This window comes from Cucumis sativus, chromosome 6, assembly GCF_000004075.3.
Source record: "Cucumis sativus cultivar 9930 chromosome 6, Cucumber_9930_V3, whole genome shotgun sequence".
NCBI classification, from domain to species: domain Eukaryota; kingdom Viridiplantae; phylum Streptophyta; class Magnoliopsida; order Cucurbitales; family Cucurbitaceae; genus Cucumis; species Cucumis sativus.
In genome coordinates this window covers 30,327,409-30,452,629 of record NC_026660.2, presented here as the reverse complement: position 1 = coordinate 30,452,629, position 125,221 = coordinate 30,327,409, and the positions used below count along the sequence as shown (strand labels likewise).

The 125,221-nt window shown below is 33.8% G+C and overlaps 16 protein-coding genes and 1 long non-coding RNA gene across 25 annotated transcripts in view; 1 reads left to right on the top strand and 16 right to left on the bottom strand.

The window, feature by feature from the left end:
• Positions 1–3,695: 3,695 nt before the first annotated feature.
• Positions 3,696–9,303, bottom strand: LOC101211638 (FACT complex subunit SPT16). 3 transcript variants are annotated; one of them, XM_031886691.1, is made up of 4 exons: positions 9,146–9,303; positions 8,950–9,066; positions 7,944–8,058; positions 3,696–7,301 (listed from the first exon to the last, which is right to left on the bottom strand). In XM_031886691.1, the coding sequence occupies exon 4, from the start codon at positions 7,278–7,280 to the stop codon at positions 4,059–4,061; it is 3,222 nt and encodes a 1,073-aa protein (XP_031742551.1). In that variant the 5' UTR covers positions 7,281–7,301; positions 7,944–8,058; positions 8,950–9,066; positions 9,146–9,303; the 3' UTR covers positions 3,696–4,058. The 3 variants fall into 3 exon arrangements, with proteins under 3 accessions (XP_031742551.1, XP_031742550.1, XP_011658313.1); XM_031886690.1 differs by having other exon boundaries at positions 7,944–7,998; XM_011660011.2 differs by lacking the exon at positions 7,944–8,058.
• Positions 9,304–10,132: 829 nt separating this feature from the next.
• Positions 10,133–26,429, bottom strand: LOC101209905 (ABC transporter C family member 12). Of its 4 annotated transcripts, XM_031886800.1 has the most exons (30): positions 26,268–26,429; positions 25,974–26,042; positions 25,672–25,764; positions 25,122–25,575; positions 24,683–24,861; positions 23,913–23,952; positions 23,062–23,218; positions 22,519–22,633; positions 22,351–22,431; positions 22,201–22,225; positions 21,102–21,158; positions 20,541–20,606; positions 20,206–20,280; positions 19,919–20,026; positions 19,474–19,608; positions 18,991–19,097; positions 18,817–18,910; positions 17,941–18,108; positions 17,668–17,808; positions 16,625–16,825; positions 16,349–16,447; positions 16,110–16,262; positions 15,391–15,776; positions 14,603–14,783; positions 13,392–13,715; positions 12,124–12,880; positions 11,890–12,011; positions 11,465–11,710; positions 10,786–11,221; positions 10,133–10,407 (listed from the first exon to the last, which is right to left on the bottom strand). In XM_031886800.1, exons 4-30 carry the CDS (start codon positions 25,452–25,454, stop codon positions 10,322–10,324), a joined length of 4,872 nt encoding a protein of 1,623 aa, XP_031742660.1. In that variant the 5' UTR covers positions 25,455–25,575; positions 25,672–25,764; positions 25,974–26,042; positions 26,268–26,429; the 3' UTR covers positions 10,133–10,321. The 4 variants fall into 4 exon arrangements, with proteins under 4 accessions (XP_031742660.1, XP_031742661.1, XP_011658309.2 ...); XM_031886801.1 differs by lacking the exon at positions 25,672–25,764; XM_011660007.2 differs by lacking the exons at positions 25,974–26,042; positions 26,268–26,429 and having other exon boundaries at positions 25,672–25,953.
• A 1,112-nt stretch (positions 26,430–27,541) lies between these two features.
• Positions 27,542–55,282, bottom strand: LOC101211874 (ABC transporter C family member 2). 2 transcript variants are annotated; one of them, XM_011660005.2, is made up of 28 exons: positions 55,013–55,276; positions 53,856–54,277; positions 53,273–53,451; positions 52,717–52,756; positions 51,844–51,997; positions 50,765–50,879; positions 50,603–50,683; positions 48,981–49,005; positions 48,555–48,611; positions 47,165–47,230; positions 46,527–46,601; positions 44,015–44,122; positions 42,252–42,386; positions 39,490–39,596; positions 39,315–39,408; positions 37,672–37,839; positions 35,850–35,990; positions 34,267–34,470; positions 33,940–34,038; positions 33,699–33,851; positions 32,734–33,122; positions 31,875–32,055; positions 31,375–31,698; positions 29,742–30,498; positions 29,278–29,399; positions 28,594–28,839; positions 28,066–28,492; positions 27,542–27,943 (listed from the first exon to the last, which is right to left on the bottom strand). In XM_011660005.2, exons 2-28 carry the CDS (start codon positions 54,186–54,188, stop codon positions 27,846–27,848), a joined length of 4,878 nt encoding a protein of 1,625 aa, XP_011658307.1. In that variant the 5' UTR covers positions 54,189–54,277; positions 55,013–55,276; the 3' UTR covers positions 27,542–27,845. The 2 variants fall into 2 exon arrangements, with proteins under 2 accessions (XP_011658307.1, XP_031744162.1); XM_031888302.1 differs by lacking the exons at positions 27,542–27,943; positions 28,066–28,492; positions 29,278–29,399 and having other exon boundaries at positions 28,723–28,839; positions 55,013–55,282.
• Positions 55,283–61,675: 6,393 nt separating this feature from the next.
• Positions 61,676–65,996, bottom strand: LOC101218590 (molybdate-anion transporter). The gene is made up of 8 exons (XM_004134543.3): positions 65,769–65,996; positions 64,976–65,120; positions 64,718–64,886; positions 64,166–64,436; positions 63,221–63,486; positions 62,915–63,130; positions 62,610–62,712; positions 61,676–62,363 (listed from the first exon to the last, which is right to left on the bottom strand). The coding sequence occupies exons 1-8, from the start codon at positions 65,917–65,919 to the stop codon at positions 62,302–62,304; spliced, it is 1,383 nt and encodes a 460-aa protein (XP_004134591.1). The 5' UTR covers positions 65,920–65,996; the 3' UTR covers positions 61,676–62,301.
• Positions 65,997–67,416: 1,420 nt separating this feature from the next.
• LOC101209832 (photosystem I reaction center subunit psaK, chloroplastic) lies at positions 67,417–68,703 on the bottom strand. Its single transcript, XM_004134593.3, has 3 exons — positions 68,456–68,703; positions 68,285–68,368; positions 67,417–67,750 (listed from the first exon to the last, which is right to left on the bottom strand). The coding sequence occupies exons 1-3, from the start codon at positions 68,537–68,539 to the stop codon at positions 67,523–67,525; spliced, it is 396 nt and encodes a 131-aa protein (XP_004134641.1). The 5' UTR covers positions 68,540–68,703; the 3' UTR covers positions 67,417–67,522.
• Positions 68,704–70,659: 1,956 nt separating this feature from the next.
• On the bottom strand, positions 70,660–75,031 carry LOC101216457 (geranylgeranyl transferase type-2 subunit alpha 1). Of its 2 annotated transcripts, XR_004217457.1 has the most exons (9): positions 74,798–75,031; positions 74,546–74,708; positions 74,197–74,357; positions 73,984–74,088; positions 73,079–73,867; positions 72,814–72,991; positions 72,385–72,571; positions 71,111–71,567; positions 70,660–70,835 (listed from the first exon to the last, which is right to left on the bottom strand). XR_004217457.1 is itself a non-coding variant. In XM_004134535.3 (8 exons), exons 1-8 carry the CDS (start codon positions 74,911–74,913, stop codon positions 71,179–71,181), a joined length of 2,088 nt encoding a protein of 695 aa, XP_004134583.1. In that variant the 5' UTR covers positions 74,914–75,031; the 3' UTR covers positions 70,662–71,178. The 2 variants fall into 2 exon arrangements, 1 of the variants encoding a protein (XP_004134583.1); XM_004134535.3 differs by having other exon boundaries at positions 70,662–71,567.
• Positions 75,032–77,129: 2,098 nt separating this feature from the next.
• LOC101212120 (protein BREAST CANCER SUSCEPTIBILITY 1 homolog) lies at positions 77,130–83,786 on the bottom strand. Its single transcript, XM_004134854.3, has 14 exons — positions 83,588–83,786; positions 83,257–83,310; positions 83,103–83,173; positions 82,576–82,689; positions 81,738–82,201; positions 81,269–81,382; positions 79,888–81,177; positions 79,661–79,758; positions 79,151–79,337; positions 78,959–79,056; positions 78,736–78,856; positions 78,485–78,650; positions 78,193–78,311; positions 77,130–77,667 (listed from the first exon to the last, which is right to left on the bottom strand). The coding sequence occupies exons 1-14, from the start codon at positions 83,641–83,643 to the stop codon at positions 77,317–77,319; spliced, it is 3,303 nt and encodes a 1,100-aa protein (XP_004134902.1). The 5' UTR covers positions 83,644–83,786; the 3' UTR covers positions 77,130–77,316.
• Positions 83,787–85,565: 1,779 nt separating this feature from the next.
• LOC101212363 (pentatricopeptide repeat-containing protein At4g21065) lies at positions 85,566–87,576 on the bottom strand. The gene has a single exon (XM_004134855.3). The coding sequence runs from the start codon at positions 87,513–87,515 to the stop codon at positions 85,686–85,688; it is 1,830 nt and encodes a 609-aa protein (XP_004134903.1). The 5' UTR covers positions 87,516–87,576; the 3' UTR covers positions 85,566–85,685.
• Positions 87,577–88,285: 709 nt separating this feature from the next.
• LOC101206189 (F-box protein SKIP19) lies at positions 88,286–90,573 on the bottom strand. Its single transcript, XM_004134577.3, has 2 exons — positions 90,066–90,573; positions 88,286–89,308 (listed from the first exon to the last, which is right to left on the bottom strand). The coding sequence occupies exons 1-2, from the start codon at positions 90,395–90,397 to the stop codon at positions 88,705–88,707; spliced, it is 936 nt and encodes a 311-aa protein (XP_004134625.1). The 5' UTR covers positions 90,398–90,573; the 3' UTR covers positions 88,286–88,704.
• An 824-nt stretch (positions 90,574–91,397) lies between these two features.
• On the bottom strand, positions 91,398–92,866 carry LOC101212610 (putative F-box/LRR-repeat protein 9). The gene is made up of 2 exons (XM_004134856.3): positions 92,568–92,866; positions 91,398–92,055 (listed from the first exon to the last, which is right to left on the bottom strand). The coding sequence occupies exons 1-2, from the start codon at positions 92,864–92,866 to the stop codon at positions 91,398–91,400; spliced, it is 957 nt and encodes a 318-aa protein (XP_004134904.1).
• Positions 92,867–96,952: 4,086 nt separating this feature from the next.
• Positions 96,953–98,075, bottom strand: LOC101212845 (putative F-box/LRR-repeat protein 23). The gene is made up of 2 exons (XM_011660223.2): positions 97,746–98,075; positions 96,953–97,591 (listed from the first exon to the last, which is right to left on the bottom strand). The coding sequence occupies exons 1-2, from the start codon at positions 98,057–98,059 to the stop codon at positions 97,084–97,086; spliced, it is 822 nt and encodes a 273-aa protein (XP_011658525.1). The 5' UTR covers positions 98,060–98,075; the 3' UTR covers positions 96,953–97,083.
• A 1,511-nt stretch (positions 98,076–99,586) lies between these two features.
• Positions 99,587–100,254, bottom strand: LOC101211803 (cysteine proteinase inhibitor 5-like; the record flags this gene model as incomplete). Its single annotated transcript, NM_001280748.1, is given in 1 exon segment — positions 99,587–100,254. A coding segment is annotated over 1 exon segment (291 nt). The 5' UTR covers positions 100,190–100,254.
• Positions 100,255–102,663: 2,409 nt separating this feature from the next.
• On the top strand, positions 102,664–105,442 carry LOC116404358. Of its 2 annotated transcripts, none has more exons than XR_004217197.1 (4): positions 102,664–102,854; positions 103,281–103,390; positions 104,633–104,822; positions 105,006–105,442. It is a non-coding gene; the product is annotated as an uncharacterized LOC116404358 (long non-coding RNA). The 2 variants fall into 2 exon arrangements; XR_004217196.1 differs by having other exon boundaries at positions 102,676–102,854; positions 104,748–104,822.
• Positions 105,443–105,998: 556 nt separating this feature from the next.
• LOC101213331 (protein LATERAL ORGAN BOUNDARIES) lies at positions 105,999–107,034 on the bottom strand. Its single transcript, XM_004134859.3, has one exon. It carries the CDS (start codon positions 106,813–106,815, stop codon positions 106,066–106,068), a length of 750 nt encoding a protein of 249 aa, XP_004134907.3. The 5' UTR covers positions 106,816–107,034; the 3' UTR covers positions 105,999–106,065.
• A 668-nt stretch (positions 107,035–107,702) lies between these two features.
• LOC101219057 lies at positions 107,703–112,318 on the bottom strand. Its single transcript, XM_004134545.3, has 4 exons — positions 111,467–112,318; positions 110,210–110,434; positions 109,133–109,513; positions 107,703–108,456 (listed from the first exon to the last, which is right to left on the bottom strand). The coding sequence occupies exons 1-4, from the start codon at positions 112,055–112,057 to the stop codon at positions 107,992–107,994; spliced, it is 1,662 nt and encodes a 553-aa protein (XP_004134593.1). The 5' UTR covers positions 112,058–112,318; the 3' UTR covers positions 107,703–107,991.
• Positions 112,319–113,104: 786 nt separating this feature from the next.
• Positions 113,105–117,091, bottom strand: LOC101211872 (CSC1-like protein ERD4). The gene is made up of 6 exons (XM_004134516.3): positions 116,486–117,091; positions 116,236–116,390; positions 115,762–116,037; positions 114,330–115,174; positions 113,859–114,114; positions 113,105–113,759 (listed from the first exon to the last, which is right to left on the bottom strand). The coding sequence occupies exons 1-6, from the start codon at positions 116,751–116,753 to the stop codon at positions 113,382–113,384; spliced, it is 2,178 nt and encodes a 725-aa protein (XP_004134564.1). The 5' UTR covers positions 116,754–117,091; the 3' UTR covers positions 113,105–113,381.
• A 4,229-nt stretch (positions 117,092–121,320) lies between these two features.
• LOC101212361 (hydroxyproline O-galactosyltransferase GALT2) overlaps positions 121,321–125,221 on the bottom strand; it is a 5,434-nt gene continuing 1,533 nt past the window's right edge. Inside the window, exons 2-7 of the mRNA XM_011659999.2 lie at positions 124,542–124,774; positions 124,113–124,403; positions 122,713–122,841; positions 122,417–122,590; positions 121,815–121,922; positions 121,321–121,728 (exon numbers count right to left, since the gene is read on the bottom strand). Coding sequence (XP_011658301.1) covers positions 121,519–121,728; positions 121,815–121,922; positions 122,417–122,590; positions 122,713–122,841; positions 124,113–124,403; positions 124,542–124,774 — 1,145 coding nt within the window. The 3' untranslated portion in view covers positions 121,321–121,518. The remainder of the gene's footprint in view (positions 121,729–121,814; positions 121,923–122,416; positions 122,591–122,712; positions 122,842–124,112; positions 124,404–124,541; positions 124,775–125,221) is intronic.

The following is a 125,221-nucleotide window of genomic DNA, read 5'->3' as shown; positions in this document are numbered from 1 at the left end:
AGTTAATTAAAATGAATTGTAATTAATTAAATTTGACTATTTTTCCTTAATATTAAAATCAAATTAAAACTTTCTAAATAAACTAATAGACATTAACATTAGTAGGTATTTAACAAAAAGAAAAAAAAGTTAAAATAGTGAGATTTATCGTCCAAATTGAAACAAATTTGAAAAAATCAAATTGAAATTAAATTCAAAATTTTAGATATAAAGATTGTGTTTTTCCTTTTCCAAAAATAGATTAAAAAAAATTGAAGTGATGGACAATTCCACCAATAGTTGCCAATCATATAGAATTTTTATTTTCTTTAAAGAAAGAAGAAGAAGCCAATTATTGTTTTGTTAGGCCACTTTCTTCCTTAATTGCTTTAATTATTCATTCAATATCAAAAGCATTCTTCCACTTCATAGTTTGACACCATTTTTTTTCATGAAAAATTATTGTGTTTTGCATATTGCAACAATTTTTTTAAAAAAAATTATAACAAATAAACAATTTATTTGAATGAGCAAAAAAAAAAAGTGCTATTCGTAAGCCACAGCCACATCTTTTAGGCTCTAAATTCTAATCAAAGTTGTTGGTGAAGGAAAGAAACTTCCAAGGTCTCCCATGTGAGGCATCCGGTTGGTGAACCAATTCTTTTTATAAAAACCAATTCTTCATAATTATAATAATAATTTTTCAGTTTTGTCCAAAGTGTCTTCAGTTACCGTTTATAATTATTAAATAATTGTTATCTAACTAAAACTTAAAATTCTAATAAATTATTAGAAAATATTGATTTTGATTGTGGGTTATATCAATTTGAACTATAAACTTAGATCATTGTTACAATTATAATATCTTTCACTAATTTTAACGAAAGAAAATGGATAGACATTAAATGAGTAATTGACCCAGTAGCATTTTCAAGAAAATTGTATTAGAAAATATTTATTTGTAAATTTCATATGGCATATATAGTTTATAGTTCATTATGTATACAGTGAGAACTTATTATTTGAGGGTTAAAATTGTAATACAATTTTGAATTTAATGTTAAAAGTGGTAACACAACATAATGTGAGTTTATGGTCATATTGATTTGATTAAGGGTTAGTTGGATGTTTAGTTTTTAATTGAATATATATACAAATATAAAAAATATCCTAATTCATAAAAGATAATGTTTTTAAATATCAAATCAAACCACTACGTTATTCAATGTAACTTATGAAAGTATAGAGTAAGAAGTTTAATTAAAAATTGTAATACATTCTATAATGTTAAATTATAGACAAAAAAAAAAAATGATCCGTGAAATTCTTGAAAATAATATTTAATTAGTTACAAAAATTAGTAAGAGCAATACTTAGGTTCATTTATTATGCATTCCAATCTCATCAAACACATACAAATGTAAAATAATTTATCATGCGACAAATACGATTAGACAATTTGATATGATCTATAGAAATAAGTGCTACGTAATCATATACACCTCAGTATTTTTCGATTAATAGTTTGACCTACCAACAAAATTCATATAGCTTAGCTTATACTACACATGAAACTACTTGTAAAGTGACATGCTAACACTCCTAACTAATCATTTACACTTTTGACCATTATAATTACATTTTTCTTCCTCTTATAGATGGAGGAAAATAGTGGGTCCCTACTCTTACCAAACATTCTCTAAACAATGTTTCTTCTATTATTGTGTTATTTGTATACAAATCCTACACTAATTAAGATATAAAAAAGTGTATCTACCATTCAAATTTCTCATCCTACATGTACTTTTTTATATCAAAGGAACAACAATTTGGCACTTCTCACACAAATTTTAAAATAGAATCAGAAATGGGTATCGTTTTTATTTTTATTTTAGAAATGTTGATGACATTGGGAACATTGTTGTGGGCACACAATAAAAGAAAAGTTAAAGGTAGAGAAAATGGTGTGGGGAAAGATAATAATTATGAGTGTGCAATGCATGATGTGGGAGAAATTTCAATGTCACAAATAAAAACGAATAATGATAATAATATTGGAAGGACCCCAAAGCCCAAATTATTTAACCTTTGCCTTTTTAAAGAAATAAAAAAAAAAAAAACAAATAACTTTGGATATGGAGAAAGGTTAAAAGGGGTGTTTGCATGTGGGGAAATGAAACGTAAGAAAAAGTGTTAAAAGCTGAAACAAACCGTGGCTTCTTTGTCTGAATAGCGTTCGCATTTCGGGAGACAAAATGGAATTTCAAACGTTTCTTTTTTCTTACTCTGTCAGAAACCCAAAATTTCTCTTTCACATACACACACACATATATATATATATACATCACATAAAAATGTTAAACCATATGATTATGGAACAGTATGAATTAATCTTTTATTGTCATATTCTTGTAATAATCCATTAGCTTAAACTACATTCTTCATTCTTTAAGTTCAATTAATGACAGAGACCATATAATTGATAAGAGTTTATCAATAATAGAGTCTATTATCGATGATACGTGATGCAATTATCTTAAGGTTATTAGTACTTTTTTCTTGACTGTTCCAAATAAACTCAAGTTAGCATCCTTTAATTCAAAGCTATGGTCTAAATTTCAAGTTATATATAGTCTTTTAATCCTACATTAAACCACTGAATTGACTAAATATATATGAACGTAGATGAATGGTAAGTGTAATATATTTAAATTGTTTGTAAAAATATAAAACTCTTGCTTGCCTTTGTGGGAACGGTTTTAGTGGCTCAAGAACATTGTCTTGGAATTTGGATTGGAACGGAAAGAATCCGTTCGACGATGTTGTATTCTCATCCACCATAACTTGCAAGCCCAAGTAAAATTGAAATCATTTCTATTCTATTTATTTTGGTAATTTTTATATTTTAGTTCAAACTTAAAACCATAACTCAGAATCTAAACTCTTTTGCAACGAAGAGGTATTCGAACTACAGATATCCATAAAACAGGGTGAGATTCCTCACAGAGACAATTCCCCTTTAATATTTTTTAAATTTGATTCAATTTTAGACTTGTACTCTTACTCTCAAACTTCATAAACTTCAAATATTACAAGTTTAACTCCTCAACTTAAATATTACAGCTTTTATAACAACAATGTAGGTAATAAAGTCATTCAATAAAGTGTTATGAAAATTAGAAAAAATTAATTATTGAAGCATTTTAAAACGAACTAATTAAAACTATTTAGAAAAAGCTAAATAAAATAAACCTAGAATGTGAGTTCTTATATTTGTATATAAATCAAAATAATACATATATATATACATCTTTCGTCCTATGAAAGAGAATAGGAACTGCCTTCTTCAGTGATTAGCTGCAGTGTTCCCTCCAAGAGCTCCCTGGGCAAGCACGATAACAAGGGATAAGCAGCTGGCCTTAAACCGCCTGAAAGGCTTTAGTAGGTGAACATCTCGTTTGGAGTCATAGCATCCTACTCCCTTATATGAAAGATAGTGGTATGAGTCGGGGGCAACATTTCCCCATGCCCGTTCACCGAATGGAGAGAAAATTCTCCCTCTTCCTCCCCAGCTCTCGGCCCCGTTTAGGACAAGTTCTGCAGGGCCTAATCCCATGGGGTAAGTGGAAATTCGAACGATTACCGGAACAATAAATAACGCTATAATAGAGTTAGACCATTCAGTAAGGAAGAAAGCCAAGAAACAGAGGCAATTCTGTAGTGAACAGTAGTTTCATGAGGAAAAAGCACAACCACAGTACGGACTAAACTGAACCACATAAAAATCTGCTTTCTGTTGCGATACAGACAGACATCAGATCGGAAATCAGCTTTGTGTCAATCTGTCGAAAATGGATGACTTCCATCTAAACCGATTCTAAAAATTTACAACGGAATGTTACTAATTAAACATACTACCAATTGATCATAAAACTCTTCACCCAACAGCTAAAGGATTATATTGCAACCAATGTCAGGACAACTGAATTACACAAGGCAGTATCTTGCTAAAGAACTAGATCTAAATCTAATCCACAAAAACCACATAATATTAAAATAAAAATGGTGCCCTATGGAATTCATCTCATCTTCGGCCGCTTGGGGGCATTACCACTAGGACCAGCTCGAAACTTCCCAAAAGTTTTCATCTTCCTTCTCTTCCTCTCTTCTTCGCTGTCTGACTCATCACCCTTTTCCCTGTCTGCATTGCTTGCTTCCCTCTCCAACTCTTCCCACGTCTTCCCTTTCTCCTCCTCTGAATCACCATCAGAATCTTCTTCTTCCTCATCTTCCGACTCCACCAACGATGCACTATCAGAATCATCCTCTTCTGAGTCAGATTCAGGCTCAACATCTGATGGTTCATAACCCTTATCTGACTCCTCAGAGTTTTCAGATTCAGAGTCAGTAGCTTCCAAATTCAAGAATTCCCATCCACCCTCATCAATGAAGCTCTGTGGATCTTCAGTAATTGTCTTAAGAATTTGTCGCCAGTTCAAATTCAGCTTACTTTCATAATATTTAATGTCTGTTGTATCAAGCCACTCCTTGATACCATCCAGTGACGTGGAAGGGATAGAATCAATCCGAAGAACATCTCGCTTGAAATCTTTAAACACAATTGTCATGTCAAAATTCTTCTGTCCGAAGCCAACTCTCTCTAGATTTACTATTTCAATTTCACCAAGAGTGACAACAAGGAAAGGTGTTTCTATAAGTTCAACCAAGCAGGTTGAGGTTGGGACAATAAAGGCAGAAGATTTATAAGGAACTCCGTGAAATCCAAGCTCTCTCAGAGGCTGATCAAACTCAAGGTCAAGACCACCGAATTGGGGCTGGCCCCAAAGATCATTGACACGGTTTACAAAACTCTGAAAGTCCATGTTTATTTTGTTCTTCCTGTCCCTCTCCCTCTGCTCTTCCTCGATCTCATCTGGGTCATAGGCTGATCTCTTTCCACCTCCAATGGTTTGGACAACATCCATCACCTCAACATAGAACTGTACATCTTTGGTTTTCTTATTCCCCACCATTATATGGTTGTGCAGATGAAAATGAAGTAGAGTGATCATTTCATTCTCAGCTGGCTGAAAAAATGCATGCTTGACATTACCAAACATAATGTCCACCCGTTCCTCTGATCTGGTGGTAGCATAACGAAACCCATTCAAATGTGCTTCCAAAGTCCCAGGTAACTTCCTCCCACGTCCACCAAAAGCGGGGCGAATCCAAAGCTCCGGCAATCTTATCGGCTTGAAACGATTACCAGCTAACTGGAGCTTCTCCTGTGTAACCAATGTCGCCCTCTCTGCTCTCTCAGACTCCCTAGCAACAACCTGTCTCCGCAATGTTTTAATTAGCTGTACTACTTCACTGATGTGTCTTGGGTCTTTGGAGCGGAATGAAACCTCCTTCAAGTATATAGATCCCTGGAATTTCAATGAATTTGCATCGTGAGGACTGAAAGGAGTCCCGGGAACATTGAAAATTATTCTAATATAACAAGTGCGGTTGGTGTCCTGCTGGCTGGAAACAGTCCTTATAGTAGCAACATGGAACGGAACCATGCTACCATAAATAGGCAATAGTACAGTTTCATTCTTCTGGTCAATATGAATCATTAGATCTCTTTGAGGAGGCAAATCATTAACACTCTTATAAGCAACCAAGTCCGCTGCAGTTCTCATAGAAGAACGATTATCTCCAGCTCCATTTCCAACACCAGCTAGTCTCCTAGCTGTTTCTTCATTCTTCTGACGGGCTAATTCAGCTTGATGCTGTCTGCGGAGCTCTTCCTTTGAGATCTCATGATTGTCTGACCTTAAAGTTGTCTTTGAGACTACTGCCTCCTTTCCGTTAGCTTCAGATTTTACCTTCAACTTTTCTTCTTCCTCCTCGTCTTCATTAAACGAATATGCTATGTCCTTGAAACTCTTTGAGCTTGGAGCGGTCAGAACTTCTGTTTTCTCTTTGCCTACTATAACTGTATCAGAAATCAATAATGAGAAGTTTTGATTCTTCGTTTTACCTGCAGAACTCTGCAATTTATCAGTTGGTGTCAACTTCTGGAAACCAAGTGAAACATTAAACACCATGCCTGCTTTTACTATGCGGTCATTTTTGGCATTAAGATTCAACCCCGACTCACGAAACTCAAGACCGATGCCTGTCCCAGCTGATTTAGTAAGATTGGGAACCAGCTCAGGAGATTCTTTCTTAACAACAGAAAGAGCTGCTGTATATGCAGCATTCACCTTATTTCCAGGCCTCAACATACTGATGGCCACTTCTTGGGCTTTTAAAAGGACCTCATAAGCTTTGCTTTGCAGTGTATTGGCATCAATCAAGAAAGTTCTGGCAATATTAGAGCAATAGCTCTTGTATCTGGACCCCACTGCACATATTATCACACTAGCAGGATCATAGTGAAGTAACTCATCGTTGCTGGCAGCACTTGGCCTGAGATCAAACACTCCACCACTCTGAAATATTGGAGGGTAACATATGTCAACATTCTCAGTCTTTAACTTCACGCCAGCTTTTGTGGGTTCCAGGATGGCTTTCTCTGTCTCATCCATCAATGAAGAATGGGTGATTTTTTTCTCCTCATCGATCACATTTTCCATCTTTGGGACCACAACTCTATTCATCACACTAACCGTTAAAAACGCAGCTTTCTTGATGTTCATAATTTCAGTATCATCTTTGCAAGCAAATAAGTCAGATAACCCATTTGTTATGTCAACCAATTCAAAATTAGCATTTTTTAGCTTCCCAGACCATGTCTCTAAGAGTTTCCCTTCAGGAGCTTCTCTAGCTATGTATCCAACTACTGGGTTTTCCATGCCATCTGCCTTCGACTGAGCTCGAATAGCACGAAATATAGAATCCATTAAGGAAGAACCATCATCATTCTTTGCCTTCACATGCATAACAACATCCGCACCAACAGCATCAAATGCAGATTTTTTTACAACATCAAGTAGAGAGACCTTCTTTTGGCTACACAGAAAATGAATTTGTTTTTTGGTGAACACAATTACAGTTTCTGGGAACTCATAACCGAACAACCAGATATGCAGCGCTGAAGACTTAAGGTATCGCAGATCCTCTGATGCTGGAGGTGTCCCGATAGTTAGTACATCTGAAGAGCTCCACATATCAGATTTGTGTTCACCCCAATGAGAATATAAAGATTTCAGTCGTGTGCTAAAGTTCACTAGATCAATATCATATGTATTCCCTGCTCCACTGGCCTTCCCATGGGAAGGTTGGCTATTACCATTTCTACGATCAGCCATGGAAATTATAAAGCCACAACACTGTAAAAAAAAAACCCGAAGAAGATGAATAAGCCAGTAAAAAAAAACTTTGGGGAGTTCACCAAAACAAGGAAAGAATCTTTTAACAGACAAGAATAAAATAAAACTCAAATAATATTGGATTAATAGTTAGGACTACATCTTCATTTTCAAAAACAGAGTTTTGATTTCACTATCACCCACAAACCAAGCATAAAACATTTACAATGATAGTTTACATTTCAATCTGAGCTATATATTCATTGTCGGGAAACACAGCAGAACTCAGAAAGTGCTATGACAAAAAAGAGATTGGCATAAATGCTTCCCCTTTTTCTAAATGGAAACAAGACTTTTTTAATTGAATTAATGAAATGAGTCTAATGCTTCCTTTTGATGTTCCACAGACATAAATCTCAAGATCACAAATGCACAAACCAATTTTTAAATGCAAGTTTAAAGTTTCTAGTCGTTATGACCTCCTTGAGAAGAATCAAACAATTACTCCATAACTGAAAGAATAGTGTATATATATATATGTAAGTATGTATATAGAAAAGGAAATGAGTCTCTTTATTAATAAAGTGATAAAGTAAAAGAGACTAATGCTCAAAGTACAAGAGGGTTAGCATAAAATAAAGACCAATGGATCAACAGGCGCACCTTAACATCTCAACTAGATTGACACCCCCTCAGCGCCCTTATTCCTACAATCAAGCTTCAAAAAATCCAAAACCGGGGCTAAAACATACTGCCTTTACAAGGAGAACAAAATGAACTACACAAAACAAACCTTACAAAAGTTTCAACAAAAATCATAAAGAACACCAAACCAAAGAGAACAAAAGGATGATAACTCATGTCGAGGATAATTAAGCTAGGAAGATAAGGATGCTCCAGTACAAACAATCTGCTCTATTGTGTTTTTAAAATCAACAGTCTAAGTTCTAACACAATGATCCTACGAATTAATGAAGAAATCAATAGATACCCTAGCAAGGCTTCAATAATAAAATCTGAATTCACACTTCAGTTAGCTGTAAGTCTAAAACTCACCTAAACGTTCTCAATGTCAACCACACAAATCTGGTAAGAAAATTGGAATTAGAAGCTAATTCTATAGTAATAGTGTGTAGCACGGACCTGTCCCAACCTAACCTCAAACTGCCCGAACTTCCCACAAAGGCGAAACATATATGGATATGGATAAATGTGATCAACCCGATGCTGTCCGACATTGGTTGTAAAGGAATCGGTGCCTATTGAAGACAAACAAACTCCTAGGTTGGATAGATTTGAAATTTTCGTTAATGCGGCTTCTCGTTACGCTTCATCAAAATAAATCTTTTATTATTATTATTATGCCAATATTGATTTCAGTTGGTTTGTATTTTTCCAATTCTAGGGATTGGTTCTATGGCGAACATCTGGAAATTGCGTCCAATTTCGTATCTTGATGAAGTTATAGCTTCGTAACTTTCCAGAAATCAAGGAAGAGTAGGGTTCCTTAGTTGAAAAAGGAAAACAATAAGACATATTGCAATATAATTAAAGTCGTGAAAAGAACACAGCCGATACGGAGAGTTCAATCTGAATAAAATCACAAAAACACACATACCCTTTCTTGAAACATTGCGAGGGTTTAGGTTATAGTAGAAAAAACACACACCTGGTATCGAAGAGCTTGAAGGGTGCAAGATCATACAAGTTGTGGAAGCTGAAACAGAGGCAAATGCGGCCAGAAACCCTCGAGAAATCCAAGTTACGGTGAAAGCGAGAGATGGGTCTGTTAGAGATGAAGGTTAGATGATTCAAAAGCACAAGAAACAGAGGGAGAGATGAGGAAGAGGAGATTTAGAGCTTACAAAGAAAGAGCGACGAAAATGGCGACCGACAGAGAAGTGAGATTGGAAGGAAAGGGAAGAAGAGCTAGAGCTATGTATCGAGGCGGAAAAGGGAGGGAGACGAGGGCGGGCAGGCCCGGATTTATTTGTTCTACTCTTTTTCTTACTACAAATAATTGATGATATATATATTTATTTCGATCTAAGTTTACTTTCCTTCCATAATTACTTTCCATATTTATGTGGAAAATTGTGGCCTTTTTCACAAGGCCCAAATTTTAATTTCAAACTTCCAATAAACGTTCAGTTTTATAATTTTCTTCTTTTTTTTTTCCTATTTTTTGCTTGTGTGATTAGAGCCCTTTGGATTAGCCTATAAATAATATTCCAATAAATTCTTTTTATTTAAACATTTTTAATAATTCTCACTAAAAAAATTAAAATAGGATAATTGACAAATTATTTACTACAGTAACAAAATTTCGTTGAATTTTTTAAAATATTAAGAAAAAAAACTCTAAAATGGATCATAGAGTTAATTTTTAATAAAATAATAAAATCAAATCAAATAGTTAAACAATAAAACTTTTTTTATTCTTCTTGCTAATTAGAAAACCAATTCTAATTTTGAAACACAGACATGTATATTTCAAAAAATTGATTTGATATTTTAGAGAGTGTGGAGATCATGATTTGTGGATATGTATATGTAAAAATTTATGGTAATATTGATATTATCCAAGTTCGTAAATTAATAAAGATTTATTGTCTTATTTTTACTTATTTATTATTATTATCATTTTGTTAAAAACAATTAACGGTAGAAATTGCAACACATCAAAGTCTCCAATCTGAATTGTGAAATTGAAAGTTTAAGAAATAAATTATAAAATTGAAATTTTAGGGGAAAAAGTTGTTTTTTTAATTCTTTAAAAAACCATTTTTAAATTAAGGTTTTTGGATTTATAATCTATGGTTTTTTTGTCTACTTTAGTCTGGCTTGTAAAATGCAAAATGAATATCTTGATTTTAAAAATTATAAAATCACCCACTCAACTCACAAAAATAAAGAAAAGCATGAATGTGTTGCTGCTCTTGAAGATTTTTCGAACGCTGGTTGCTATTTTTGAAATGTGATATGAAGAATAATAATGATTATATCCATCTCTAAATTAAGAAGACAACAAGAACATGTCTTCAGTCTAACGTCCTTTCTTCATCTTCATCGTATTCACTATCTCCAAGCTTGCCGTAACTGTGCAATCTGCTCATCACAGCCAGGCCTGACATGAAAAAACAATCCAAAACGGATAAATCAAATCACATAAATTCATTCCACAAAGTTGTAAATTGCAATAACGTCTGTCGTAAATTTTCAAAATCTATTAAGTTAGAAGTGTTAATTTCTTTTCCTTCTTAAAAAATAGCTTCATGTAAATCTGTGAACTAACTATTTCACATTGCAGAGATATGTGGAAAGATTGTGGAAAGATATGTGGAAAGATTAATGCACAACCATCAAAACTCTACCAAATAAGATTCAACGAACCCAGGCAAGAACACTTCAAATATTGATAATAAACGAGCGACAAACTAGAAAAAAAATGGAAATTTTGTAGGCATATTTGATGTTTGCCTCTTCTACATCAATGCAAGCATACCTTCAATTGTTCGGTAGAAAGACGACCACCAATTATACTTAGGAATTGCATCTCGAATTAGTACTTCGTCGATTAGTTCGTCGTGTTTTCCCTCCAAAACTCCATGCAGGGTTAGAAATGCATCTTTTGTTTTCACAAGGATATCGTTATTACCATGAACAGTATCAATCTCTGGCCTTTTGAGGTTATTTTGAGAAGCAGCAAGACTTCTGGACAGAGCAAATTGTGCAGCGGTCATCCAGTGGGATTTTGCTAGCCATCTTCTCCCATGGCCATCCTGCAGTAATGCGTTTTCACCATGTGGATTGTTCTCTTTTTTTCCAAGAGCTAAGTTGCATAGGTACTGAGCATTTGCAGGTCCTGTACTTTGAACCATTCTATAAAATGCGCTTCCTTCATTTGAAAGTAGTTCTTCAGGGCTATCATATTCTATGACCTGAATGGAAATTGGTAGTTCTAACATAGGTGAGCAACAAGCACATAAATAGCAAAATGAAGGAAGCTACGGCGATTAGCTTGAGCAAAAATTTAAATCGCTATCCCAATATCCATTTGTTGGGTAAGAATCTAGAATTTTGTTCATGGGCAGTAAAACAGACAGAAAACAAACCAAAACCAAAATGAGGAAAACTTTCAACAATTAATATGGAGAAATGAAGGTGTCTAAATTGAGGCATACCCGACCCGCATCCAGTACAAGAATCCGGTCACAATCAATAATTGTGTTTAACCTATGGGCAATTATCAGCATAGTGCCTGATTTGAACTCCTCACGAATAGTTTTCTGTATCAAGGAGTCTGTGTTAACATCTACAGCTGCTGTTGCTTCATCGAGGACAATGATCTTTGATCTTCTCAATAATGCTCTAGCAAGACTTATCATTTGTCTTTGTCCAACACTGAAATTTTCCCCTCCCTCTAAGACCTTGAACAATTGTTCACCAGTATTAAGTAATAATTTAGTTCAAAATCACTTCAATTTACATTTCAATAAAACTTGCACTCGGAAGGATGTTTGTGGAATGGTAAAATTCTACTCTGTTCTACAAGTCATCACACCAAGTTTATTCAACACAAGCTAATGTTGGCAAAGTAATTTCTTACCTCAGTATCCAAGCCAAAAGAGCTCCTCACAATTACTTCCTTAAGATGTGCTCTCTCAAGAGCCTCCCACAAGTCAGCATCATTATGATCACAGAATGGATCAAGATTAAAGCGTATAGTTCCTAAATAAACAGTAGATGGATGGACAGATTGAAAGAAAGAGAGGAAGAGAGATAAAAAGAGAGAACTTAAGATTTAGAACCTAAAACTCAGTTGAATTCACTCAAAGCATACCTGAAAAAAGAATTGGTGATTGAGGAATGACAGTTAGAGATTTCCGCAAATCTGTTAGCCCAATCTTAGCAATGTCACAACCATCAATTGTTATTCGTCCTTTTTCAATTTCTACAATTCGAAATAATGCATTCAACATACTTGATTTTCCTGCACCAGTTCTTCCAACTATTCCAACCTTGTCAGTTGGTAAAATATTGAAAGATAGTCCATGCAAGACTAGAGGAAGTCCAGACCTATAACGTAAGACAACATCCTCAAAACAAATTGACCCAGATGAAGGCCAACCATATGGTGGGCGGTGATACTCAACTATAGCTGGAGCCTCTGAAGGCAAATCAATGTATGCACCCACACGTTCAACAGCATTTAAACTATTTTCAGCCCTACTTGCTTGTCTTAGTACACCACTTAACAAGTTTGTGATATTTAAAGTATAACTTAAAAGTAGCCCCATTGTAGATGCAAATGCCACCTGGTTTTCTTCTCTAGTATTCTGCAAGACAGCAAAAGTTGCTGTCAACCAGATCATAAGGCCTCCTAATGTCTCCAACCTTATTGTGAGCCAGCGATTTGAACTTATATTTACAAGCGTAAACCTGATACTATTATCCATGAACTTCCCATTGATGCTTGCCATTCGATCATATGCCTTATATGCACGAATTGTTGACAGACCATTTAACACTTCCCCAAATTGAGCATAAACAGGAGATCTAGAGATTGAATTCAAGCGTTTGACTTCACGTGAGGTACTCTGAAAAAGGAAATTGATGCAACTTATTTTCTCCTTCAAATACAACCTCCATATTTTATGGGTAAAAAGGGATATAATAAAAGCAAACTAGATTTTTATGTTTGACAATTTGTTTTTAAACAATCAATTTTTTTTCTTCAGATAATTAGTTGAATTTATTTCAAAAGTTGTTTATGACTATTCAATTTGTTCATGGAGATAAATTGAAGTTTTCTTTGAGATCTTTAACTTTATACACGTAGTAATGATCTAGACAGAAGTTTTAGAAAATTATTGTAATAAATACTTTTTTTGAAACAGATACAAGCTTCTTTACCGAAATAATACTATAACAAAAAAAGAGAAAGACTAGATGTTGTGACCGTGCATAATTATAAGTTTCTGAAAGATCCGGTAAAACTAAAAGAGAAATATATGATAACCATTAGTTAGAAGCATGTAATAGGCCAAAAGGAAATATCTAACAAAATTAGTTGAAGAAAAGGGAAAAGTATGTGAGTTAACTTCATACCTGATAATACAAATAGGCTGCATAAAACACAATCAATAGCGGCGTTATGGCCCATAGGGAGATTGGGCTCACGATACCTATTAGAACAAAAGTTGACAATAGTTGCCACAGTTGCCCTAGAAACGCACTCATCATACTGGCAAGAGTACGATCAATGTCTCCAAGATCTTTTGCAAACCTATTGATAATTCTACCAATTGGATTGGTGTGGAAGAACACCATTGGAGCTCTTAGAATTGAACTTAGCATGGTATCATGCAACCTTCTAGACGCAAGAAGGCTTGCAATTATCAACCAATAAGAGCTTGCTAGTGCAAAGGTCACCTAGAAGGAGCACAAACAGAACTCTTAGACAAGGAGAAAGTGCAAGTTGTCATGTCCCATTATTTTAATGAAAAGAATATATGGATGCCAAAAACTTGACATTTTCCAAGATTCATAAATATTGTAAAGGTAAGTTGAGTCAACAAATTGTATTCGGGCTTTGGCTTATATCTTCATTTCTTTTAGCTTTCAAATCTTAATACACAGTTAATAATTCTTTAAAAAAAATAATAAATAAATAAGACTTCCAAATTATGACTAACTCTTTTTTCTTTAAAAGAAACAAGACTTTTTCATTGAATTAATTTATGAATAACTCTTCAAGAGTAAAAACAATGCTTCATATTCTCACTTTTCAATCAGATGGATCATATTAAAGAATTTCAATTACCATAATAATTTCATTGAAATAAACGTAGTAAATAACTAGTTTGACAAAAAATGATGAACGAATGACTTCTCCTCGAGAAATTGAAAAGCCATGATACAGCCAAGGAGATATAAGAAGGCTCCCCAACTATCAATATAGCATAAAATCCAAGTAATAAACCTCGTGAAGCATAGGGTTCACTTGGTGTTTGCAGATGGGTTTTGAAAAAAAAATTCACTCTCTTTTTCATAAGCATTTAATCAACATGAAATAATGATGAGTTGATCAATTAAACTTATTAATTAGAAATGCCATTTCATTAAGATTAACAAAACCTACAAAACAAAAGCAAATATTACAATTTTTACACATTATTTCTTCTGCATATCCAAATATAAATACTTAGTATTCTCAATCGTTTAAATCCTGAATATTTAATGCACAAAAATAATATTACCTAGACTCACTACATAAATCCCATGATCCAACAGGGTTGTTAAGAGAGACACTAACTCACCTGCCCAAAAGATAACGCTGCATAAATGAGATTGTAGAAACCAGGATTATAATTTTTTGAAGTGCTTTTCTTTGTCCAAAAGCTTAACCACGTGCTAGTTGAAATTCGAAGAGCTTCTGTCAGCAGATAAAATGAAAGGAGTATGATAACGACCCATGAACCTCCTAGTGCATCCTTATACCTACACATACAGAAAAACGCCTACTCATAAGTTCCCATAAACACTTGGAAACTCTCGTTGTTAATGTTCTTGTCCATAGCAGAAAAAGTTATATCAACACCCTTCGTTGCTGAAATATGGATTGAGGAGGAAGAAGAGAGGGGAGAGAGAAGGGAGAGAACTCACCTTTTTGGCCGATACACCAAGTGCACCTTCAGATTTCTTTTTTTCAGAAAAAGTAAATTATAATAGCTAATTAATAAGAGACAATTATAAATTATAGTTGGTTATAGTTGGTCACGACAGATACACTAGATGCTAACTATATCAAGATGAAATTACCTATCACCCTCACCATCTGTAGCAACTGAACAATAGAGCTGTCCCGATTGAGAACAAATGACCAAAATTGTTTCAATCAAACATCTTTGTGCACCTTAAACCCAATATATATAACAGTCTCATTGCTTTCTTGACCAGATTAAGATTTTGAACTTATATTTCAATTACTAATAGGGTGTTTTGTTGTATCTGGTTAACCATTGATTAATTTGGATGCTTTTGTTTTTTAGTTTTAACTATATAAAATATTTTTGAAGCTTCAATTTCCTGTAAGTCACTATCATACCTCATTAAAACCTTCCAACTTACGATTCCTGTCTCCCTTTCCTCCTGCTTGATTAGAACAGAGTTCCTTCCTTTCCCTTTTTTTTCACAACTTGTGTCTTTTGGAAATTTTTTCCCAAGTCTACCTTCAGTAGGCACAGAGCTTCCTTGGTAATGATTCTCGTTGTAATGGTTTTCTACCAGTTGTTCTTCCAGTTTCCCTGCATTTTCCATTAGCTTCTTGAAATGTTTGCTGTTTCTTGAGAGCTCCTCAAAGCTTCCTTCCTCTACAACAGTACCCTTGGAAATCAGAATAATTTTGTCAACCTGGGGAAGAAAATGTAATTGATTTGTCACAAGCACCCTGGTTTTCCCTCGCAACTCTTCCTTGATACAACTGTTAAAAACCTGAATTACATTAAGGTCACATTAGGCCTTCTACCAATGAGCTCCAGCAGTAACCTAGCTTTTGTTTATTTTCAGCATCGGATATAGCTAACTAAAATGAGTAACTAATATAAAAGGGACATTAAATAGAGTTGATAGTTTCTATCGGAGACTTCAACCCAAATAGTGAAGAAGAAAAAATAAAGAAATAAAACAAATAGTCATGGCAAGAATAGAATTGATACACTAGTAGAAACCACGAAAAAGATATCCTACAGTCACATAATAGATATGCAGCACAATATTTTCACAAACAAATGTAAAAATTCAAGGCAACTTAGCCAAGCAGCATACCTGCTGACCAACATGAGCATCTAGGGCACTTAAAGGATCATCAAAAATGTAAACATCAGAGTTGGAATATACAGCCCTAGCCATAGAAACTCGCTGTCTTTGACCGCCACTTATGTTTACACCTCTTTCACCAATCTCAGTGAGATCATGGCCCTGCCAAGTAAGTTTGGAGGCAAAGTTTTTACCATATATAATTTAAATAAATACCTCTACATGAATAAATTTGAAATCCACTTTACAGGAAGCAATTCAAGATCATGGTGCAACGAAGTGACATCAATGGCCTTCCAATAACGGTTTGATTCAAACTCTGATCCGAATAATATATTGTCACGCACCTAGCAGAAAAATTTTGCAGATCAGAAAGGGCGTGATGAAAAAGAGCAAAGAGTTGGGTCCACTAAATATCTTTTTCCTTCCTTTTTTTTAGGTTTAGCAGCAGGGAATGCCCTAGCACATTCACTTTTCTTGGAGAAATGAGTAATATAGTTAGGAAGAAAGGAATTGTGACTCACAGTGGCATTGAAAATCCATGACACCTGAGGAACATAAGCAACTGTCCCTCTGATTTCAACATTTGTTTCGGCCAAAGGAGGCAGCTCCCCTAGCATTGCCATTAAAAGCGACGTTTTTCCTTCTCCAGTACCCCCAACCACTGCAACTAAGCTTCCAACTTCTATATGCAAATTGACATTTGATAATGTTGGCTTCTCTACCTGCAAAAAGGTTACATTTGGCAGCCACTATATCATATCTGGAAAAATTCGTTTTTCATCATTTTCAGATGACTCAAAGCATTGAAGAAGATTTTATTATTTTTTTTTTAACAAGATACAAAGAAAATTAGAAAAGAGGGTTTTTCTATCACAAAAAATGGACATGCAGAAGCATTTGGCATAGGACTAATAAATCTGTTCAACAGAAAACAAAGCACAACTTGAAGAAAATTTTTCGATTGAAGCCCTTTAGTTATGGGGATCCATAAAGAAGCAACATATTACACTCTGAATCCAAAATACAGTCAAGTTTTCAATCATTTCTATATGTACTCTGTTTTTCTTGTCCGCAAATGCACACACTTGGAACTTCACTCATACTTTTTTCACATTACGAGAGAAAAGTTAAATTTCCTTTCAAAAAAATAAAAATTATTCCAACGTAAAAGGTCTGGTCTTCCTAATCCTAACCATGGTACCAATTCATTGAAGATAAGATTCAATTTCAATATCATCTTTATCTTAAGTACAAAAGTCATAGTTCTTTCAGTCCTTTTTGCTCTTGGTATGTCTCTTGTATCTTGAGCTTCAATCTCTTTCATCCATATGAATAAAGAGGCTCGTTTCCGTTCTAAAAAAATAAGTACAAAAACCATCTGCAGTAATCGCACAAACAGCTTAAACACAATCTTCCAAGAAAAACAGGGCCTAAAAAAGATGTCAAGCTCATCTGTTTACCAGCATGTTCAATTCAGAATGCATGTAGATATGAAGTTATAGACCTGCATATTGATGAATAAATAAACACCATACAAAAAATCAAGTATGCACCAATAAAAAACCTTAGAATCCCACGAAAAGTATCCATTTTTTATAGATATCGCTGGAAGCCCCGTTTCCAGTGGTGGATTTGGGGCAAGAGTTCTCTCGTCAATCAAGAATAGTTCCTCCATACGCTGTAACGATACATGAGCATTCACAACCTGTACCATTAAGACTACTTAAGTTGTAACAACACATATCCTCTGAAATCCTCTTAGAGGTAAGGTTCAATAAGACATGTTGTTATCAAAAGAAAATGAAAAAATACAACTGCAATAGAAATGATTGAGTACCTGACTTAACAAATTAGGAAGCATATTAAGAGGAGAACGAAGCACCGCAAACAAGGAAAGTGATGTAAAGGCTCTTGCAGGAGTCAGATCTCCACCAAGCAATGTGAATACCCCAAAGGAAACGACAGTTACAAAAATTGGGCTGCCATTCATAATAAAACCGTTGAACTGCAATAGATGACATTTCGTTAGAAGTAAAAAAAAAGCATAAGATTGTAGAATTATTGGTAACTCATAATATCTTCTCGGCCTTTTGGCTAAGATCAAGTGTAGTATAATATCTTCCAAAAAATACAGCTAAATGCCCATATCTCAACTTAAAATGGACAAATACTTACTACATAAAAAATTGAACTTCTGATACTGTATATAAAAAAATAACTCCTGACTTCATCAATATTATTTTTTCTTTCCAGAAATGGTATATAAGAAAATAACTCCAGATTTCTGGCTTCATCAGTATTAAAATTTTAAAAACCATGTGCCATGATTAAAAATAGTACATTTTTGCATTTAATATCATAGGAGACAATATTTTATAAATCACTTCCAAACACGTGATGTCATGATTAGTGCATAAATTGTCTCTACCATTTTTCTATGATGCCATAATCCCAGTAACGCGTGTATACAAGGTCAATGTTACTCCTTGGTGCACTTCATGATCCTCTGTATTGTATGTCAATGAAAATTTTTGTTTCCGTTTAAAAAAAAAGGGTCAATGCTGCTCATACAATCTCCCATATAAGATTCAAATATACTATTAACTATCTATGGTCATTTTGTTTACTTTAACGTAAAATCTTTTGCAATGTAATGTATCATGCTGCCCATGCCTTCTAGCAAACAATAAGAAAGCATGTCTGATGGCAATACCGCATAAAGTAGCTGTGCCTTACGAAACCATGAGAGCTCATCATTCCTTATTTCTTGGACTCTAGATGAAAAGCTAGCTTCCCATGCATAGCACCTGAAACATTTTTCAGCTTGGTGTTAAGAAAAGCAAAGATAAACTGAACTGGTAAATTTTTCATACAAATTTAACCATACTTTACGGTGTCCATGGCTGCTAAAATTTCATTTGTGAGGCCTACCCTTCTATCTGTCTCCTGAAGTCCCTTTTGAGTTTGCTTTCGCATTTTACTAATTATTACAGTCTGAATGCACATTACATTCCAAAATGATAAGAAAAATTATAAATGTAAAATTCAACACAAAAAAGGAATTGTGTCAGGTCAAAGCAGACAATAATTGTTTGTTAATTTCATAGGTTTATGAATTTAACTAAGAATTATTGTCTGCATTGACCTGACACAATTCCTTTTTTGTGTTCATTAATATTACATCCCATCCTCCCTAATTGCAATGAGAGAATGTTTGCTCTCTTCATTAGATGGTGTTAGAGTTGGGGAATGAGAGAATGAGAGAATGAGAGAATGTTTGTTCTCTTCATTAGATGCCTTTCATTCAATTTAAAATTTAGGAAAACATTCTAAAGGTACAGTATGAAAGTGCACAAACAAACTTCATTACCTGCACAGGTACCATCAGGGCTAGAATTAAAGCCCCAAAAAGTGAAGCAACGCCCAATTGCTGATATAGAAGAATCAATGACATGATGATACGAAATGGGGAAGACCATATCCCATGAAGCTGCTGACATATTTGCTGAACAGAAGTTTTAGGAAATTAGTAATAGTTACCGTTGAACAAGTTACAAGGATTCCTTGATATGATAGAAATTGTGGACTAACTAAATAATATCTTAAGTTGACATTGGATTTGGCCATCTTTTGATTGCAATTGTTTTTAAATTCCTGATTTGTAATTTCAATTCACTCCCTTTCGGAGTTTGTAAGCCTTGAACAATTCCTTTTTATATCAATGAGAAGTTAACGAGAAGTTATTTCTTCTTAAAGAAAGATCTTAACATACAGGAAAAAGAGTAGAAAATAAAATAAATAAATAAAGTGTCTACTTGAAGGGCATCAGCATCTGTTGAAATCATGTTTGTAATTTTCCCATATGGATATTTCTTGCGTCCCTCATGAGTCAATCTGAGCGATTTGTGAAAAATAGCAGCCACCTTCAATTAAGAAAACAAATAACATTTAACAACAAAGAAGAGAAAGAACATCTGCTTTTAAGAAACTCAAAGCCTCCAGTTCATCTCATCAAGATGATAATCCAAATGTAACTTAATTTGATAGAATAAATGAGTTTATATATGAAGATACGAAGCTAGTATACACAGAGACTGCTTACCAAAGTAGACCTCAGTCGAAAACCAACTCGCATAACATTTTGATAGTACCGAGCTTCACATAGCACTCCAGATGACTGAATAAATAATATTAAAGAGTCATTTGCAATTCAAAGTTTAGGAACTTCTAAACCATATGTTGGGAGGTGAAACCTAAAATATTAATATCATCTAGTGTGGTATGCTGTGCCTTGGAAGGCCTGTAACAAGATGTTACCAATGATAATGTAACAGTAAGCCACTGTGCAGTCAGAAGTGATGTATAGCTTGAATTATTCAAAAGAATGAAGAAAATAAACATAATGTGGTTTTAAAAAGTTGATAACAGAAGTTATACCACACCAACAAAGATTGAGAATGAATAGATGAAACCAATCCAAGTTGGATCTCCCCGCTGCATCGACTGCAACACAATATATAGATAAACTTGAAACTTCCATGATCAAAACAACAGCCATCAACATTTGTTTGAATAGATGAAAGGGTCATTAATGTCTCCTATACTTTTTTTATAAAAAAAAGGAAACAAGCCTCTTTGATCAATAATGTTCCCTATAATTGAAGTCCTGTTTTTTAAAAGAAAATGTTAGAATCCATGTGGACGTTTTATTTCTATTTTATATGTAAATTGCGTGTAAGTTCTTCTTTACCATTTCCTTCTTTTCTCGTAGTTAAATATGAAAATCAGAACAGAGTACTCTCTCAACATGATACTAGAGCAGGTACTCTGAAGAAGAATTTTTCCTTTCCATCGGCATTAATCACAGAAGGGTCCAATCATTTTTCTTTACAAATACATGAAAAAGCACTCCTGTAGGAGACGATTAATCAATGTGCAAATTTATCACGCAAACCATGGCTAAGAGTGATGAGGAGAAGAAGGGAAAGAAAGTTAAACCTGTAATAAATGGTTCAATATTATTGGCCCAACAAATTGAGAGAGGTCATTGCCAACCTGCCAGATATTCACGGTTAGTCCTGAAAAGGATTCTTCCCCCACAAGTAGAACTTTTTTTTACAAGGTACGATTATTGATCGATGGAGGAACATAGTGTCCGAATGAGTGTGTATGTGTGTACATTGTGGTGGGGTGGAAGTTTAGAAATGGAAAAGAAAGAAAACTATCTAAGGAGATAATAAATACCCTCCTGTTTTGAACCAATAAAGTTAGAAGGCTAAAGCTCGAGGACGGATGTGCCAAATAGGCATTAAAAGAAAAATTCTATATCAATAGGAACTGAAATATAAACGTTATATTTCTACGAAGAAAACATACCTCCAACCAGATGAAAACACATGAAAATACGGGAAGACAGTAATTTATTTAGTCTTGATCAAGTCACTGACTCACAACAAAGCAATTTACTCGATTGAGCTAGTTGAGATAAATTATCACTCTTTTTTAAGATAATAACTAGAGAAAACCATAGGAAACAGTTTAAAGAAAAATATAACTAGCACACAAGAAAGTAGAACTAAATACCCATACGAAAAATAGAAAAGAGTAGATAAAGCAACTTAAAAACACATCATGAGGAAGAAGAAAGATTACGACATCCTGAAAAGAAAACTTTGGGAGTGTTTCACATTATCAAATCGTATCCAAATTTATTTAATTCAAGAGTAATTTTTTTACCTTTGAAAATGAATGTTTTGCATTACCCAATCATACACACGTAAAATCTAAATAAAAGAAATGAGAAATAAAAAAGAGACCGAAAAGAGTAATGAAAGAGATTTAAAAAAACAAATGATAAATGATAAAGAGAACGTAAAGGATGACTGCAGGACAGAAAGAAAGTTGAGTGGAAATAAATGCGGGGGGGGGCTCAAAACCCAACAAACCAAACATGGGTTGAAATATACAAACCCATTTCAACCCTTTACAACCTCCCAAACACCCTCTATGGTGGAAAGTCGTTAGAAGACAATATATTAATGTTTGCAATGGGAAAAAAAAGAAAAGAAAACAAGAGAAGGAAAAAATTATAGGTTACCTTGAAAAGACCTCCCCACCAGAACCTAGTACAAATTGTGAATAGTAAACAAAATGAGATGAGAACAGTGGCAAAGTAATATAAATCTTAGTAACTGTTCAACAAGATTGTAAATCAAAGCACAAAAAAAAAACAGGTGTTGCACTGCACCTTCGTCCAAGGCTTCGATTCAATGCTCTTATAAGCCAAGGCTTGGGCATTTGAACTTCTGCAGCCCAACATCTCTGGAACCTTCAGAAGTAAGAATATTCTAAGTAATTGAATTATTAAATATGGAGATAGAACAGAAACAATGGAAATAATAAGCACAAAGGTAACCTTCTGATTAGTGTCTCAGTTTGATCCCAGACATCCAACCTCCAAATATCCTTTTCAGCTAAAGGCTTTCTATAACCCAGCTTCATAAGTGGAGTCACCCACCCAAAATATATTCCTAGCAAATTGTACCAAAGCTTAGTTATCCAAGTAAATTAGTATCACAATTTTGAAAACCCACTTCCATTTATCTTTACAGAACCACTTTTATTCTCCTCAACGGTGAAGTTTCTGCTTGTCTACTTTTCTAAGACAGTATTGATTTCGTTTAAATGGAATTTCAATGGTTTCACATTGGTTCCTTCATTATAGCATTAAAAACATCTTTGATTATTTTTAGAAATATTTTTCTGTACTTAAGCCTGCATGTCTTAATTTTTACGCCTCATAAAGAACCCACTAGTGCAACAATACAAAGTTTTGAATGACTTTTTGACGAGAAAGAACTTTTCAAAGGAAATTATTCAAAATTAGAAGTTTAGAATTTTTTGAACAAGAGACAACCTTCCATTGAAAATTTAGAAATTTGTTTTATAAATTACTTACTGGAAAAGATTTTAGCATGCCTTTCGGGACAAACATGCTCTGATCCAAGAAGCATTTCATAGTCCATGTTGTCAACATCCTCAGATTGCAAGGCAATATAGCCAGGATAAGGTTCCAAATTAGGGACATAAGCAAGAAGAAGGACTGCAAATAACACCTGCATTACAAGAATAGCTATTTACTTGACTTTATAAAACAGAAGCTTGACTCCTCGTCCGCAAGGAACAGATTACCTTCATTGAGTGAAATATATGAAAAACCTTTCCATCTCAGTCTAACCAAATCTACTGAATAGAAATATCTTAACAATTACCAAGACCAAAAACAATATGACGTCTTTATGCAAAACCTGAAGGGTGTCATTCTAATTCAACAATTTTGATCATAGATATTCTTTATGCAATCAAATAACAAATCTACTTCCATTGTTTAATAGAACAGTAAGAAATATGTTCAAGCAAAATGCATTAATAGCCAGCTAAAATCTTTGAGCTGATCTACTTGCATTGGCTTATAAAAGAATAAAAGAAAATGGAAATATCAACATTCATATTATCTTCTTTCTGATGATCGTCATGTCATAAATGTTTCATCACTTTTTATCAACTGATTGCACTAACAATACGCGTGTGCTTAATACAGGGAAAGCACATACACACAAACACACAAGTATGCATTGAAAAGAAGCCTGTCACCAAGTTTATGATGGGAACTCTCTCTCTAGAGAGATAGAGATCAATCATTTCTGCCAACAAGCTTAAGCAGGGAAAAGAGAAACAGAATGAAAGTAGTAACCAAGGAATTTACGGATGCATGTTTTAAGAGAAATCACTCACAAGAAACCGACTAACCTGGAAAGAAACTGTGGTGATGATCATACAGAGATCCGCACTGCATGGGCAAGGATTTTGAAAAAAAGTAATAATAATAAATAATTGTAGTACTATCGAGAGAATGAAAAGAAATGCACTTTAACAACAAACTGCTAAAGCCACAAGTATCTTCAAGATCAGCCACAATTATCCACAAAGAGGAATACAACTAAGCTTGGTCAAAAAAACTGAAGTGTTGTTAATTTGATAAAGTTCATAGAATCGCAAATCTCTTAAAAACAATAGAATTCCAAAGAGTAAATACAAATTAAAAAGAGAGTTCAAATAATTACATTTTTTCCAACCGACCAACAATCACTTTCGGACTTGGATGATTAGTTTGCTATCGACTTGGATGCTCCTTATTTAACGAATGTAAACTATTCAATTTGGTTGGTACCCCCAACTTATAGTACTTTTCTTTTTCACTTCAATTTTAAATCCCTCTGCCTAAAAGAACCTCCACTTCCATATTCTATTTTATTATTCAAAATCGGAAAGAAAGACAACCAAGGTCCATCCAAACACCACAAGTCTCTGGTTGTCTCCCTACTGGATATACTCATTCAACTTTTTTAATAAGTGTAAAATAAATATAATTAACTAATATTATGGGATAGAATCATGTAATTTTCTAACCCTAAATATTAACTGGACTTTCTATCAACTGTTTCCAGCTCTCAGCTCTCAGCTCTTAATTAAAAAGGAATAGTGCAAATAAAAGGAAAAGTTATATGAAAGAAACTGACCTGCTGTAGTAATCTGAAAGTGGGAGCAGAAGATTTAACAGCACAACATCACCCACCAGAACATAAATTAGTCCAAATCGTACGTACCAACGGAATTCACGGATGTAAATTTTAGTCTCCATAACAACCATTACTAACACGGAGCACCAAGAAAGAGACTCCACGATTGAGCAAATCACCTGTAGCAGGAACAAAGTCAATCCATGTATTCAAATCAAACAATGGTAGCTAAATTGAATGTACAAGAGCAAAACATACTGCATTTAGCATTTAATGCAAAAACTATTGACTAATAAGTTTTTCTTTATGTTCAAAATTGTAGTTCTTGAATTCATAAGATGATGATGATATGTATCAATGCTGCTCAAACCATCAAATCTTTTATGGGGGAGATTAATGATGTCCTATTTCAACAAAAATATATGAAAGCTCCACGTACCTCAAAAGGAGCAAATCCAGTATGATGATCAAGGCTAAAAATCGCCACACCCATGGCTAACCTTATTAAAGGCACAACAAAACAACAACCAGCAATTGTAGCAAGCATATAACTATAACACTTAGAGGTCAAGTAAAACCTCTGAACTTTGGGATCTTTCTTAATCAGCCAAGTTCTGTAGAGGCATAGTCCAAGAAGAACCAAATGACAAGTAGAGACCACTAGAGAGTCAATTGCACAGGGTGTATATGACCCGAAGGCACTATCAACTGCTTTTGCCCATACACTATTTGCCATTGGCTGGCAGAACCAATCTAAGGCCTCAAAAGCCATATTTTCTCCTACACTACTATTCACGACACCAGAAAGCTAAAAACCCGGTTCCTTGTTCTACTTCAAAATGCTACAAGTTCGGGGAGTTTCGTGCTACCATCAACTCTCAGCAATGTGCTTCCTACAACAGGAAAAACCATATTCAAAATGTTGAACCAGAAACTCAAAAGCCCAAGAAATGAATTTCAATTTGAAAAACGCAACATGGGGAACCCACTGTATTGAAGAAATTCATTGTTGTTCAATAGTCATTATGATAATCACACACGGTTGTACCCGCAGAATGCCATTTTTAGTTCAGCCTTTCCAACTGAGGATTAAACCGTACAAACATTTGAATATCACCCATTTCCAAATTTCACACACATAAGTCAACGAACAGCTTCAATACAGATAGCAACATGAACAGATCACAAAAGTTCCGAGCAAGGGCAGCAACAGATCACAATGAACTCTGACTCGAAGCAATATTTTCAAACTCGATTCATAAATTAGTAAAAGACAACAAGAGGAACTCACTTGCATTTATAACCTTTCCATATATAGGATGGTAAAAGCTGTTTGGATAAATGAAGGAACTTCAAAAAGCTGAAACATGAATGCAATAATGAGTTCATGGATTAACTTAGTAATAAAAAATCAATTTCAATAACTAACTAAGTGTTATGGATTTAATTTATGATGATCTACTTACTAAAAGTTAAATTTTCTAATAAATTTTTGACAACCAAATATTGGAGGGTAATTTACGATATAAAAACAATGATATTGTGGTGGATGGATACAAACAGAATTGCAAGTGTCACGGCTTACGGCTTACGAAGAAGATTCGAACCACAAAAAAAAGACATGGAGCTACGCGGCGCAAACATCCAAGCTAGTGATTAAAATTATGCATCATCACAGAGCACGAGCAGCAAAATGGTCACCCTCGTAAATGGGAATTCCACTCTGCTTTGAATAATTGAAATAGGACAAATGCATGCTGACAAACAGCATTATAAAATATTTGTTATCAACTTTTGATATGAAAAATGGTCATCATAAGTGAGCACTCCACTTCACCTAATCTCATATTTTCCTCATAGTAATTTCTTTTTTTAAATATAAAATATCATACTTTTAAGAATAATCTATCTAATATAGTTTCATCACTTCACCTAATCTCGTATTTTCAAAGAAGAAAAGTGAAAAAAAACTACATATTGATCTTGTCACATAGTTCTATTAATGTATAGTTATTAATGGTTGAATAAATAAAAGATAATATTTAGATGCATTCTAAATGAGCCGTCATTTTTATTTTTTTGTATCACTACAATATTTTAAGGATGATAATAAAATAGTGTTACGATAAAAGAAAAAAAGAAAGGAAACAACATTTAATAAAGTAAAGAATCGAATAAAAAAATTAAGCTGTAAATTAAAGTAGATGAAGAAAATAACAAAAGTGAAAAGGATGATAGAGAATGATTTTTTTAGCTATCATAATATATTGACTAACAATATCTTGGGTAAAGTTGAAAGAATATTTTTTTTAGAAAAATTGTAAAAGTAAGAGCAGTAAGTTTGACAAAAATATTTACATATATCAAAATTACATATTCTATATAGAATCCAGATAAATAAAAGTTTATCCAAAATTTTGTAAATATTTTAATTTATTTTACTATAAAAAGCTCATATTTTTTTAGTTTAAAATCCACCCAAATTCAATTTATTTTTTTAAGCTATCTAAACCTAAAACATGATTTCAAATCAACCAAAATGACATTTAAGTGGCTAAGATTTCTATTAAATATCAATAATTTCGTTTATTTTAAAAGTAATCCAGTATACTTCTAATTAATTTAAAAGTTTCTAATTAATTTAAAAGTTATCTCAAATTTCATTTGTTGTATTAATTTAAAAGTTATCTCAAATTTCATTTCTCAATACAACATTTGTTGTATTAATTTAAAAGTTATCTCAAATTTCATTTGTCAATACAACAGTAAATACTTTTAAAAAATAGTTCAACGATCCAACGTGTGGAAAAAAACCAATTGTTGCATAATTTAGAGTAATATCTTGTTAATAAACTCATATGGTCAATTGGATATCCAAACCATAAACATTGATTCTTCAAATTTGAAAGTATTAATTACAACTTAATTTATATTCCTTCCACTTCCTTGTTTCCGTTGGTAGAAATTGTAAATTTTTTATTAAGAAAAAGGAAAAAAACTGCCTAAAAGTTACACGAATCATCCGCAATAATGTATTATGTCCAAAATCCGAATTCCAAAGCCATTCTTTGCTGCCACGTAAATGCAAAGAAACAACAACTAAACAATTGGAATGAAGAAAGTCTCAAAGCTAATGTTAACCTAACCGAATCTCAATGAATAACTAGATCGTGCTTTGATCCCAATCGAACTTCGTGTCTTCGAAGCCATATTCTGAATTTTGAAGTCTGTTTCGACCCAATCTGCTTAGCAGAGCAAGTCCTGGAGAGGGAAAACAACAGTATTTTAACAAATAAATAAGGTTGGTTCATGAAATTCTATTACTCGAAATATCTGAGATTCCCATACTTGTGGGTAATAAGTATGGGAAGATTTGGCAATACCTTCAATCATTCTGAAAAGAGACGACCACCACCCATCGGTAGAGATTTGATGTCCCATCAAACTTTCTTCAATTTCAGTATTGTGCTTTCCTCCTAGAACTCCCCGTAGCATTATTACGGCGTCCTGGGTCTTCTTAAGGATACTGTTCTCATCTTGTACCTCCAAGCTTTGAAGATCATTATGTGAAGATCCAAGGCTGACAGCCAAAGCAAATTGAGCAGCTGCAGCCCACCGCGAGGAAGCCAGCCATTTTCTTTGTCCATTCAACTTAAAGTTCTCGTCAGTTCCTGACCTTTTCTCACCTTCGCCTCCCAGTACTAAGCCGCGTAAGTATTTAGCATTCGCAGCTCCAGTACTTTGAACCATCTTTGAAAAAGCGCTTTTTTCATTTGATAAAAGTTCTTCGGGAGTGTTATACTCCGAAACCTAAGATACCGCAGAATCAACAAACTTGAAATTAAAACAAAAATGCAATATAAAAGGAATCAATTTTGAAAGTTTAAGAAGTTTTAAACAAATTAACATACCCGACCAGAATCGAGTACAAGGATTTGATCGCAGTCTATGATGGTATTTAATCTGTGTGCAATAATGAGCATTGTACAAGATTTAAACTCTTCCCTTATTGTTTTCTGAATCAAAGCATCAGTTCTAACATCAACAGCCGCTGTTGCTTCATCAAGAACTAGAATCTTTGATCTCCGAAGAAGTGCCCGAGCAAGACTCAAAAGTTGCCTTTGTCCAACGCTAAAATTCTCCCCGGCCTCAGAAACCTAGCAACCAAACAAGTTACACGATTTAGTTTTGTTGCTTATCTTTGTGGGAGGGGGATGTCGACTGAATTTTTTACTACTAGTCGATGCATGTAAAACGATTGTTTGGCCTATAAGGGATGATGATTTGCAACGACTCAGTAAGTTTTACGATTTTCGACACTTTCTTTTGATTCTATTTTGAAGTCACACAGCAAGGAACCTTATTATGAGGAATCTTTTGGGAACACTATGGATAATCGAGACATCACAATTTTACCGTTCCATCCGACGTTTTAGACCAAAAGTTTTTTGAGTACTGATATTGACCTTAGGTTCGTATTTTAATAGAAAACTGTAGACTTGGGCAATCAAATTGCAAACAGATGTAAGAGGATTTCACTTAGTTCATTCCATCACATAACACATGCATATAACACGAAGCTCATCATGATATACCTCCGCATCCAGGCCAAAGGAATTCCTCCTTATGGCATCCTTCAAATGTGCCCTCTCAAGAGCTTCCCAAAGATCAGCATCATTGTGTTCGTTGAATGGATCTAGATTAAACCTGACCGTTCCTAGACAAACGAAAAAGAGAATGAAAATAATAATAACCAACTCATACCTATCTTTCCAAGAGTTCCCATATATATATATAAAAAAACTTATAATATGGGCAGTTTATTTAATTTAGAACCTTGACATGTATCTATAACTTTCTTTTTTTGTGTGTGAGCGCGTGTGAGATGGGGGAGGGTGGCAAAAACTTATACATAAACTGAGTAATTTTAATTCTTGTCCATTTGAATAAAAATAAAAATAAAAATAAGAAAATGTTGGATGCAGTTTGATTAACTAAGTAGTAAATGATATCAGCTATAATATATTATTGACAAAGGCAGCTAACATAGATTGTGTACCTGAAAATAGAACAGGTGCTTGTGGTATGATCCCTAGAACTCTCCTCAAGTCCAACAGCCCAAACTTTGCAACATCGAAACCATCTATCAATATTTTTCCCGCTTCAAGTTCAACAATACGAAATAAAGCATTTAGCATGCTTGACTTTCCTGCACCCGTTCTTCCTACAATGCCAACCTTGTCACTTGGAAAAACTGTGAAAGATAGTCCATGCAAAACTGGAGGGAGCTCAGGTCTATAACGTAAGACAACATCCTCAAATTTTAGGAGTCCAGAAGAAGGCCATCCAGGAGGAGGGCGGTTGCTTTCAATAATTGGTGGAGCTTCTGAAGGTAAATCTATGTAGGTCCCAACACGCTCTACGGAATTTAAACTATTCTCAGCCATACTGGCAATCCTTAGAACGCCTGTTAACAAAGTTGTAATGTTTAAAGCATAACTAAGAAGAAGACCCATGGTGGATGCAAAAGCCTTCTGGTTTTCTGCCCTGCCATTTTGCATCACGGCAAAAGTTGCTGTAAACCATATCATAAGGCCACCAACTGCTTCCAGACGGATTGAAAGCCATCGATTTCCACTCATGTTTACAAGTGTAAATCTAATGTTATTATCCATTGCTTTTCCATTAATATCAGCCATTCTATCATAAGCTTTGTACGCACGAATAGTGGAAAGACCATTTAGAGCTTCTCCAAATTGTGCATAAACAGGAGATCTACTGATGGAGTCTAGCCTCTTTATTTCCCTTGCCATGCTCTACAACAAATTCAAAGGATAAAAAATAAAAAAATATCAGCTTATTGTGTACCCTTTGTTCAATGCTTGAAATTGTTAAGATTTTCACAAGATAATCCCTCAAGCAAAAAAATCACAACAATAACATAATGCTTTTGAAAGTTTGACCATTAATGGGTTGTAGGTGGATGTATATATTCCATTGAATAGGAAACAAAGTTTTTCAATGAAATAATGAAATGAGACAAAGTAAAAAGACAAGACAGAGAAAAGTTCCAACCAATGAGCATAAGAACTAATCAGAAAACAATGGCATTTCAGATTAAACATAAAACTTGAATAGAAAATCTTGCAAAAGACTTGGAAGGGCAAGATAGTTTCATTTATTTAAGTTCTTGTGTTAGTTCTTGATTATCGGTAGTTAGGACTTGTTTATCAGCTCAGCCGGCTGTAGTATTGATTTACCGGTTTCTGTTCTGCATTGTCCATAAAAATAGCAGCTCTTCGTATCTTTTGGCCATGAAATAAAGACTTCGAGATATTACTTCTCTTGAGAGTGCACCACATTTGTTGTACTTTATAAAGAATTATACGAAACGTAATCATGAACTCTTTTGCTATTTTTCTTGCACAATGCTTATAAGATATAGCTTTTACTAAACATATAAAAGCATAGCCCACCAACTGAACAAGCCAGTCCTATATGATCCTAATTTTGAATTAAAAGATAGGCTTTTAATTGGGAGGGTAGAACTTGGCTGCTAACTCAAAATCGAAAGGAGAGAAGTTGAATTTTAAAATTAAGTCAACAAAGTTGGATGTATACTTGGATAACTAAACAATGATTTAAGCTACTATTTATCCAAAAGTAACCATAAAAGATACATTTCGAATTACCTGGTAGTATAAATAGGCTGCTTGAAACAATAACAGAAGTGGAAGGATTGCCCACAACGATAACATGCTCACGACTCCTATCAAGACAAAGGTTGAAAGAAGCTGCGAAATTTGCGCTATGAACATGTTGACAAAAGGGGCAACATTCCTATCAATGTCTCCAAGATCTTTGGCAAACCGATTGATTATTCTCCCAAGAGGATTGGTGTTGAAGAACAACATTGGAGCTCTTAGAATAGAAGAAAGCATTTGGTCATGTAACCTTTTCGCAGCATATATGCTTGACACAATCAGCCAATAAGAATTTACCAGCGTCACAAATACCTGACATAAAAAAAAAATTAGGCAAAAACCATGTTCCTTTTAGGCTAAAGCCAAAACCAACCATGTGTTGGTAAGGACAGTTTATCATATACATCAAAGAAAAAAAGCAATAGTCAATGCTCATCCTCAATCAAGAAGAAGAAAGAGATTAACATGCACAAATTATTAGTGGGTACCTGAGCCAATGATAAGCTTGCATATATCGTGTTGTAGGACAAAGTTTCACTTGCTACCAGATTGCTTTGGTCGGTCCAATTGCTTAGCCATAAGCTACTAGAAACTCGAAGAGTTTCTGATAAAACATAGCTCAGGAGGAGGATAAGAACAACCCATAGGCCTCCTAACGCATTCTTGTATCTGAAAGAAATTAAAAGAAAATAGATGGGTGATGAAAAAATAGCGGGAAAATCTCTTTTTTGGAAAATGGACGTCTTGTCCCTTAGTTCTTTTGACTTAAATTAAAAGAAAATGTTTGCCCGTTGATCATTTTAAACTTTTGGTGAATATACATAGTTCTTTCTTAGTCTAAAAAGAAAAACTAAAAAAATAAAATAAACCTCCATCTTTACTAATAGTTTAGATTGGGTGATGGAAACCCTTTTTTGGGAAAATGGACGTCTTGTCCCTTAGTTGTTTCAGTTAGTTGGAGTCTATTAATGAATTTTTTGCCTTGTTCGGGATTTCTAATTTTTTCTAGCCATCACATCAGTAATGAATAATTATCCAATTGCGGAAAGATGTTTGGCAGAAGTGAATCTCTTTTCAGAGATTTCCATCGTTGTTTTTTCTTCAATGGATTTGCACTCTTCGGTCGTGGCTGCATTATGAGCTAGCCATGGTGTAGAGAAGACATATATCCACCGATAATGTTGTCTTTGTTGGTTAATAGTCCCCTTCCGTACAGAAGATCTTACAAAAAATATTCTAACAATGATGTTCAAAGGGCGTACACTCTCTCTTGCCAAGATTTATGAATTGAAAAAGAAAAATACAAATATATAATACACAACTGGATAATGGGTCAAGAATTCTTACCTCGATAAAACTTTCCAGCTAACCACACCCGTTTCTCTTTCTTCTTGCTTGATAAGAACAGATTTGTTTTCTTTACGCTTCTTTGAAGAACTTGCATCCTTTGCATGATCATTTTCCATCCCATTAGCAGGAAGTTCTGTTGATTTTTTAGCATCACTGGTTTCACCATCTTCCTTTTCCTCGGTATTTTCTTCCAGTTTACCTGCACTTTCCATTAGTCTTTGAAACAACTTTCCATTTTCACAAAGTTCCTCATATGTTCCTTCCTCCTTCACTACACCTTCATGAACGAGGATAATTCTGTCAACTTGTGAGAGAAAATGCAATTGGTTGGTCACAAGAACTCTCGTTTTCCCCCTTAATTCTCCCCTAATGCAATTTTCAAAAACCTGCCAATGGTTGGATGATCGGATTAGCATGGTACAAGAAAATTCAAACGAGCCACTACAGTCAAAACTCTATTTTAAGTAAATGATAGTGAAGAGAATACTGAAGGCAGATCACAAATTCAAGAACCGAGCCCAATTCTAACCCTTTTAAACGGGGGAAAACATGACAGAAAAGCATCCCTAGGCTGCTAGCATAACAATGATTACTTTATAAACAGCAACTAACAGTATGAAGTTATTATAGGTCAACCCCACAGCAAAATCTCCGTGCATTACAACCGGAGGTGGGGGTGAAATTGCTAAATCACTTTTCAAATAAATAAATCGTCAGAGCAAACTTAAATGCAAAATAAAACTCAATTCAGCATGAACTAGACTTAAGTAAGTTAACTGAGAGAGAAAAAGCAGATGTCAACTTATCCTATATTTTGTAGGTAATAAATCAGCCGAACTTTAATCTAAAATTACGTAAAAAATTCATAAATTTACAACACACGGGAGACTACACACTTACATGTACAAATATTTAGTACAAAACCAGAATCAAGGCGATTAGTATTCTAGGGGTACATATACCTCTCTAGCAACGTGAGCATCAAGAGCACTCAGGGGATCATCAAAAATGTACACATCTGAATTAGAGTACACTGCCCTGGCTAAGGAAACTCTTTGCTTTTGACCACCACTAATGTTCACTCCTCTCTCTCCAATTTCAGTAAGATCACCGCCCTAATAGAAAACAAAAGAAAGAAGCTCAATGCTGAATTTATTATCATCAAGAACCCACGTTGATATAAAGCTATACTAAAAGACTTACAGGCAATAGTTCGAGGTCGTGTCGCAAAGCAGTTATATCTATTGCTTTCTCATATCTCGCAGGTCCGAAACTAGAGCCAAATAAGATATTATCGCGCACCTACAAATAAAATTTGAGTTCCATGAATATAACACGTTGATAACAAATTGTATAAAGTTCTTCAATAAATAGTTTTAAATAATAACAATCGTAGTTTAAGAGAAGTTACATGTTAAAACTGGTAACCCAATCTCATAGGACTTGGAAATAACTATCAACTATGCATATGATCTGAGAAAAAAACAATAAATGCTCATCTCTAATCTTTTGCAAGTTATTCCAACTCACCGTTGCATTAAAAATCCAAGCAACTTGTGGAACATAAGCAACAGTTCCACGAATAATAACACTAGTATCTGCTGCCATGGCCGGAATCTCTCCAAGCATGGCTGATACTAGGGATGTCTTTCCCTCTCCTGTACTTCCAACCACTGCGACTAAGCTACCAACTGGTACATCCAAATTGATGTTGGACAAAGTAGGTTTCTCAGCCTGGTTATAAAGTAATAAATGACCAAATGAAAAGTTAAACCATTGAAAAACAACATAAATAACAAAGAGCTGTTGATGTTGGTAAGGAGAGAAGATAACTGCATTACAATATATGCAAAAAGCAATGACTAAAGAAAACACATCGAGAAACAGAGAAAATGGACATTTTGCCTCCTTGAGACAAAGATATATGGTGATCGAACTGCTGATAGATCAGTTTGAATATGTAAGCAGTTGTGAACTGATGCATGAATTAAATATACAGCACTCACAGCACTAGATACTTTAGTACAAAGAATTAATACATTCCCCTTCTTTTTCTACAGTTAACAGTTGTTCTTGTATATATAATCGTTAGAATTGAAATTTTCCTTGTAACAAAACGTGACAACTCAATATTTTACTGCTACCGAAACCAATGACAGCAACAAGAACTAAAAATATTAATATTCTAATAAATTATTTTATAGTAAACTTAATGTAACTAATCCTCATTAAAAATGGATAAAGTAAAAAGAAAATTACATGTTAGTTATTTTTGTGTCTTTATCATATCAAGTAATATACAGATTTAAGACGCTCTGTTCTCCCTCCCCTCATTATTACATACCAAGCGCCAACCACCCAGTAAAGGAATTAATGAGTACAAGAAGCTGTGGGTGCTTTCTGTGGTGAAAGAAAGTCAAAATCTAGAGCCTATCTTTTTAAATGAGAGTAAAGAGCTTGGGAGGAAACCTATGGTGAGTGGCATTTCAATAGGGTAGCCCGAGGAATGCTAAGCACTCTCTCAGAAAAATCATTTCCACTGTGGCTCTTCAAAGTTCCAAGGAAGGAAAACAAGGCTTTAGAGTTGAGTAATTTTGTGGAGTTGTGGTGAAAGGAATGTATTAAACCACCAATTCATCCAAAAGCTTAAGCTGGTGGTTGAAGGCAAATTTAATTATATATCACCAACACTCCCCCTCACTTGTGGGCTTGAAATATTTGAAAGGCCCAACAAGTGGAAATTGATTTTAATTGGGGAGGAAACGACAATGCAGGGGCTTGAACACAGGACCTCCCTGGACCACCTGCTCTGATATCATATTAAACCACCAATTCATCCAAAAGCTTAAGCTGGTGGTTGAAGGCAAATTTAATTATATATCACCAACATAATATAAAAAAAAAAAAAAATCAATCTTAAAGAAAATCTCTTATCATTGGCCTCCTGTGAGGACTTCAATACACATTTTGTAAATATTCTTTCTACACCACAAAAAGGAATCACAAGCTCTACAAGAACAATGAAGCAAAATAACCAAATATTTTTCTATGCCTGTCCAAATAGATAAATCAAAATACGGAAAAACAAAATCTTTACTGAAGAGAGAAGGCACCTTAGAATCCCAAGAAAAATATCCATTCTCGATTGAGATGGCTGGAAGTTGTGGATTTAGAGGTGGATTTGGATGCAGAATTTTCTCTTCAGCCAAAAGTAACTCCTCCATACGCTTTAAGGATACCTTGGCATTTACCACCTGTCAATCAATAGCTTCTTAAGCAACATAATAGAAATAACCATAAAATCATAAGTAATATGCCATTTGCATAACCTTGCAGTTACTGATCTCATTACAGAAGTTAGAAATTGACAAGAAGATAGTTCTTCTCTAACTGAATTAAAAATAGAACATACTAAACAGAACCTGCAGACAAAGGTATGCTTGAGTTCCAAATGAAAATAATCTGAAAGCTAAAACATTCATTTTAAGACAACACGAGAACATGTCCTCTGCTCCCTTAACTTTTGAATAACCAGGAGAAAAAACAAAAGATATTAACAAAAGATCTAAACATGATTGTCAACTGTTCGCTAGAAGAATGGATAATCATCAGCTCTAAAACGAGCTATTTATAAGTGTTAATAGCTGTTTGCCTACTAAATTTGAAAGTAACGAGCGAAACTTATAAACAAATAAAAGCAGCATTTAGGTAATAAACACGTAGGCAAACATCCTTAGCTCATAGGGATTGATACTTTTTCTTTTGTTATTTACCGCTTCTATGTTCTTTTTGGGATTTTCCCTAAATAATCTCATAACAGCTTCCCTGAATCCTCCTCTCTGTTGAAAGGAATTCATATTCCCGAAATTGTTCTTTTTTCCTACGTTTTCAGTCATTGTTAGCAGAAATTTTGAAACAAGTATCTTGAAGTTATCGCTCAAGTTTAGGAGACATAGTCATGGCCTCAGTCAAATATCAATGTAGGTACTCTCTTTTTTATTGTTCAATCTCAACCTAGAAATACAGCGGGATAGTTACTGGTGTTCCCTGTCAGCCTAATCGTTTCTTAATTGCACCTACAAACCTCCTCTGTACCCTTGCTAATCAACTCGCTGTCCTCATCTACAAGTTCGATACTGCTCATATAAAAGCCGTCTGTAGTTTGTGGGAAAAACCCTTTCATCAACGCTTCAACATGCATATCAGCATCAGTTGTCTGTCAATTCCCCAGTAATTGAATTGAAAATGCACCATGCTAGCACACCGGCCTCAAATATTAAGGTAACTAATTTCACTTTGCAATCCTCCAGGCTACACATATAAGGCAATATTCAGACAATCTAGAAATATTTCCATATCATATCTAATCTTCCTCCAAAGGTAGGTAATCATTTTTCCCCCCTCTCGCTGGATGTTGCCATCTGAAATCCACCAACCCTGCTCCAAAGTCCAAATTAGTCATTCAGTTCAGTATCCTCCTCTAATCCATCAGGAGCAGCATCCCAGTTCCTATTTTCTTGATACGGATAGCATATTGCAGTTTTAACACGTCAATTCCATTACCAGTTATGTGATTTGGATGTCCTCATCAATCATGTCCAATCTTGAATCCAATATAGTTCAGTTTTCTTGCAAAAATCCGCTCTGAATCTCATTTGATATGATGGACGGTAGCACGCCACAATTTATTTTGCGGCAAGTGGATGTAGGCAGAGGAGTTTACTTCGTTTACTAACACAGCTTCTTACCCGCCACCCCCACAAAAAGAGGGAGAGAAGAAGAAAAGAAACAAACTAAATAACAAAAAGAGAAAGAGAAACGTGATAGTTAAATGCATAACATAAAACTCAATTGTGAACAGCTAAATGACAAGCTAATATCCAAGCCAAGAATGGTTAAGAGGCTAAAAATTGAAAAGCAAATAAGAGATAGAACCTGAGTTATTATATTAGGAAGCAGGAATAGAGGAAACCGCAACACTGCAAAGAGAGAAAGTGACGTAAAAGCCCTAGATGGAGTCAAATCTCCCCCAAGAACCGTGAACAATCCAAAAGCAGCCACAGTAACCAAAACAGGGATGCTATTCAATATAAAACCATTAAGCTGCAAAATGAATAATGAAATCATTAAAATATAGATGTGACGAATGGAGCAAAAAGTTCACTTGATTTTTACAATTGATAATTCATTGCATTCTTAAATTATCTATCCACCTATAGCAGACAATTTACCCTTCACCCCTACAGAATGAAACTCTTAAAAATAAAAGAATTTCCTTGTTTTTTTTCCTGAAAAGCAAACAAAGCTAATCATTGATATTGCAAACAATGAAGTCAATGCAATTGATAATCAAAATCAGTTTGGGTCTTTGATGGTTCGTTTAGCGCCAATGTGCGCCAGTTACTGAGGGGGCCTTATTTATCAAAAAAACCTTTTCTAATTTGGGCTAATTTGATAAAAGCGGTTCTAGCGGAGATTTGGTTTGAACGTAACCAACGCATCTTCCATGATAAAAAAAGGAATTGGGTTGACATCGTAGAGATTTCTAAAAGAAATGCAGCAACTTGGTGTTCTCCAAATGCAGAAGTCAAAGATTACTCCATTCAAGACATCTGCCTCAATTGGACCACGTTCATCAGATGAGTTACAAAGTAACGTTTCCCTCGATTGCCAGTTCATAAATAGTGCTTTTGTAGTTTGGACGGGCTTTATATGTACTTCTGTCGTTTTGTTTTTCCTTTCCGCCTTGCTTTAGTCTACCATAGGTAGCTTTCGTGGTTATTTTGGTGGTTACTTTGGTCTTTTCATGACCTTAGTATTGTTCTTGAATTTTGGTCTTTTCTTTGTATTTTGGATATGATGAGGGTGCTATGGGGGTGTCAACCTAGTTGAGATGTCCAGGTGCACCTACTGATCTTTTCTCTCTTTCTCTCCCTTTTTTCTTGGCTTCCCTATTATTCTCATTGTATAGATCTCTTGTACATTGAGTTTATTAATAATAAAGAAGCTTGTCTCCTTTAAAAAAAAAATGCAATTGATAATCAAAGTTCTTGTCCATTACAGCCTATCCTAAGCTTTTAGCATCTCTGTTAGAGAAGGATTAAGTCAACGCCAATGTTTTGGAGGAAAGATGTGTTCTGGAACAATTTCCTTCACTGGCAACTAGAAGGTCAAGTTCTATCTCTTCAAATTCTCATCCTTAAGTTTTTTTCAGATCTTATATCTCATTTCCGAATTCAAAGGTGAGATTGATTAAGGAAGTAGTTCCTATTGTTTTTTCGTCAAAAACTCCCAAGACTCATGAAGTGATGAGGATTCAGTAGCAAATTTAAGTGTTGACGGTCAAAACACGTTGGTTAAAAGGCCTTGTATTTTATTTTTATGTATAATCCAAAAGCTTAAGTTGATGGGTGACGACAAATTTAATTTGATATCATCTAATAGAAATATATTAATATTTTTTCCCAAATTCAAGTATTCCATTAGAAGGTCAAGTGGCATACTTAACTATGCATTTTTGTCTCTTTCATAGGTAATGAAGTGAACAGAACATAACATTTAGAAATAAATAAACATACCGCACCAAGAAGTGCCGCCTTACGAAACCATGACAACTCATCATCTCGAATACTTTGTACTTTTGACTGAAAACTACTCTCCCATGCATAACATCTGATCCATTTCCAATAATCAATAAAATTCAGCAAGTTTTAAACCATAAAAACTTCAGTATTTTGTTACTATATTGCATACTTCACTGTGTCCATTGCAGCTAAGATCTCATTCATGAGACCAATTCTCTTATCTGTACGTTGTAATCCCTCTTTAGATTGTTTCTGCAATCTGCTGATAACGAGTGTCTGCAACCACAAAATACAATAGCATAAAGATTAGATGCCATGTTGAAAGATAAAAATAATAACTAATGGGTACAACATGATGAAAAACCTACTTCCTCTTAAGATGTCAATGGATGCATGAAGAAACCAGATCATAAGTGCAGAAATAAATCCATGCAAAACTAAGAAGCGTATGTATCAATTACACTACGGAGATACGATAAACCAGCTACCAATGACAGAAGACAAACGAGGAAGGTTGATCAAACTATGTGGATGCCTCCTCTCAGTTACATAAATTTAATGGTAATTTTCATATAATGATTTTTTTAAGGAGGAAACAAGTCTGAATATTATTAATGTTTAAATAAAGAGAGACAAAAGCTCATATTTCAATGATAGAAAGAGAAGAGAAAATGCTAAAGTAAATTTAATAGAAATTTTACAGCAATAAAATAATAACAAATTAAAAGGAATTAATATTTATTACATTGAACGAGGAGTACACAACAAAAATGCAAGATGATTTAGTTTCTAAGAAGTAACACTGTTTCTGTGAAACCAAAAAGTTCAAATGAACAATTAAAATTTCAGGAGGTGTTTGGCTCACTAACATAAGTTGGATCGAGTTGGTAAAATATACCCCACCAACTTTAAATGTCGGTAGAGTTGAGTTGATGAAATATCTCTTAGAATTTGTATCTATGGAAAACTTACCATAAATATTTCTTTTCCTTTTCTTCTTTGCTCTTTACATCCTATTTAAGTTCCCTCATTTGTACCATTGTAATTATCAGGAAAATAATAAAACTAAAAACATCGTGGTTTTTCTCCCGGTTCTCGGATTTTCACGTAAGCCTTGGTTTCGTGTTTATTGCTTTCAATATGGTATCAGAGTCCACTAAACCCAAACGGGTATTCGATACAAGATAGGTGAACCCAAAAGAGGCACCATCTTGAGAGGGCATATTGGAGAAGTTGAAAGTCTCACCTTGGAAAAACCAAGGGGACTCATACTCCATATAAGATAGGTGAGCTACTCTACTCATTGCCAATTGGTTTTGAGATGAAACTCCATACTATCAAATTTAACAATTTAGGAAAACAACCACGAAACCCTAGAAAAAAATTTAGGAAACACCCTGACCAAAACAAATGTTACCGCCGCCGCCACCACATCTCTGGCAACCAACCTCAACGAAGACCACCTCTCTAACTATTAACTTTAGCGACAACCACATTTTACGGCCAACTTCGACGATCACCTTGGGCAACTAACTCCAACTACCGACCTTGTTCATCTCCAACGACTAATTATATCAACCAATAATATACTTAAAATAAAAATATTGGCGAAAGCATTAAATTATAAATTTGAAATTACTAGTTTATAGTGTTTAATAGTCGTCTTTTATGGTAATTTGATATTACGAGATTGTCTAAGGATAATTGGGTCATTCTCATAGACCTACTTGTCACAAACATATAGAAAGTCGATGGTTGCTTAACAACACAACCATCTAAGAAGAGGTATTGTTTTTGTTTACTTAGTACGACTAACCAACTAAACTATTTTAATGAACAATATTTTTTGTATGTATGAAATTCACTCATTGTTGATCGTGATTATATATATATATATATATATATATATATATATTCTATTATATTTTTATTTAATTGAATTCACATATCAAATGAGTATTAGAAATGTGGAAAAGTATGCATGGAGTTGATCGGTGGACCAAAAAGTTGGAGCAAAAACAAAACAAAAGTCAAAAAAATAAAATAGAGATTTGTTTTCTCTTTGGTTTTCCATTTCATTTCATATTCATTCAAGAAATGTAGTGGGTTACTTGTTGTATATTACCCAAAAAAATAAGGAAAGAGAGAAAAAAATAAAACTTCAAAAAATAAAAGAAAACAATTGCAGTCCATGTTTTATTCAAACAAAAATGGGTAGAACTATTGAATAGAAAGAGTTTTAAAACAAAAATAGTCATCATAAAAGTAGATTATTTAGAGTTCAAAAAATTGCACCAGATACCCTTGACATATGGTTCAACTCTGCACCCTAAACATTGGCATATGAACTTCATAGACATACGAATTTCAGGCATCATATCTCTCAACTCAGCGCCCCAAACAACCCCTAATAGTGAGACATGATTTTAAATTGAGAAAAATGGTTTCTTTGAGCATGATTTTGAAGGCTCAGGGGGTAGATGGTAGAAACCAAGGAAAAATGAATGTCAACTAGATACATTTTGTGGAAGTAGAAAAGGTGACAAATAAGATAAGAGAGGCCCAGTCAGTAATTTCTCGCAGCCTTCCTTTCACTTGACACCAGATTACGTAATTTTAAAAAAAAATGCATAATCACTTAAATCTACAGCTATTTAGCAATAGGACATAAATAGTTCAAAAGAGTTCAAACAAAAAATACATACAAATCCATTGGTTGTGTATCAGACACAACATAAGAAAAAGAAACCCTAATTAAAATCAAAGAAGTACTTTGTTAGAAACACCGTCAAGCATTGAGATCATTAATGATTCAAAGTGTGGTGTAAATACAAGGAAACATGAAGGTAGAAACCAAATTTAAAGTTTGATCTTCAATTCTTACGTTTGCTTTAGAAACTATTTCAGTGTTAAAAGCTGATAGATGCATACCTGTATGGGAAACAAAAGAACTAGAAGCAATGAACCAAAAAGTGCAGCGACTCCCAACTGCTGGTAAAGAAGAACCATTGCAACGGTAATGCGAAATGGAGCTGACCATAATGAATGAAGTGACTGGGTTGTCAACTGGTTACCAAGACCAAAGAAAAGGAAGAAGACAAAAAACTATGGTAAGTTTTAGCAAATTATTAGAAAGATTTTTTTTTCTTTTTTAGAATAGAAAGTCATTCGATAAGACATGCTTTTTGACAAGGACATACAAAGCTGAAGTAAATAAGCATGGAAAGAGAATACTGAGAAGTGAAAACTTGCAAATACGTAAACTAAGAAATAGAAATATATATGGGAAAAAAGAAAGAAACTAGAAAGTGCAACATCTGACCATTCAAATTTAAAAATCACATATCATATCTCCCTATATGATTTGTATAAGAACCTTTTCCTTTACATTCATAGGTGTCAGCCATCAGGGCTAGTTTTAACTTATGTGCACCTTGATTAATCCCACAAAACAACCCACCACTTGATGTTACAACATTTAGCCAACATGAATCTTCTAATCCCTTCATGATGCATATAGTCCTTATTCATTAGACCAACCCAAAATGGTTAAACAAACCTATAAATCAATTTTTGTGCCAATAATAATTTTTTCAAAAAATACTTGGAAGATTATCTGCGGTCTCTCTCAACCCAGATCTGAAAACCCCATTTAAAGTCGGAACAAAATAATTTAGTTTACATCGTGACACTTGTTTTCAAAACCAATGAAAGGAGAATAAATATAGATCATGATAGTAGCAACGAAAAATCTATGCAACAAAGAAAAGAAGACCGATATCTTCATTGGCATTCCTAAATCACCAATTGACCCAAAAACTTAAGTTGATGGTTGAAGGCAAATTTAATTATATCATCTAACACTCCTCCTGAACCAACTTGCTTTGATACCATCATAAATCACCAATTACCCAAAAGTTATGTTGATGGGTGAGGGCGAAATTAGGCAAAAGGAGAGATGAGCTCAAAGTGTAAGAGGGTTATACAAGAGCTGTTGAAAATTTGAAAATACTAGAAATCCGGAATCGCACTCGGACATCTCAACTATGTTGACACCCCCTTAGCGACCTCATCATTTCTAGATGAACAAAAGTAAAAAGGATAAAATAAAACTCAATACTAAGCCATGATAGTGAATCTTCACTAAACTTGAAGGCAAATTTAGTTATATCAACTAACATGCGTATTTACCCACATATAGTCATTACTTGATAATTTTAAAAGAGAGAACCAAAACCCAACATTCAGATTTTAAAAGAGAGAGAATCCTTTTTAAACTAGAGTCTAGAAATCTCCATCTAACCCTTCAAATTCTAACCCCAATAAGTGACCCCAATGGGATTCAATTCCATGATCACTTTGGTCGGGTCCAAGATCATACCAAATCCATGGCCATGGTTGTAGACATCATTGTTCATTAGCAATACTTTCTACAAATGATAAATTTCAAAAATCAATTTGCATAACCATGGGTAAGTGTTAAGTTACAATTAACCCAAAAGCTTAAGTTGATGAGCGAAGGAAAATTTTATATTATATCATCTAATACTAAGCCCAATAAAAATGTGTTTTATAGTCAAATATGAAATTTAAATGGGAGAAGTGCATAGAGAGAACAAAAACAGAAATTATAAAGAAATTAAAATGCATTGTATACATATATATCATAAAAGTGTATGAAAGTTCGAAAGTGCCTGAAGTGTCTCAGCATCAGTAGTCATTAAGTTTGTTATCTTTCCTGTTGTAAAAGTTTTGCGAGCCTCGTGGGTTAATCTCAGAGATTTGCGAAAAACAGCAGCAACCTAAAAATGAATATAAAGCATATCCGTATCAGGATAACCTTTCTTAGACACAGCTTTGTGCCCTTGGATAGGAACTAAATGAAGAATCTAAGCACATGAAACCAATATGGTAGACTAACTTATCATTATAGCAGTTAAATGAAAAGACCAACAGCCACAAAATACACATATATCACATTAATAATTATGATAATAAAAATATTGCACGTGTGGTCATGATTCTGAATAGCGCTTAAAAGCAAACAAAAAATGATCTTCAAAACTAAGAACACCCTCAGTAATTCTCTGAGGCATTACATTGAATTTTAACATAGAACTTATTTAAAGGTGGATCCAATCCTAGCTAAGTGGACAAAGGCACCATTGTCATCTCAAAAGTCTATGGTTCAATTTCTCATCCTTTTGTGTTCAACCTGGTGTTGAACACAAAAGGAGGGAGAAAACAAAATTTTAATTTGCTTCTGTAGTAATGGAAGAGGGAACATTTATACCAAGCTATAACCAAAACAGATTATAGCATCAAAAAGTTGTTCAAAAGTCAGCTACTTTCCCGGAATTTTGAAGAGCCTTTTTTGCCCGAAATTTTCTTTTCTCGACCCCGGCGTCTATTTTTGGCCAATTATCGTTGTTCATTTTGTTTTGTTATCTGTTTTCAGTTGACCGTACTAGGATTTGTTGAAGGTGTTTTAAGGTTGGGTTCTTTTTTTTTTTTTTGAAAAGAAAACAAGTCTTTTTGTTAATAAGTAAAATGAGACAAAGCTCAAAATACAAGAGGATTATACAAGAGCTTAAAAAATCCTAAGGATCAGTAGGTGCACCCGGACATTTCAACTAGGTTAACACCCCCTTAGCGTCCTCATCATATCCAAAATAGAACACCAAAAATCACTAATCCAAGGACAACAACCTAAGGATAACAACCTAAGGACAACTAATCCTAAGGATCAGTAGGTGCACCCGGACATTTCAACTAGGTTAACACCCCCTTAGCGTCCTCATCATATCCAAAATAGAACACCAAAAATCACTAATCCAAGGACAACAACCTGTAACATACGGTATTAGCGGTGGTGGTGCTCATGCTGTCCTAGTGAATTCTTGTGTTGCTTGGATGGGTGGCGAATCCTGATTGTATTATGTCAGTGTCATCCCTCGTTAATAAGTCTAGCTTCATTAGAGCGGCTGCCTATACTATTTCAATTCTCATGAACACTCCATGAGCGCAGTGGTGGAGGATTTGCAGCATTGGGTTCCCACAACTACTAATCCAAGGCCAACATAGAGCTTATTACAAGTAACAGTACCGAAAACATACTAAGACCAAGAACATTAGGGAGAAAGTTCATTGTTTCTTGTGTTATGTTCTCCGTTGCTTCATGTTTTTCACTATTGCACTCTGAGCTTTAGTCTCATTTCATTCTTTAGGCTGGTTTAAAAAGCTCCTTTCCGTGAAAAACTATTTGGTTCCTTTTCATCCAAGTAACCCGAAAAAGGCCCTCGTAAGGTATAAAGAAATAGATGGTGTTTAGTTGCCATTCAGCAAAAGATGCAGCTAGTTTTCCAACCATCTCCTTTTGGCATAAAACACGTTAGTTGAGGCCCAAAGAGGCGAAGGGCATCTTTTGCTGAAGTCTGCAAAATATTCTGAGTTTTTCTATGGAACACTCACCTTTTCTATCGAGCTTTCCAAATAATGTTACCATACGAGGCACTCAAACCCGGGAAAATCCTTCACCATGAAGAGTTTGGTTAAGGATATGGTAAAAAAGAGAGGGCAACATCTAGCAAGAGGGCTGTTTTTCAGCCAAAAATCATTCCAAAAGAAAACACAAGCTCCATTGCCCACTTTAGTAAGAGACCCTCTCAAAAAAAAATATGTGATGCTTGATAATATCCTTTCATTGACCTTTGGCATTGGAGGACAGGATTCAATTCCTCAGCCAAGGTGGCCATATTTTGCATCAATGAACCTTCTCCAAAGGGCTAACTTTTCAATTTGTTATCTCCATAGCCATTTAACTAGAAGGGAGGAGAATGCTCCCATTTTACCAAACTAAGGCCTCGTTTTTCGGTACTGGCTTTCCAAAGAAAGCTTATAAAAATTTTCTCAAGAGATCAATCAAATCACTTTCAAAGACATGGAGAAAAGAGATTATATTGCTTCAAATACTAAACGTTTGAGGATCAATTTTAAATACCAAACTATTATTTTGTTAAAGAAAGAACATAATAATGGTTCCGAGAAAAAAAAAAAGTTCAATCAGCTAAAATACCTCTCACTCAAAAAGTCAAACTTGCATTATTATAAAAGATAAAAAGAGATCATCATGGCAACATTTCAATTTTCACACTGGTGATTAACTGATAATCAAACATAAGAAATAAGACATAAGGTCAAAATTACCAAGGTTGATCTCAGTCGAAAACCAACACGCATCACATTCTGAAAATATTGTGCTTCACATAACACTCCAAAGATCTGTATCCAAAGTGAAAGCCCATTATATGTGTCCTACATGTCTAATCAAACTATGGCATGCAATGCAAGATGAGCCTACTAAAGTCATATATGACATGAGTAGAAAAACTACATGCTCTAACCTAGATCAAGCAAGAAACTTTAAAATGTATGAGCTAAGCTAGGTCTTTCATAGGAAAGACTGTTGCAAATTAAAAATGAACAAATAAAATGATAACACAGATATGAAATATCTAAAACTAACATTTATGGTCAATAATTATAATAAAATAATACAACCAAAATATTTTTTTCTTTTAATACAACAAATGTGGAAGTATGGGAATTTGAACCTCCCATTCTAAAGAGAAGGAATACATGTCATTGCCACTGAGTCATACATGTTAGCCAAAAATCTAAAATCTTTTTTTGGCATATTAACAAATTTATAATTTTATGAGAACTGTCAAAATAATAAGGTATACCATCTTTTGAAGTCATGGTGGTACATATTAATATCAAAGACTAACCTACTTATTGACATGCGTAGATTTAGCAAAATAAGACAAGAATTTGGATCATACCACGCCAACAAGTATTGAGAAAGCATAAATGTAACCAATTCGAGATGGCTCTCCACGCTGCATGGACTGCAAGTATTCAAAAGAAATACGTGAACAAATACTGGGATGAAATTAAACAGGAAAGCTTGTTTAACGATGTTCACAAAGTTAAACTTTCATGGCGATCTAAATTCTTAATCAATACCCTTCTTAACTGAATTATGTGCCAATGCCATGCACTAACCAAGATAACAAGCAAGTATTGAATATTGACTTCGGTAAAATGAAGTTCTTGGTTCCTAATAAGGACACTCATCTCTAGAGGAGAAAATTGGTTTGGTGGTAATGCATCATATTGTCTTGTGATGGAAGTCTTATTTTGATTGTAACAAGCATTTTGTTAGCAAGCTAAAACCCCTAGTACATTGTGAAGGCCTCGGTTTTTATGGGTTGGAATTATTATTTTGGCGATTTTCTTCAAAAGAAAATATGTGTATTATACTTTGATGCAAAGTGGCAAAAAACATCCTTGGTAAGTTGGTTTCCTTGTTTTGCTTCAACTTGAGTTCGACAACTGCTTAGGTTGCATTTTCTCTCTTTTGGTCAGTTTCTAGAGGCTGATGAAGAGATGGTGCTTCAACATCTATTGATTTTAGAAGAGGGTAAAAAATGCTTATTCGTCATGTTCTGTGTAGCTCAAACTACATAATATAGAAACAACATAAACTAATTCCTAAGGACTGTAAAGGCCCCAAACCATGTTATAATTATTTTCATGCAATCAATCAAATATAGCAGATTGTCCATTTTCATAATTCATTTTTTTATAGAAACCTAAACTCTTAGGTTTAGATCTTCATTTTGGTTCCTTATACTTTTAGGTTTGTTCAATTTTGGTTCCCAAATGCCATGTTCGCTTCATTTTGGTCACTGATTTTCAGATATCTGCTTTAGGCCGTAAAGTATCATTTTTTCACCTAATGTTCACTTCCTCAACACTCGCCTCCAACCAATGAGGACTGTTTTATTTTTGTTCGTGTGCTTGCATAAAATAGCCAAGCATCTCCAGACTGCCTTTATTTTAGATTCTTCATGTCTGGTGAAATGAAACTACAAAATTTTCATTTCTAGGAGGATAACTTGTCAACATTTCTTTCAACAGCCATTCCCACACAATGTCACAGAAAACAAGATGCTTATTTTCTTAAGTTAAAACTATTTAAGAAAGTCTCCGTCCATGTGGAACAGGCCTAATATGCCTTTAAAGATTCAATAAATCAGCATTCATACACAGTGCTACCAAAAACAATAAATCGTAAGAGATGTGAGTCCACAAGTTGGACTACCAAATATCAAATGTTCAACGGTGATGAAAAAACACGATGCACCAGCGAAAAAAGACTTCACCAACCTCAAGAAGTTTGTTCAAGATGACAGGTCCCACAAATTGGCCAACATCATTGCCAATCTGCAATTCTCACAACATGTTAGTCAAACACTCCGGCAACGGCTCCAAAAGAAACATGCTAGTCAAACAGAAGGACAAGGACAATGCAAAAATACAATACTTGAATTCAATTTTCCTGTGAACCTCTTTAATACTATCCTTTTCTTATGATGGAAAATATGCTCCCTTCAAATTAAGGATAAAAATATAGCGTGTTTTTGAGATAAGCCAGTAAACAATCAAATAACAATTGCTAAGGCTACTTGTCTCCGTTTCGAAAAAAAACAATGGCTAAGGCTAAAACATTGTTCTGACATTGGATGCATGTTTGATAATAAATGGATACATTTTTTTAACACACCCAAATATTCAAGATTTAAATCATATTACCTTCCATAAGCCACCCACCCAAAACCTATTGAATGGAAAAGAGAGAAGAGAAAATTAATTTTAGACAATGGAAATAATAAGCAGCAAAACCAGTACTATTCCTGTCATATGCTAAAAGGAAGTAGCACATATCCAATTCATTTATCAGCACTTCACATAATGATAAAATACACTTTTAGTAGAAATTTGATCATCATTCATTTTGCTTAAAAATAAATTACCGAGAAAGTAAGTTTGTGTCTTTTGTTTTTACCTCCTCTAATCCATTACATTTAAAAGCATTGATGCATATGTAAGTGAATGAAAATAACAGATCAAGTCCCTTTGCTACTCATGTCCTAATATTTCAGGAAAAGAAAACATTGTAAAGTTGTCATGTACAGGTGGAATCTTAGCCCTTTCCCTTTCCATTGCCCACAATGGTTATAAGTTCAGTAGTGGAATTAATGCGAATCATGATTGACTTAACTCAAAAAATATACTGAATTATGTTTGACCCAATACCCCACTAGTGCGAATCATCACTCCTGGAAGGAATCTTTCTTGTTAATAGAACAAAAAGAAATATATGGTCCTTATAGGCTTAAATTTGAAAATAAAAACCAAAAACCAAAAACCAAATGGTTATCAAAAGGATTAGTCATTTTGGTGAGTTCTTGGCTTCATAGTCAGTAATACCCCCGCCAACTTAATGGTTGCTCTTATGTTAAAGCTTGTGCAAGTCTTCTTCATGGCTTTTTGGAGATTGGTTTTTTGAAGCTTATGTTTGGCTGGTTTAGAGGTTATGCTTCAATATCACTTTTAAGCCTCTCACGCATTTCAGCTTTTTTCTCTTTTGAGGTTCAAGTTTTGCTCTCTGCTGGATGTCTATTTGGTTGAAAAGTCTTTTGCTTCATGTATTTTTGTTGTAAAGCTAAGCCTATTCATTTTTTGAAGACTTGATCTTTCTGTTATTGCATGGTATTTATCTTCTAATGCTCTTGTACTTTCAATTTTTTGTTAAGTTTCCTTCTGCTTCCTTTCTTGCACTTTGAGCATTAGACTCATTTCATTAATTCAATGAAAATTTTAACTTGCCCATAAGAACAAGAAACTTAAGACAAAACCCACTAAAATCTGGATATTAATGGATTAAAAACAATATTTGAAGCCCAATGAAGATTAGAAAAAGGGAGAAAAGCTGCCTCCAACAGTCTAATGGACTCAACATTCAAAGAAAAATTTTGGAGACAAAAACCATACTAAGGTCATGAAAAGATCAAAGTAACAACCAAAATAACTACAAAAGCTACCTATGGTAGACAAAAGTAAGGCTGAAAAAGTATGATAATATATTCAAAAACAGCCATGTTTAATCACTTGTTTAATTTATGCAACAGTTGAAAAAGGAAGCTCAAGAAAATTGTTGAGGATATTAAATATCACCTTTATATACTCATTGATTATTTATTGAAAAATGTGCATGCTATAATACAAGTGTTGATGTGTCAACGAAAACTAGAAAATTATTTTTAATAAAAAACTAAAACATAACAGCAGACTCCTAATAAATTGATAGTTTACCAAATATCATTAGAAAACTTCTATTACTATTTATCATTCGCCACTTGTGGTCTACTTACCTTCCTCCAATGCTGTTGTTCAATCCTCTAAGAAGCCACGGTTTGGATTTTTGAGATTCTTTCAACCAAACTTTCTGGAAGCTACAGAGAACAGTAAATAAGAACCAAAAAGAATGTGCAAGAAACGGAAGAAATTATGTTGAGAGAGACAGACGAACAGACTTATTGTATAATGCTTCAGTTCGATCCCACGAATCCAATTTCCAAACATCCTTCTCTGTGAGTGGCCTTTCATATCCTAGCTTGAGTAAGGAATTCATCCACGCAAAAGTAGTTTCTAGAATAAAGAAATCACAATTAGAAAGTCAACATAGATTTTAAATAACAAAACAAATAATTGGAAGAGCATCGTATTTATTCTTTAGCAAACTGATTGGGTTTCCATGCAAAATCGAGCAAAATTTAAATCTTGTTGAGATATGATGTGTCTGCTGATCCCCTTTTCATGATTACATAATCATACACACGTACTTATAGAAGTATATACATACTTGCATACACACACAAAAGAAGTATAGCCCCGGGAATATTTAACCATTTTCAATTTCGTGTCATACAGGTCTCTGAAGTTTTAAAGAGTCTAATAGCTCTTATGATTCCCAATTTTGTGTCCAGTAGATTCTCCCATGAGCTATTAGACACATTTTGGAAGGTTGAGGTTTACAAACAAGATTAGATTTTATGTCTAATAAGTCTATAAATTGTAAAAAAGAAAATGTCAGATAGGTTTGAACCCTATTAGACTTGCATTGAAATTTTGAGGTATTAGACACTTCAAAATTTCAGGAATGAGCTAGGTACAGGACTAAATTTTCAGAAACATCTTGGCAATTACACACTTTCTAAACTTCAATAACCAAAGAGACAGGCTGGGGATAAACTAATAATTTACCGTTTAAATGTTGAATTTTAAAGCAGTTGGAATCTTAACCATATCAACTTAACTAATTCATCAAATGCATAAAGGCTTTTTTAAAAAAATAGTTAACAATGCTTTCATATGACCTACCATATTTGTTAGGACTATTGGCAGACGGAGAGTTTATCTCCCCTTAGTATTTTATAAATGTAGTGTTCGCATGTAAAATTTCCCCCATTCCTAAGAAACTCTTTAGCTCTTGCCAGGCCAATACTTTATAACGTCCGTACACATTATTTACGTCATTGATAATGCAAAATAGTAATTTATCTCCACATCTCACGAAAAAAATGCCATGGGATTTTATGTAGACAGTACTTACTTGAAAAAAAATTTGCACCCCTCTCAGGGCATATTTGTTCCCCTTCAGGAAGTTCTTCATATTCAACATCAACAGATTCACTATTTAGAGGGGTATGGCCAGGATAAGGATCCAAGCTAGGCACATATGCCACCAAAAGAACGCCAAACAAAGCCTACATGAAGAAAAAAGTCTCATAAGAAAGCTCACAAGGTGGAACGAGAAATTTAAGAACATACATTTTTTTATGTTACAAATGAAGGTATTTTAAAATTATTTAGAAAATACACCCCTTCTATAATTTACTCTAATTCAAACTCCAACGGGTTACTTCTTTAAAGGTTTCAGTTTTCACTGAATTGATGAAAATATTTTGTTTTGATTCAAAATCAATATTCAGATTTATTTTTAAGAAATTAAACAATAAATAAATGAGACTGGCTTCTTTTTTAATATAATTAAAAGTACAAGAGAATTATACGATGAGCAAAGATTAAAAAAACCAAAAAATATCCGGAGGCGCACCTAAACATCTCAACTAGGTTGACACCTCCATAACGCCCTCACCATATCCAAAAACACGTCAAACAAGGAATAAGATTACATTGAGCTCCTAACTAAAACATATAATCCTCAAACAAGGCATTTTTTTCGGATGGAAACAATTTAAAACAATAGTTGTGTAGAAAAGAACTTCATTACAATGCAAGCTTGCATGGAGACGGAGCTTTCAAAGTTTTAACAGTCCAACACCAAAATATTGCTCACTTTGATTATATCCCCTATCAAAAAATTCACTGAACTTCTCATTGAGACCCTAATTCTTTTCCCCAACCATATATTGCAAAATAATGCAGATGTTGTATAACAGATGAGAAGCAGAAAGAAGCCAACCTGGACAAAGACTTCACTGATGTACCAATATAGGACATATCTGCAGGGACATAAGTAGAACCGTTAATCACTGGTTCAGTGTTATGTGCCTAAATGCAAGCTCAAGAAACTAGCTAACTTTTACACTTAAATTCCAAATCTGATCACTAGCTTGAGAAAATAATTTAACAATCACAAGATCGATAGATTATCACAAGCATAACGATGTCATCCAATCTGATATATGCTCTATGTTACTAAATTGAAAATTCCAAATCTGCTTGACGTATTTTACAATTATCTAAGCATTACATTCAGTTAATTTTCCTCCTAGAATCTTAATTTCTTTCATTTTCTTTACTTCTTTTTCTGTTACGACAGACAAAATAATATCTCAGCTCCACTTTCTAATACTTTCTGCATCTTCTGAGGTACAGTGTAATTTTAACTTTAACAGCAACTAATTATCCAAAGACAGAACAGCAGGAACAATGCAGTAAGATGGCATTCAGCTATCATAAATTATTATAATATTAAAATTAAACATATTCTTACAATAATTAAAAAATAAAAATACCTCTTATAAAAATCCTTAACGGAAAGAATAAGATTGAGCATTACACCATCTGCTACTAATATATAAACAACTCCAAACCTTACGATCCAACGAAATTCATAAACATAAACTTTAGTTTCTGCAACAAGCATTATAAGCATCGAGCACCAAGCAAGAGCCTGAATTATCAGGGCAACCACCTGAAACAAAAGGGCATAATGTTTAATATCAATGAACTCATTGATCTTTCACCCAATATGTACAAAGATAAACAACATTACGTCTTCTTAGCTAATGTATCAAAAACTTTGACAATATCTCAATCTTTCTTACCCTGAAATCTTATTTGGTTTTTAAAAGTGATAATATGTGGACCAAGGCACCAATCTTTCACTCCACACATCATATATATCTTATAACATCTCATATAATTTTTTAGGACCAAAACGACTTCAATTTTTTTTATTTTGACTAAATTGCAAAGGAAAAGATACAAAACAGTTTTTTACTTCCCACATGTAAACATGTTTCCAATTTGCATGCTCTAAATTCAGTAAAGAAACATCATCTAGAAAGAATTCTTAATGTCCAAAGAAAACTTTACCTCAAATGGAGGAAGTGCATCCTGCCCATCTAAATTCAAGACTGAAATTCCCCTAATCAATCTGAATAAAGGCTCAAATACACAGTACGCAGCTAATAAACACAGCATGTAGTTGTATATCTTCGACTTCAAGCAAAACCTCTGTGTTTTAAAATCGTTCTTGATCAACCATGTTCTATAGAGGCATAGACCTAGAATGATCAGGTGAGAAATAACAATAACCACAGAGTCAATGGCACATGGTGTGTAAGCGCCAAGAGCATTCTCCACTGCCTTCGTCCACACACCATCAGCGACTGGTCGACAATACCAAACAAATGGCTCAAAAGCCATTCTCGATCTACTTTTCACTTTCCTACTCCAACTCTGCGGCCACTGCTGTTTGCTTAACCTGCCGTAGTCAACCTTCCACTAGGACGAACCTAACACAGAAAATCTAGTCAGTCCTCAATTTTGCGTTCTAAGCAGAATAATATGCTTGTTGCAACGGAGGGCAGCGGTGTAACATATCTTCATAAACGCAACTTTTTTTCGTAAATGATCATTTATTGTCAAGATTTTCTGTACACAATCCAGTGGTCAAGTTGTCGACACGTGCTGAGAAAAACTATCAGCAGTTGGCTCCAATTGTGACACAGAACCAAACAGAAAAATTCCAAGAACTTTAAGAGAAGAACTAAAATTCTTATCAGTACAATGCATTTGTCCAAGCTCAGAATACCGTATTAATATAAGCACAGGTAGAATCCAGAAGACAAGAACATCGTGTTCAAAATATAAGAACATATACAATCAACAGTACATTTCTCCAAGTTTAGATTACCGTATTAATATAAGCACAGGTAATTCCAGAAGACAATAACATCAAGTTCAAAATATATTGAAACTTAGTCATCTCAGATACGTGGTATGCAGAACTATAAAAGAAACTAAAAGCGGAAGTTGATTACTCGATAGGCCAAATTTAACCAAACCAGAAGATATCCATAGAACAAACGAGCTGAAAATCAGCTTCCGATTAGCTTCTCGGTTCCTCCGACTGACCGCCGGAAAGAGAAGCAGAGGACAAAGAAACAGAAAAACGACAGTTTACCATAATACACAGCGAATCAACGGCCAAATCTACCGGACAGTAGAATAACAGTAGAGAAACGCACCAAAGACCGATTGAGAGGCCGAAGTCGAGAGATCCAGCTACAGAACAAGAATCATAGCGAGCAGCAGACTCCAGTGAGCCTCGTCATATTCCTTCTTATGAACACCACGAGAGAAAATAACTAATATCATTCAACGAGAATCCGTTCATCCGGTTTTCATGAATGGTGCGAAATCAATGACATCAAAATTACAAAACAAAAGTAAATTGTGATTTCTAATTTATACTCCTATAATGTAAGTATTGTCCGATGCATCGGAACTGGTGGATGGCTCAGTCGAGGTTCAGATATATATATACTTTTACACCCATTTCGTTGGTGAAATTGACAATCGGTCCGTCTTCATTTCCTTAATAAAAAAATATTTTTTTAAGAATTTCATTTTTGGTGAAAGGTTTAGAATCGATCGTAGTTATTTAGTTCTTTTGTTTTACATTTTTTTATATATTTATTTACTTTTAACTTAAATTTATCTCCAACACAAAATGGCTTAAAATAGTGTAAAATTCAAATATTAAATATCAAAGTTATTAATGCTATTAAAATTTTGGGTTAAGATAATTTAAATTTTAAAAATATAAGTCGAACTCAATTCAACAAAAATAAAAAATAAAAACAAGTTTTATCAATTTAGTTTAGTATATTAAGTTTTTCAAGTTGTATTTGATTATCTTACTTGAAACGATTTATTTGTTAAAATAATCTTTGTTTTAGAATATTAGAACATCGCTTTTAAGTAAGTACTTTATAATTCTTTTCCTTTATTTTTTCTCTACTAATTAAAGTTATACCCACTTATGTCTACTTTTTTAATACCAATTTATGTCTACTTAATGTAAAATTAAAAAAAAAAATTTTAACTTTATTGGGATGAACGATTTTGTAAATATTAAAAAGTCAAATTCTCTAAATAAACATAAAAACATATAATAAATTGAAGGCCTACACCAACAAATCTACCTCTATATATATATATATGAAAATGTATCTACCAAACACAAACTATATCACTAACGTTACTTAATTTATTATATCGTAAATATTATATGTCGTATAAATTCAATAGAAGGCTTTGAATAACGAACATTTAGATCATCGATATATCAATATCTATTGAATTAAATTCTTATTAGTTTACTTGACTTTAAGTACTAATGTCAACTATCTAATATTAGAAGAGAAGCGTGGAAATAAATATTTGAGGTTTAACTACTACAATTTTTAGCTAACAATACTTTTATCAGTGTAAATAAAGAAATAATGATAATTGGGATGAATTTCATCGCAAGTATTATTTGGTTGTTTATTTTTAAAAAATAAAAACTATTTAAAAAATAAATTTATCAAATTAACTATAGTTCGCGTAAGTTTTTTTTAGGAATAGTTGCAAATTTAGCAATTAAATTCAAATTAATTAAGTATATAGCACAATTTTAAAAAACTTGCAAATATAACAAAATTTGTCAAATTTTATCAATGATATAAGTCTATCACTGATAGACCATGTTGCAAATATTGTTCTGTCACTGATATATCATACGAAGTCTATCAGTGATAATTTTGCTATATTTGCAATTTTTTTAAAATGTTGTTATATCATTAATTTTTATTGCTAAAATAGTCATCAATTGCAATTTCCCGTTTTTTTACTATATTATAAAAACATTTTTTTTGCAACCCACAATAATTTATCTTTAGAAAAATATTTTATTTTATTTACCCTTCCGTTATTTTCCTCTAACATACCATTTTTTTACAATACATAAAGCGAGATAAGTTATATCTAATTTCAAAACTAATTTTCGTTGAGTTATTTTTATTTTGGTGCTATAATTTTTTTTATCGATGAAGTTACAATTTTACTTATTCGTCTCTATATTTAAAAAATCAGTATTTATACACATATTAGTCTAATCTTTTTAATATACACCTCAAGAAAACATCAAAATTTATTAATATAAAATTTTATTATGGATTTTTAAAATCAAGTGTTCCATTTTAATTTTACATTGAAGAAAAATAAACCATCAAAAGTCAAACTTGAATTAATCAATTTTGTGATTAAGCTTTATCGATATTCATACGAGTCTAATTTCTTTAACATCTATTCCAAAATAAAGGGTTCGATTTTAATTTTAGATGTAAAAAATTAGAAAAACAACAATCAAAAGTTAAACATGAATGAATCAATGGTGTGATTAAGCTTCATGGATATTGTTTGCCCTTCTCAGTGTTACTTTTCTATTTGATTCGGAATCTGCTACCACAAATTTATGTACCAACCATTCAAATCCCCAAGTTCATCTGATGTTCTATATTTTATATACAAAGTTTCCTTTTGTTTTTTTTTTAATTTGGAAAAGGACAGGCAATGTATTATATTATTCTTATTTCTACGTCGTCGTTGACTGGTGGGGACAATAACCAAACTCCATTGCATCATTGCTTACGTTTCATATTGGGTTTAGTGTAAAATACAAACTTTAGTCCTAAAATATATATTTACCAAAGATTTGATTTCGTCCTAAATATAAGTATTACATTTTTTTAATCTCGTCTTAAAATTTAATAGTAATTAAAAAATAGTTCAGTTGATATTTCTCATACAGAAAAAAAAACGATTTGTTCAAATTAAAATTAGCTTCAACCATATGCTCAAAAAAATTATTTGACTAACTTACAAACTAATCAATACCACAACTTTGTCAAACTTCATAATTTAATATCTATAAGAAAAAACTCTACGACTGACTTACCTCTCGGGTCCAAGTTTGTAATTGTGAAATTAAAAATAAATGAATAAACTCTTAAACCCATTATTCTCTAAAGCTTTAATTAATTTGTTGGAAAATGGATTTCATCTAATCACACTATATTTAAAGCTACTGGGTTTATTTGAACTTCTTACATAAATTAAATAAAATGATGAAGTTCACTTCGATGTTATTATATTTTCATGACGTGAATGTGGGTGTATATGTATACTTTGAATATTCAATTGCAAATAAGTAATATTTTCAATACACAAATAAGTAAATAAATTTAATGTTGCTATATATATATAAGTAAAAATAAAACGAGAATGAAGAGTGAGGGCCAAGATGGGGTATCTCTGTGGTCGCACTCACACGGTGGAAAGTAAAAAGGAAAAAGGGCACATTTGTGTTTGTATATCAATACAAAAGGGCGGGTGAAAAGTGGAGGTTTCGTCACTGCATACGGCGGCCGTGGCGTGGCCCGTGGTGTGCTATCTTTATTTCCCCTGACCAAATATTGGTCCGAATTAACATATCAGATAGTTACAAATTTAGTCATTAGATGCAAAATAATTAAATATATAACAATATTTTTAAAAAATTGTAAATATATCAAAATTTATCAAATACTATCGGCAATAGACATGTTGTAAATATTCGTCTATCATTGATAGATCATACAAATCTCTCAACGATAGTTTTGCTGTATCTGTTATATCATTCATTATTATTCATAAAATGATCATCAATTATAATTACCCTCAATATATTATATACGTTAAAATATCATTTTGATCCTTATATATATATTGTATTACTGAGTGTTCATATTAGCTCATGTACACCTCGATTAATTTTATGAAGCAATCTATATCGTCATGTAATATTGTGGTGTCAAAAAAACTAATAGAAAATTAATTTTTAGATTAGATTATCAACATAAATTGAACTCATGACTTCCTAGTTATATTGAGATTATGTTGTTGTATTTTAAACTTATTCAAAATTAGTTTTTAAATCCTCAATTTTAATCTATGAATTTAACGTTTATTGAAAAAGATCAGAGCATCACATGAGAATATATTTTTAAAATCTATATCCCATGAATTTAACGTTTATTGAAAACGATCAAACCATCACATGAGAATATATTTTTAAAATTTATATCGATAACAACCCGAAAAAATAAAAAAAAAAAGAATAAAAGTCCAAACTAAAAGTAAGATTTATTACTAATTTATAGAATATAATCAAACTAGAGTTTAAACTACATGCACTAAAGTGGTATTATAACCTACTTTTTTTATATATATATAACAAAAGTAAAGTACTTTTGTTTTATACCCAATTTTGTTCAAACATGAATGATTTCTTGAGTTTTTAAATAGAAAGTGAAAGATTCAAATATTAAAAAATATTTGATCATACTTTTATGTTGGAAAACTTGTTAAAGTGTCCGAGCACAAAAAAAAAGTTATTTTCATAAATATATTAAAAAATCGATAAAACTATTTATATAATAAAATGAAGACAATTTTTTTTAGAAAGTATAAATATTTCTGTGAAATGTTATATTTTATAATTTTTTTAAAAAATAAAACCTATTTTTAATTTGAACATAAATAACTAAATTTGTTTAGTATAAATCTTAAACTCAATGACAAAATAAAAACAAAACTCAAATGGTATGCCACTACAAAATTGAAATTAAATTTAAAATATTAAAAGTAAAACATTTCAAAAATTTTAAAAACCAAATGAAAATCTGACCCAAAAAAATGAAGAACAAATATATGTTGTTTTTTCTTTTTCTTTTTTTTTTTTTGAAAAGGGAAAAAGGTTAAAAAATATATATGTTTTGCTTTTAAACTTCCGGTAAAATAAAATGCAACAACGAACCCATTATGACATTTCTTTGGCTGCCTTTCCATCTCCTTTTTATCTTTCTCATAAAGTTGAAATGGATATCTTTTCATTAATTTGTGAGAAGATCGGTGCGTTATCACTTCATTTGTATTTTCAAAACAATAACAATAATTTATTACTTTAATTTTATGGCTATTTGTACAAATGGTATATTAGTTATGTATTATTAGGGGTTCGATTATCCACTACGAAATCGATTTAATCACCTCTAGAAATTGCCAAAAGTACACAACGAGTTGAGTGCCTGAGAATAAGAGCATCTTATGTTTAATTCTGAGTGACAGTGAGTCGTGGTAGGAAGACATGGCTATTGAGAAAAGGACTGAAAGTGAGAAGATAGAGGAAAAGGAAAATTCTACCTGTTGGGATAATCTAATGGAAGATAGGAATTTTTCTTTTTTTTCTTGAAGAAAAAAGCAATAGAGGATCGAAGGATTTATTAGGGTGGTTCAATCCTTTTCAATTTTCAATAACCAAAACTTAAATTTATTGGTGTAATTTATCTCTGTGGTATTTATTTATTTTTGGTCAACTGCATCAGTATAAGTTCTCCTTGGAATAACTTTTTTAAAGGGAAAAAGAACTTAAGGGGTCATTGGTTGGAAGATTTTCTTGATAAAATATTTTTTGATGAATTTTGAAACACTCTTAAATAATATTTTAATTTTTCTTATCAAAATAGTTCAAATAGGATGGTTTGTTCCGTCAATTATAACAAGCCCTTAGTTGTTTAAGTTCTAAATAATCACTCAATTTTCTAAATCATCTTGGCAATAACTTCTTGCCATGGAGCAAAGAGTTTTCCCCATTCCCAACGTTTGTTGTCTTTTCAAGGCTATTTGAGAAAAACGCACAAATATAATTGTAATGGATAGTCACTTGAGAAATAATAATTAAGGATATAACAATATTTAAAAAAATTACAAATATAGCAAAACTATCATTGATAGACTTGTATCACTAATAGACTCGTTATGGTCTATCAGTGATCTAGATAGATCAATATTTACAACATGGTCTATTGGTGATAGACTTTGATAAATTTTGTTATATTTGCAAAAATTTTAAAATGTTGCTATATATTTAATTAGCTAAATTTGCAATTATCCTGAATCGGTAATAGACTTCTATCATTGATAAAATTTGATAAATTTTGCTATATTTGCAATTTTTTAAAAATGTTGTTATATACTTAATTATTTTAAATCTAATTGCTAGATTTGCAACTATCCATAAAGAACTTTTAATGGAACACGCTGCACCTTTTTGCCAAAGTTTTAAAAACAAATAAAATTTCATTTGACCTATCAACTACCAGTGAAAGTATCAACTTTTCTCCAAAATGCACTACGGGGGTCTGACAATTAATGTTTTTTTCTTGTTACTCCTTCTCACACCCAATTCTCAAGGTCTGACAATTAATGTTTTTTTCTTGTTACTCATTCTCACACCCAATTCTCATATGTCTTCAAATATAACTCGATCATTTTACGCTAACATTAAAAACAACTAGACATTCACTAGAATCGATAGAAGTTGGGGGTGTTAGTTCAACGAATTTTCTTTGTCATTTTTTTAAAATTCCATGATATGCATTTTTGTTCCTCGAACTAAAGAGGGAAGTTAGATGGAAAACTAGTGCAAGAAAAGGAAGTAGAGCAAAACTGAGAAGATAAAGAAATAAATTGAAACGAGACCAAAGAGCTAGAGAAAAGAAGTTAGGGAGAGACTAAGGGGAAGAAGCAAGAGTGAGAATCTATAAGAAATTAAAAAATTGCACGCTTGAAGAGAAATGAAGAAGACAGAGTGGGAGAGTGGGAGGGGTAAGTGTGGTGCGAGTAATTGGTACTTTTACAAGTGGTTTTTGAGGAGGACAAAGTGTCATTATTTAAACATTTTTTAACCTTGGGTCATTTTTTATTTGGACATTCCCCTCATTTATGGATATTCCTCTGTGAAAAAGAAGCTACAAAGAGAAATGTAAAAAGAAATTGCACTCCCTTCCTCATTTCCTTTTGGGTAGGTCCCCATAGAAGTCCAGCTCTACGTTAAAGAGTAAAACTGGGGCCACGTAGAAGGGATGCACGGGTGGGTGACACCCAGCAAGACCCAAGTTTTACCCAACGTTAAATGAGCATATCGTCTAAAAACAAATTACAAAAAGTTTAAAAGAATATAGTAAGTGATGCACTATGGCACAATAATAATTTCCCAGGCAAATTTGAGCATCTTCACCTAGATTTCACTGAGAAAGCATCACCAGCCATAGGATCTTGATTGATAAAGAATAACGATAACACTACAAAAAAGCAGATATCCACTCTGAAGATAATTCTTTGTGGGGATATCATCCAATATGCTAATGATAACTTAAAGAATAGAAACAGCCATGTGATGATATATTCAAACCTTTTCTCTTCCATCCACTGTTCTGCTTGCAGATGAGTTGAGTGAAAAAAATGAGATCTTCATCCACTTTATACATTTTTAATCTTCACTACTATATAAAATACCAAATCAAACAGTTACTTTCCACTTTACGGCGTAAGAATGAGTGAATTTCTAATTCCTGAACATCACATTGGGCAAAGACACGCACTTGTGAACCTAGGCATTCAAAGGCTCCATCTCTGCATCCTTTTCCCGGAATGTAGGCCTGGTTTCTGTCTCTGATATAAGATGAATAATGTAGAGTTTAAGCGTCAAGTCAAGTGAATTACACAAACAATGAAATCCTATCAAGAGATCTACTCTGAAATGTCAGATTCAAGAAATAGAAATGGGAAGCATGAACTATCATGTCCTAATTCCTATTACGGAAGCTACTAGTAGTGCAAGTTTGACAGTTTATGCCTCTGAATCCAGTTAAATTCATTAACCGAAAGGAAAATGCACTGAGCGTTTAATAGACTTACTTAGCTTGTCTGCTATCACCATGAGGCGCCTTTGCAGGATTGAGGCCACAAAAAGGAAAATTGAGCACATACCAAACATAACGGTGATTGGGAATGCATCAACCTTCAGAGAAAATGATAAGCAATCAATAATCGACTAGCGGGGAAACGAAAGAATATATAATATATGTGCAGAAAAATGCACAGCTTTCCTACAACTTGTTGTTTAGCTTTAGTTAAGGTGGCTACACAACAGGAAAGCCTGAAGGTCTCAAACCATCCCAAGGTCAAGAAATAGTGGAAGAGAATAGTGAGGTTATACGTACGTTATACAGCACGACACACACAAAGATATTGAGAGGAATGCGGAAGAAATTCATAATAGTGCTCCTCGCCTCTTCGGGAATGTACTGGGATCTCATTTTCATAATGGATGGCCAGAAAATGCCCACACAAGCCTCAAAGACACAGAATCCAATCAATTGAATGCAGCCTGAAAATGAGATGCTCCCACCTTTTACTTGGGACGGTGGTACCAAGAACTGTTCAGAATCCAGAAAAAGAAAGAACAATAAATTGGAAGCTTAATAGATCCTTGGAAATATAATGGGTAAGGCATGGAATACACTTACACTTGTAACGATTGGGAGAACAAGAGATGCAGCTGAGACAACGAAAACAATCTGCATATAGTTCTCCACCCTTAACGATGCACGGGCCAGTAACCTAGAAGCTAGGGAGCTTCCTAACATAGAAGCTAACATGAAAGTTGCAAAGATAAAGCCATGGGGAATCTCCTCATTATTAGGGCTAAGAGCAGGAGTCCAGAGGAAAACAAAGGTATACATTGAACCTTCAAACAGGGACTGAATAGCACCAAGGAGGGCAATTCTTTCATCTGATCAACAAGTAAGACAAACTAAATAATGATGATAATAGTGAGGGGCAAAGCCCTTTAAAAAAAAACAAAATTTAATGAAGCTTGTTCCACTAAACAACTACAACATCTATGAAAACACGGATAGGTTTTATAAGAAATATGGGCTGCTTTTGAACTTCTAATAATTTTTTTTCTTTAAAGTACCCAAATCTAATTTGTATTTAAACTAAAAGGCTTTTATCTTTATTTTTAATAATTATTAGAAGATAAACTAAAAAGGTGACCACGTGATCTTTTAGAATCTTTTAACCTTTTAAGATCCCAGGGGACTAAACTAAGTTCACGGATCAGTAAAAATAAAAATGAGAGAAAAAGCGCAATTCCTCTTATGGAGTCGGTGGGAGTAGGAAATAATTTCCAGTATTATGTAAAGTTAACGCTCTTGATCTTTTAGAACCTTTTAAGATCCTAGGGGACCATTTTAACCGGTTTTAACTGAGACAATGAATGTAAAATAAGAATGACAGAATGATGGCCCCTGCTTACTCACCACGATCACTAAAGAGATAGTGCATGTATAATAATGTCATAAAGTCCAGAATATACATACATATATGCACGTATAATAATAATGTCACTAAAGAAACAGTGCATGCAAATATACATACATAAGACAAAAAAAGAGTCAGAACTCTACCAGAAGCAATGGCCACGGCTGCACCCCTGAATTGCGTGAGAAGGTCCTTGTTTTCTGATGGATCTCCATAATTTTCTGTCCAGGATGACAAGATTATGGCCATACCAAGAACAAGAAAGCAAGCAGCAGCATCGAAAGGTGCCACTGGCCCAAGACCCAAGGAATGAACTAGTACGTTCCCAAAAAGCCCAGATAAAATGGCAACAAGACCATTGCCAAGAAATATTGCTTTTGAGAATGTTATTGACAGCCATTGTTGCTCAAAGCCCCTCTGTTGAAAATATACAGAACACGGCGGGATTCATTTATATCCATCTTTAAAATCTTAAGAACTCCTAAATTCCAAATACATTGTAGGTTCTCAATCAACTCGAGTTGAACATGATCATAGTTACAGTGTACTGATCTCCTCTCTTTATCGTCCCAACCATTTACAATGAAGAGGAGGGAAAGAGAAGAAGAAAAAGAATAATAGCGTACAGAGAAATATATATATGGTAGCCAGCTTAAAGCTAATATAAAGTGCGAAAAAGCAGAGCAACAAAGAGTTACCTTATTATGTTCTGCAACAAGCCACGACTCAAATGCTGAAAAGAGGAGAGAAGTGGCAATACCTCCCAAAATACGGCCCAACATCAAGATTTTATATTCGGACGAATGCTTTGTGAAGCAACTCAGTATGTAAGTTATACAATATATCACACAAGCTCTCCTTCGACCCCTGAGTTAACAAGCATGGAGACAATATTAATAGTCCTTTTTCTTTGAAAAAGCACAATGGTGTTTCAAAGCTCAAAAGGGAAGAATTACTGTTTGTCAGCAAGTGATCCAACAATTGTCCCAAACAGCATAGAAGAGCCAAAACCAGCAATAAAAAGCTGTCCAATCTCCCCTTTCCCATAGCCGTACTGACTGTAAAGATAGTACACATAAGGCCCCTGCAACCAGTCCCCAGCTATTGCCAAAGAAAGCACGAATGTATATCAGAAAAATACCGTCGTCTGAAAAAAGGGGTCTAAAATATGATGAGAACGATCATATCTAAACAAGTTTCCACGTAATTTGAACATATTTTCTCAATTGAATAAATGCCTCATTAACAAGATATCCTGTGATACTTTTGACATGAATAATATCTATCCAACAGAACTTTGCTACAAACAATTTTTTTATAATATTATGAGATATATGAAAACGTTGTCCCACTTTCCACCTAATTTAGAAGTAAAAGGAAACAAACTCGATGATGTAAATTTCTAACCAAGAGTGTCATTTTGCCTAAAATTGCAGAAAGACCCAATTATGGAATAAAAAATGGACAAAACACTAACGATGAGAATTTCGCTTTCTTCCTCAGTCTGACACCCATTGCTAACAAAATTATATGAAATATAGATTCGAACAAAATGACATTACAAACGATCCATTTATCCAAAAAAACAACATAAAAAAGAGCAATAAATTAGATCAGATCCACAAGAAATCTCAGATACACAAACACAGATATGCTGGGCGAGAATAAAGAAAGAAAATCAACAATGAGGACGTCGAGTTAGATCTAAAGACCATGAACGATGAAGATTCAGATCTAGAGGCGACGTACCCATCATGAGAGAGTAGACAAGAAGGTAATTGTTCTTGAAGGAATTGAAAGCGGTGGTGGCGTTGATTCTGTCCCGGTTGTTTTTACTCAACTCGATAGCTACGACTATGGAGCCCATTGCCCCAAAGATGAAATAGAAGAAGAGCTCCATTGTTGGAGAGAGATCAGGAAAAGCTTCAGAGCTCGAAATTTGATAGTGTCTTTATAGCAAAAGCAAATTGGAAAATGACGAATGGAGAGCGAAGAAGAGGGCGGGGTTTTCTTCTATGCCACGAAGTAGAGTACAGCCTCGGTTATGTGCGCATTTAATTGGTCACATTTCAACGTTTTGTTGACTTTTGTTTGAGTTTGACTAGCATATTCGTGAGTGCACCTGGAACGAACCTCACTGGATTACATTTGATTTATGCCTTACAACTACTTCCATATATTACAAATTTGTGTAAATCTCTCTTTCGTTCGTTAATTTTTGTTTTCTAGTTTAAGATACCATTTTTATACGACTCGGAATTTTTGACATCCTAATTCCTTTAATTTTACTTCTAATTAAATTATAACAAAATTAATTAATCCAAAGTTTTTTTAGCGATAAAATCTACCTCTATCACGGGTATAATTTAAAATTTTACTATATTTTTATAAATGTTTTATTTTTCTTTAATTATACGGGTTTTTTGAAATATTACAATCTTATTATAATGTGGGTTAGTTTTTAAATGAGTTATATTCAAAATAATTAAGTATATATCAACAACATTCTAAAATATTGTAAATATAGCAAAATATGTCAAAGTCTATCATTTATAGATTATGTTGCAAATATTTATATATTACTTATAAATCATAAGACTTTAACAGCGACTGGTTTTGTTATATTTGCAATTTATTAAAAATGTTGTTATATATTTAATTATTATTTTTAAGATTGCTCTCAATTATGGTTATTTTTTAAAAAATGTTATTACTAACGATTATCGTTTTTAAAAAGTATTATAAATTTCTAAAACGACAATTGTTACTGGTACGAACAAAAATGAAACTATCTACAAAATATTAAACTTAAATGAGCTATAAAAAAATTTGATTGATTTTCTTATATTTGGTAAAAAGTTTAAAATAGGTTTAATTATTGTAATTTTAATAATAATAATAATTTAATTAATTTTATGAATCAAATTTATATTTTTAAGAATAATATTAATTAAAGAAAAACAAACTATGTAGGCTCCGTACAAGAAAACAATTTCTATGTTTGATTTTGCCATAAAGTATAAGTACAACTTACATTAATTTGAAAAATGTGTGTACATTATATATTCTCGAACACATGATTATCATAATATTACTAAATCTCCATAAATCAACCATTCCTCCAAACGTCATCTTAAAATTTACGTGGTTAAGATCGTTTAACGATTATTTTATTTTATTTTAGCTTTTTTTTAATATAAATATGTTCGAAGTCACTCTAGGTTAGGTGAATGAACAATAATTTTGAAAAATATGACCAACTCAAATTTTACATTGCCAAGACGAACATAATTAAACAGATGTAATATTTATTCAATTACTTTAGTAAATAATTAATGTTTAAAATTAATTAATAATCTTAAATATAAAAAAGTGGAATTAATAGGTGAATAATATGTAAAGTAAAGTAAATAATGGCAAAGACATATCATTAGATTGAAGAGCAGAAACATAGATGTCTTTGTATTTTAATTCTAAAGAAAAAAAAGAAGAGAGAAATATTTTTACAAAGAGCCAATGCCCTTAAGGCCAAGAACAACACCGACGCCAATGATGTGGCCGACAGTGCCACATGCCAAAGTATCAGCGAGGGTGAAGCCCGCTGGGTCACCCGTCTGTAGCCCAGAGTCCCTCACCTCCAGCTTCAACCCCGCCGTTGATTTCCTGTTTGCCGATGGAGCCAATCCGAACCGCCCAGCGAACAGCATCAGGCTCGTCGATATCACCATTATCTGTTTTTTTTTATTGCCACATTTACACAAATAATTCTTACGTCATTTTATGTGTATACACATGGTTTGTCATTCATTCACCACGGGAGAAATCAAACAGAACAAGTTCAAGGTATTTGAGGTTATCAAGAATATGTTTCTCTTTTTACCACAAAAACTAATACATTTTTTTTTCATAGATCCAAATTCTTACATGATCATGTTGCATTGTTTTTCTTTTTTTAGAAAATGGTCATGTTATATTGTTATTTGTTGTTAATATACTCAAATTTAAAACTTACATTTCGTATATCAACTATTAATTTTGAAAAATGATCTCATAACATATTTCTACATGTTATTGATCGAAGTCCTAACTTTTGATTATTATTATTTTTTTTTAGATTTTACCCCAATATTTCATCCTCTATTTCTACGATCAATATTCACGACATAAAAACTAAAATCAAAATATGAGGGATCATAAAATAAATCTTTAGAATATAAAAGAAAAAAAAATTAGAAAGCAAGGAGTAGTGGAAATTGAGAGTTTACCAAGTTAGTAGGTGAGCCAATGTAATCACCACAACGAGCACTGAGAGCGCCGCCGCCCCTCCGCCTCAGCGGTTGAACCGCAACCTGCAAAATCAAATAACATTTCAGCCTTTTCCCGGTGATTCAAAGCCGACAGCAACAGCAACGGCAGCGACGGTGAGGGTGACTTACCAGACTGCGAACCGGTACTGAAGTAGTGGGCCTGAGGCCATTAAACTGAGGGACGAAGGTCATCATGGTAGTGGTGGCTGCCATTTCTTGCTGCTAATTACGACAATTTTTTGTTCTCCCTTTCTTTATTTTGTGTTTGTTTGTTTGAAGGATAAATGGATTTAAGAGGAAGAAATCGAGAGATTCTTGTAATTCGACATCCATTCAGCCACAGAGCCTAAATTTGTGGTCTCAGATTGGTGGATTTGGATACATTTTTAGATCCTGGGTGCTTACGTGGCTTTGTTTTATTGGATTGATTTCAACGGATAAGGTTTCGGGTTAGAAGTCTGTGGGCCAGGCTTGGCTGGGGCCTGAAAACTCCCAGGCCCAATGAACTGGGCTGACTGGCTCACACAGATTTGAAACTATAGCGATTTGGAAGATGTTTTTGGGAAATGGTCTATAGTAATTTTTCTCCAAGGGAAGTTGATTGACTTTTATGGTCTTTGGGGGTGATGGTGGGTAAAATGATTTGTTATCAACAAGCATTTGAACTTTTAATTAACTTCGATAGTTAGAAAACCGTCTAATTGTTAAATTTATATTTTATTTTTGAACATGTTTGTTTCTCTGGGAAGTAATCCTTCCCTCACTTGGAAGTCTTTATTCGAACAAATCCAGTGAGGTTTGTTTTTCTCCACTTGGAGTTACAACTGAAATCGAGCACAAACCTTATCAATATCGTATCATAGCCTGGGGGGAGTTTAAAGCAACTCATAGTATAGATAGAAATAAGAAATTCCTTGGGCAAAGACTTTAATTTGGACTCTTTACCACTTTGTGAGAAAAATAATTCCTTTTTAGCCTTGAAGTACTCTCCAAACAATTTCCCTCAATTTGTTAAATAACCAAGATTTATTCCTACAATTGTGCGTTAGAATCCCAAGATAAACTCCCAAGAATTGATTTGTCTCATCCCTAGAGTTATGCTAATCTCATTTACCTAACATTTTTGCCAAATTAGTTTGTTCTCCCCAAAGTGTCATGGAACCAAACCAAACATTTGATTTTTCATCCTTTAACCCCATGCAGTGTCAAGGAAAACCTTCTGTCCTAAACCCTAAACCCTCTTCATAGTTTTGGAGAACCATTCATCTAGCCTTGCATTTCTACATTGAACCTTTGAAAAATAAGATTATCTAACTTTAGTACCGTTAAATTTAGTTTCTTAGCGCACTTGTGTTTTTCATTTGATTGTAATGCTATAGGAAAACTATAGCTTTCCCACGTTTTTCTTAGTTAATTTTTGCGTAGCTAACTTTAAAAAATTATTAAATGAATGCTTGATTCTAAATTTAAAATAATCATTTCACATTTTCTTTGTTTTCCTCAGGTTCAAAAAACCACCTCGAAATTCTACCCGGTTTAACTTTTCTAAAAGAATTTAAACTGAGAATAAATAATAATCAATAGGATTATGAATATGTTTTGAAGCAGGGGTGATTAAAAAGTAAAAGGGGCAAAACAAAGTTTAAACAAAAAAAATTGTCTTCAATTGATGAACCACAAATGCTGTGACTGAGGCTATGATATTAAGATGGTGCCAAATTGAGTCGCTAAGCAAAAGTTCGTTCAAATTTAACATACCGTCTAAAATATTAAAGATTTTTAAAAATCTACACAAAGTGCTTTGCTTGTTTTTGGGCTTCGGTTGCTTGTGTTTTAAAAACAGAATCAGTAAGGATAGTCTTAATTTGAAAAATTGAGATTGTAGCGTGAATTGTAAAAGCAAGGGATTCTGTTCTACGTGTTTCCTCTCATTTTCTTATTCATTCTTGACCAAATAAAAAACAAAAACAAAAACAAAAAACAAATTTAACTTTTTTTTTTTAAGTTTTCAAAATTTGCATAAAACAAACTTGTAGATATCAAAGCAATGGATTTAAATGAGAAAGTGAGAAATGAGAAATGAGAAAATGGTGTTAATACGCATAATATTTCAAAAATCAACCGAAAAAAAAAAGTTAACAAATAATCCTAAACATTAGTTTTTTTTTTTTTTGTTTAATTGACTAAGATTCACCATGAGAGGAAATAAGTTTAATTTTAAAAATTCAACAACAAAAAAAACAAAAGGGTTACCTAACAAGGTCTTATTACCAAGCTGTTTAACGTAGCCTAATAGTTTTTTGTTGAAATCTAGACTAAAATCAAATTGATTATAAAAACAGAAAACTAAACAGAGATATATAGTTATATAGGTTTAGATGAAACGACTAAGAAAAACAAGTTGTCTAAATGAATATGGCTCAAACCTCTTATAATAGTCGGAACAGCACATACTTCGGGGTTCATTCCTTCCCTAGCTTCTCAACTCTCCCTCCGAGATGTCAGCTTGCTACACAAATCTCAACTTATTATAAGAATTATTAAAACTACAATCATTCAAAATTTGGTACAACATAAATGTAAATATCAGTACTTTTCTAAATACATTTGGCACACAGTATCATAATGTATATAATGAAATTTAATTTGAAGCAGTCCAAAAAACTGGGCACCATACTCATTTCCATGTTGTAACCATCCATCTTCAATTCTTAACCTTGCATTGGGAAGAAATCAAAACCAATGTCTTCGTCAATTTAGGGTCAATGCTAGTTCGTAGCGTACCTTTTTACATTCAGGGGATGAGCTACCAAAGTTGACAGAGGATTGGATGTAGATAAATTAAGCTTTATCTATTGTACTTGTTTCCCATCAAGCCAGTGGAGTTTGGGAAGAATCTTCACCAGAAATGCTTTGAAACTTTCACTAGATATTGTGTTTCCTTCTATATCCAATTGCATCAAGCTTATATCTTTGAATAGAAAATATGCTTCCCAGTAACTTGCCAGATCAGTACAATTCGTTGCCATTTCATCACTGCTCAAATCAATTTCTTCAGAATGCGACAGTGGAGATGAGAAGAGATATCTGGTTGTGTCGATTGAATGTGAACCTATCTCATTGTACGATATATCCAAAACTTTTAAAGACTTCAACAGTCTCAGAGGCTCCAGCGCAGTAAAACTTCCGATTTTATTATTACTCAAACTCAAGCAAGAGAGAAGTTGCATGCTCTCCAGGCCTGTCAAAGGTACAACAGAGTAAGATTGTTTATGAAGCAACCCGATAATCAAGTGAAATTAATCCATAAGGGCGATGTAATATGATACAAATAGTGTTTATAAAACTCTGAGTAGTGAGGCACTAAAACGTAATAGCCTTTTGAAGCTTAAGTGAAACTGAAAAAGTGCAAACTTTGTTTTCATGGGGTGCACCGTATATATATCTATAATTTTTTTTTAAGAAAATCGGCTTAGATGAATATATGTGTGAAAATAAAATACTTGATAGACTTCGTGAGAGAAGAAGGTGGGAAAATAGCAGAGAGCATAGTCTGAACTGAAGTGGAAACGTGAAGAAACAGAAAGCCTTAAACACAAGGGTATTTTATGCATTTAGGGATACAGAATTTTATTTTTTAAGAAAATTAATATAGAAGTCCCAAGGCATAGGGCTTTGAGCCTCAAGGCTTCAACTGGAGCAGGTTGCGAACGAGGAAGGCAAGATGCCAAGGTGGCTTTTTGAACATTGGATCTAAATTGTTGAAATAATCTCAAATTATTGAGGAGGAAAGAACAATTGTGTTGCAAGATCAACATCAATTTTTTCAATCATACAGACACAATCAAATCCCCAAATAATAAATCGAACTTAGAACACGCAGCTAGATTATTTTAAATGCACTTGAATGATCAAATATGAGTTTTGAATGGTTTGCCAATAAAACGAACATTTTCTTCAATAGATTAAGTAGCATATAATGAATGACCATAAATAAGGTGATAAAGTGAATTTCATGTCTATTTATTTTTATCACTAAGTCAGGTCAAAAAGCATACCATCAATCGATCCAAGTTCATTGTGGCTGAGGTCAAGCAATTGCACCCACAAAATTTTTTCTACACATCCAATCCGTGAAATTGATAAATTATTGAGCCTAAGACAGGCAGTACTATCGATATACGGTGACGTCTGCTCTTTGTAGGAATAGCAGTGTCTTAACAAAGACTCCCTAGTTGATGTAACCTGTGAAGAAACCAGAATGTCACCCACTCTTCCTTTCAAATACATGGCCACAATGGGGAAATTTGTCGAGGATAGTTTCAATATAAAACTTCCAAGATAAATAATTATATTCATAAAACTAACATAAAACAAAAGTTGAAGTCATAGATTATAATACCTCATGGCAAATAGGACATTGTTATGAAAATCATATATGAAAGAAGTATAAATTTCAAATAGTAGATAACAAGAAATTATATCACCTTCTGTAATAAAACTAAGCTATGTTCATCCTTGTAGAAATGAAAATGTGATGGGTCGAACTTCATCAGGTCTTGGTAAAGGTCAAGGACTTCCTCAAGTTGGATCATTTCATTGGCATGCGGAGATGTTGCAGCATGAGCCATCAACAATCTAGCCAGAGTAAGTTTTCCAATTTTACTGCAAAAGAGAAAATTAAAGTGCTAGAATTTAAAAACAGTTCGAATTTTGAAGTATGCAAAAGAAATGGAGTGAGCAGTAGCGTACCAATCAGTCTCTGATAATAATTCGCGAAAAAGAGCTATTTCGTTATTTATAGTCTCCACACACCATTCAGAAGTAGAAGGTGCATAATCACCCTCACTGGTTGAATTGTCAGAACCAAATGGAAAATTGTGAGGACTAATTCCACAACTAGTAAAGTTTTCATCCTTCCACCTGATCCGTTCGTTTCCAAAATCTTCCGAGGGTGTTTCTTTAAAATTCACAGCCACTTTAAAAGAAATTTGAGTTGGTTTCACATGATGAAAACCAGTTGCAGATGCTATTTTCTGAGAATGTCCAATGCTGACTTCCACCGAGTAAAATTCTGAATTGAGCTCTTCTTGAGGAAAAGTCAGATGACTAATCCAGGCTTTGGAAGTATCACGGTTACATTTTGAGAGTGGCTTCCAAATAAGATCTCTTAAATTAGCTGTCGATTTGACAATCACTGAAGATGAGTCAACGCCTTGAACAGGTTGATCAAAGTAAAGAATGAGGGGTATTGTTCCTGAATCCGAATAGAAACTACAGAATGGAGAGGGAGTGTGATTATCTAAACATCTGGTTCTTGATAATGCTACATTAAAACTATGAGGTGGCCAAGAAGAAACAAGATACGGAGGATTTGCTTTCACCGTTTGGTCCAGAAGCCAAAGATGATAAAACCAACCACTTTGATCATCCGGATCAGTGAAAATAGCTTGGTGAACGAGCTCATACTCCTCATTTAACACCTTTTCCATTGGGAAATAACCTTCGGCCTTTTGGTTCAGCAACTTGGCAAGAAGCGCACTACAAAGAAGGTACTATAAAAGTCACATTATTGAATTTACACTTACAAGACAATCTCAAATTCCTAAATCTTCGACAGAGAAAAAAAAAAGAACTCAGTGTTACGTAGGCTATACCTGCGATTATGCCATGCTGAGTAATTGCTGAAGTTTGTGTCTATCATATCTGTTGTGTATTTCAATTCTTTGTCCTCGGGTATGTTCATTAGCCCTGCCACAAATCTGAGAACAGACAAAGATATACACCTGAGGTTACTTTCAAAATGGACATGTAAACTGCGGCTATCAGCCTAGAAGAGATAGATAAGGAAAACTCAAGCAGGTATTAACCTTCGGTAGTTCCATGCATGAAAATTCCTAGCGTCGAGTTTCTGAAACTTTCCAAGCAGTCGCAACTCATGATCGGTGGACGAATGTCCCTTGCTCAAAATATATTTTCGATGATACCACGCGCCATACGACTTGACGTTCTGACGCAGAGCACTTTCAGCCTATCAAAAGATGAATCGACAAAAAAAAAAAAAAAAACCAGTGATCGGATTTACTATGAACAGTAATGTTGAGTTGCAACCGCATAAATGAAGTGGATATTCAGACTGATTCACTAAAAAGCAAAAGCCTGGTCAAGAATTGAAAAAAGAGCGCCAAATCCAATACTGCCAAATGAAAACTAACTTACTACTCTAAGTTCCTCATTGAGAATCGCTTCGATCGACACTATGTCTGATGAAGATTCCTTCAAGTAGTGTTCAACCGCAAGTTTCCTATAGTTCCACGCTGTATACAGATCCGGATTCATTTCCAGCAAATTAGCACTGACTTCTAGAGCTTCCTTCGCATAGCTACAGTATTCAATCCAAAATTCAAACCACGGAAAAACCTAAACCGTAACTAAAACAAAGAATATCGCTAAGGAATTTAGATATTGTACTTCTTTTGGTGATGATTTGCGAGCAATTGAGATTGCAGATTTTGAAGCTTTGCGGCTTCCACCGCCGAAGCTTCTGCTTCCTCCGGTTTCTGAGGCTTGCGCGGCCGTCCGTGCATTTCCGGTTCGAAAGGATCAAAATCTGTAGCTCTGAAGGATATGGAGATTGAACGGCAACGCCAAAGGAAAAACCAATAGACAGAAATCTTGAATGTTGATTTTCATATTGGAAACCCGGGAGCTGAAGAAAAGTAGAATGAACGACGATTTGGGTCGGACCTTAACATCACGGCCCATTTGGTTGTACTCTGAAGAAGGCTGAAGGTTGAGAGTCCCATTCTCTCTCTCTCTCTCTATTTATGAGTGAATTAGAGCCCAAGCCCAAGCCCAATCCAAACAAAGATAAACCCTAATCTTCTTCGTTTTTCGTTCTTAAATCGTGAGGTTTCCTCCCCAAAATCTTTTCTTTTCATTCAAATTCAAAAGGAATATATAAAATACAAAACCGAACCACATCAAAACTAAAATTAAAATTGAACCGAATCAAATCGGGCTGTGAATTTCATCAACGGAACCGTGTGATTACCCTAGACTTGAGTTGAGAAATGAAGTGAAAATAAGAAGTAACTCTAAATGGATAGTTAATTAACTAAGTATGTAATTAATTAATGAAGTTTGATTGTAATTGGGTTTAGGATTCTAAAACCAAATAGAACCGCATAATTCGATTTCTAAATTAAGTTAAACTGAATTGAACCATGTTAATTATTTCTATTCGGTCAGTGTACTTGGTTTGATATGTAAATGGTTCAATTTATGTGATTTTAGTGAACTTACTCATTTAGTCATTATTCTGTCTTAACTAACAACTTTGGGAAAGGTCAAGATTAGTCTATTTCTACCGTTTTAATTAGTAAATCAAATTATTAGAAAAATGAAAAGAGAGTTCAAAACTAGATTAAAATGTAAGGTAAAAACATATTTTTAGTCTCTTAATTTCTAAGGTAACGTGTGAAATTTTAAGAGTTTACATTTTAGTATTGGAGGACTTTAGTTTTATTGAGAACATTGTTTTTGTTTGAAAATTTGTATTTGAACCTTTCTGCAATATTCATGAGAGGACAAAATCTTGTTCATACGGTTTTGATACTATGGAAAATGGGTCTTAAATATTATTCTCCATCATTTGTGAGAAGGTATTTATTGGTCTAGTTTATTGGGTATGTGTTGATAGTTTGTTAGCCTAAAAGTAATAATGAAGATTATTGGGTATGTGTTGTTAGTTTGTTTGCCTAAAAGTAATAATGAAGATCAGTGTTCCAGTCGTTAGAATGTCTTTTAAAATTCTTTACTTAATTATTAAAAATAGTTACAAATTTAGCCCGTAAAATAATTAGGTATATAGTAACATTTTTAAAAAATTACAAATATAATAAAATTTATCAAATTCTATCAATGACAATAGTCTATCACCGATAGAAGATGTAAATATTGATCCATCATTGATAGATCATACAAACCTATAAATAATACAAGTTTATCAGCAATAGTTTTGTTATATTTACAATTTTTTTTAAATGTTACTAAATCTTTAATTATTATTTCTAAAATAGTTATCAATTATAATTACCCTAATTATTAACCATATTTTAAATATGTACACAACATTCTTCTTCATCTTTCATTCTAATTTTCTTTAATTTAAAATTTTAAGTGCACTTTTAAAATGATAAAAAAATCGATGATTAAAAAAAACATCAAATATTTTAGATGATTTTAGTTTATCATCAATAAAAAATATACAAAAACTTTATTATAAGGTTTCAAGTGTTCAAGTTTGGACTCTTTTTAAGTTTTCAAGAGACATAAAATATTTGTATTTGCTTTTCCTAAATTTGAGGGTTAAAAGTAGTAGAAAATGAACTTTAATGTATAAACAATGTTTTGAAATTTTAAAGTTAGAAAATATAATTGTTTGCGAATTTTTTTTATTATTTAGCCTTTTCGTTTTTAAAAAAGCCAAAAAAATTGGTCTCACCAACCAAAGATTAGAAAGCTTTGTTTGTTTGTGAATAAACCATTCATTTTTCAATTCATCTATATATAAATATAAATCACTAGAGAAATTTTGAGATGAAAACGACAATCGTGACTAATTTTAAACATTTGCTTGCTACAAAAAAATGAATAATAAATAATAAGCAATCATCCAATAAATATTTGAAATAAATCAAGGGAAACCCCCCCTTAGAAAAACTAAAGCCTGAATGATGAATCTATAGGTCGAAGTGAAAATAGTGTACTAAAAAAAGAATGAACCTACAAGAACAAGGCATAAAGAAGCAAAGTAGACTAAATTCATTTATGTGAATAGATACAAGAATACTAACTATATTATACGCATCCAAATGCTTTTTAGTTATCTTATTACTAAGTGATTATATTTAGACAGCTAGATTGTTGAAGAAACATACGTTAAATGAGTTCAGGAAAGAAAATATACATACATTGTGGATGAGTTACTACTCCTCAAGGCTTGTTAATTTACTGCCAGCAATCGAGTTTAAAAGCCACAAATTGGTGGCAACTTTGGCTGCGGCCGACTTAGCAAGCAACTCAGCATCGGAACGCCTGCGATGGAGAATGTTATTCTTTTCACCTGGATTGCATTGATCAGGAAGCTCAAGACTGTAAATGATGAAGACTTGGCAGTTGGGTGAAGGAGAAGAAACGTTTTGGTTGTTGCTTGAAACTGGTTTTCTATGCAGAATATTTCCTCCTGCTGCAGTGACAAGTTGTTGGAGATATCCTTTGTATGAAGGTGCAAAATCCGCTGTAAAGAAGAACTTGAATCCAGCGAAAAGTTTTGGTTGCTGCAAGGAAAAAATAACTGTTAACTCGGCCAATGGTTGTATTACTTCGATACCCTAAAAGCAAGTTACTAACAACTATGGTCGTTTCCTCCAATTTTTCAAGTGTGTGAACCACACCCTAAAAAAAGCAAGTTATTGGAGTGGGAGAGCCAAGTCACTTAAGTATCACATTGGTCACTCCCTTCCAGCCAATGTGGAACAAAGGCATCTCCTACTATCTTAGTTCTTAACATTATCATATTCAAAAGTTAGTCTAACTAAATTCAAATAACAAAATTAAAATTTTAAAAACCACATTTCTAATTTTCAAAACTTGAATTGAATTTTCAAAGCTTAATTTAAAAACTAAATGGTTATGGAACAAGGTCTAAGATGAATTATTAGAATTTGAATGTCTTTTTTTCAACAAAATTGAAAATCATGGTAATTGACAAAAAGAAAAAAAACAAGAATAAATTTTAAAATCGGAAAAACTGAACAAAATCACTATAGATATAATAATACTTATGGACAAAAGGAAATTACATTGTTTAGGACTCTCAATCTTCCAAGTTGAGGGCCATCTCTGCTTCCATGGACATCAAGAGTAATCTCAAAGCGTTCTTCCTTTATTTGTTCCATGGCCTGTATACAAGCCTTAATCCCTGCACAACGATAATGAGCAAGAATGTTTTCATATGCAACTTGTCCATTCATGTTCCTCCAAACATGTTACTACACCATTTTTCATTGACATTTTTTAGAAGGAAGAAATGTTGTTATCATAAAAAAGTGAAGCTAAAACCTAAAACATCATCGGTATAGGAAGAAAACTTACATTCAATTCCCAAAATCCATTTTCCCTTTAAAATACCCATCAAAATTTTGAGCGTTCTTTTACATGCTCCATTTTCATCTGTTGATGCAATAATATGTGTAACGGTATCATCCCATTTTTGTAACACCGGCACTCCAGATAATCTCTGAAATTCATCTACAGCTTCCTGCAATTCCGACCACCAGGACACTGAAACTCAGGTATGTAAGAAAAAAGATGCACATGGTTGATATTCGTTTAGAAAATGTTACCCTTTCAGCTATGGTGAGAGCTGAACAGCACAGAACCAATTTCTTAGATGATTCACGAAATGTGAACCTTCCATGTTTGCTGATCTCACGGGCAACCGCTATACATTTAGTGTTCGATTGTCTGCAATTGAGAAGGCAACAAATTGAAGCATATAGAGAACTGTAATAATTCAAATGCTGACCTCAGTCATGACATTTTCTAAATCAGCAAATATTGAAATACCGGTTAGAAGCACAGCTGCTTTTCCGTTCTTGGTGCCCTGGATCTTGGCTTGGCAGTTTAGAATCCGGATGAAGCGGGCATAACATCACAAAATTTTCCTGATCAGGCGATTGGAGCATAAGATGATGGATACAAAGAAGAAATATGTGACAAAAAGTTATGTAATAAGAATTCAGGTAAAGCAGAACTTACGGTGTCCCATTGACATTGAGGCATCAATTTTGCACAAGGAACGTGGAAGCTCTTGCGACAATTCTTATCATAACAACCAAGAGCAGCACCCTTATTTCCACAGCAACCACATTTAATTCTTCGGCTTCTACTTAACTCAGCTTCAAGGTTAATTGCAGTGTCGCCATCAAAATAAACATTGGGGGCCCTGCTCATTTAAATAATGAAAATATAAAGTTACTGACATCCGTACAGACAATCAGAATGACGATGATCACCGCAGGCACCATTTATATCATATGGAAGTATATCTTAGGTTTAACTTTTAAGCACTTGCTTATGTAAAGGTAAGTTGGTGGTATAAAAAACCCCGTGCATTTTGATAGTTAACAATTAACATGATGAATATTTAAATCGTCTTCAGTACACTTATGAAACTAGAAACGCATAATCAACTCAACTGCAGTATCTGTGAAATTAAATGAAGTAATTTAAACTCTATCTTGTTGCAAAGTCTGAAGAATATTTTACCATTCAACACAATTCCAGTGTGCATGTATGACCTTCGAGTTTTTTATGTCATTATCGATAGGTTTCCCATTGAAATAGTGGACCATTCTTCCAGAACCCTGCATCAGTTTCAAGATAAAAGTAGCGTTTAAAGCAACCCACATACATAAAACATTGGGTATAGACAGGTCAAATATAACCAATAAACATGATAGAAGTAAACGAATAGGCAGGTATAGGTGAACTACCTCTGACTCTTCTGATGAGCGACAGAAAGCACATTGAAATTCATCATCCAATCTTTCATGTTTTTCTGAACAATCATTTTTGGTTATAGAATCCAAGTTTTTCCCATTGGTACTTTGAAGCTTTTCAGAGAGCTGACTTCGATTTGCCTGAGCACCATCATACTTCTCTTGAGTGATGTTATTATACTCGATTTGTTTCTTGTGTTCTCTCTTTAGACCAGTTGACGTAGCAATCGCAGAAAGTGTGGTGGTCAGACCAGGAATGGCACAATTATCATGCTGATTCTGATTGATTGATGGGTTCTTTTGCAGGATGTTGTCCACTGAATCCATCTTTTGTTTCTTAATCTTCCTACGGCATTGAACCACTCTCTGCTCTCTGCGGTCTCCGCCATTCTTGCTGTTTTTTTCAGGGAATTGACTAACATTTTCCACTTCTAGAAAAGCTGATAATTCTATTCCAAAATTTTCAGGACCATTGTTTGGAGTTCCTAAACTAATGGGATGGGCAGAAATATCTTCAAGAATCCTCTTATTAGCATTGTTACAAAATTGCGCTTTCTTCCTGCCTCTTCCTTTCGTACAATTATTCTCAGGAAGTTCACAAGCCTTTTCACCTTTTGGGAAAACTAACGTCTCGGTTTCAAAATTCTTACGTCCTTCATCTGGAACTCCTAAACTAACTCTATCCGTAAGAATATTTTTAGGAGTCGCCCTACTAGTATCAATACCAAAGTGCGCTGTTTTGCTGGCTCTGTCATTCTTGCGCCTCTTTTCCAGGAATTGATTTTCCTTTTCCCCCTCTTGAAACATAGGTGCCTTGGTTGTGAAATTCTCATTTGGAGTTGCTAAATTAATTGGAGTAGCAGGAACACTTTCAAATGTCGCCTTAATTGCATCAGTAGATTCAGTACCAAAGTGAATTTTCTTCTTGGTTCTTTTGCTTCCACTTTTCAAACTTCCCAAGCTGATTATAACATCATGCTCCTGCTTTTCACTCAAGCATTCAGTTTCGGTAGCTGGACGGGAATAATTTCCAATAGCTGATTCGGCCAATATTTTAGAACATTTCTTCAGTGCAACGTCTTTTTTCTTTCTACCTCTTTTGGTAAGTTTAGCACGCATAGTATGATTCTTCACACTGTTGCCTTCCGGAGGGGGTACATCAGGTACCAACTCATCTAGGATACCACCACTTTGATTATAACTTCCATTTGGATTTTGCTTCCCTGGTTCTTCATTAGGTGCTGCTTCTAACAAAGCCGTTTCAGTTCCAGCAACATCTTCAACCTGCAGATAATTATGGCACCAATTAAATGGAGTGTATAGGGGAATTCTGGTTGATGTGGGACTTCAGATGAGATGATGAAATCTTCAATACCTGCAGTTTAAAGGGACTTGAACAAAGTTCGGGGGAACAGGCTCTTTGAGTCCATTCAAACATTTCACTGTCAATGAGATCCAAGTCATGGGATGGCTTGTCACACACTTCCTCCTACATCAGGAAAACGAGATAAAATAAGCAAAATTAGAAATTTTAAAATATAGAAGTTTACTAGCTTTGTTTCTTTTTTCTTTTTAATAAAACAGACGTCAATTTGTAGCCTGCTACAGGTCCACATGAGACATAAACAAGAGAGGTTGAATACGTGTAACCTGCAGCCTTTATGGCCATTAGTTTCATATACATTTTTTTTAGAAGGAAGTTTTCAGAATGGGTTTCATTACTTCAAACGTTGAAGTTATTGCAATTGCATAAAAGTTCTGAGATCGATTGCATTCTATGTAGTACTTGCTCAATAATCAATATGCACATTGATTTAATCACCATATGTTTCCAGTAAACTCACCATTTGAGGCTTTGAAGGGCTTTCATCCAGTGAATCCTTGATATCGCTGAAGGCAAGAACATTCATTGTTAATGATTCTGTAGATTGTTCCAAATCCGACTGCTGATTCGAATTTTCATCTTCTTCATCTCTTTCTCTCAACCAAAAGAATGGTGAAAGAACTGGCTGACCTTTATCCTCGGAAGCAACTGTACTTTCTTTCGGTTCATTCACCTCATTACAATTACTTGCTAACTTTGCAGGTCGAGTAGGAGTTTCTGAAAGGGGATGTTGTGGCACCTGAACCCTCTTCTTTCTTGGAAACGAAGGTTTCAGAGGGGAAGAAGCAGAATTTTTTCGCTTGGATTTTTGTATTTTTTGTGACTCTTTTTTCAAAGTTCTTTGTACATAAGCTGTGCTCTCGCTGGTTTCTGCATTAAGCCGTTTTGAACCATTGCCATCACCTTCAACTTGTTTGTCTCCATCTTCATTGTAGAGTAGCAAAGAGAAATAGCATAATTAGAAATTTTACCAAATTTCCAAATTAAAGACATCTGAAGCTCACTCCACCACATCCTGGATCCAGTCTAGTTAATGGCTGAAACTTATGGGATGTGGGGGGGAAAATAATAACCAAGTACAAACTTTGAAAGAAACAAAATTATTTTGGTCTTAAAAAGCTTCAAATTATCAGTCGTAGTCCTATTGAAGGAAGAAAAACTATAGAACTAACACAATATTGACATCTTATCTTCACTGTAACGGGAGAGAAGTGAAAACATCTTCTCCTCGTGGCATTGTATAAGTTGCATGGCAGGTCCTAAAGCTATTGTAAGAAAATGAAATTGATTGATCTTACCAGATAACTTAGCAGAAGCCAAATTCTGAGTAACAAATATGTTAATTCCAGAAGCAGCTTCCATGCTTTTGTAAATGCTCACCAAATTATCCATGTGTGGAGCAGGACGAACTTCTGCAGAGACGATTGCAGAGAGTATAGGATTATTAGACATGATAAAATTAAGCAGCAACCGTATTTTTTGAGGAATAATAACACAAGATATATTCTCCTAGAAAGAATGGCTGATGAATTTGCCATTCTATTATTCCCTAATGAATAAGAATGACAGAAAATGAGCGAAGGAAACTTCTTCAGAAACCAAAACATTATTTATAACACAAACAGAATGTAAGGTGTTTCTGTATAACTTATTGAATGGAAAAAAATATTGTACAGGTTTTGACCGTTTGTTCTAAAAATCTTTGTCGACGAGGAAGTGTTAAGTTCATCGTCCTCAGTTCTAAATTCTACGAGAACCTAGCTAACAGAGATTAAAAGTACACAAGGACAGTTTAAGACATCCAAATGTTAATAGAAAATCATACCTCTTCGCCGATAAGGCACCTTACAAACTGGGCAGTTCGAACCCGATTTCATTGATTTCTCTATACATACACTGAAATTCGCAACACACAAGATTTCAGTAAACCATAGGATTCCTGAAACAGTAACGAAAATCAACTATGCTGCGAGTCTTACTTGCAGAACACGTGGTTGCATCCCAACGAAACGGTAGAGTTTAGAAGACTCAAACTATAGAGAATTTCCAGAAAATTTCGCGAAATAAGTAACGAAAAAAGATGAATGCACATGAATCAGATAAACATACATCATAAAAATAAAAAATAAATAAATAAATCTGTAAGAGCATAATCTGAAAATTATCCCAATTCGCCTCTAAAAAACAAAAGTAAATCCAACCTACTTTCCTCCGCATGGTTCATCAATTCAATTATGGAAAATAAATTCGAAGAAAAATAAAAAGAGTTAGATGGTTATAAAAAATTGAAGAAATCGAGAGGAGGGATACCAAATCGGGCATTTGAGCTCTATTCCCATCTTCTCCAGGTGGCTGGGGTCTCCCATTGAGGAAAAAACGATCAAGAATAATATACCTAACTACCTAAGTCAAAAGTAGTGAAGAGGAACAGAGCTAAGAAGCAGTGAAAATGGCGGCTATGAACGAAAGCGTATAGAAGAAGAAGAAGATGCCAAGGCGCGAGAATCCGCCTCTATTTATATCTTTGATTTTTTACGCGAAACCGACGCGCGCTTTTTGTTTTCAAATTTCATGTTAAAAATAATCACAACAATTAGTTTTAATAATAATATATACTTTTAGAAAAAACCACTCTTTGGAGTTTGGCGGAAGGGCGGGTGAAATTTTCCATTTTTTTTCTCTATGTATGGATTTAGGTCATAGTTATAAGAAATCTTATTTTATTATTATTATCGAAGAAACGTTATATCAAATCTTTTATACTGAAATAATGAATTTTTAAAGGATTTGGGAATGAATAAAACATACGTTTAAATCTTATAATATTTTGTGAACTTTGTATTTCTTCTGCTTTAATCTCTAAAATGTTTCGAGTGTTTCCTTTAGTTCTCGACTTGTTTTTTAAATGTTATCGAAAATTATATTAATTTTTTGAAAATTTTAAAAGTAGTATAACCTATACCAAATTCTATCACATCATTTATATGCTAATAGAATCCAAAATTTTACTATAGCTTGTAAATATTTTAATTTATTTTGTTATTTTTATTTAATTTTACTATAGCTTGTAAATATTTTAATTCTATCACATCGTAACTATAAATAATTAATAAATATTGTTAATTTAATTCAATACATTTATCAAGTAAACTTAAAATCTAATGACTTCACGCCTTTTCTTGTCTTGATTATAAAATATAACATATTGGTGTGTAAACATCAATCATAGTGTAAAATAAATTAAAAAATAAAATGAATACAGTTAAATTATAAGCATTTTTTAAAACAGTAAAATAGATTTAAATATTTGCAAGAAATGTTGATTGTATTAATGATAGCTAAACTTCTATCAGTATCTTACGAAAGTCTATTATAGATAAATCTAAAAATTTTGCTATGATATAAATATTTTATCAAATTAGCTATTTGACAATTATTTGTTAAATTAAAAGACTCTACTATACTGCAGATAATTCCATAAAACATCAATTTATTAGAGACTACTTAGTATTGTGTTAAATAATTAAGAATATCGATCAAAATCTAATACTTTTAAAAGTTAACAAACTATTTTTAAAATTTAGAAATAAAAATAGAAGCTTTTAACACTAAAATAAATAGATTTAAACCTAAAACATAATACAAGAAAAAGAAAAGTTCAAAAATAATATCTACGGGAGGGATTGTCTAACCCTAAGGCGCGCTTTCCCCTCTGTTTTTCGTGGGAAAAAAATTTGAACACTTTAAATCAAAATTCCTTATTCCGTTTCCTCTTCCTATACTGTATAAACCCAATTCTCTCAACTTTCGCTCTTCACACAACCTGTTCGATAAAATTCCTCGGTCAGATTATTCTTCTAAAGATGTATGAGGGTGGCGAAAAGAGATGGCCGTCAAGAATCTGTGCATTTCGACAACATCACTGCCCGTTTGAAGAAACTCAGTTATGTTAATATAAAAGCAAACAAAAATAGTAATTACGAGCGGGATCACAACGGGTATTGTAATATAAAAGAAAAATTGCACAGACCACCTGAAGGTCCTGAGCTATGGAGTATGGGGAATCGTTCATAGTCATATTATGTCACTAATTAAGTTATAATCCTATTAAGTTAGTAATCAATGTATTTACGAATTACGACTATGAGCTAGTATGGTCAAACAAGATGACTCTGAAAGCATGGTTTATTTGTTCTCACAAATCTCCTCTACCGCTTTCTATTTAGAGCTAACCACCAAAATTACTCTAATCGATAAAGGAATTGTTAAGTATCAGTAAAAACACACCTTGTAAACCTCCTAACACAACCTTTTATTCATAGTTCAATAATACAATGGAAAGTCACCTCTCGTTAAAAGGTTGCAAACTCATTGGAGGTCGAGGTATAGATTAAGGAGAGTATTGAGATTACCAATAATCTTTACAAGAGCACGAACCATCTTTAAAATGATGAAATCTACTACGATCCCTTACGATGATCTCTCGTTCAAAAACCTTGGATATGAGTTTGATTGCCAGATGACAGTCTGCACAAACTCTCAAATTCTTCATGATTCTAATTGGAGTTCCTGGTGGGGTGTTAACCAACATAAAAGCAATAGCAACTTTCTCTGTGTGATGAGACAAAGCTGTCTCCTTTTCTTCCTCTTCTATATCTGCAAGAACATTGACCGTGCGAGGAACGTATCCTTCAATTTTCAACAACTGAGTGATCTTTGCCAGCATTGCATACGTCTCCTCACTTTGAGGATGGGATCTATCACCCATGATAAATTCATATACACGATTTTTCAGCTCGACTAGGCTATAGCCAGGAGTTTTCTTCACTCCTTTCATAAGCATTATCTTCCTCACATTTTGCACGTCCAACCAACGTCGCTCTGATGCATAAAGGTTTGAGAGAAGGACAAAGTCGCCGCTATGCCTTTGTTCTAAGCGTTGGATTTCAGCTCTTGCAACCTCACCCAGTTCCAAATGCCCATGGATAGTGCAAGCTCCCAATAAGGTCCGCCAAATTACTGCATTGGGTGGGACAGGCATGTTTCGAATATAATCATAAGCATCTCCAACCTTACCTGCCCTGCACAGCAAATCAACCATACAACCATGGTGCTCAATTCTTGGCAAGATGCCATATTCTTCTTTCATCCTTCTAAAGTAATTGAAGCCTTCATCAAGCATCCCACAGTGGCTACAAGCATATAAAACTCCAACAAATGTAATCTCACTAGGCTTCAACCCCTGCCTTTCCAACTCCCCAAACAGCTTAAGAGCTTCATTTCCTAATCCATTAACAGCTAATCCAACAATCAGAGAAGTCCAAGAAACCACGCTCCTCTCTTCCATTTCATCAAACACCTTCTGTGCATCCCTAAAATTCCCACATTTGGAATAGAGATCAAGTAGGGCATTGCTAGCATGTTGATTTTGTACTAAACCAACCTTGACCATATACATGTGAACCCTCTCCCCCAAGGCCAGTGCCCCAAGCTCAACACAAGCAGATAACAAACTGACCATAGTGAACCCGTCAGGCTCCACACCCTCGGAACCCATTTCCCTATAAAGGGTCAAAGCTTCGTTAGGCATTCCATTAAGAGCAAAACCATTAATAACAGAGTTCCAAGCTACACGATCTCTGTAAGACATAATCTCAAACACCTGGTACGCACTCTCAGCGAACCCAAAAACAGAGTACATATGAACCAAAGAATTCTGAACAAAACGCAACGAATCAAACCCATTTCTAACAACAACCGAATGAATTCCCTCACCAAGACTAACATCCATTAACTTAGCAACAGCCTTAAAAAGAAAAGGAAAGGTATGCGTATCAGGGAGAATGGAAGACGCGGCGTGCATTTGGGAAAACAACTCCACGGCTGGACTGGGATTCTCGCTCTCGGCAAATCCTCTGATCATGGTGTTCCAAGTGAAAATATTGGGGGCTTGAATCTGATTGAAAATTTGGGCCGCAAAGGACATTGGGGCTGAGAGGGAGACGAGAGCGAATATTAGGTGCTTGTTGAAATCGGGATTTTGAGGTGGGACGCCATGTCTGATTGAGAAGGCATGGATTTGCTTCAGCTTGGATTGGGAGGAGCCGCAGAGTTGTACGAGAGAGATGCATTTTCTGAGGATGAAAGAGAGGTGACAATCAAGGAAATTTTGAGAGGAAGAATTTGAAGTGATTGTACGAGAAGTGAAACAGAGGAACGATAGTTGGGTTGAGCGCATTAGAACATGCTTTGAAGTTTTTCAAAATTTTCTTCTTTTGACCTATGTTTGAGAAATACAAATTTCTCCTTATCATATAAAAAAATAGTTGTAATTATTCAAAATAAATTTAAAAAACAATATAATGAAAAATGTGATAAAAAAGACGTAAAAAAGTTAAGTGGTTAGCTGGATTGACTTAAGAAAAAAAGAGATTCCAAGAAATTCTCTCTTAATCAAACTCTACTGATGAAAATCGATTAGAACACACTTCAAATCCATTGAAGCAGTCCTCGTACTTGCATAGTACCATATTAATTTCTAATTTCAGTGGAATCCATCCTAGTTTTATATGCTTGCCGAGGTGGTACACAATTAATAGAGTTTACCTTATTGATATATTTGTGTTTTGGGTCAAAGTATCATCATGAATATAGCTCTTAGCATATATTTAAGAGCTATATTCAAGATGATGTACAAGGACATAAATATTGAAACTGCTAATCGTGATTTTTCAGAATAAATACTTTTGAAATGGGAAGTTATGCAAGTTGAAATTATCACTGAGTTTGACTCACCTTGACAGCGCTGTCAACAACCAAACCTGTTTTAGAATTACCATATCAAATTTTCTCAAAGCTTAAGAATTACTATATGAATATATTTTTAAAATTGCAAGCTATTATGGGGTCAAACAAAATGTAAAAAAAGGCCAAAAAAAAAAAAAACCACTGGATTCTTCATACATTTATAAAAAGAAAGTGGTGGTGGTTGTAAATTCACAACTTCCGAGAGTTCCAAGACAAATTTATAAAAAGAACCACTATACATTGCAAGATATATCAAGATTTTAAAATCCAAGTGATATAGCATAAAGTTGATCGGTGCAAAAATAGACAAACATTGAATATTTAACACATGAACTAGTGTCTTTACAGCATACCACTTGGTTAGTTAAATCTCCAGACGTTTCTTAGACTTACTAGAACTATCTACATCGTATATAAACACGACAAAATGAAGATACTCAAATGAAGTGAAGAACAAAAGTATTCACTCTAATATGGAAATAGAGCCTCTCAAACTTCTTCTCTTGCAGTTGAACAGTTGTTGGCTCCTTGGACCAACTACCATTGACATGGCAGAGAGGTACCAAGTAAATATTGGTCCAGGGTTTGGGCTTTCTCCTTATGCTTCTAAAACTGAATCTTCAATAAAAATATAAGTCTGTATAGTCAGAGAAATCGCTGCCCCCTGAGAACTCATAGTAGTCATCATCATCAGTCAACAAATCAGTGTCAGACAAACCAAAAGGGTAATCATAATCATCATCGTAAGTATCATCATCATCAACAATTTCGGTTGTAAATTCACAATCATCCGTGGGATCATGAGGCAAGCGCAGATCTTTTATCTTTTCAGAACATTTTGCCCCCAACTGTCCTGCCAAATTCAAATTAAAACAATGGCGTAAATCAAGGGATTCTAGAGCAGAACAGCCATCAAGAATGGCTTCTAATCCCTTATTGGTTAGGTTGTTGCCAAATATATGAAGGTGACGTAGATTAGGCATATTTTCAGCAATAGCAAGGGCTCCTTTATCACATTCCACCCGCCTGTAAAACTGACGGTTCAGTTTCAGAGATTTCAGACCAGGACAATTCTGACCAAGAGTTTCCAAAGTTTCCACATCAAATGAACAGAATGATAACTCAAGATCCTCCAACAATGGAAGCTTTGAAACTGCTTCAACCAATCCCTCATCTGAGATGCGATTGCAATATACAAGACGGAGTCTACTAAGTTGATTACAACTGCAAAAAGAGTCCGAAAGAATCATCAGTCACCCATGACTTACAAGAGGCTCCTCTCCATTCTGACTAGTGGAAAGTTCCTTCTTTACTAAATGTAATACCAAGATTAAAAAAGGGTTTAACTTCCAACACCCGTGCCAGGAGAAGAGCTTTAATAAAATATTTGACAATTGCGATGGAAATTTTTTAATAGTTATCGCAAGAAAATTGCGGAGCAAGAAAGAACTAGCATTTAGGTTCCTCTCTTATGCCCGAGAAAAAAGAACTAGAGTTCATATCAAACTTGTCATCCTCCACGTAAGGTAACGCAAGGCTAACTATCAACAATCATGATCTGTTCCTGCAATAAATGAATTGAACATATATACTAACGTCTACAAAGCCTTATTTATGCCTTTATGCTTTCACAAATGTCATTAATTTTTTTTGGCTAAAAGTAAAAATTACAGTTAACAGAAATAAGTGTCATCCCACAGATTCACATTAGAGATATGCATTACAGAAACATAAAACAGCAAAGAATAAAAACATATTTTTATCAGATCATTTGAAATTATAAAATCAAATCAAAACAAAGCGAAGAATCACATAGGGAGAATAAAATTTAAACAGCAAGTTCAATACGCAATGGCCAGGGAATCCAATGGCCTTCAATTACAGTACAGATTCGAGGTTGATTTCTGTTGATCATAAAATCAGAACAAGAGAACCGTACGAACATCTGAGACAGTAAAACTAAAATTGAACAAAAACATACCTTTGAGTGATATAGAGGAGCAAATCATCGGTACCAAAATGCTCAATGTTAAAGTGAATCAATTGGCCACAACTCCGTTTAACAGCCTGCCTGCACAACTCCTCCAAATTGTAGTCCATGTCCCACCAATCACAGGGATATCGCATATCAATGACGCGCCACATGAGAGGGTCCTCGCAGATCTTACGCCACGAAGAGCAAACGTATTGAGCGTAGGTGAGGATTTCAACAGGACCTAATTTCTGCAGAATCATAGACGTGACGTCTACAGGGAGTTCAAGCCAGTTCCTAGATTCCCCTTCTACCGAATTAGGGCTCAAGTTCGATTCCATGGCCGTGGGAGAAAAAAATAATTGAAACTGATTGTGATTTTATAGGGAAAAATCAAAGGAATTTTGAGATGGAGATTGGGACGATCAACATGACCAAGAACTAGGGTTTGGTCGATGAAAGGGGAAAAGTTCAGTCCGAAAATTTTTTCATACCACCGAACCGATTAGTCATCCGTACAAATCCTCCAAGTACCATTTGTTTGTGGCAGTTTTCGTAATTTTATATTTTATTGGGGATTAAATTACGAATCTAAGCTTCAAATAGTTTTTTGACCAATACAAATTCATTTTTCTACTTTTAAATTAAAATTGTTTTTTTTCTTCCCAAAATTAGATGAATAATGACAATTTTTGTAAATAAAAAAATACAATATATAAATATTTTTTTATAATTTATAGTGAAACTGTAAATAGATAATATATATATATATTCAATGTTCAACTAATTATTACGACTAAATTTAACTTTAACTAAAATTAAACCAACTTTAAATACATGGAGGCTAAAATTTTTCTTTTGGGGTGTTATGGGTAAAGTACAAATTAAATCCAGTTTATTAAAAATAATTAATGTGATTTGACCAAAAAAAAAGGAAGAAGAACAGATGCCTTTTGTTAATTTTAAACATTTCCAATATTTATATTCTACCATTTTATCTCCATTTTTAAGCTCTCTTTGGTACCATTTTATGAACGTTATTATAGTTAAAAGTCTTGAAAAAAGATGTTTATATCTTAAAAGAGGAGAATGTGAGTAGTGTTTGAAGGATTTATGATTTGGTTCTACAAGAAAACTACTAATAGAGTGTTTGAATTTTGAAAACAACTCGAACATGGTTCCATACTATCTACTTCCATTCATAAGTTGAATTCAATCATACTACAAAGTAATAAATAAAGGTCTTTAATGTTCATATGTTTGAAAATAAAAAATTTATAATCACCCATTAAGTCAAAGAGGCAGCTAGAGCTAAAGATACTCTAATGGAAACAAAATTTCTCATACCAAAACCAAAGGATGACATATCGTGCACACAACCTCGGGCTTCTTAATTAGCTCCTCCCAGGGATCATATTCGTTGTTATCACCATCATCATCATCCACATTATCATAACTATAGTTATCGCTATCATTGTTGTCGTGAAGTAAATCATAAGAATAATCTTCAAAATCATCACCATCCCAATCAATAATGTCAGTATTAAATTCATAGTCATCAGTGGAATCATGAGGCAAATGCAAGATTTTGATATTTTCAGCACACATATTTCCTAGTTCACCTTCAAATTTTAAGTTGAAACAATGGCGCAAGTCGAGAGATTCAAGATCAGGACAGCCATTAAGAATGGCTTGCAAGCCTTTATCAGTTAAGGCATTGCCAAATATCTGAAGATGGCGTAATTTAGGCATAGTTTTGGCAATGGCAAGGGCTTCTCTGTCACATTCCATCCCTTTTCCTGTGCAAAACTGTTGGTTCAATTTCAAAGATTTCAAAAGAGGACAGCACCTTCCAACAGTTCCCAAAGTTCTTGAATCAAAACAACAAAGAAATATTTCAAGTTGTTCCAATAATGGAAGTTTTGACGCTGCTTTAATCAATCCCATGTCTGAGATGCAAAAGCAATCTGCAATCCACAGTCTTTTTAGTTCATTTGATCTGCCAACAAGTTTATGTAGAAAGATACGTCAAAATAAAAAATCTCCAACGAAACAACGTTGATAAACACACGATTCGGTTGGAGGAATAAGCAGAAGAATTCCATGAAAAGCTTGCTACTAATCGCACAACAAACTCTCTCTCTAACCCCAATGATCACAAGTGCACTTTGACAGTATTATTAGAATGATATATGTTTTTTTTAGTACTTGAAGTTATCATTTTCTAATATTATGTCGAAATTCAATACACACACAATAAAATCTTATCAATACGAAAATAGTTTAAACTATCCAAAAAAGTTTTAATTGAATTAAAACTGAAATGAACTTACACCCCATGAGTGTTTGAAAATAACACAAAATAACTTTTGAGAAATCCCGTTGCAAATGTCGAACGAAATGAAGAATTGTTCCAACTCCAACAATAACAAGGAGTACACAAACACAAGGTTTTAGGTAAATTTCTCTTAAAACTTGAACAAAAGAATAACACAGAGATAGAATTTGCACCTCCGAGCGATGTATAAGAGCAAACTATCGGTGGCAAAGGACTCAATGCTGATATCGATCAAGTGGCCACGACTAAGATCAACACCGTACCTACAGGCAGCCCTCAAGTAGTAATTCCTACGAGGAAAATTCCCAGAGATGCGCATATCGATGGTGCGCCACATAAGAGGGTCCATGCACAGCTTACGCCACGAAGAACAAACATATTGAACGTTTTGGAAAATTTCAATGGCCCCTACTTTCTGCAGAATCATTGACATTACCTCTGAAGGCAGTTCAAGCCAGTTTGGTTGCTTCATCTTCGATCATCAAATCATTGGTTTCGCTCTCTCTTTCCAATTCTCTATTATATGCACTGTTTTTTGTAGTTTCGTTTCAACTTATCACTTAAATAGGAATTGACGTTTTGATTTCGTTTTTTTTATATTTCATTTAGATCAGATCATACGATGATTTGTTTCTCTTTTTTACTAAATAAAAATTTGAATTACTTTTTCTTTCAATCTTTGTAAAGAAACTTTGGATTTTATTTTTCTATATTGAGAATCAAATTAAATAAAGATATAAACCTGAACCATGCGGGTTTAATATGTTTTGTTTATTTCAAGTGAGATACTTTTGATCCAAATATTTACCATTAGAGGTGTAATAGATTCTTAAATATTTTTATCAACATAATAAATGATATTTATTCTTTAATTAATTTATTTCTGAGCGTTATTCGAGATTATTAAATTTAATTTCATAAATAAAATAAAATAAAAATATTTGTTCCTAAAATCTTAACTGCATCTTCATGCACAATAACCAAATAGGGTTATCTTTCATTTCCTTTAAACCTTGAACCAAATCATCCATAAATGACTTTTTTTACCAAGTAAATGGAACATAAAAACCCAATCATCTTTTTTGTTATGACATACAATCCATCAGTTTAATTACAAAAAAGTTTCAATACAGCCCTATACAATTACTTCTACACACAAAAACATAAATGCAGTCCAAAGTTTGCTTAGTTACATCCGTTACTTGGAATATAAGATACCCATAAAACAAAACAGTGGTTAGATTTAATTGGAATGGAAAGAGGACGTTGATTAATTGCTCTTAGTCAAAGAAACCGTCGTCCCTCGAGTAACCATGTCTACGGTAGTCTGAGTAGTCGAAATCATCCCTCAGTAAGAAACGATAGTTGAATTCACCAGTGGTCAAGATGCCAAAAAGGGATCTTCTTCAGTATCAGGACGATCGTGAATGGGATAGCAAAGGCCTCATCGTTATCACCTATCATCCCATTTTCTATTTCTTCAATATATTTTTTATAATTTTCAATTTATTTTCCTATGTGGGTAATTGTCTGGTTGGAAAAGGGAGCATTAGCAAATCCTATGGTAGCATTAGCATTTTTGTCATGCAATTTCAATAAATAGTGTGATCAATTTTCTATAAATCAGTTACTATACATTTGTTCTGTGTTTATTTCTTTAAAAAACAATTATTTTAACTTTTTTCAGCCTAAAACTGTAATTAAATATAATAATTGGATAAAATAACTTTCATAACCATACTTAGAGATTTTTGCTGATCCTGATGTGCACACATCAGTATCAATAACGAACATGATAATACATAAAATATATATCGATAATTCTCGATCACATAGCACTCAAAGCTAACAAAAATGTCCCAATTTCCGCCTTTTCTAACTAAACAACTTCATGATCTTATCAAGTATCAACCATAAAAAATGCCCCAAATCAAAATAAATCATAAGATCATGTCATGATACGCATCGGTAGTTAATTCCCCACGTAATCCATCCCCATAGTCCAATGATCAGGCAGACGCAAAGTTTTGATCCTTTTGACACTTTTTTTTTTCAAGTTTTCCTCAAAATCTAAATGACAACACATGCGCAAGTCAAGAGATTTTTAAGTTAGAACAACTATCAAGAAGAGCATGCAAACCAAAGCTAGTTAGGCGATTGCCCACAATTGCAAGGTCAGCTAACTTGGTCATAGTTTCAGCAATAGCAAGGGCCGCTTCATCAGAACTCGAAATAAATCCTGATCTACAATAAACTGACAGTTTCACCCATTTCAATAAAGGGTTTAGGGTTTGAGGTGGTTTAGTTTTGAAGATGAGGAAGACGCCACATGTGAGGTTCTTTGCAAATCTTAAGTTACCATGCAAACGCGTATGTCGAACTTCAACAGAATCATAGACAATGGTGAATTTTGGGGAGAGTTTTGAGTGAAATTTTGAAATGGAGACGACAATCAATTAGGGTTTGGTCATCAAATGGAAATAAATTACTGAGTTGTCCAATTGTAAAATCAAATTATAAAGTTTATCTAACTATTGAAAAGAGAGTTAAATTTGGATTGAACACTTGAAAAGGAAAGGACCATGCGTAAAAAAAACCCCATTAAACTCCTTTGTTTTTCTATCCATTTGCAAAATGCTATGGTAGCATTATCAAAATGATATGGTAGCATTATCAAAATGCTATGGTAGCATTAGCATTTCTGTTATGCAATTTCAATAAATAGTGTGATATATTTTCTAAAAATCAATTACTACATTTGTTCATGTTTATTTTTTAAAACACAGTTATTTTAACCTTTTCACTTCTAAAAAAGCAATATTTACACGGCGTACTTATTGCATAAAATTGTAATTGAACATAATTGAATAAAAGAACTTTGGTAACCGAGTTTATAATTTATGAAAATACCAAAATACAGTTTTTGCTGATCCCCTCATGTGCACATCAATATCAACAACAACATGACAGTACGTAATATATATCAATAATTCTCGACCACATAGCACTCAAAGCTAACAAAAAAGCATGCATACCAATTTCCACCTTTCTAACAAAATAACTTCACCGTACCAACCATAAAAAATGCCCCAAATAAAAATATATCATATCAAGAACATCGTCGAGATAATAATCGCGAGACCAGAGAAATCATGGGAATGGTAAATTCTAGAGGAAACTGGTGGGAACACATTGGAGCGTAATTACTTCAACCGATTTGACGCAAAAGTTTTGAGCCTTTCACATTTTCTTTCAAGTGTTCGTCAAAATCCATAAGCCAACTCTCGCTTAAGTCAAGAGATTGTAAATCAGAACATCTAACAAGAAGGGCATGCAAACCAAGGTTGGTTATGCAAATGCCCACAATTTCAAGATGATGTAACTTGGGCATATGTTTAGCAATAGCAAGCGGCACTTCAAAGGTCGCAATAGCTGCCTCTCTTAGTTTAAGCGATTTCAGTAAATGGCAACATCGTCCAATAGTTCTCAAAGTTTTGGGTTCAAGTCCAATTTGTAATGATTCAATTTTCAAGATGCTCCAACAATGGAAGATCCCAAACTGCTGCTCTCAATCCATCATTTGTTTACTGTAACCCGACGTTTTCTAACTTGATTTGAACTGGATAAGTAAATGTGTACGTAACTCATGATCAACAAAGACAGAAAATTAGATAAAATTTATAAAATATAACTAAGAAACATGTATAAAATAGACTATCTGTGATTTCAAAACTAACTTAAAACCACAAGTTCATGACGCACAGGCAATGGTTACCTGATAGCGATGTATCGGAGCAACTCATCAGAGCCAAAATGCTCAATATTCATGTCGACCGATCACAACCACGATCAACAGCCCGCTTGCACACATTTTTCCAATAAAACAAACGATTCCAATCTTCGAAATTGTGCACACGATTCCAATAGTCGAAATTGATGACACGCCACAAGAAAGGATCCTTGCAGATCTTATACAACAAAGAACAGACATTTTGAGCGGTGGTTAGTATTTCAACAGCCCCTAACTTCTGCAGAATCACAAGGAGTACTTCTGCAGGCAGTTCAAGCCAATTCCTCGCTGGGGCTTCCCGCTTCCGGATCATGGACGCCAATTCCATGAGATTAGTATTGGTCTAAATGAAAATATACTAAAACGGAAGGACTGAATGACGTGTGTATACATATATGTAGCATTTGTGAGAACTTTGAAATGGAGATTAGGGTTTAGGCATCAAATCGCAGTAAATGATGGCATTGATTATCTGCATTGGAGAACGAAGAATATGGAGTGTTGGGAAATAGTGCCGAACACGCTATCCGTTCGAAGTTAAATTATTTGGTGACGGATATCGAAACGTTTGTTTTATTTTATTATATATAGTTGGATAAAAGGAACTTTGATAACCGAGTTCATAATTTCTGAAACTACCAAAATAAAGAATTCGAAAATATAACCACTTCTTACCATTGGAGTTAAGAGTATTTGCTGATGTGCACACATCATATCAATAGCAACATGATAATACATATAATATATATCAATAATTCTCGGCCACATAGCACTCAAAGCTAACAAAAATGTGTCCAAATTTCCACCTTTCTAACAAAATAACTTCATCGCATCAACCACAAAAAAATTGCCCCCAAGAAAAATAAAACACACCAAAATCTTCATCGAGATCAGAGAAATCATGGAAATGGTAGATTATAGGGGAAACCGGAGGTTAACCATTGGAAGGTACTTCCGTCAACAGGTTCGTAAGGCAGACGCAAAGTTTTGATCCTTTGATAACATTTTTTTTTCAAGTGTTCGTCAAAATCTAAATACATGCACTTGCGTAAGTCAAGAGATTGTAAGCCAGAACAGCTATCAAGAAGGGCATGCAAACCAAAGTTAGTTATGCTATTGCCCACAATTTCTAGGTGATGTAAATTGGGCATAGTTTCAGCAATAGCAAGTGCATCTTCATCAGAACTCGAAATAAATCCTATATAACATAGTTCTTTCAGTTTCAGTGATTTCAATAAATGACAACATCGTCCAATAGTTCTCAATGTTTCCGGATCAAGTCCAATAATGAATGATTGAATTTCAAGATGCTCCAACAATGGAAGTTCCGAAACTGCTACACCCAATACCTCCTTTGTGAAGTAAAGGCTGTATCCCATAAGCCGAAGTCTTCTAACTTGTTTTGAACTGGCAACAATAAATATATAACGACTCATGATCAACACAGACAGAACATCAGAAAAAACTTGTAAAAAAGAACCAAAAAATATGTATGAAAAATGGACAATCTGTGATTCGAAAAAATAGAATTAAAACCACAAGTTCATGACGCAAAGGATACCTGTTAGCGATGTATAGGAGCAACTCATCGGAGCCAAAATGCTCAATGTTGATCTCGACCAACTGACCACAAGAACGATCGACAGCGTGCTTGCACATAATCTCCAAATGATCAAAACTATTCAAATCACCAGAATTGTGCATATCGATCACACGCCACAAAAAAGGATCCTTGCAGATCTTATACCACAAAGAGCAAACATTTTGAGCCGTGGTTAGTATTTCAATAGCGCCTAACTTGTGCAGAATCACAAAGATTACTTCTGCAGGCAGTTCAAGCCAATTTCTCGCTGGGACTTCCCGCTTCTGAATCATGGAAGCCGATTCAATGAGATTAGGAATGGACTAATGAAAATATACTAATACGGAAGGGCTACATGACGAGTGTGTGTGTGTATATATATATATAGCATTTGTGAGAAGAATTTTGAAATGGAGATTAGGGGTTTGGGCATGAAATCGCAGTAAATGATGGCATTGATAAGCTGCATTGGAAAAGGAAGAATATGGAGTTTTGGGAAATAGTGCGGAACAATGCTATCCGATGAAAGTTAAAACATCATAATGAAATCTTTTGAAATCTCTAATCTTTCATCTTCCTTGAATTTATATAAATACCTCCTCGTTCCCTCCTCTATAAGACTAAAGAAGTTTATTTTGGAGTTAAAAAAAATTCTCTATTTTGTTGGTTGCGAGTTTTTTAATTTCTTCGTTTGCCTTCAAGCCTGCTTTAGCCATGGTGCTGCACGAAAATTTACAAAAAAGACGTCACTAAGATAGGCCATTGAGGTGGTTTAGTTTTGAAGATGAGGAAGAATATCTCTTAGTATTATTTAATAAAAGTTACTTTGAGTTTGAAGAAACTTATTAGCTGGATAGTTGGATTAGATATATTTAAAAAGCCTGCTTTTTTAACCCAACTGCAACCAACACACGAAGACCCATGGCTTAGATGCAAATGTTGAAAAGAGATGATCGATCACACGTAATATTGTTATAATAACTTTTTGTTTGAGCTGTAATATGTACTCTACGTATTTGAAGCTTTGGTTTTTAGTTGAAGAACGTATATTTCATTTTTAGGGTGAGCTGATAAAAAATAAAAAAATAAACTTTTTCAAGCACACCATGCTTAGTTGAAAGGATAAAATTACTTTGGCATATATCTCTTCTGATGTGATCTAATTTCACTAAAAAATTCTCAACTTTATTCTCCTGAATTAATTATTTGAGAAACTATTTGGTTACTAGCTATGGATGAACCCTAGAATATAAATAATGGTCAATTAGCCTTACATAAAATTAACGATGTTTTTACTATGTCTTTTTTTTATAATGATATTCATATTTGGGTGTGTTTCACTTTCTGCAATCATGATCAAATAGCTCAACTTGACATGAAATTATGTGAATTACATATATATATATACTAATTTCGACTTTAATTTTAGAGTGATCAAGAAAGGCCTTTTCAATCTTCTCATTTGTAGTGCAAATAACTTAAATTTTGTTGTAATACTCGGAATGAGGCTTCTTCAATGTCTAGCCGAGCAAATCTTAAGGAAAAAAGCAATATTTTCATCCTCCTCTATATTCCACAATCTGTTGCATTTTTACCCCAATTTTGTGCTTCTCTGAAATCAAAGGATTAATTTCTTTGATTTTATACATGGTTATCAAAGATATGTTTGATATACTTACTTTATTCATAATATATCAGTCATATAAATACACTTTACTTTATTTTTGGTATATATCAGTTGAATAATATACCAAACATAAAATATAGAATTTAGATATGAAAGTAATTATCATTTAGTATATATCATATTTATCAGAACTCTCATACTTTCGACATTTCTTTATTAAGTTGGCTTTATTTTTCATTTCTCAGCTTTTAAGTTGAATTTTGTGGATGACACACAACTTCTTCTGCTAAGGCATCGTGCTCTCATATCATATCATACGAGATGTAATTATTATAAAATAAAAGATAAGACATGGAAATATCAGATACATTAAATAGAAAATACAAAGTATATATGTATGATTGGATATTAGTTTATTTTATAATCTCATTATTTATATGTATAACATACATATGCATAAAAGCGATATTAAGTTTAGATAGGGAAGCTAAGTCATCTGGTTCCTTCATGTCAAGAGATGATCAAAGGTAATGAGCTGCCTGAAATTCTCCCATATCTTCTCCCACACAACAGTCTCATAGTTTCCCTCACCATTGTTTTCATCCTTACACTTCAACACAAGACGCCAATTGACTCCAGCCACCACTTGCGACTCGCACTTCAATATACTAACAAGGGTCAAGTGATGACCTTGTGATTTGTTGTATTCTGCTACTGCCCATTCTGCTATATCTTTCACGTGTGGATCATTTGGATCCTTACATGGAACATAACCTCCAATTTCTGAAGAAGACATTTTCCTACCTTTCTTTCTTTCTTTCAATACGCACACAAATTAATTCTCTATTACTTATAGAATGCTTTGTGATTTGTTTTTCCAAACAAGAGGGTTTCAAATTTATACAACTCCAATTTATTCCACTCCTTCCCTTCAACTTAATTTATTTTTAATTCTTTCATTTGTGGAATATAATCTAATTCCTCTACTTCTATCAGGTAATTAATTAAGAAGAAAAAGTAGCTTTTTATTAAAATATACGATAATTTTGAATTTCCAAACGCCAACTTTTTATATTGGAAAATATTAACGTGTGTCCATGTAAAGATTATATTGTTGATTTTCTATATTTAAATATTACTAAACAAAATAATATCTTACTAAGAGTAGGTTTTTTTAGTATATAAGAGTTTTTTTTATCGTTACCATGAAAAAAGTTTCTCTCCGATATAACTCAAAGCATTTTTGGGCTTAAAGTCACAAACGACATCATATAATTTTTCTATTCTCTTATGTGTATATCTTCAACTATTTTTCTCAAATCATCAAGTATTAACTTATTATTGTAACACGTAAAATATATATTGCTAACACGATGGTAAAGCAAAAGATGACTGGTGAGGATTATTGAATTCATCAATATTATATAACATTATAGATTATTATAAGGAAAAAAATACATACCTTTGCCATAAAACGGAAAACACATGCAGGGAGTAAAAAGAAAAGAAAATCAATATATGAATAGGAAGAAATGCAAATATTTGTAAGAAAATGGTTGAAAATGTGTCTTTATACGTAGTTGTAGAAAATAAAACGTTACAAAGTCTATCAAGGAAGGTAAGAATTTGAAAACATTAATTAAAATAAATTTATAACTTTTTTAAAAATTAAATTATTGAAATAAAGAGATGAAAACCATTTTTATTCTAAAATAGAGGTAAGAATTTGAAAAGATAATAAATAGTTAATATTGATTTTATTCTTCATATTAAATAAATAATAAATCAATTATAAAATAATATAACTAATATATTTTATTTACAAAAACTCATTGAATATAAATGGTTTTTTTCTTTTTCTTTCTAAATTTAAACTATAATTAATATTTATTTTAAAATGTATGATAATATTATAAATTTAAAATTTAACAAGAGTCTCCAAAAAGATTCTCTATTTAAGTCACATTTAATACAGTAAAATAGAGATAGTAAGGATAAGGACATTGTCACTGATAAAGATAGTTTCGTTTGACTATTAATTATAAATTTATAACCACGATCAATGGTACATTTTGACAAACGATTGTGATTTTTAGACTAATACAATTTTGGTTGAGAGTAAAACACTAAAATAACTCACTTTATCAAAATTTAATTAATTAAAGTGGTTTCAATTTATTTAAATTTTTAGACAAAAAGTAATTTAAAATCATTTCTATTTGAATCCTAACATCAAACAATTATTTCATTCAATATTTATTATGGAGGGGAAAAAAATAGAAGGTAAACTCAACCATTTGTATTCACAAACTTTGCATTAAAAAGCCACAGATTAATTTTCATGATAATGTTAGTTAACTTTGACCCTTCTTTTAGCACATTCTTTTTCCAAGTCTTCGGCCAAGTTTAAACTGAAACATTGGTACAAGTCGAGAGATTCTAAATTATCAGCCATCGTTGCACTCCTATGTTAGTTAGGCCACTTGCAATACGTAACTTAGTCCATCTCGTTACTCACCATTCATCGTCTCCGACACGGTTCTTGAACAGTTTCAACGATTTCAGAAAAAGGCAACAACGTCGTCCAACGGTTTTCAAAGTTTAATTTCCAGTACATCATATGAAAACATAGAGATGTATAGATGCTCCAACAATGGAAGTTAATATGCTGGAGTCTTCTAAGATGATTTGAACTGCAACACGTGAATATTTATAGAAAGAAAGATCATAATCAAGGAAATGCACAAAAACTCATAAAGAAAACTTGTTAATCTTTAGTGATTTCCAAGGGGTTGCACTCCAACCTCCATTCTGGCCAATGATTTCCCAATCAAAGTGGAAGACAAGAATAAAGAAACATAAATGATATTGCACATGCTCCATTATTGGGTTCTCACTTGTCAGTGCAAGCCAAGGTAGAAATTTTAATGAATGGCTAGAACATTAAACTACCATGACAATTGTTTCAACTTTCGCAGAAACTAAACAAGATTTAGGACCCAAATTCTTCATAGGCTTATAATCAAATAATAACAAAGCATATTGCAAAAGGGTACACAATATTGATATTGATCAACTGGCCACAACTACCCTCAATTGCACATAATCTTCAAATTATGATTCATATCATACAAATCACCCATATACAGAAATCCTAATATTTTGACATTTTGTTATACTTTTTACCCTCCAAATTATTTACAAAATTTTGACCATTTTTTTTCTTCTATATTATATATTTGGTCATCTTTAGGTAACATTAGATATGAAAAACACCCCTATGTCATTTTGCGGACTCAAAGCTAAACTAAAAGGGAAAAAAATGATACTTTAACCTTTTTTGTAAGGCCGTATTTAATCTTAACATTTGGGAACAAAGAAGCGAGAAGAGCGATGCCTTTCCAGCGCCGCCGCCGGCGGTTTGCCGATTCTTCTTTCGCAATCGGAATGGATTTCTACAGGTTATTCTCTCTCCCGTTCTTTCACACTTTAGTTATAATCATGTGAAATCATCTGAAATGACGTTCATACATATATATTTGCTACAGTTTCATAAACATTCAGATTTAGGTTTTCATTTCGATTCCATGTCTTTTGGGTCGTCCATGTTTCTGGGTTGGATGGTAGTTTTGGCACTTATCTTTCTGTAAAAAAAGAATTTTGATAGATGGTATCATCTTGCAAGAGAAAGGAGATTCCAAAAAGAGGAGTTACTGAAGACTTTTCCAATTGGGAAGAAGCAAGCTATATGGTGAAATAAGGGGAACATTTATACTAAGTGGCAACCGTATTAACTAAAGAGTAAAAAAATCTATAGGGGGGATTTATTTTATCTTGAAAGTATTCTCATAGAACTATTTCAAATAATCATTTTCTCCTTTTTGTAGGGGTTGTATGAGAGGAGGAGATTAGGGTCTTCTGGGAGGACTGCTTATCAATTGAACGTAGAGACAACGTGGTTCCAAAAGGATCTTGCAAATGTACAAGATACCAAAAGGTGACTTTGAGATTTAGATTGCCGTTTCCACATAGTTCATAGAACACCAATGTGGCGACAGAATCATATGGGCAATCTTATTTGAAGCATTTTAAGTGTATTAATGGCTCTGTTTGATAGCTCCCATAGGAAAAAGTTTACCTTTTTCTGGATAATGCCCTTTACAAATCAAATTATAAATGGGCAAAAAAACATTATCTTCGGGAGGGAGGAGAGGGAGGGGGAGGGGGCAATATGATGAAACAGAGAACTGTTGGTGAAGATATCATACGGTTCCAACTTCCATGATATTTGTTATGTTCTTAGCTTAGTGTAAATCCACTGTCATAAATTTCTTCTATTCTCTCATTGTATTGAGAAACTACATCGCTCTTTACGAAAATTTGGATGTTTAACTGTGTATTTGTCTGTCAATCTTTAGTTTTAAAGATAGGTTAATGACTATAGGTTGCAAGTGTTTATGGCCACGATAGCTTACCGGGTAATGCTAGTTCAACTTGTATTTTTGTTTTGAATGATTATGATTTCTCATATTGATGGCTTATCTAGGATTTGTACTTTTTAATTTGCTATTGCTGATTCTTTGCACTTTAAACTATCATGGGTTGGCCTAGTGGGAAAAAAAGAGACATAGTCTCAATGACTAATTAAGAGGTCATCTACCTAGGAATTAAATTACTACAATTAGTGCAACTCTTTTCATATTCATCCTTTTCAGCTGCAAGCTCAGCCCCAACTAGGCTGTCAAGTTGTTAACTCTATTCACCTAAGTTAATGACATTTATAATTGTTTGTTCATGCTACAGTATTGGTTCTGTAAAATTTCATTGTAGTGCCAGCCGCACTACATATAATTCAGTTCACTGTGATATTAGAGCTTCACGATGAGAAGTTTGTCTCGTGGGGTTTAAAAACAGTGGTATATCAATTAGAGCTTCATGGAACCCTTTTGATTATGAGATGATCACTTGGATGAACTTTGAAAGTTAGTGGCTCTACACATGTACAAACGTTCTCTTGGGCTGCATGCTATTGCTAGGTTCTTTATTTCTCTCGGTGTTGTAATTGTACATTATGTATTGTTATACATACTTGATTGGCCTCCTTTTCGTCGACCTGTTTTTTTTAATGCCCGTGTATTTTCCATTTTTTTCTCAATGAAAACTTGGTTCTTTGTAATATAATATAGGTCTTATCTACATACAAACGTTGCTCTTTTTAATTTTTTCTCAATGAAAGCAGTTTGCCTACAATGAAGAAAAACACACACACATTGCCCATTGCCCTTTTATTGCTGTCAACTCATTGGTGATCATGAAGTTGATTCCTTTCAGTTTTCTTGATCTTCTTCCTTTAGGCAAGGCATGGAATGTGTGAGTGCCTGAGGTTGATATCTCATAAGACAGTACCTCGCACAGGTCTATACACACAGGTGTTATGCTTTATTTTGTTGTTTTAAAATGTCTCATTCATACATCTCTTTCTCGTTATTCATCATCAAATTTTGAATGTCATAGGACATTCACTGCAGTAGTATTGTTGAGAGCATTTTAGCTCTTTTCCAACTTAATGTCCTGTGGTTTAACCTTTAACCCGTTTGTTTGATTTTTTTCAGATGCCAAGGGTATCGCCGGAGCTGTTAGATTTTGGTTGGTTGTTCAGCTGTGACGAGATTGTTGTTAAGCTGATTTAAGCCAAAGCTTCTGATGGGTTTTTGGTCTATTGCATCTGTTGTTGACCATTTCTTTGAGAAAGAATGATACAGAATAATTTCATTTTCTTTCTAGGCAGCAGAAAATCCATGAAATTTTCCATCTCATGTTTCTGTTGTCTCTCTTTGTTATAAAGTTCAGATCATTTTTAAGCCTAATGTTTTTCTTAATATGAATCTTTCTATACAAGTTTCCACTACTTGGTATGATACTTAATAGTTGGCTTGCAACTAAACCACTTTTAATTTTTCTTTAGTATTGTAGTAGGAGATGTAATCTTCAAGAAAGACTGGTTTACCCCTAGAGAAGAGATTACCATACGTTTTCTTGGTTGAGATAATTTGTTCTGTTTTTATGCATTATGTTTAAATAAACATTGCTTGAAAGCTAATTGTATATGTTAAATCCCTAATATTTCATGAGCAAATCAATTTAGAATTCCTTCAAAAATTGTCCATACACGATCAATTTAATTGCCAATTGTAATAATAACACTGAAGTCTACACTTGAATGCATTGATATTTTCAAATGTAATCCTAACAAATTATCTAAATTGATTAATTCACACATAACAATTTAAAATTTTAAATGAAACAATTATTAATTTAGGATTTAAATTGATTTAATCTGCCAAAGTTTGATATTATTAATGTATCAAATTGATTTAATTAATTAATTATTAATTTTGATATATAAGTTATTCAAACGATATTAAAAAAATGTTGATTTTTTTTAAAAGAATCTATTGAGACATTTACTTTTGAACTAAAATTTAGGATAATTAAAATTGATTAGTTTAATTAATCTTCCCAACTTGGGGCCTACATTAATAATATTACTCAATTTATTTATTATCACTTTTAAATTCTAAAAGAAATTTCTTTCAAATCCAACACAAATGAAATAATTCAACCAAATGAAAACAAACTTTTTTGAAAATATGTAAATAAATAAATAAAACCCTAAAAATCCGTACTATCTTTAGACGGTGGCTGCTCTGTCGCCGGCAGCACCTGCTCCGTCGTTATTGGGTGTTGACGTACTACATGTCGTTTGTCGTCATCAGTGTTTATTCCGTAGTAATTAGTAGTACCATAGCCATCAACCCGTCGACATGATGATTGATCCTCCATCATTGGTTGTTGACTCAAGGAAGATTCACGTGGCCACTTTGGCAGAAGCTCTGATAGCATATAAGACGAGTTCAGTGGAAGCTCTGATGCCATGTAAGACGAGTTTGGCGGAAGCTCTGATAGCATATAAGACGAGTTTGGCGGAAGCTCTGATGCCATATAAGACGAGTTCGGTGGAAGCTCTGATGCCATGTAAGACGAGTTTGGCGGAAGCTGTGATGCCATGTAAGACAAAAGCTGTTGTTGAACGATGGCGAGTTCAGTTTGAAGCCTTTGAAGCCTCTGCTGAAGACCTGCTATAAAGGCAACGCAACCATGCACAGGATCTTCCAGCCGAGCCTCTGCCTCAAAGACAAGAGACTTGACAGTTTCTTCTCGCTCATCATACCTCGATGCCTTGAGAATTTTAGAGACGTTACTTGCGCCGTAAATCCTATGCACAACTTCGAATTTTTGAGGTTGGTCTGCTGGAAAATAGGGGGCGAAAATGCAGTCTACATCGCACTTTCTTCTTAGAAATTTACATGATGCACATGGTGAGCCATAAATCTTTTGGGATTGTGAGTTAGAAGAACTCATACCGTCTTTAATTAGTTTCTATAATCACAATAATATCATATCAGAATCAAATGCTGTTTATATAATAATAATCTCTTTGTTTATTATTTTTATTGGCGTTAGCATTCATTTATTAAGATAAATAGATTTAAGTTGATGTTATTTAAAATTTGAAGATCAAACGTTTTAAATGGTAGATAATTATGAAATATTTTTTTTATAAAAGATACAGATAATTATGAAATAATTTTTATAAAAGATACAGATAATTATGAAATAATTTCTTTTTAAAGATAAGAAACAAAAACTTAGATTTGGAGGAATGGAGATTTAGAGAACAAAAACTTTTATTAAGTGAAAACAAATTTATAGGAAAGAGAAAAGTAACTCTTTTGTTAAGAATTTGAGAGAGGAAAAAAATGTCACTGAGTTTGGGTTGGCAAGCTCATACTCGGACGACCCAACTCCAAAGTATTGTTAACACGAGATTTGCCCTCCAATAAGTTTTTGGTTGGGTTAGGTTGTGAAATTTCTTGACAATACAGTAGACAAATTTTTTCATAGCTCTAGACCAAAAGAACTCACAATTGGAAACGATATATGTGAGAGATTATTGAAGCGATTTGTTGGTGCCAAGATACTCAACCTTTATGTCAACCAATTGACGACAACTACGATTAACAATGTGTACATAATTTTCAAATCTTGATCCTTGTAATCCAAATGATCATATCAATGACAAGTTATTAAGAATCATATACACGTTTACATCTACAGGCAGTTGAAGCCAATTCAATTGGACTAATAACCCCAAGTGATATGGAAGGATTGGATAATATAGCATTTGAAATGGAGATTAGGGTTTGGCCATGAAACCGCAGTAAATGATCGTATTAATAAGTAGAGACTTAAAGAAAAGGCTTATAAGCTGTTTGATTAAAACCCAAAAATATAAAAGCAATATCGAGGATTGTGTTTCTACCAAGAGTCAAAATGATGAGGCCGCGATAATTTCTCAATTTTGGAGTGAAGAAGCGGAGACAAGAGATGTAAAGCGTATTACAAACTTGCAAACTTAGTTTGTGAATTTCCATCAGTCTTAACATCATCTTCATATTCATAACTCTTTAGAAAGGACAAAACTGCCTAACAGGTGGCTAGGTATAATTCACTAAACGGGTCGAAACCCGGTTATATCTAAGCTTGAAAATCCAAGAAAATATGCAATTTCTGCAGAAGCAACTCGCGAGTACCAAAAGGGGGTTTTTCATCCGTGATCCAATCTTTCTCAAGAACACCAGACTTGGCACTGTTCACCATCTCATTATGGAATGCGGTAACAATGAGGTAAATCGAGACCCTCAATACGTCTGCAATTGCATATGCCTTCGAGTGCAGCGGCCCGTTTTTCTTTTTACCAACTGAAGCATCTACTCTTCTAATACTCGATGTTGCCCATTTAATACCAGCTGGACCGAATAGATTGTGTGAAGATTGTAGATTAGTCTTCTTCCCCATCAGCACTTCAACAGCAAGCAGGCAAGACAATAGTGTTGACATAACAGTAGCATTACTCCCAGAGAGCTGGGCAACTCCGAATCGATCTTCCACATGTGAGCGTGCAGTCAATGTAGAAACCGTACGGGCACACCATGCGTACAACTGCAAAGTAGCAACCATTATCATTATATCCAATAACCGCAAAGATGTTCACAGTAAACTCGTTTCATTTACAAAGTTAAACAATATGTAATAAAATAAAGGGATAAAGAACATAAATTTAATGGCCATGCGATCTTCTCTACATTGGGCAAGCACGGGAATTTGAAAGTGAATGAATGCATGTAAATGAGTTTGTCTATCTTAAAATGCTTCCCCTAGCTTTCCAAGCTGTCTTCACAAGGAAGAAAATAGGTATGAGGCGATTGAACTTTCATTGGTTCAGGAATAGTCTATAACTAAAACTTAAACTGTTAAACTTGGTATTCATAAGCATAGCTTAAATAACATGCATTAAAATCCAAAAATGTCCTTGTGAAGTCATGGACAAAACTGCAAAAAATGTGTACTATAATTACAATGCAGACATGTGATGGATGGAGAAGGATTTGCCATGACGATGAAGGTTGTTGCATGGTTATACCCTATACATTCTTTCCTTCAAAATATTTTTAAATCTAGTATAGGCATTGATTCCGTCTAGGATTGATAAAAGTAACACCACTGCAAAACTCCCAAAGAGATTCAAAATAGGACACTCCCCCACCAAAGAACAAACAAATAAATAAAACAAGCAATGGACAGGATAGTTGTACTCCAACTAAAATTTATCCCCAACCTGAAAGTTTTTAAGAGCTTTCAATTGTTTTACATCGAAGTGAGAGTCATTTGGCGGTAATAACTGTCTGGATAGTTGGGAGGTCATGTCCATAGCACCTTCCAAACCTTGACCCAAGTTCAGGGCAAATTGCTCCAGAGGCCTCAAGGATATGGATATAACTCGCTTGTATGTGTCCCCTGTTTCTTCGAAAAATGCAGCTCTCCTCCATATATCAACATTAGTCTCACAAACCATGCAGAGATCAAGAAATGCAAGATATTGCAAAAGTGATCCAGAGTTGCTGTCCTCCAAAGCTGCAAAGAGGTGCTCACTAGGATTTGTTTCCGCAGCTGCAGAACCCTTTGGAGGTGCAAAAGCAAACCTCTTGGTGTGTAGGACCTAAAATTACAAAATCACTATCAGACACAGTAAATAATCAAATTGCAGGCCTGACAAAAAATTGTGTTACAAACTGATTAAATTCATGGAGGGCATCAGTGTTATTTGAAAACTACTTACAAATAAATTGTTGCTTTAAGACAGTGTCTCAAACTGTAGTAGAGAGTCTATCCCTTTAGTGACAACTTTTTATAAGAACCCAATCCATCTAAAGCATAAAACCTCCAGTTTTTTCCTTAATATGATGGAGTGGATATTTAAATTTAAGTTAAGTTACACAAAGCACCTTTGAAAAAAGCTTCAACTATGCTCCTGACTTTGAAAAGTGTTTTCTAAATTTATGCGCAATGCTTCCTTTTCTACATGGTAAGTTTCAAGTACATGGTCTTTTAGAATAGTGCTTCCGTGACCTAACCATATAAGCTGTTAAAGCTCTAAAAATTCATGTCCAAACTAGTATTAAGTTTAGTAATAATTTCCTTAAAATTAAGTCTAGCAGATTGTCTCCAGGGTGGGGCGGGGCGGGGCGGGGCGAGGGTTGTTTAAGTTAGTTTATTTGAAGTCACTGTTTGAATTGCCATTGACGTTACATAAAGGGGCATCAATCCCACTTCAAAAGCCTAAAGGAGACTACAACATGGCACACTTAACTTAACGACGTTGATGAGAAAAGAGAAAGTACATCATTATACTAACCCGATGTAAGTGGTGAGTCAATTCCCAAGAAAGAAAAACTGCAAAACTTCCAATGAATAGAATGGTCTGGTTACCAATGAATTTTCTGACCGTAACATTTTTCTTATGTTGATCAGGCAGAAGCACCATTAATACTGCTGAAAATAGGAAGGTTGCAGCAGAAAGTTTGGAAGCCAACGTTGTAGCTGATGGAAAACCCATCTTGAAGCTGAAAAAGGGGGGACGCTGTTGATAAAAGTATTTGCAATCAGTAAACCAGAAACTTCAAATCTTGACCATGAAACATGCAAGAACACAAATATCAAAGATATGTGAAGTAAATACGGTAGCTTAAAATTCTCCTGAAATAAGGCACATAAAAAGAAAAGAAATTTTAATTAATTAACTAATTAAAAAAAAAGTAATAAATTCAATATTAAAAATAACTGGCTTCCACATTATAACGGTGAGTTAACTATTGTATTGAAAAGTCTCCAAAATGAACCAATAGGTAAAAATTGTGTTTAGACATTCGACAAAGGATGTGTCATCAATCTCTAACTAAAGCAGAAACTTAACCAATGACAAAATCACTAATTGTAGAATAATATTAAAAATCTAGAAAAGGGTTAAAATTGAAGAATGCCTTTTACAAATAACAAACATTATGTAACGCGTTGTCATCTTGAAAGCATCCTCCCTAATTTAACCATAAATGATATCCAAAGACGCAGCAAGGCATATTATAGTACTCGAAATCTTCAAAGTCATTTTCTTACGCATCCTAAGAATTACTTCTTATTCGACATAGTTCTCAAAGCTGCTGTCAAAACTACTAAGATCCAAAGACATTTTCCTTCTGCACAGAACATCTTACAAGTATAATCTGTTTTCAATAAGAAAGTATCAAACTACATCTTCTAAGTTGAAATCAATAAATACACAGTCAAACAATCAAAATTTATGTATTGCAGCATTGCCATGATATTCAACAATGAGCCCCAATTGGAACTAAGGCCCATCTGTAAATTTTGGAAATAAGGCATAGACTAATTCAGTGTCTTCTCTTTGCATTCAAACCCTTATATATCATTAGATGTAAGCGTATCAGAACACCAGTTTCCAATTCAAATAAAACCCCCAGAACCACTCCAATTCTGAACAATTCACAGAACTAGCTATTTCTCCATAGTCATTATAACCTCTTAAGTTTCCACTAGTCTAGCAACCAGGCAGAAAATAAACAATCAAATTACAAACGGAGGATCGAAAGCTAACCTGTATGATTGGGAACATTAGAACCCATCTTTTCTTGTAAACATAGAAACAGCCATAAATCAAACCCATCAAGAGACCCATATGCCACGCACTTCTAAGACCATCTGATTTCCCCCAACATATGGAAACCGCCGCCAAGGAACCTGAAACCGCAGTTGCCACAACAAACAAAACCAAATAGAACGAAACCATAGCTCGACGGCGAAAATCCTTCAAAGCCGACGCTGATGAAGCATTATCACCACCTGAAACTACAAGAAACCGGACGAGCCCAAACACGAGCTCAAGCGGCGCGGCAGGTCTCTCGAGCTGGGGAGAAGCAAGAAGAGAAAGGGAAGAAGAAAAAAGGAGCTGAGAAAGATGAAATGTAAGAAAGGTAAGGAACCCAGTGAGCAATGAAGCAAAAGGGGCAGATGGGTCCCTAGTTCCAGCTGAGGAATTGGTAACAGAAACAGAAGAAATGGCTGAAACGAAGATTTTGAAGAGGAAAAACACGACTGTTGAAGGAATAAATTGCCAAATAAGGAAACCCAGAAAGCGATTCTTGACAACCATTTCTGGGGGTCCGAAAAACGGAGAAGATGAAGACATTTTCAAGTGGGTTTTTCCTTACAAAATCAAAATCGAAGCCCACAGCGATCTTTGTTCTTGAGAATTGAAAATAATCAACTGGGTTTGATTGTAAGAAATTTCAGAAGCGGATTAAGTGGTGGGATTCTTCTTCAAAGGGGACTCAATTCAAATTTCCATCTCCCAATTCAATTTGTTTGAAGCGCACAAGCCTCGACTGCAACTACAAAGCTCCTTTTAGGGGGGAAAACGCTGAGAACGTCGCTACACAATACCCTTTTTCTCTTTAAAAAAAAAAAGGAAATTTGAAGGGCAAAATTTAATTTTACATTTATACTTTTGGAAATTATACATTTTTATGGATGATCACATTCATTAAACTACAAGATTGACTAAGAATTCAATTATAATTTTGAAGACAGATGAAAACATAATCAAGAAATTGAGGGAAAAAATCTAAATTTCAAAAACTAATGGAATCCCAATCTGAAGATAGAAAATAGATTTTAAGAAAAGTAAATAATTGTCAAAATTTTAGTCCTTAATAGTAATAAAATTACAAACTATTTTTAAAATTTTAACTACAATAGATATTTATAGAGACTTATAAAATCTGAAATTTTATTATTTTCAAAAGAATTTCAGTCCATTTATTTAGTTATTGAATTATATATGTATGTATGTATGTATTAGTTCTTTATTGTAATAGCTGACATTAAGCCATAGGATTTTAGGCATTGCTATAGCAAAATTATTCTTAAAGATTAAGCAAGTGATTATTTGAAAAGTCCAAAAGTTTCATTGTATAGTTTCCTCCACCACATTTTCTCATTTGCCAAAAAAGAAATAGAAATAAAATTCATTTTGTTTTTAATAAATTTCAAATTAGTCTTTTTCTAATGAAACTGTATCATAAATACCATATAAAAGCCATTGACTCGTAATCATTAAACTATTGTTTAAGTTAATATGTACTAATCATGCATTAATTAAACTTTAATTTTGCAAATTGAAATTATTCTAAACAATAATTTATATATATAATTATTGTAAATGACAGAAGAAATGTAATCTGGAAAGGAAATAACACTTTCAATATCATTAAATACAGAAGAGATAGTAGAATTGCTATGAATCATTCATTCTTCTTGTACACACATACATGACTTAGTTACCTTTCTCATTGCTATTAAAACTAAACCATAAACACAACAAAGTGAGGTATACATTAATCATAATCACAACCTAAACTTCTTGATCCCTAATGCAAACTAATGCAAACTATCAACACTTTCCATCTAACTTTCACACAAGATTCACGGCGAATGAACTATGTAAACTTCTATCAAACAAATGATCCTGTTCTCGAAACTTGAGATCGTGCATCTTCAAAGTGGTCATCATCGACCTTCTCGGAGCTCAAACTTGGTGGAACAAAAGATCTGAAAACTTGTTCCATGCTGGGAACTTCCTTCAAATCATTACGAGCAACTTCAAGAGCAGTGTTAGCGAAAGATCGGTAGAATTTTTTGTGACAAAGGAAGGCAAATATCAAGGAGATTATGGGGAGTGGAATTAAGATTGGAGCATAGTAGAATTTCTTCACTCCGAAGAAACCGAACATGGTAAGTTGGTACAATAGGAGAGACGCTATGATACGGTTGAATATATGTGGCCATATTCTTCCATAGGTCTCATAGGAAGGAACATAAACTTTCAAGACCTGTAAAAACAAGGTCATACATTAACACAACAACAAAAGAATGATCCAAAAGGCAGAAAATTGGTTTGATTGCTACATTTTACAATCAATTTATGTTACCTGATTGCGAAGAATAAGCCATCCAAGACCAAAGTATATGACACCGAACGGAACAATCAGAGGTGTTATGATGGAGTAGCAGAGGACTATCGTAAAAATGAGCAAGTCACCAGGAATTCGAGTTCCATAACCAAGATCTCCTGGAGTCCAGGCATCCTTCACATCAGCTTCACATTTGCAAAGAAATTTCTTCTTCAAATGGAAAATGATAAGAGGAACTATCCTTGATAGTTCAAGACCATAACCGACGAAGAACCTATGCACAAAAGAACCAAAATCAGTTTGCTAGTAACGAATGCTAAATTTATATTGATTCTTAATCTACATTCATTAAAAATATAGAATTAATGATGGTATCAAAATTATTGTTTTAAAAGCATTTTGGTTTAAGGATCATTAATACATGCAAAAGTAAGTTGGCTTCATAAAGATGAAAAACCAAAATTGAAGCAACCGAGAATCGAAGCTTACTTGAGAGCCACAAAGGTAAGGAAGAAAGTTGCACTGCCAGGGAGACTACTTGCCAACAAGGGAACAAGAGAGTTTGGATCCTTCTGGATGCTCTTGAATGTTCTGAAAAGTGCACCACTCAAAGTGACACCAATGAACACATTCAACACTGTGAAATAGAAATATTTCCCAGAAGCAGCCCTCTGTGCATGTCCCTCTGAAGGAATTCCCTCAGTTTTTGATAGAAAGAGTAGTAACTTGGGCAGCAGAGCCAAGAAGATAATCAAAGCTAGCTGAGGTAAGTAAGCTTCTAAAATTGCCTTGACTGCACCTATGTTCACAACTGGCTTTAAAAATGGCAGAAACTTCCTCAAGTTATCAAGTGTCGTAACAGCAGAAACTGCAGTAATTGGAATCATGTAGAAGAAAATCATCAGGGCCACAATGACATACACAACATACTGTCTGACTTGCCTCTGAATAAAATTTATGTAAAGATTAGGCCAGATAATTTGGCGGGGTTCAGGAGCTGCCAGGACAGTCCATTTATCAACGATTTGTGCGTGTAAGTTTTGAGCTGCAGAAGCTGCTGTTTTCCGGTTATTAAAGACAACTACAGCAGCATTCTTCTGCTTCTCTCTGAGAGTAGCCTTCTGTTCAGATTCCAATTTTGGTACTAGCTCATTGATCTTCTCAGAGTAGAATTCTATGCTGTCAACTTTTTTCCCAATAAGACCAAGAAAGCCAGTTTTATGTGTTGGTCTTACACCTTCTGGCTTGGCTTCTGTTTTTGAAGCTTCAAAGACAGCTTCAGACCGTTCGAGTTTTTTCTTGTATCCTTCCAACTCCTCCCACAATTTATTGACCTGCTTGACATTTGACCATTTACATTATGCCACATAGAAATTATATGTGAAAGAAATCTCTCTTAAAAAAATAAGAGTTGAAGAACTCTAAACCGGTGCACACACAGAGTGGCAAATATGATCTAATCTGTTGCGCAGTTTTCTTAAATGTGTTTCACACAATTCACATCTTATCTTAAATATCGTAGATGAGACACCCTATCCTACATATCCTAGAAGAGAAAAGTTTCAACCGGAGAAACCATACACGACAATGCAAATACAACAACAGACTCTATTCATAGCAACAGATTATAGTGTGGAAAAACCCAAAACTATTATTCACCGAGAGGCAAATTTGACTTTGTTTGTTTATATTTTCCTCAAATTTGTTAAATACAATTCACATTTTTTTGCAAAACATCCTACAGTCAAATATTTCAACAAGAAAAAACAACACATCGCAAGGTAAATACAACACATCGCAAGGTAAATACAATTGTATGAGAAGAAGCAAACGTAAGAAGATTAAAGAAACGGAACTACTGAGCTACAAGCAATCTTGAAATAATAAATATAAAGTTCAAAAAGTGAAATGTTGAACAGACCTTTTTGTTGTCTGTGACGATCAGCGATCGATAGAATGTATCTGGATAGATATTCTTAAAAAAGGAATCAACCTGTTCCTTCCTAGTTTGACCTTCAGGGACCGGAGGAATATCTCTAACAATAATGGCAAATTGTTCGGCCTTTACTTCTGGAGTCATTAGAGCTTCAGCTCTCAGAGCAGAGACGTGATTATAAGCTTTCCATGTCAGGTAATATACCACAAAGGAAACCCAGTAGGTGGCTAATAAGAAGGCCCAAAGCCGATTACTCCGTAACTGCATATGAAAACAAGTCAAAACTCAAATCTGAGAACCAAAAAGGCCAAGCCTCCAGTTCCTGTTTTCTGAAAAATAAGAACTCGACATTTTTTTTTTTGTTTTTCATTTCCAAATCCAAACACCATTATGTATTAACTAAAGAAAGAACACATGGTTAACAAAATCCTTATCAAACAGGGTATTAATGTTGCTTACATTGATATTTCCCATGGATAAATTGTCAAGTTCACTGAAAGTCCCAACACTTTGGGTATTATTCATTTTAGCATTCTTAATCCCATCATCGGTAACAGCAATTGGAATGAGCACTGGCAGCAGAACAACAGCAGACAACACAAAAATCCCCAGCACTGAAAAAAAAATCCAAATGCAGAACGAAATGAAAAACAGAGCAAGCACCAAAGAAAAATTGAAACATTCTAAAGAAAAAGAAAGAAAAACAAACCAGTGGCCAAAAACACAAAGTAAACAGCAGAATCAACCCCAGACATAGAGATCACGTCCTTCTCGGAAGAAGACAGAGCTTCCGTAATCCAAGCAAACGGGCTCCTACTCCTGGACCCGACGGTCGGATCCAGACCCTTGAGGATTCGATTTGGGTAATAAATAACATGGTTACAAGGCCTTGAAGAAAGCCAAGCGAAAACAAGCATCAAAACCAGAAAAATCACAAAAGACGTCCCTAAAGACGTCAAAAACGAAGAGAAATCCATCTGGGTCCGTCTCTAAAACCCCAATTCCTTGAACTCCTGAGTGAATCTGGAAAAACCCACCTGGAGAAGAAGCTTAAACACTGTGAGAATGCAAGTAAAGTGAAATTTAAGGGTGTTTGCTTGATGGGTTTTTTCCGTTTCTTTTTTGGGTCATTCAAAGAGGTGATAAAGTAACCGTTGAGAAACGGTGGTTGGTTGGAGGTGGGATATTTATAACGAATAGGAAAAAGAAAATGGGATGGGAGAGAGGAAGAGTGAGCTTAAAAATCTGGGTTGTGTGGGGTTGGGGATGAAAATTTGGATGAATTTGAAGTTAGCTGGTTGTGGGGTTGAGTCCGTGTGTCATCATTTTCTTAATTGCTTTATGAATTCATAGATAAAAGGAGAGAGAGTAGAACTGTTGAAGAAGCGGATAAGGAGGGAAAAGAGAGAGATTGAAGATGATGGATGGGACAGGACTTAGGGAGAAGTGTAAATGACGAAAAACACCTTCGTTTCTTTCCATTTTGGAATCTGATGCTTTGGCTCCACACTCACTTTTCCTTCTTCAAATACTTCAAATTTCAAAGGTACAAAATAATTACAATTTTAAGTTCAATCCTTATTTTTCTCCCAAAATTAGAAATATATATATTTTTAATATGTATATTATAATATTCAAAAGGGTTAACTAAAACTTTTGATTGTATATTAATGAAATTCAAGTGAATCTTTAGTTTTTTAAATATTAAGCTTATATAAGACAATAGTTTTTTCTTATTACTTTATCATCTACTCAAGAAAACATGCCAAAATTTGAAATCAAACAAATATACACATATTTAAATAAAATTGTTATAAAATAATTAATGATCCTTAATCTATATTTTATACTCGTATAGTAAACTTTGACATTATAGTTTCGAATATCTCAATTAATTTCTATATTAAACTTGAAAAATAAAATAAAGGAATAACTTGACATTCACACACATGCATGTGTTATAAAATATCTTATATAGTTTAATTTTAAAAATTATTTCAAATCAGAAAAAGTTTAAAAAAATTGATAAATATATCAAATACCAATAATATCCCTATTAGTAGACGTATAATAGACAGATTAAAAAAAACTTTTATCAATCTATCATAAATTCTAAAATTTTATAAAGATTTTGGTTGAAAACACTTCTTTAATTTTTACTTTTTTTTTTTTTTTTTGTTAAGAAACTTAAGCCATTTAATTGAATATCTACAAATTTAGGAATATATATGCACATTGGGTATAAATTCTTTACTTCATTTAATTGAAATTTCCTTCCCTCCCACCCAATTTTTCCCTTTCTTCATTGGAAGTTTATATATATATATATATATATATATATATATATATATATATATATATATATATATATTGCTTATTTATTTAATATAACTGAAATTGCAATTCTTCCTTAGGGAATGTTTCGTAGGTTTCCAAATTTGTCCTTCGTTCCCATTTTTGCTTTTTTTTTTTTTACTAATATTTTTTCATATACGTTTTTTAAAATAATAGACAATAAAATACTAGAGGAAATTCAAACCATAAATTTTAATTTTATATCATGTAACAAACTGAAGGAACGATATTTACTAAATTATTTATAGAAATAACTTTTCAAAATAAAATTAATTATAGATTTGGATAGAGATAAATTTTAAATTTTAAATATTTTGATTTATATAACCTTGACTTGATTTATTTAGACAACAAAAAAATATTCACTATTGAGTCAAATAATTTGAGTTTATAATTAGATGGACTCTTCTCATCTTTATAGTGTAAGGATAACAAAAGTGATTCCTTTTTTCGTTTAAATTAAAGCATTGCAGTGTTAGTGGAACACGTGATCATGTGTCTTGGGATAATAATTTCCAAAGCCTTGACCACTTTTTGTGGTGAATTGAAATTTGATTTAATGATTTAATAATTGTAATATTATAATTGATCAAAACCTTGGTCAAAATATTACCCATAAGTGAAATAATTATAATTGTATTTTTTGTCGTTTTTAATTATGTACTTTTTTTGTAGTACACTTTAATTATATACGTAGATTGTTTATTCCCTTCTTTTGTTATTTTTCTAACGACGATGCCTTATATTATATGTCCAATTATTTACCTAATGTGTTATGTTAATGAAACGTGTGAAGCAATTAATGCCTCATGGGCTGGCTGTTATATGGAGCCATTTGTTTGATTGTTATTTATGTTACTTTTTTGGGTACTGTTTATTATTGTTTCTTAGATAGTTTATTACATCTTTTAAAATATTTGAAAGTAGGCAGATACATAATTGAAACTACAACAATCTTCTAGATATATAATTGAAAATTAAGAGACCAACTTAACTTTTTAATAAGTACAATGGATACATCGTAAATGTAGTAATAGGGCCTATGCATGACGGTTATATAGAGGACTCATATCTTAGTGCCTAGACATTTTAGTAGTCTATAGTGATACCATGAAGGTCCTAATAATATCGTTGATGATCCATGTAGTAGTACCTTGAAGGCCAAATAGTAGTAGTCCAAGTTCACAGCAAACGATTCATAATGAAAAATAAAAAAGACGAAGCATCGTCACTCCGTTAAACAATGGTACTATCTAATTATTGGAAACCTAACAACTTATCTTTCACAAATCTAATCTCGACCTCTTAATAACTTAAAATCATCAAAATATCAGTAGCTTAGCACCACATCAATATTTTTTTGTATTTTTGCGTAATTGAATTATTTTCTCGGTAGCTTACAAATTTTCCAATTGGTCCATATTTCCACGTCAACCATCTTAATTACAAGTTCTTATGGTTAAAATCCATAGAAAGAAATAAAAAAGAAAAATTGTATTTTACCATTTATAGGAAAAGGGTAGTATCGACATTGCACACAAGGGCAGTGTCATAGATTTTCCGTGACTGCAAATTTCAGAAAGAAGGATCCAATAACAAAAGAAACCCCCCACGTCCCCCTTCCCATATTCCGCCACGTTGAGATCCTCGCACGCGTAAGAACCTGAGAGCGAGTATACACATTTCCAACTCGCATAGAGAGTCTGAGGACAATAAGCGGTCCCAACAAGAATCACAACGGCGCGCGTGTAACGGCCGCGTAAAAACCGTTTTTTGCCAGCAAATGGAGGGCGTGAAGAACACGCGCAAAAGCATTGCCGACAGATATGTGGGGCCCAGGGTGAGAGTGGGACCCAGGGGGAGATCTTGTCTCGTTGTCTTTGATTACGCGTCCCGACAACGCGAGAGCCAGCAAGGCAGACGAGTGTCGTGTCGGCAACGATGACCAAACCAAAACCAAATTAATAACTGCCACGTCGGATGGCCCCCTCCCTGACACGTGCGAATGCATATTCTTCATATATTTCGGAGTTTTTTCAAAAAATCTTTGCCTACTAAAACTATATTTTAAATGTTAAAATTTACAACTTCTTCAATTCTTGGTGAGCATTAATCAAACTCTTTTTTCTTTTCTTCAAATATTGGTTTCATCAACCAAAAAAAAATCAAATATCGGATCCATTGGCTACACTTTTAACTAAAATACAAGGAAATGAATAAAATAGGACCCACGTAATTGAAAGACCCAATGGGAGGGAAAGAAGATTTGGGGCTTTACTTGAACCAAATTCCTTTTCTTTCGTGATTTGGTTATCCTATCCTTTCAACTCATTAATTCCATCCACTACGGATTCCAACCATTTTTCCAATTAGAATCTACCAATAAGAGTTATTTTATAGATTTCTAAGTTTTAAACATTTTGGTTGAAAAATTCAGAAGACTTCAATATGTTATTATTTTTCAATAGAGTTTTGTATTAAAAAAACTGCACTTGAGGAGGAATTAAGAAATTATTTTTAAAAGTTGTGATTTTGTTCTATATATTTTTTTTAAAAAAAACCAAGTTGTTAATATTTTACATGATTACCTTGTTGAGTATCAGCATTATTTATTAATTTATTGGGCAATGCTCAACCTAAAAGAAGAAATTCAGCATTAATAAATTAGGTAGACACGTACTTTTAATTGATGTCAACTTTCAACTTCGTGATGTCGAGCTCAAAATAAAATAGCGAAGTATTACATCTCAATTAATCTCACAAAATACTTATCTTGCTTCATATATTAATTGTCACATGATTTGTTAGTGTTCTTTTCAGAATCGCCTCAATTAAACTCAAGAAAATAATCAAAACTTAATCTTCAAAAAAAGGCATGAATTGAATAGTCTTAGTAAAAAGTTGGGTAAGAATCGTTGAATTGATTTTTTTTTTCTTTTCGGTACAAGCAAAGCAACTCATTATTAGACTCATACGAAAATAGTTCAATGTAGAGATAGAAACAAGTTCCATTTTTGTCCTTTTATTATAAAGTTAATTTTAATATTCGTGTTTATTTTGTCTAATAAAGTTATAAACTTCCATTTTTGGGCCTAAATGGCCTGAGAAACTTGCTTGTATTCAGAAAATAATTATGAAAAAAAGAGTTAGGTAGACTATCCATCCATTAAGAAACACTCGAGGCAAAAGTAAAATAATAAATGGAGGAATCAAGCTAACTTCATATCAAAATGCCCATTCCACATCATAATTCTATACATGGAAAACTGATCTTGATTTTCTTTTTTTAAAAAATAAAAATTAACAATTATAATGCATCATAGTTTGAATTCATGATGCCTACACTGAATAATAAACATGGCTAGAAATACAGAGTGGGGAAAATTGTTACCTGAAGTTGCAACAATGAGCGTGTCCTCTGGCCAATTTATCCCACAAGCAGAGTATCTGTCTTGGAGATTGATAGTGTGCTGTAAAATAGTCTTCCATACATCCATATTGGCAAAATTTCCAGTTGTGAGAGTATTGAACTGTCGCCACAGTACTGTTGAACTGTTCAACCCACATTCCCATGCTCACATCCTCCATCTTGAATATCTGCCATCATACCAAAACATCCTATCATTACACAAAAGAGGGGTACAGACAAACAGAAACAATAAGATTAATGTTCTCAAACTAACCCTCAAGCTCTTGTTTTCATGTTGAGAGACAATGTATTTAGCAATGTCAATGGAAACGATATATCCTGGCCCATTGGCATATGGAGGATAGACTTCTTCTGGCCATTCCTGATATTTGTACATGGAAACAAATCGTTAGTGTAAAGAAAGGAAACAAAATGGATTGTTCAAAGCTTTTTGTTTAATAGATTGAAACAAAGGGATAAGCCACCAATAATAAATGTACAATAAAGGAAAGGAGTTAGGTGGGCCCACTTCTGTAGTTTAGTGACGAGACATAGGAATGGAAAGGAATTCTTTGAGATTGCAATTTTTTTTTTTTTTTTTTTGAGAAGGGGAGGGTATTTAAGATTGGGATAGATAATCAAGTTCATAGCAATTATAAAATAATAATATAAAAAAAACACAGAATCAAGTTTGTTAAGGGCATATAAGTAATAATATCAATTGGCAATTATATTTACAAGCAGCAATGTTGTGCTAAACATTGTTAATTGATGAATGAAAGTTATCCAGTAAAATAGGTGGATTACCGTTGTAACCAAAGTGGGATAAAAGCAAAGAGTATACAACTTTTATACGCTAAAACGTATATAATTTACCTCATATGTGACTGCCCATTTTCCATGTCTGAGAGGGCGATGCAAGAGGTTGAGATTGCCCATGTATAGGGACTTCTTGGATGAAATGCCTTCGATCTGTTTTAAAACAGTTTCCACCCTCACAAAGGTATCGTCGTCACATTTCATAATATATGAAGCTGTCAAGTTCACTACCTGCAAGGGGAGATTGAAAAACAGCATACACTATGGTCATAAGCTATTCACAGTTTATAGTACAAAGTTCTATGAAGAAGATCCCAAACAGTGATAACAGAAGAGGGGAAACGCAAACTCACCCCAAACTCACATATGGCAATAGTCTTGAGAACGACAAGCTCATAGCGGTCCATGAAGGGCAGGATCACAATATCACCGAAATATGCAGCTTCCTTTTTCAGCACAGCATTGACCTCCTTCCTCGGATTCTACATTGTGAGATTATACATGAGAAGAAATACAAAAACCCACCGTGGAAATAATCAAATAAACACGGAAGAACATAAATGAAATTAAGATCTAAGAAATCCCGAGTGCCAAAGTGGATGGGAGGACTGACCACGAATCAGTCTTCCCTTACAGTGGTAGTGACTCAGCTTACATGTCGATAACCAAGATAGAACTATATGCTACATTGGAATTTCATGAGGTATTTCCCCCTCTGGAAATAACAAAGTCTGCAAACATATAAAGGTCTTCTTTCTCCAAGACTTTCACTAAAATCTAAATTCTCCTTTGTTAGCCAAATAGAAGGATAGCAGCCAAGAAAATACTTCCATAGCCAAATAAAAGATATACGGAAAGCCTCTCAGGGTTTCCCAGTAAGGAAACTACTAAGTTCCTCAATAGTGCTTTTACATTTATTATCATATGCGGCTGCCACCTCCTAATCAACATCACTTTTGGCAAGAATGGCATCGTTCACAGGCTTCAACGGGCCTTTAAAGTTCAATTCGGTATGGTTTTATATAATTGATCAGATTTCTATAATAAATATAATTTGACTTTTAGTTTTATAAACAGCCAATAACTGCATATACCAAAGGAGAATGGATTTGAAGTGAACCAAAATACCAAAAATAGAACCAATTGGAATGAAATAAGTAAGTCTATAAATAAACTGGTTACAGTGAATCATTCCAGGGGTACAAAAACATTGTTGGAAGGAAAGAGAAAACAGTTCCATTTCAAATAAGGGATCCCTCGTCTATAAGGTCTTTTGGCAGTGGTTTCCTTTCTTTTGATGAATACGAGGTTTGTTTGTTTTCAATCAGAAAAAAAAAGTCTTCAGCTCATTAAATATATAGGAAATCAAGGAAAAGAGATAATTATGGATTGAATCACTGTTTCAGATCTGCATCATATGACTTGATACGAGTACAGCTGTATGATTGTCATACAACATTGCATTAGTTCTTAGATTCTTATTTATTTAAAATGCGAACCAGCATAGCTAACCATTGCATGCTCTCTTGTTGTTTTCCCGTTTATGTGTCAACATATTCCATTGTCAGTGGAACGTAGCACATATTTTGTTCGCATCCAAATAGAACATTTTCAGAATACATTAATCAAGGTTACGGGATTCTTCATCTTCTGTATGCATGAGAAACATCAACAATTACAACAAGTCAACAACTACTATTCTTCACTCTACTTCTATGAATATACCTTGGAGAGATGAACACAAGAGTCATACCAGTGCAACAAAGAAGCGAACAACTACATTTGATGACATGACAGCTGAAGACTGCATCCAAGTTTTCCTAACGGCCATACGCTCCGCAAAATGATTAGTAGCAGACAGAACACCAATAAAAAGAAAAACGGAACTCTTTGGCAAAGGCTGAGATTTCCATTTCTCTGACATTTCAAGAACTCGTTGAGGAGAGAAGCTTGGATGAGACGTAGGAAGAGCTGTAGCATATGTAGAATGAATGTCCACATCTCCTTTAACTGCTAATCCAGTTGCATCTTCAAGCGTAAATCCCTATATGAAATTCAAACAAAGATATAAGAAATTTAATATTAAAACGTGGGACGGATGATCAATATCAACTGCAGCAGAAGACAAACATCAACCAAAGTGAAATAGTGATCAACATCCTCCACTTCTCCATATACTTACAGGGCGATAGGCAAAAGAAGTCAAATGCCGACCACCAACATTTATATGGTATCCATCAACACCAGCACGAAGTGTTAAGATAAACAATCTGCCCTCCATAAAGGGAAATGGCCAAGTCACTTCTGGCTTTTGCTCCCTCCCTATGAATCTCCTGAACCATGAGGTTGTTTTCGATTCTTTCGAATCTGTAACATCACTTCTCAACCATTTTTCGCATCGATGATTTCCATCAACTGTCAAATAAAAAAATTGAAAGGAACAAAATGTCAGACCGCATTGGTACTACGGCACACCTAGAAGAATGAAATAATTGAGGTGTTGGAAGGGAAAGAAAGACACAACTTAACCATAATGGTATTGTTTTCCTTTTTATTTGTTTAAAACAAAGTGACAAAAGAATAATTATAGTAGAACTGTAGGAGAATGTTATAAACTTTCATCCGCTCTGCTATAGCTTTCTTAAAACAGGAATAGTCTACTAAGTCTGCACATGAAGAGGTAAAGTAATGATTTGAGTGGTTGGAACGATGTGACTAGCAGTCTTATAATAATGAGTGTAAGAGAAAAGGTAAAAATTATGCTTCAACTCTATGTCCAATTATTAGGAGAAGCATCCACATTGAATAAATTTTTTTTCAATGCATGAAGGATTAAAATTTATGTTTGGAGTGCTGGTAATG

Excerpts from the sequence above, each read along its gene's own strand:
- LOC101211638 (XM_031886691.1), bottom strand. The coding sequence starts at position 7,280 with ATGGCTGATCGTAGAAATGGTAATAGCCAACCTTCCCATGGGAAGGCC.
- LOC101209905 (XM_031886800.1), bottom strand. The coding sequence starts at position 25,454 with ATGGCTTTTGAGGCCTTAGATTGGTTCTGCCAGCCAATGGCAAATAGT. Across the intron at positions 23,953-24,682 it reads CTTTCAGATTACTACAGCAG|TGCGGATCTCTGTATGATCA; the intron begins GTCAGTTTCTTT and ends TTGCCCATGCAG. Across the intron at positions 18,109-18,816 it reads AGGCACAGCTACTTTATGCG|TTCAACGGTTTTATTATGAA; the intron begins GTATTGCCATCA and ends CATCTATTGCAG.
- LOC101211874 (XM_011660005.2), bottom strand. The coding sequence starts at position 54,188 with ATGGCTTTTGAGCCATTTGTTTGGTATTGTCGACCAGTCGCTGATGGT. Across the intron at positions 52,757-53,272 it reads GTTAAGGATTTTTATAAGAG|ATATGTCCTATATTGGTACA; the intron begins GTATTTTTATTT and ends ATGTCCCTGCAG. Across the intron at positions 32,056-32,733 it reads AGCTGGAAAGTTTTATCGAG|ATACAAGAATGCGTTAGGAG; the intron begins GTAAGAATTCTT and ends AATTTCTTTCAG.
- LOC101218590 (XM_004134543.3), bottom strand. The coding sequence starts at position 65,919 with ATGGAGCTCTTCTTCTATTTCATCTTTGGGGCAATGGGCTCCATAGTC. Across the intron at positions 63,487-64,165 it reads AGCCGTGGCCATTGCTTCTG|ATGAAAGAATTGCCCTCCTT; the intron begins GTAGAGTTCTGA and ends CTTGTTGATCAG. Across the intron at positions 63,131-63,220 it reads TTCTCCCAATCGTTACAAGT|TTCTTGGTACCACCGTCCCA; the intron begins GTAAGTGTATTC and ends GATTCTGAACAG.
- LOC101209832 (XM_004134593.3), bottom strand. The coding sequence starts at position 68,539 with ATGGCAGCCACCACTACCATGATGACCTTCGTCCCTCAGTTTAATGGC. Across the intron at positions 68,369-68,455 it reads CAGTACCGGTTCGCAGTCTG|GTTGCGGTTCAACCGCTGAG; the intron begins GTAAGTCACCCT and ends TTGATTTTGCAG. Across the intron at positions 67,751-68,284 it reads TTGGCTCACCTACTAACTTG|ATAATGGTGATATCGACGAG; the intron begins GTAAACTCTCAA and ends AAAAAAAAACAG.
- LOC101216457 (XM_004134535.3), bottom strand. The coding sequence starts at position 74,913 with ATGCACGGACGGCCGCGCAAGCCTCAGAAACCGGAGGAAGCAGAAGCT. Across the intron at positions 74,709-74,797 it reads GCAAATCATCACCAAAAGAA|CTATGCGAAGGAAGCTCTAG; the intron begins GTACAATATCTA and ends TGAATACTGTAG. Across the intron at positions 72,572-72,813 it reads GCTTAGTTTTATTACAGAAG|GTTACATCAACTAGGGAGTC; the intron begins GTGATATAATTT and ends GTTTCTTCACAG.
- LOC101212120 (XM_004134854.3), bottom strand. The coding sequence starts at position 83,643 with ATGGGAGACCCCAGCCACCTGGAGAAGATGGGAATAGAGCTCAAATGC. Across the intron at positions 83,174-83,256 it reads TGCAACCACGTGTTCTGCAA|TGTATGTATAGAGAAATCAA; the intron begins GTAAGACTCGCA and ends TGCGAATTTCAG. Across the intron at positions 77,668-78,192 it reads GATTGAGAGTCCTAAACAAT|CAACCAAAACTTTTCGCTGG; the intron begins GTAATTTCCTTT and ends TTTTCCTTGCAG.
- LOC101212363 (XM_004134855.3), bottom strand. The coding sequence starts at position 87,515 with ATGCGCTCAACCCAACTATCGTTCCTCTGTTTCACTTCTCGTACAATC.
- LOC101206189 (XM_004134577.3), bottom strand. The coding sequence starts at position 90,397 with ATGGAATCGAACTTGAGCCCTAATTCGGTAGAAGGGGAATCTAGGAAC. Across the intron at positions 89,309-90,065 it reads CTCCTCTATATCACTCAAAG|TTGTAATCAACTTAGTAGAC; the intron begins GTATGTTTTTGT and ends CTCTTTTTGCAG.
- LOC101212610 (XM_004134856.3), bottom strand. The coding sequence starts at position 92,866 with ATGAAGCAACCAAACTGGCTTGAACTGCCTTCAGAGGTAATGTCAATG. Across the intron at positions 92,056-92,567 it reads CTCTTATACATCGCTCGGAG|ATCAAATGAACTAAAAAGAC; the intron begins GTGCAAATTCTA and ends ACTTGTTGGCAG.
- LOC101212845 (XM_011660223.2), bottom strand. The coding sequence starts at position 98,059 with ATGATTCAGAAGCGGGAAGTCCCAGCGAGAAATTGGCTTGAACTGCCT. Across the intron at positions 97,592-97,745 it reads CTCCTATACATCGCTAACAG|TTCAAAACAAGTTAGAAGAC; the intron begins GTATCCTTTGCG and ends TATTGTTGCCAG.
- LOC101213331 (XM_004134859.3), bottom strand. The coding sequence starts at position 106,815 with ATGAGTTCTTCTAACTCACAATCCCAAAAGATTTATGGCTCACCATGT.
- LOC101219057 (XM_004134545.3), bottom strand. The coding sequence starts at position 112,057 with ATGTCTTCATCTTCTCCGTTTTTCGGACCCCCAGAAATGGTTGTCAAG. Across the intron at positions 109,514-110,209 it reads TGACTCACCACTTACATCGG|GTCCTACACACCAAGAGGTT; the intron begins GTTAGTATAATG and ends TTGTAATTTTAG. Across the intron at positions 108,457-109,132 it reads AAGCTCTTAAAAACTTTCAG|TTGTACGCATGGTGTGCCCG; the intron begins GTTGGGGATAAA and ends GCTACTTTGCAG.
- LOC101211872 (XM_004134516.3), bottom strand. The coding sequence starts at position 116,753 with ATGGATTTCTCTTCGTTTTTGACGTCTTTAGGGACGTCTTTTGTGATT. Across the intron at positions 115,175-115,761 it reads TCGTCACAGACAACAAAAAG|GTCAATAAATTGTGGGAGGA; the intron begins GTCTGTTCAACA and ends AATGTCAAGCAG. Across the intron at positions 113,760-113,858 it reads GGCTTATTCTTCGCAATCAG|GTCTTGAAAGTTTATGTTCC; the intron begins GTAACATAAATT and ends TTGTTTTTACAG.